Source organism: Mustela erminea, chromosome 19, assembly GCF_009829155.1.
Source record: "Mustela erminea isolate mMusErm1 chromosome 19, mMusErm1.Pri, whole genome shotgun sequence".
Taxonomy (NCBI): Eukaryota; Metazoa; Chordata; class Mammalia; order Carnivora; family Mustelidae; genus Mustela; species Mustela erminea.
The window spans coordinates 38941719-39085897 of record NC_045632.1 but is presented as its reverse complement, the minus strand read 5'-3'; positions in this window follow the sequence as shown (position 1 = coordinate 39085897).

The window sequence follows — 144179 nt, the reverse complement described above, 5'->3', positions numbered from 1 at the left end:
AAGGCCACACTTTGATTTCTTGAACAAAAATATCCTTGGAGTAAAACCTTTTCAAGTTCCATCCATATCACATGTTAACTTGTTCCATTTGTCAGGGAGAAAGAGAATTTCAGATGCTTAGATTCTGAATTCTGGTAATTTGCCAACCGAGACTGAGAATTTTTAAGATTTCACTACTTATTAGATGTTTTGTGATGATGAATGTGTAAAATGCATGTTGTTTACAAATTGGGAAAGCCCAAAAATGTCTCCCTTTCAGACCACAAAGGGGAACAAGCTCTCCTACTGTTGTGTCTGCAAGCATAAATAAGAACCATAGTGGTTTACTAAAACAATAAATTAAGCAGATTCAGAATAAGATACCAAAAATAGGACTGTCTCAACTAAGAAAAACTGGGTTATAAGTAAATTTACATCTCCAGCTTTACATGTTGCCTTGCACTATTTGTATATCTTGTGAGCTTTTGATTTCTCCCCTATAAAATAAGAATTAGGAATAGATTCTTTCTTTTTATTTTTTAATTTTATTTATTTGACAGACAGAGATCACAAGTAGGCAGAGAGGCAGGCACAGAGAGAGGGGGAAGCAAGCTCCCCGCTGAGCAGAGAGCCCAATGTGGGGCTCGACACCAGGACCCTGGGACCATGACCCGAGCTGAAGGCAGAGGCTTTAACCCACTGAGCCACCCAGGCACCGCAGGAATAGATTATTTCTAAGCCACACTGAATGATTAAATTATGTATTTCATTCAAGGAAGGTGAGGAAAATTTAGGATAATCATATTAGAATCAGGACAAAATGAATGATGGTAAAAATGTACTTTAACTTACATTATCCTTACAGTACACATTACTGTAAGAAAAGAAAGACATGTGAAGTACAAAGATAGAACAAATATCAGTATTTGTTGTTGGTATGATAGTCTTAGAAGATGCAACTAAAGCAATTAGAAACCAGTTATGATTAAAAAGGAAGTTCAGGCATGTTGTTGGGGAAAAAAATAAACATGCATGTGGATAAAGCCTATTTCCTATACATCTACAAGAACCATTTATAAATCATAAAGGGACACCTGTGTAGCACGGCTGATGGAGCATCAGACTAAGTTTCACCTCCAGTCATAGTCTCTGAATCATGAAATCAAGCCCGGCCTCTGGCTCAGCGCTCAGCATTGAGTCTGCTTGGGACTCTCTCCCATCTCCCTCTGCACCTCCCCACCCCACCCACGCTCACTCTCGCTCTCTCTCTTAAATAAATAAATCTTTTTTTTTTTTTTTAAGATTTCATTTATTTATTTGACATTTATTTATTTTCATTTATTTATTTGGCAAGTAGGCAGAGAGGCAGGTAGAGAGAGTGAGGGGGAAGCAGGCTCCCTGCTGAGCAGAGAGACCGATGTAGGGCTCGATCCCAGGACGCTGGGATCATGACCTGAGCCGAAGGTAGAGGCTTTAACCCACTGAGCCACCCAGGCACCCCAATAAATACATCTTTTTAAAAAAATAAATCATAACAAAGACTTCATCTGAAAAAGTAAAATGTGGATTAAAATTAATAAGAATTATGTAGAGGATATGTAAAGTACTTATAAAATTTGGGGATATTAAAATATTTTAATAAATTGAGAGATATACTATATTCCTTGCTAGATTCAGAGGTAATTAATAACCAATAAAAATTTGATTCTTCACAAATTGATATATAGATTTAATATAATTCCAATTAAAAGCACAGTGTGGTTACTGAGATTTAGAAGGACTTTAATAAATAGTCTACATCTTATGTGCAGTAAGAAACAAAATAGAATACTCATTTTCTTAAATAGCATGATATTGGTGAAGTCAAGTTTGCCATGCCAGATATTAAAATATACCCTATTAATAGTTTATATTGTTTATCATTCTGTGCATAGCTTGTCCTCTTCTAAGACGTCTGTATATGCTCACTCATTTTTTTTTCTTTAGTACACATCCTAAAAGGTCTATTCACTTTATGAATAAGGAAACTAAGGCAAAGAGAGAAATAAGTAATGGACCCTAGTAACACAATAAGTAGGTCGCTAACCAAGAATTAGAACCTGGATCATCTGACATCAGAATTTGTGCCACTAACCTCTATAGTGCACTGAAAGCTTGAAACAGACTGAAATAGTGAGGTTGGCACATGAACAAAGAAGACAACAAAAAAGATAGGAGTTAAACCAGAGAAGAGACTATATTAAGAATCATGTATCCATCAGGGAGGAATGTCATTATAGTGAAACTTCAGATCTCTACTCTGCCAAGAGCTAGAAACATTCGTCATAATCTACGCCATCTTGTCCTTCATTTTTTAGGACTTGACCACACAGTCTCTTATTTCATCGGAAGAACTAGCAACATCATTTTCATGCTTTCTATTTCAAAAGTTTATGTGTAGGATTTTAAGCTTCTGGTTTCTGCATATTGGGATTTAAGAAAAAGTCATTAGGTCACCTGATACTGTTTATGTCATGAGTACATCAGCATGTACACACATGTATGCTGCAAAGAGGTAAACTGCCTATTTGAAACGGCTGATAAAATTCCGGGAAAATTTATACTTCTTTGATATGAAATGAGTACGCAAAGGGGTACTTCATATTTAGAAAACTAATAGCTTCTACTTAATGAGATTTAGCCGTTAAGTGACTTGCTAAGACCTCTATGTGTATCATCTCACCCAAACCTCTCAAAAAGCTCCCATGATATACGTAACATCCTTCACCCTACGTTATGTGCACGGGAACTGGTAAGCACACAGGTTACATCCCCAGTTCACACTGGTTTTGACACAATTGAAAATAACCTTTCAGAAATGTAATTTGAACATAGTTTTCTATAATTTTAAAGCTTATGCTCTTAAGCACTATACTACAGGATCCTTGGATAATATAATATATAATATACATGTTGTATGTTATATATGTTATATATTATATATATACAATATATAATATTATTTGGATAAATAACATAAAAATACAAGAAAAAACCCTATTAATGTCCACAAATGTATGGACATACTATATTTTTAAAAAAATTCACAGATGTATGAAGGTAGAAGAGAAAGATTCTTGAAAATGTGCTGGTATATAATAGAAGCATGACTGACATCTGGTGTGCAGGGTAGAACTTCTTGCTAAAGTCAGTTTTCCAGCACAGGTGAAAAGTAAGTGCAAATTTTACTTCTTATTGTGACTCAGAAAGATCTGCTGTTAACTTTTAAGAGTTTTGTCACCTCATGTAGACTGAAGAAACAAATCAAGGCAAGGCTAGCAAAACCAACTCTTAACTCGTATGTTGATTAGGAGTTGGCTGCTCATCTAAGGTAAGGACTTCAGCAGAAACTGTGCTCCCATGTAAATAAAAGCCATTCCCACATACGATTAGTGCTTGCATTCTGAAAATCACAGACCAAGGTAGACACTATGCATGTAATAACCTAAAATAAAAAAAGAAAGATATCAGATAAACAAAATTATCCAAGACCAAACTACATTTCAAGAATGGTGACATTTGTTTAAGAAAAAAGAAAACCTAAAAGAAAAGAAAAGAAATAGAAAAAAAGAGTAATTTTTTCAATTTTAGTAGAGTGATTATATGTCCTGAGTTGCTTGGCATAAAAGAATTTAGAATTTCTCAACAGTGAATGGTTTCTTCATTCACTAAATAAACATTTGCCAAGTGATTATTGTGAGTAAAGAACTATTATTGTAAGTAATTGGATCCATAAGTGAAAAATAAAGACAGAAATCAAATTCCTCTTTCAGCTTATATTGTACTAGGAATGTACGTATAGACAGGAAAACAATACAGATAATAAGTGAATAAAGTGTGTTCTTGCTTAGATATGATTCCTACTATGGAAGAAAGGGGGAGAGGAACAGAACAACATAGGAAAGATACACAAGTGAGGGATGGACAAGGAAAAGCAGGGAAATGATTGAAGGAGGTAGAGAGATTAGAGGAGAGATAGAAATTAAGTAGACAAATTACTTCATAATTGGTGCCATACATTTCCTACAGATTTCTAAAAACAGAAATATGATTTAGTACGCTAATACTAAAATATTATTAGGGAAATATTTTATTTTTATTTTTTTTTAAAGATTTCATTTATTTATCAGAGAGAGAGAGGGGGGAGAGCGAGCACAGGCAGACAGAATGGCAGGCAGAGGCAGAGGGAGAGGCAGGCTCCCTGCTGAGCAAGGAGCCCGATGTGGGACTCAATCCCAGGACGCTGGGATCATGACCTGAGCCAAAGGCAGCTGCTTAACCAACTGAGCCACCCAGGCGTCCCGGGAAATATTTTATTCTAATTTCAATTGGGATTACTGGGTTTTGAGCATGTGATTTAGATTATCTTCTTTAAAAAAGCTTTATAAACACTTGAGCAGTGCAAAAGCTGTATTTGTATTTATTTTTGTTGTTAGTATTTCTCCTGTTGTTTTATTGTGGAAATCATGGAGAAGGAATGAGTTGACACAAAGTCAACGAGTCATTCGAGTTAGGAAATCAGAGACCTTCCTGACGAGGAGAACATGAACACTGCTGGGACCACAGGTCTTGGTGAGAGTGTAAGAGGTACTGCGTTAGGATCTGGAAGCGTTTTAGTTGTTGTTGTTTTACATTTTTTAGGGAAGTATGGCCTCACTTAGTGTCTCTACCCACCTACCACTGGGGAGAATGAGTAAAGTAAAGAGAAAAGAGTGATTTCTGTTTCATAACACATATAATAACTGCTGAGCCGAAACTAAAACTTTGGCCACCTGCATCCACTTGCTTTCCATTTCTCCACTGAACTTTCACTGACCTCTCCCTGGTCATTCTGCACATATGACCTGAGCTGGCTTCAAGGAACATGTAGCCCTGTGACAGGATATAAAATTCATTGTCACCATATTCTGACCAGGCAGGAAAAAAATCACATACTGAATACTGAGACTGAAAACAACAAGGATAAATGAACGGGCAGCTTGAACAAAATATGCTTACCATTTTGCAACCCAAGTGTAGTCTTCAGTGAGTAATTTATATTAGCTCTAATAAAAAGCATGTCAGAAAGTTTATGACCAAATGTAGCACAAATCATGAATGAGTTCTGCAGCAAGTACAAATGAATTATGACTGCTGTCCATGTAATGTAAGAGAAGGCAGTAAGACACTTTTAGACCCATGAAAGTTTCAAACTACGACTCTAAAAAGTTCTTGCTAAAGTACATGCGTTTTCCCAGCGGCTGCATATGTTTGCCTGACAAAACCCATGGTTGGGCAATGGGTCCCAAGGTGTTAGCATTAAATTCCCACTCACACAGTAAGTTCTTCAATTCATGCGGCTGAGCTGACAGCACTGTAGAACACCTTTCCATAAACAAATTCTACTCTAGAGCCTGTTTTCCCTTCGTTTCTGAAGAGAATTGTAATGGCAAGCTAACAGTCTTAAACAGAACAAAGAAAAAGAGAAAAATCTTCAATTAAATGGAAGCCTCAGACAGTAAGACATTTTTCTTTATAATGTTCTGCTGCCCGTTTCTTCTCTTCCACTAATTGTTAAAAACTTTGCATAAATGTCCTTTCATTCTACAGTAATTATAGCTAAGGAAATGCTCTTGTTCATGAGTTCTGCCTAATATTTAAAGCACAGAAGCTCTGGATTTAGGCAGGCCTGAGTTTAAATCTCAGATCAAACTATGTGAAAGTTGGGCACTTTAATGAAAATTGTTGTGGCAAAGTTTAATTATTTGTAGCATAGTAGTCATATTTTCATTCAATACACAGGGTGTTCATTTTGATTGTCATTTTTTCAGATAATGCACTTACCATAGAACTGATATATAAAAACTTCCTAAAAACATTATTATAAAGATCTCATCTTTGAGAACTAGTGGGTACCCATTCAAAACAATAAAAAGTAACACTGATATCACAATGCACATAAAATGATTCGATAAGTCTGATATCATCCACATTAATGTTCACGTAGATGAAGAATTTAGCCTTTGGTAAATGGTAGGATACTAAGGACATTAATAATGTTACATCATTATTAATATGATTATTACTAAGCATTGGTGAGACTTAGTATATGCTAGATTTGTAGATATTTTAATCAGAATATTATAGTAAACCATCAAATGTCTCAATTTATTATATAAGGGATATTGAGATACGGTTATATGCAATGCCTTTTCTCAAGTCACAGTTGATGAAAGTTTCTATTAGAAATATGTAAGGGAAAGGTGATTGGATTTGAAGGGGGAAATAAATAAGATATGCCTTAATAATGTTGTGATGTTAATAGTTTAATATAAACTGAGAATATGATTACTCTAACCTTGTGCAATTCAAGTCCAGTAAAATGAACTAAAACAAAACAACCAAGCGAGTACAAGGTTTAAATATTTAAATGCCTGCAAGATCTAAACAGGTATGGAGTTACATGTATGATGAGTTATTGTAGCAGAAAACAAAGAAACACCAAAACAAAAGTGGAGTTTTGGTTATTTCTAACTGGAGTAACAAAACAACTGACATTTACTAAGCATGGTCTTTAAAGTACTTGACGCGTAGCGGCAAATTTAACCTTTGGGTTATATGCCGCAGTCAAATCCATTTCACAGAGAAGGAAGCTGAGATACAAAGGGCATAAGTAGATCGCGCAAGGTTACAACAGACAATGGCAAATTTGAACCCAAGCAGAGCAATCTCAAGACACGTCTTCTTAGCCATCAAGCTTTGCCAGTGCTGTCTGAGCCCCTACTAGCTAATAATACTTCTAACATTACTTCTAATAATACTTCTAATACTCTAATAATACTTCTTAAGGAAGAAAATCAAACTGTGTGCCCAGATATTAAGTTTTCTTTTAAAAAACTTTACATATCTATATATATTAAAATACCAATTTAAGGACATTGGAAAATAACCCAATTTTAAATTCAAAATATTCTAATAACAACAAATAAACATTTTCCAAACAGCAGGTTCTCAAGAGAATCATAGACTACCAGCAAACTAAATCACAAATTGAACTCAGGGTGTATCTTTATGACTTTAAAGCTCCTAGAACACTTCATAAAAATTCAGAAGCATTTTTAATTGTGACAGAGAGGTAAGTGTAATAAAGAACAACAAATGCCACAAATAAAATAAAGCTCTCATTTGAACAACTGATATGAGCTCCCACAGATGTTTGCCACAGACTCTAGGACTTTCACCTTCTGAGACTTAGCAGTACAGAAGCAGCAGGAGGGAAAAAATTAATCTGGTCCTTACTACTCACTTATCATAAAACTAGACCATGATTCTGCATAGAACATTAAAACTTTAGAATCACTGAATTATGTCTGTCTCTCCATTACATGCTCATTCACTCATTTAATTAATATTGAGTGTCTATAATATGCAAAACATTGTGTATATTCACACAATACAAATATGAGATGAAAAAACATAGTTTTTTCCCCCCTAATTTGGAAATACAAGTAAATAGGACAGAAAAAAAAAAGCACAAACTATTTTATCAAGTATCTAGCAGGAGCAGGACCAATCACTTTCTTACTTATGGCATATTGAAAAGGGCATAGACTTTGAAATAATGTTGTTGAAATTTTTTCCCCACTTACTGACTGTCTGATGTAATTTTTTAAAATTATTCCTCAAAAACATATTTTTGCTATTCTGTAAACAGAGGACAATGATCCAAATGTATAAGAAGTAGTAAAGTATTATAGATGACCTAAGTAAGAAGACATAAAATACAGAGCCCTTGGCATACAGAAAGCTATCAATGGATGTTACTTACTTTTTTTTTTTTTTTTTAAATTACTGACTCTGTAATGATCTGATTGAGCTGTGATGCTTAACCAACTGAGGCACCCAGGCACACCCCAGGGACTTAAAATTTTTGATTAAGAAAGCTCACATGAAACATTTAACATAATACCTGGATCATCATGTATCCTGATCAAAGTTTAGCTAAGCTTTTTATTAGCTTTATTATTTATCTTATTATTTAATCTTGGCATCAATATTTCTCATGCCAGACCTAACTGAATTCATCCAAAAAATACGAGTTATGTCAAGTTCTGTAAACTACATTTTAGTGATGAAAACAATAATCGAAATACAAATACATTTGCATTAGGAATATTATTAAATCTATGGTCAGAGAAGAAGTTTTAGATAATGAACAGTGAATCCCAATGTTTAAGTTAACCATGTGGTGTTCTGCTTTACTTCATTGGCCCAGAAACCTGACCTGAGATGTTTCTTGCCCCTTGAATATCTCCATATTCTTCCTAATATTACTTGGATGTCTTACTCCTATTTGCTTTATGGCATTCTTTTGTCACCTTTATATAAGAGCAAAGGGAAGCCATATCTGAAGTGATAAATTCCTACCATAGAGGACTCCTATCTGTCCTGTGTCACCGCACACACCCCATCATCTTATATTAGAATCAGGCCTTGACTTTTAGAAGGTCCTCCCAATGTTGATGCATTTGTGGATTTACCTTTAGCAAAAGCTCCTTGCAGCCAGGGATCCATGACCAGATAATGGGATCGTTCATGCTGCCTGATTTATGCAGTGACTCTTGAACTGTGTCATCGTGAAGCTCTTTCATTCCTTCCGCCAAGGACCACTCAAATAGAAATGGCTCAAGTCATCTGAAGGAACAAGTCTTGGGAACTATCATTTAAGACAAGGAAAAAGCACTTTATTCACTAGTCTTTATTTAAGTCAACTCATAAATATATATAATTGAAAATTTCAAAGGATTTTTTTTTATATGGGGCAAACCTTTTCCCTTGAATTTACTGTTCTTGAAATAACTGCAAGTGCTTTTATTACTGGGAGGCAATGTGATGTTTTGTAAAAGAACAAGATTCAAAGTTAGGTAAAACTAATCTTAAAACTCTATCACGATGAATAACTGCAGTTCCTTACAAATTTATTTATCCTATCATACGTTCTTTTTCTTGTCTAAAAATGGAGATGTGTGTGTGTGTACGTATATGCACATATATATACATATACACACGCAAATTCCCATATATACATACATACACCATGTGTATATGTGTGTATATATACATACACACACATATAATGAGCTTACTGGGAATATTAAATGGGAACACATTTTAAAATGTTTTGCTTGGCACTGGGAACATACTCCACAAATGGTGGTTCAGTTCCTTTAGGAAAATGTTTGTGTATGAGCGAGAGAGCCCTCAAATCTCGCTGGTACTATGGAACAGAGATAGGGAGTATCATGGAAATCTCGAAATAAACATAGCCTATTGCTCCCCATCACCTACTCCAGCATGCATGTAAACCTTATCCTGCAATGGTTATAAAATGCAACATAGATTAAATATATTCATCATAGGTGGAATAGCAGGAGGACCAACAGAACAGTGGCATTGTTGTCTAAAAGCTTGGTTTGAATCTCGTTGCTTAAGAGAGGAGAACATCATTCTTGATTTTGCAGTTCTCTCATTTTTCGTATTCAATATTTCATCAATATCACGTATAGTTTTCCTTCTATGCCCACTCTTTTGGATTCCCACCATCATTAGACATATCTGCAACCCATCATAATTAGCTTGAACTGTATTACACCCTGCTCTTGCCCACAAGTTTGGCCGACAGCATTATCCTTCCAGCATAAAAATCTGATGAGGTTTGTTATCTTTTTTGACCCATCAGGTATTTTCCACTAGTCTAAGTATAAAGTCTAAGCCCCTTAAATAGCTTCTAAGACTCCTAACTAAATGACCTTTGCCTGCATCACCAGATCCATCATTTGCCACATACTCTGTTCTCTGGCTTCCCTCGCTAGGCTTACCACTTTTCCCTCTGGTTCCTAAAACACTTGCTTCAAAATGCTTCTAAACATGTTTCTTACCGTGTCCATTCCTATTCCCCTAAATCTCACCTCACACATTGACCTTAGTAACTCTCTCTGCCTCTAGACATTTAGGTACATAGGTAGGTAGGTAGGTAGACAGATAGATAAATAGTTAATCACAATAGTTTTAGATTTACAAAGCTATTAGAATGATAGTAGTGAGAATTCTTCTATAAACCATACCCAGGTTCTCCTATTTTTCCTATTTTTTTAAGCCATACCTTATTATGGAATATTTATTATAATTAAGGTGATTTTGGTATTGTTATTAGCTTTAAGTCTATACTTTATTTACATTTCTGCAATCATCCCTGATGTTCTATTTTTCAAAATCTCTTCTAGGGTCCCACATGACATTTAGTAGTCATACCTCTTTGGTTCCTCTTGGTTTTGATAGTTGCTCATGTATTTCCTGTTTTTGGAGACTATGGCATTTTTGAAGATTACTGGTAGGTATTTGTAGAATTTCTTTCATTTGGTTCTTTTGTCTGATGATTTTCTGATGATTAGACTGGGGTATAGGTTTTATAGAGGGCACAGATTTGTGGGAGAAGACCACAGTGGGAAAAAAGTGCCATTTACATTACCATGTGGAAAGGGTACTTATAATCAATATGACTTATCATTGTTCATGTTAATCTTGGTCACCTGACTTGAAGTATTTAACAAGTCTTTTCACTACAAATTTTTTGTCTTCCCTTTCTGTATTATTTTCTTTGAGGAAAAGCCAGTATACATAGTCACACTTGTGGAATGAGGAATTATATCCTGTCTTTTGTGAACACAGTATCTACTTAAATTATATTAGCCAAACCATTGAATCAGTTGGTAAGTTTGCTTTTGCTTTGTTTCTGAAACAGATTGTAGACAATTGGTACCATCTTATTTGAAAGTATGGTAGAATTCACTCATGAAACAATCTGGGATTTTATCTGGGATAAAAGCTTTTAAAACTGATTCTTAGTTTTTTAAAAATTTTTTATAAACATATAATGTATTTTTATCCCCGGGGGTACAGGTCTGTGAATCACCAGGTTTACACACTTCACAGCACTCACCATAGCACATACGCTCCCCAGTGTCCATAACCCCAGCAATCCTCAGTTTGTTTTGTGAGGTTAAGAGTCACTTATGGTTTGTCTCCCTCCCAATCCCATCTTGTTTCATTCATTCTTCTCCTACCCCCTTAACCCCCCATGTTGCATCTCCACTTCCTCATATCAGGGAGATCATATGATAGCTGTCTTTCTCCGATTGACTTATTTCGCTAAGCATGATACCCTCTAGTTCCATCCACATCGTTGCAAATGGTAAGATTACATTTCATTTCTTTTGATGGCTGCATAGTATTCCATTGTGTATATATACTACCTCTTCTTTATCCATTCATCTGTTGATGGAAATCTAGGTTCTTTCCATAGTTTGGCCAATGTAGACATTGCTGCTATAAACATTCGGGTGCACGTGCCCCTTTGGATCACTACGTTTGTATCTTTAGGGTAAATACCCAGTAGTGCAATCACTGGGTCATAGGGTAGTTCTATTTTCAACATTTTGAGGAACCTCCACGCTGTTTTCCAGAGTGGTTGCGCCAGCTCGCATTCCCACCAACAGTGTAGGAGGGTTCCCCTTTCTTCACATCCTCACCAGCATCTGTCATTTCCTGACTTGTTAATTTTAGCCATTCTGACTGGTGTGAGGTGATATCTCATGGTGGTTTTGATTTGTATTTCCCTGATGCCGAGTGATGTGAAGCACCCTTTCATGTGTCTGTTGGCCATCTGGATGTCTTTGTAGAAATGTCTGTTCATGTCCCTGCCCATTTCTTGATTGGATTATTTGTTCTTTGGGTGTTGACTTTGCTAAGTTCTTTATAGATTTTGGACACTAGCCCTTTATCTGATATGTCGTTTGCAAATATCTTCTGCCATTCTGTCAGTTGTCTTTGGTTTTGTTAACTGTTTCCTTTGCTGTGCAAAAGCTTTTGATCTTGATGAAATCCCAATAGTTCATTTTTGCCCTTGTTTCCCTTGCCTTTGGTGATGTTCCTAGGAAGATGTTGCTGTGGCTGAGGTTGAAGAGGTTGCTGCCTGTGTTCTCCTCAAGGATTTTGATGGATTCCTTTCTCACACTGAGGTCCTTCATCCATTTTGAGTCTATTTTCATGTGTGGTGTAAGGAAATGGTCCAATTTCACTTTTCTGCATGTGGCTGTCCAATTTTCCCAACACCATTTATTGAAGAGGCTGTCTTTTTTCCATTGGACATTCTTTCCTGCTTTGTCGAAGAGTAGTTGACCATAGATTTGAGGGTATATTTCTGGGCTCTCTATTCTGTTCCATTGATCTATGTGTCTGTTTTTGTGCCAGTACCATGCTGTCTTGATGATGACAGCTTTGTAATAGGGCTTGAAGTCCAGAATTGTGATGCCACCAACTTTGGCTTTCTTTTTCAATATTCCTTGGCTATTCGTGGTCTTTTCTGGTTCCATATAAATTTTAGGATTATTTGTTCCATTTCTTTGAAGAAAATGGATGGTATTTTGATAGGAATTGCATTAAATGTGTAGATTGCTTTAGGTAGCGTGGACATTTTCACAATATTTATTCTTCCAATCCAGGAGCATGGAACATTTTTTCATTTCTTTGTGTCTTCCTCAATTTCTTTAATGAGTACTTTATAGTTTTCTGAGTATATATTCTTAGCCTCTTTGGTTAGGTTTATTCCTAGGTATCTTATAGTTTTGGGTGCAATTGTAAATGGGATTGACTCCTTGATTTCTCTTTCTTCTGTCTTGTTGTTGGTATAGATTTTGTAGGTGTTTGCAGTGTTTAGTAAGCTATCTAGCTGATCTCCTGCTAGCTGATGTAGCCTCAGCCTGCTATTTCTCTGCCATCTTGACCCCTCCACCCCATTCTTAGAGAGTTTTTAAATTATTAACAAACTCAAGGAAGATAAGAGATAATCAAACTCAAGAAAAATAAGAGATAAAGAACTACATCCATTATGAATTACAAAGGTATTTACCATTAGCTAATTTTATTTTTGTCTATAATCATGAAAGAAACAGATTACTGAAGGAGTGCTCATGTTTGGCATTTGAACTAATATATTTTACTTATTGTTATATATAATATTTAATATATAATATATATTATTTATATATTTTAACATATTTTATTTAGTTAAGATATAATTAGCAGTTAAAGACTATGAGATACAAATTGAATATTGGACAAATACGTGAGAAATACAAGATGTAAAATAAATCCCTTACATCCAAGACAATCTAATAGTGAGACACACAGAAACATATATACAACAGTTACTATGGGGAATTGTGATACATTTTGAAAGAGATAACTAAAAGATTCAGAAACACTGATAAAGAAGCATACAGTAACCTGAGATACATGTGGGTAAAGGTATTCTGTGAGAAAATAGCAGAAAGTAGAAGTATCCATGTAAAATCAGTGATTTTTGTTGTTGTTGTTGTGTTGATTACTCTTTAAATATTTAATTTCTTCCTGGGAGAAATAAAAGCAATGACTTCATTGGCATAGTCAAAAAATAAAGAGAAATGGTCTTGTTGAAAATATTTTCATCACAAACTTATTCATTTTTTATGCAAACTTGTCAAAGCCCTTCAGTATATCACTTCTGTTTTTGATAGGGTCTATTAAGTTATATTTATTTTTATGATAGTGATATTTATTTTTTCATAAATTGTTATGAATTTATATATTTTAGTTCATGATAGTAATAGTTATCTTTTCCTTATATAACCTTCCATTAAAACAATGTATTCACCACTTTATTACCTGTACCCTGTAGGTGTTTAATATTTATTAAAACAATGAATCAGCATCTCTACATTAATTTAATGGAATTGGATTTCTATTAGAACTCTTTTGATTACAAGTGACAAAACTAGCTCAGGATAAGAAGATATTTATTGCAAATTGAATCATATTATTGGGAAATCCAATGATAAATTTGATTATGTCTGAATAGATTTGTGGTTGAACCATTGGGAATTCCTTCTTTCCTTTTCTCCTCTCCTCTCTTCTCTAGTCCTTTTCTCTTCCTTCTCTTTCTCTCTCAGCTCTTACTTATTTTAATTGTCTTTACTTTGTGTTGGGTAGGACCTTAGGGCAAAAAGAGGGCCTTCAGAACTTGACGTCAAACTGGTGTTTAGAGCTGAGGAATTCCTCAGTAAGAACATAGTATAGTGTTTCTTGTTAAATCCATCTTCTAACTCTTTGGAAAGAGTCTGGACAAGAGTCATCAGGTGGTAAGTGGGCAAGGCAGAATAATATATAGTCTTATCAGAACATGGAATAGCGAGAAGCAGTTCCCTAATGGAAAGATGAATGCTGGTTGGATTGTCTTTAATCTCTTATTTATTATTACTTTTTATAAGATTTACCACCTGAAAGATGTAGTGAGGACTGATTATATAAATCTGTGTCATCACAGGAAATTAATTACCCAGCCCACTAACAAGGGACCAGAAAAAGAAACTACCTTCTGTGAGGAAGCAGCTAACTCATGATCACTTGCACGGCCATCACTTAAGGCTAGGCTCCTCCAGATTGCAGCAAACACCCTAGGGATTATTTTTATTTTTGCTCTAGCACATAAAATCATCCACAGAGCCCCTAATTCTTCCCTAAAGGTCTGTTGCTGTGGAATATTAAACATCAGAACTTTTCATATCTCAGGTACAATACATCTTCTGAAGTGGAACTGTGAATTTTATGCAGTCCCAGACAACGCAAATAAGGTCAGGATTTTTGCATAATCTTACAGTCTGAATGAGTGTGAGTATGCAGCTGAAAATACCTCCAGAATATGTGCATTGTTGTGCACCAGTTACTAATTTAGTCAGGCACACTGTTAGTCAGACAGACCATCAGCCAACCAGCCTCTGAGCCCGTGCATCCAGCCCCCATGCAAGTGGTCATCCCTTTAATCAGACACTTAGCTAGTCAGCTGGCCTTCATGCAGATAGTCAACCAATCAGCCTGCCGTTAACTAGTCAGTTGGAGAGACAGCTAGTCAACCAGCCAGTGAGCCTCTGAGCCAGGGAATGATTGAGCGTCAGTAAGCCTCTTCTTTCAGCTAGGCAGCCAGGCATCCAAATCATTTGTTAACATATCAACATTTCTATTAGCCAGTCAGTCCTCAAATCTAGCTATAGAGAGGTGTTGTCCAGGTTTTTAGCTTTGTTTGGCTTTTAGGATTGCTTTGGTTTACTGCTTACTTTCTCAATAATTTTAAACATCATGAGCAAACTGAATTCTTCCATTATAGATTTTCCAACTAGACGGGATATTTAAGACTGCGCCATGTTGCAACTTCTGATCATCAGAAGAGACACTGTACTGCAAAATGTTAATAGAGTCGGCAAGTTTGCAGAAGGGATGCCAGCATATTTAGAAGAATATTCACAGTTTAGGAAGATATATTACTGGGAGAATAAAGGAGTAATAGTTATAGAATTATCCTGTTTTTAATTCTATAATTAACATGTCTCTCAGGTTTTCCATTTATGTAATATTTTGTAAATAACTTTAATATTTTAAAAATAAAACAGAGACTTACCTTTCAGGTATTATGAAGTTAAGGATTTCAGGTAATCCAGATATATCTTCCTCAGTTACTTCAAATGAGTCTGTTTCCCTCTATTGAAAAAGAAAAGTATTTTCAATGTTTATTCTTAAATTTACTCATTCTACAAATTCATTTGTGTACTGTATAACAGATGGTATTCCAAAGTTAAAAGTCCAAAGATAAAACAACAACAACAACAAAAAAAAAAACCCCACAACAGCCTTGCTTTGAAGGAATCCATAGGCTTTGACATCAGTGAAAACTTAACTCCGTGTCTAATCCTAACAAAAGTATAAAGTTTTATGTAGCCACCCAGCAGTGTTTCCAGAAAATGGGATGATGCTGAGGTGAGTTTTGAGGAGAAGGAGTTTCTGCCTCCATTTGGAATGAGGCAGAAATAAGACGACCTCAGGGAGATGTGTAGGGTCCTTTTAGAAAAGTGCCAAACATTCGGTTTTCAAGTATGAATCTACACGGGTGTGGAAAATACCACAAAGGAAATGAGGCTGCAGAAGCAGGTTAGGTCCTACGATGCATATTTTGTTCTTGGATGAACTTCATCCTGAAATTTGCAGAGGAACCCGGGAAAGACTGTGCCTGAGAGAGGGAATTCTGTGCCCCTCAGGCACTGTCTGCATGACTGCTCTTACATTCTTGGACAGCACTCTTCAAATTTTTTTGTTTATAAATTTCCAAAAGGATTATGAAAACCTCAGCTCTCTCAAATATTTAAATAGGCTTATAACATTTATTTTAAGTGTAGAAAGTCATAGATGTTTTCATTCCTGGCACATAGTAAATGGTGAAAATTTTAAAATAAGACACATAGGTCATTCTTATAAATATATTCCAAGGAAATGGAAGCCATATAGTAAGTTGATAACCATTCTTTTGGAGTCATGGACCTAATTTCAATGTGTGGAGGGGGGTTTCCCACACACCCAGCAAGCAATTTTCAGACATCAGGTATCATAAAATTTAACTCAATTTTTATAGTATCTACCTGGACCGAGCTTCAGATCCTGTAAGCGGATGGCTCAATCCTACACAACTGGCCAACCACCACTCTGTCTCCCTCCTACCCCACTTTAGGTGCCAGTCACAAACCTAGGTGTCTCCCTTGCTTCTGACCTACTGGCAGATCAGAGGTTCCCACAGACCTTCTCCTTAGGTTCCATTACTCTGCTAAAGTGGCTCACAGAACTCGGAGAAACATTTTTCCTACTAGATTACGAACTTATATAAAAGGATGTAACTCAGGAATGCCAAATAGAAGAGATACACAAGACAAGGTATAAGGAAAGGGTGTGAAGCTTTCATGCCCTCTCCAGGGCCACCCCTCTTCCCACATCCATGTGTTCACCAACCTGGAATCTTCTAGCCTGTCCTTCTGGAACTTTATGAAGGCTTCTTCACTTAGGCATTCTTGATAAAACCTCTGACCAAGCAGGGTGGGACCAGATATTCCACCCAAGGAGGGTGGGACCTAGTATTCCTATGCACCAGCACTGGCCCTAAAGGGAGGTCTGATTACCTCATTAACATAACATGAGGCTTTACTACTCTCCACACTTAGGAAATTCCAAGAACTTCTGTGCCAGAGATGGGCAGGGAGATCCAATATATACAGTTGTCCCTCTTATCCGAGGTTTCATTTTCGCATTTTCAGTTCCTGCAATCAACCACTAAAGCACTATCTGGAAGCTGTAGATTCTCCAGGCGAATCATCAGAAAATCAATAACAACCTACATCTACATCACCAAGCCCACGTCACAAAGCTGCTTCATATACCTCACTTCATTTCCTGAGGCAGGTAACTATCATCCCACAGCCGGAAAGGGAGAGAGTGAGTACAGTCTAGTAAGATGTTTTTAGAGAGAGTGAGACCACATTCACATAAAATTTTGATATAGTATAATGTTATAATTGAATATTATTAATTACTGTTGTTAATTTTTTGCCATCCCTAATTTCTAAATTAAACATTGTCATAGGTATGGATGTATAGGATAAAAGATAGTCTATACAGGATACTGTAAATCCAGTACTGTACATGGATTTACTGGGGTGTCTTGGAACATACATCCTTTAGATAAAGGGGGACTACTGTATTTCTTATTACAAATCACAATATCATACACCATTCTCAGTCATTTTATAAATTTGCAATTTATTTTTTTCTGTGAACAGATTTTATAGCCCTTTCTTTCTACTTGAACTCTTATTTCACTGTCTCCTGAAAGTTTATCCTAATGCAATTGATTATCCCTGAAAGTGTTTTATTTTTCTGTCATATCACACTTTATAATAAAATGCACTTTTAAAATACTTAAAAATTATGCATTAAAATGCATTTTATATTATAGCATCTGGTAGCTTATAGTCTTTAAGTATGTAAAATTAATTAGGTTAGTATTATGTTACAATTAATATTAGTATAATTTACAATCAGCTTATCAATCATATATATATATTTGCTAAATTGGATTCTTAATAATGTGAACAGTGCTTTTTATCAATTAGAGCGTTTATTCACAGAATAGTATTTCTAATCGGTAGAGTGAGAAAGAAAAAAAATCTTTTTTTTTTAAAGATAACTTCTAAGTACTCCATGTACACAGATAAGTAGAAAGGAATAAGAAAAATTTTGCCATGTAAAAATCCCTCACTGCTGTAAACCCCATCCAAGCTGCAGTATGAAAAAATTCATAGTTCTCTATTACCAAAATGTTTTCAGTGATCTTTCCATAGACATCTCCATAATGTCACGTATAATTTTGTCAAAGAAAAGTACTGAAAACCATCTGACTTCCAAACAAACTTATTTCCCAGTAGCTGAAGTCATTATTTTCCTTAATTTCTGGGAACTACATCAAAATAGCTTTACTAAGCCTTATCAGGTTATTAACTCTGTTTTTTCAGCAACTTAGAGGCACCTTGTTTTATCCTTATATAACCTGAGAGAATTGAAAGACATGTACCATTATTTTAAAGCATCTTTGCCAATATTACATGAATATCAATACACATATGCCATTACTTTTGTACAGAAGCTTAACTTCACATGCATTAAAGTGCACTAACATTTACTTCCTGGCTTAATGAATTTTAAGTTATTTAGGTTAAGTCATATGTTAATGCGCTATCTAGATAAAGTCAATACCCTTCACTTCTGACCTCTAATACCATTCTCTAAAAATAACACTGAAGTTCAGTGAGGGAAGTCTTTTTCAGTCAGTGGTGGTGGGTCAATGGAAAATTATATGAGCAAAAAAAATATTCTCTGTTGGAGCATGTCATTGAGAGGACATAACCACTAGCTGACCTGAGTGCAGGACTTGGGCAATAGTAGGCTCCTTGCCCTCTCTCCTGTCCTTGGAATATATAGTCCACCCACCGTTTCCACAGCAAGAGCTGGTTGAAGGACATAGTCTTGAGGTCATCTGGACTGAATATGTAACCCAAACCTTGTTAGGGCCTCTGTACCAACTCTTAAGATTTCAGCCAGCAGAAGGAGAGATCTACTTTGAGTGGCCACTCAAAATAAGCCTCCTATGTAAATTCCTTTGGTTATTAAACTCTCTGCCTGACAACTGGGGAGGTCTGCCTCTTAGTCTCTCCCTACCCTCCATATGAGGGTGGGGGGGCTGTTTGAGATGCTCAGCCACACATTATAAACAAATACCAATTCCACATATATTGTAGAGCTACATATGAAAGGGATAATAATGAATCTTTTAGGGAAAACATGAGAAAATATCATTATTTCTTTGAAGCAGGCAATTAAAACAAGGTCCATAAAAATGTTAAACATTAAAGAAGTGAAAATGTGTGTAATAGGTTATATTAAAATTGAGAACTTCAGTTATCCAAAGAATCCCTTAAGAGAGTGACCAAACAACCCAGTAGAATGATAGGAGATACATTATGAATCTTATATTCAGAATACATAAAAGAATACACTTACTAATCAATCAGGAAAAAAAAAAGCATGTGGTCCAGTTGTAAAGTAGAAAGGACACTCTAGGCAGGCATTTCACACACATGGAGATTCAAAGGACTGAGGAGTCTAGGAAAGGTTATCATCCTCATCAATCATCAGGGAAATGTGTATCAAAACTACAGTGTGATAGCACCTTCCAGCTACCTGTGTAGTGAGCTAGACAGTACTAAATATTGGCAATATTGGCAATAATGAGGGGCATTAACAATTCTGATACAGTCACTTTGTACAACCCTTTGGCAGTTCCTGACAAAGCTAAGCATAGCCGATGACCCAGAAATTCCACACGTGGTTATATATCCAGTTGTATTACGTTACCATTTATTTGAAATACTTTCCTTCACACTTTGGATTCCTTTGATGATTCTGTTGTAAATCAAGTGACTGTATTTGTATGTGTTCCTAAGCCAGTGTGATACTTATTTGAGGGAGTGGAGTGGGGGAGGGCAACGAAGGGTCCAGCGCAGGTGCGCCTTGGAAGAGGTGGACTCCAGGCAGGCAGGCAGTAAGGGTGGTTTAGGTTTCGGGAGAGGTGGAAGCCCTGCAATCAATTATTCCCGGGAGCCAAAAGCAACCATGAGGGAAAAGCAGGTTGGTGCGCAGCGCTGGTGTCACTATTGCCACCCACATTTTATTAATTACTGTACCTCTATAAAAGATCTTCAAATCAGGTACTGTAAGCCCTTGAATTATTCCCTCTTCAAGATTGTCCTGGCTATTTTCAGAGTGTTTGCATTTTCATATAAAGTTGAAGATAATCTTTTCAGCTCATAGAAACAAATCAAGAAAAGCCTTCTATTCTGTTAACTGGAACTGTCTTGAATCTACAAATAAATTGGGGGAGAATTGAAAGTTTAGCAGTTTGGGTCTTCTGATGGAGAAGGTCCATTTTAAGGTTTCTTGTGTTTTTAAAATGATGCAATTCTGGATACTGTTTATTTTTACAACTTTGTTAATAACCCCGAATCATAGATTTTTATGCATTCTTCCCAGCTGCCTGTGACGTTTATAGATATAAAATTAACTAATGACCTCAGCAAACTGAAACTTAGCCTTTCCATTTTTTTTTTTCATTCTGGTTGTTTATGTTTGTTTGCTTTTTTGTTTTGTTTTCTTTTGCTTTGTTTTTCTTTTTCTTTTATCTTCCATTCCCACTCAATTTGTCCATCTAAATTCATTAATTGTTCTGGTACTAATTTCATACGAAGTAACAGTGGCCCAAAACTAGCCATTAGCATTCTTTCCTGTGCTAAGGAACAATCCCTATTTGTGTTTACAGTACAGTGATACATTACATTGAAATATCATTCAGTTAGAGTCATTCTCCAAGATTGTAAAGAGACGGATGGTCTCCAGGGGAGGGTTGTCATAAAAAGGAAAATCAAACCAGCTGAATAATACAATAAGTCTCTGTATAAAGCTAGCTCAGCCAAGCAGGGATGTGAAAGGTGGCAGCCTTTGAGGAGATGGCTGACAGATTTCATTTGCTGAGGATCAGATCTTGCCCTGGTGTCACATGCCGTATTTTCCCACCACCCCTTCGGAGTTCTACAGGCCCCCTTTCCAGGGGAATATGCTGTCAGGGGAATATGCAGTAGCTGCCAGTCACAGGGCCCCACGTGTTTAAGTCAAGTGGTTAAAAAAACAGCCATTTTCTCCTCTCCTAAGGTAAGGTTCGGCTGAGTCTCTAGTTGATTGACTAATCATGTAGAAAGAAAGTGAGGCTGGCATAAGAAAGTCTGACTCTTTTCCTTCCTTCCCTCGCTCCCTCTCTCCTTCCTTCCTTCCGTTCTTCCCAGCTTCTCTCTCCACCTTTCTCCCTCTCCGCCTTTCTACTTGTTTTAGTTTCCATTTTTTCTTACCTAATTTCTTTTTTTAGCCCCTCTTTTTTTTTTTTTTTTTTTTTTTTTTTTAAATGTAACTTGCCCTCCCTACCCTAACCTCCTTACCTGTTTCCTACTACTCCCTTCCTCCTTGTAATTATGGAGTTGCAGAATTCTTTAGTAGTTCTTGTTTTCTGAGCCTGATGCGTTTTCGTTTTTGGAGGAATCCATCCAAAGGTTGTTTTAAGACTCATGCTTCATCGGTTATCTTGAAGAGTCTTCTTAACCTCTTCTTTTACTCTTCTCTTACTCTCTCTTTTCTGTTTTTATGCACTGTGTGTGTGTGTGTGTGTGTGTGTGTGTGTGTGTCTTCCTCTTGGCAAGGCCTAGTGCTATCTAGGCACCAAGAACTGAAAGATGAGCAAGTATTGTCTCTGGCTTAGAGAAGTTCACCAACTTAGTCCTTTAGTTGTGTCTTAGCCTCGACAATTGGCAATTCCAGTCACTGCGTCAAGAAGGAATCCAAGGCTGTCACAATAAGATCATACGGAGTTTATTAATAAACATGAAATAAGGGGCGCCTGGGTGGCTCAGTGGGTTAAGCCTCTGCCTTTGGCTCAGGTCATGATCCCAGGGTCCTGGGATTGAGCCCCGCATCAGGCTCTCTGCTCAGCGGGAGCCTGCTTCCTCCTCTCTCTCTGCCTGCTTCTCTGCCTACTTGTGATCTCTGTCATAAATAAATAAAATCTTTAAAAAAAATAAAAATAAACCTGAAATAAGGTATTCAGGGCTTTACAGGCTATATATGAACATATGCATATGTACTTTATTTTATTTTTTAAGATTTTATTTATTTATTTATTTGTCAGAGAGAGAGAGCACAGAAGTGAGGGGAGCAGCCAGCGGCGAGAGAAGCCGGCTCCCTGCCAAGCAAGGAACCCTACGTGGGGCTCTGTCACAGAACCCTGGAATCATAACCTGAGTAGAAGGCGACAGCTTAACCAACTGAGCCATCCAGGCGACCCTGCATAGACAAATTAAATAAGTTTTATGACTTTTTTTTCCTCCCAGGAAAACAAAGGAATTTGAGGTTTGGTTTAGTCTAAAATTGATACCCAGATATCTATATGAGCTCATGATTCTCAGTTTCATTCCTGACCCTACCCTGGTCTCCTTTCTATCCTCTACTCAAACCCTGACAACATAATTAAAATTCTCAAAATTATTTCAATAAACTTGTTTGAGTCTAACAACCAAAATAACATGGTAACACTATAAAATGAATGCAAATATTTTAACCATTTATCCTCATCGTACCTAATGTGTACTATGCACTGTGTATACTTCTTATTCTTTCTTTTTCTTTCATACACAAACTTAATGTACATTGACACATGCAGAATAAATACTATATAAAGTTATATGTTTATCATACAGTGAGTTTTGAGAAATGCTGTAGATGAATGAATGAATAAATAAGTCATCTTGAAATGATGTAGTTTTTAGCTTCCTATATATATATTTTTTAAAGATTATTTATTTATTTATTTAGTTATTTGACAGACAGAGATCACAAGTAGGCAGAGTGGCAGGCAGAGAGAGAGGAGGAAGCAGGCTTCCTGCCGAGCAGAGAGTCTGATGCGGGGCTTGATCCCAGTACCCTGGGATCATGACCTGAGACAAAGGCAGAGGCTTTAACCCACTGAGCCACCCAGGTGCCCCAAGTTTCCTATATTTTTAATGATATTTTGTACATGAGAATGGACAATTCCAAGTCATAAGTATAAGACTTAGGTTTTAAACAGTACACTGGTTTGAGAAAATTGTAGAAACCTTCTGAATAATAACTTCTCATTCATATTTGTAGTAATAATATACCCTATATGTGCCTTATAGTTTGATGATCAAAAACATACTTTTAAAAAGTACTTTGCAAGTGACAAAACTGCTATCCTTTATATCATTAACATTGATGTTATTTCATAAGTATGTGGGAAAATGTAATTAGCATAAAATTTTAAAATTTCACCATGATGAAATAAGATATGAATAATAAAGCTGACTTATGTATTTATGTGTGCGTATGTGCATGTGTGAGAATGTATAATTAGAAGAAGTAAGTCTGGAATATTTATGCAAAATATGAAGCTTGAAGCATTTTTCTCAGGACTGGGATTTGATTATTCTCTACTTATAGTCTAATAATTTAAGCCTGATACTTTTTTATAGATGTTGGCAGAAGACATGAAACTCCTTGGTCAGAGAAAAGGGTTCTGTCATTCACAGCACAGTAAGTAAGACGGTTATCATCCTGTTTGTATCATTTCCTCTTGTCCCCCAAGTCCCATGTGGAAAGCCTTGACAGATGCCTTCATACACAAGGGTTATATTCTAAAGGACGAAGAGTGAGCTTAAGAAACTTATCATTTTATAGGAAGCAGCAAATAAGTGAACCTTCATTCGTCAAGGAGACATTCCCCTCAGTTACTTGCTATAAGCACAACCCTGAAAAATGGCTGGGGTAATGAGCGGCAGGGCATTGAGCTGTGCTACTCAGAAGCACTTGTAGGAATATTAGAGACACATGGAGAAATGTCTCCCAACACTTTTTTCTCATATCCTTTTATATTTTCTTGTTAAGAAAAGTAATGTTGGGCTCTAAATAATATGGTCTTTACCATAATTCTGGACTTTGCTTTAGTATTTTAAACTTAGCCTTAATATAAGAATGACTTCATTTCAGCCAAATTAGATTGAGTCCACTAACTTTTACTTTAATGCCTACTGTGTGTCTGTCAGGGGGTTGGATACTTTGTTATATAAGAGACCATTCCGTTCCTAAGAAAGCATTCCAATAAAAAGGCTTTCAAAAATAGTATTTCAAACAGCACTGGCTGAGAATAGCAAGGCAAAAGGAAGCTATTGTCTAGCGGTGATCAATTTCAGACAGTTTCAAAATGCCTCTGGTGATATCATTCTCACTATCTCATAATGTTTTGCAAGTTGTTAGGAAGAGAACATTAAATCACTCGATCAGTAGAACTATTATCTGCCCTATAACTCATGTAAATCCTCTACATACAGGAAATAATTGTTTAATCACTCTGATGTCATTCTTTATAGATAAAGCTCAACCGCTTTCTTTACAGTTGTATTACAAATATTTCAGAATGCTTATTTGCACCAAGCAAAAATGTCAAAAATGTACAACTTCTAAGGGAAGTTTTATGCGTGTGAATGGAAACACACACACACACACACACACACACACACACACACTCTCCATCATCCTTCTCCGTCATCCTTATAACCATCATACTCACAGCAGAAGCTACCAACTACAATAATCAACAAATTACTCTACAGTTTTCACTCTGGTTTACCCCATTCTGTTATCCGTTATCAAAATACTAGGCGGAGTATATTTTTAAAGTGTGAAATGGCTAAAACCATCCAGTTGTTCCCCATTTTCAGATGGGTTAATGAAAAAATTCCTAAACAATATCTGTTGACCCAAAGTTTTTCTAGATTAGAAGTCTGAGAACTATGACCTATGAGCCATATAAATTCACAATATTATTTATAAAAAAAAATTTTATTGGAATATAGCCATAAATACTCATTTATATATTGTCTATGGCTGATAGTGTACTACGATGACAGAGTTGAATAGTTGCAACAGAACTTTATGACCTGCAAAATCCAAACAAATAAAAATTCTGTCTTGCCTGGATTTGTTTTTTATTGTGGCTTGACTATCTACTGTAACATTGTCAGCTTACAACAACAAAAATGTATTACTTGCTACTTCCACTCCCCATACCAACACACACCTGTGAACATGTAGAACAGTGTTCAGTGAAACATGAAATGTGAAACTTAAACTCTAACAGAAGGTTCAATATTTGAAGCCACGTGTTTGAAAGTCAAGGAAGGTGATATTGCCCTGTATCTCTTTCTGATTTTGCTTAAGCTATTTTATTCCATTACTACAGTGAAAACGTTGTGATTTACATTTTTTATTCCTGGGAGAAAGGCCATCTATTACTAATGGGTAAAGATTCAGATATAAACATAGCCAAAGAATATATAAAAGTAAATACGAACATAAAAAGATGCTCAAAATTAATAGGAGTTAGAAAATTGCAAATTAAAACCATAGTTAGCCACCACTCTGTATCTACTACTATAGCTAAACCGGAAGACCAGAGGTGCATGAATTATTATTACAGAGCAGTAGTTGCCTGGAGTGAAGAGTCAGTGGTGAGACTTGGGTACAGAGAAACAGCAAAGAACTTTTTGGAATAATGAGTATGTTCTAAGTCTTGATTACGGTGCTTATTTCAGGACTGCACTTATTTGTGAAGATCTATCCAATTGTACATTTAAATTGTACATGAAAATTAGGGAATTTTGTTATGTGGAATTTATAATTAAAATGTTTAAAAATGTGTATGGCTCCTAATGTCCTTAAGTTTTGCTATAGAATTTTTATTTGAAAAACCTATTTTCTTTTCCAAAGAATCCGTCACGTACATAGTGCACACACACATACACATGCTTACAGACACAGGTAGCTTTGAGACATTAGGCTGATACAGCTGGTAGATTATGGACTTGTATACATCAGAGTAATCCAAATCCACACGCAAGATAAGTTATAGGGGATAAACAAACTAAAATAAACAAAATATCACCTGTAGAGAGGAGAGTTGAGCAGACACCTAACCAATAAAAAGAGAATTCTTTGTGTAAGTGTGTGTTTGTGTGTGTGTGTGTGTGTGTGACACAGAGTGGGAGAGAAGGATGCCACAGTATGTGATTTTGTACTTTTGACCCTCCAATCAAACATTTGCTGTTTGTACAAACTCTTATGTATTTTTTCCTTACAAATAAGTAGACTTGATTAAAATGTAATGAGATGAAGGAGAATTTGAATACTGAATTTTAAAATGGTGAGAAAAATCATATATATAAATATGCATAGGTGCATAAGAGTGATATCTTGGGAGAATGGACAGAATTTGGTACGGCTAAGTGTTCATTAAGCTATATCCATCTCTGTAGTCCTAGCATGAACCAGTGCTGTTCTGAGTGCATTTTTATATTCTCATACAGTTAATCTTCACAGTAATATTTAGATGAAGATGGTAGTGCTTTCTGTGGGTTGCAAGAAACTCTCCTCTATTTTATATTTAGAGGTAGTATTGGAATAAGACGCAGGAGAACTGGAGATGGATATAAAAATACCACTTTAGCAAAGCATGAGTTGATTGCAAAATATGCAGAAGTTTTTATTAACTATATATAAACCTTGCCCCCCGTCTCAAGTTTTTACTTTGAAACAGCCTACTGGAGAGATATTTGGGGTTTATCAAGCAAATCTATGTCCCAAGAAATCTGTCTTGCACTTCAGAAAAGCAAGAGAAAGCTAATCTTTAGATTAGCATACACACACACAAGAAGATAAACAACCCACAATGAGATCATTCAATCTGACACTGTGCTGCCCTTTTACACAATTAAAATACTCTTAATTTTCCCATTTTACAGATGCAGAATCTATACATTGATGCAGATGAGATACAGATACTTACATAACATGCCCTACTTACATAACATGTCCAAGGTCTCACAATTTTGGAGGGTATATTTGGATACTGACTGCCCTACTTCAGGATTATAAACATTATGCTTTGCCATTTTGCTGCTTTTTTGTTGTATTTTATTTGGAGACTTTATTCTCAAAAGATAGGACCTGATCATAGATATCTAGAATGCCATACAATTAAGTTTGCATACTGAAATTAATGGGAAGCAAGAAATATTTTTTTTTGTTAGACAGAAAACATATTTATTTTCTAGATGGAAAAAAATAATAATGCTGTATTTTCAAATCCAAACTGCTTTTGTTTCATTTATTTATTTTTATATTTATTATTGATGTATAATTGATATATACTACTTTCAGTTTGTTATATTTTCAATGTCCTTCTCTTTCTGTGTTTATGCATTATACATTCTTTCTACTTTGTGTGGCTATGTTTTCATTTTCTTGTAGAATTTTACCTTCTCTTGCTTCTCCAGCATATTTGGAAAATAGGTGAATAATTGTGTAAATAGGAAAAGTGAATCTGTGAAGAGAAGTTCTCCACCAGTTCTTCTCAATATCTTGTGAGATGTTTACTCAGACTATGTGTCTAAGTGGGACAGAGATGAAGAAGTTGATTCTGACCTCTGTACTGATAAATAAGGCATGTAACCTAGGAACGTGGGTGGTAGAGATAAGAGGCTACACGTGTTTTTATGTGTGTGCTTATATGTATTTGTGTGTGTATATACATACACAAATATATATATTTGGCCCCCCAATACTGAATCCTTATCCAATTCTGAATCTTAGCTAAGTTCTTTTTTTTTTTTTTAACTTTTTAAAAATTTATTTACTTTACAGAGATCACAAGTACGCAGAGAGGCAGGCAGAGAGAGAGAGAGAGAAGGAAGCAGGTTCCCTGCTTGAGCAGAGAGCCCGATGTGGGGCTCAATCCCAGGACCCTGAGATCATGACCTGAGCCGAAGACAGAGGCTTTAACCCACTGAGCCACCCAGGCGCCCCTGAATTTTAGCTAAGTTCTTAAACTCTTCTACATATCTCTCACTGAAAAATAAATGTCATGCTGAATTCTCTAACATTCTGTTTCTGTAAGGGGATTAATTTAATATTAAATACATCTTGATTGAGTGCATTTCCAATACCAAAAGAAATGAGCATCATCTAAAAAAGCTTAGCAATTAGCTAGGCTGAGTGCTTTATTATTCAGATGATGAAACAGAGCTTTCTTTAGGCCAAGTGCTTTATTATTCAGATGATGAAGCAGAGCCTTCTTTCTTGCTAGACCCCAGCCTTGGATCCTGTCCTTGGCCCAGTTACCCCAGTTCCACAAAAATCCTCCACCCTTTGACCTGCTCTCAGCAAAAACTGTTAGAGCAGTTTCACCAGGAATTACCCTACCTCTTAGTAAGTTTCCATCTTCCTGCCCTCCTCCCCCACACGTGGCTATAAATGCCCATTTTTCCTTATTGTATCCAGAACTGAACTCTTCTCTCTTTCCTCTACTTACACCAAAACCCATTACACTACCTCCCTCTTCATTAAAGCCCTCCTTACTATCTTTAACAAAGGTCGTGAATAACTTTTCAGTAGAAGGCATGAAGACAAATCTTTTATGTCCTTTAAGCCTTTTAAAAAATTCATATCTTTTGACAATAACTTTATTTTATTGGCTTTTGTGTTCTTATGATCAGATGTTTTCTTTTTCTCCTTTTTTTTTTTTTTAAATTCTGGAATTTTATACAGAAATTTTACAGAATTTGACCCAGAAAAATCTAAGTCTTCTCTAGAGAACAGGCCTATGCATAGGTGATAGTTGGTAAATAAGAGGGAATACAAGGCTGGTCACCAGAGAGTTAATGTTGTAGTCCTAGCTTTGCCTCCACCTAGCTTGGGGCTCTTAGGCAAATCATAGAATATCTCTAAACCTTATGTTACTGGCTTACGATAGGGAAAATAATGTGAACTCTAAAGAACTCTTATGAGTAGTATATATGGTGACAGGTGTATGGTAAGATAAGAAACTCTAGTTATTTAGTAACTATCAATTCAGGTATCTTTCTTCCTTTTTAGGATGGCTTCATCTCTTCTATTTTTTTATTTTTTGGTAAATAGTTGCAATTTTTCTTCTTATTGATGTACCAGCAGGCTCATGTCATGAGTGATGTTCATAATACTGGGGGGGGGGGTGGAGGAGGAAACTTGGAAAAATTATTTTATATCCCTCCAAAATAACTCACTAATTGAAGTTTGAGAATTATTAGCTTAAATGGATTTAATCTGCATAGTTTTGTCTTTGTCATCCAGTGCTGAGTGTTTTGTCATTGTTATTTCTGTTTTGTTATTGTTTTTGGTTGCTTTTTGAATAATTCCAATAATTCTCAGACTGTGGGTCTGGAAGAGCATGTTAAAATTTATATCCCAGAGTCTCTCTTACGATCTGCTGAATATTAACTTCTAGGGATTGTCCTTCATATTATGTATTTCTAAGAAGAAAAAAATTTGAGATGTGTTTTAAAGAGAGAAAATAAAACTGCATTATCAGTTTGTTGGGTCCCCAATGTTGGGTCCCACAATAATGGGTCCGTGATTAAAGGAGCATGACTGATACAAAGAGAAGGTCAAGCAAAGCTTTATTTCACGCCAAGCATTGAGAATCAAATCAACCGGCTGGGGCCACGCCTCTTACAGAGAGCACAACCCCTCCCTGCCTCAAAGACTAACTTTTATAGAGCAAAGGCCATGTGGTTGAGCCTGGCCACACACAAGTGGCCAATGAGATTGCAATACACAGAGAAAGCTGCACAGTCATGCTAGGTCACACACGGGTGGCCAGTTGAACTACAATTCACCCCATAGTAGCTATTTGAACTAGCCTATTGCCTTGGTCAGAATTGGCACCCAAAAGGCAGGGCCCATACTCCTTGATAGCTAGGGAGATAGTATGAGAGCTTTACTGATTGGATGTCTCTACCTGACCAGACTCATCCCTGCATTTGGGCTGTTATCTCCACCTGACCTGACCCACCCTTGTATTTGGGCTTTGTTACCTGGGACTGGTTTCCTGGACTTGCTTTTAAGTAAGTTCCCCTTGGAGGGGTGGGCAGGGTCAGTTTCAGTTTTACTGCATAAACAGCAAAATGGCTCTTCAAACGAGGTGGGGCCGCTCTGGCTAAATAGGCCCTTAAAAGTTTAGTGAGGATTTTCTTTCCCCTTGAATCCACTTAAAGAGTAGCCTAATCGGGAAACAAGAAGGGAAAAGAGAGCAGGAGGATATAAATAGAAAGTGTGTTCCATTGTGTTTGACACTGATGTATGTCAACTCTGGGAAACACTGAAAAGCCATATACATTGAAGCATCAGAAGCATTAAGATGGAAGGAACCTCCTTTGGATGACAGCTGATATCAAAGTTAGTCAAAGTTTCCTTTTAGGAATTTCCACCCATTGCTAAATGATATACAGTGTCCTTGTCAAGAGTAGCAGCAGGTTACTGTGTTAATCCCAAGTGATAACATTACAAAAATTTTTACATGTTTTTAAAAAATACAGCATAGATCATAGAAAGTGGGATTTATTTAATGACACCATTCATGCAAATATGAAAAATACTTAGCAATTAATAGAAATAGACTATTGGTACACATAATAACTTGGATGGATTCCAGGGTATCATGCTATGTAAAAATAGTCTTAAAATTAATAAATGTAATTAAATTAATGTGATTAAACTTATATAACATCCTCAAATGACAACATTATAAAGATGGTGTGATGGTTAATTTTGCCTGTTAATTTGAGAAGGACAAGGGGGGACTGAGATTGAAAGGACTTCTGGGTGTGTCTGTGACAGTGTTTCCAGATGAAGTTAGCATTTGGATTAGTAGACTCAGTAAAATAGATTGCCTTTCCTGTGTGACTGGGAATCACCCAATCTGTGGAGGGCCTGAAAAGAACAAAAAGGTGAAGGAGAGATTTGCCCCTTTTGCTTCCTGGCCAATAACTCATCATATATATATATATATATATATGTGTGTGTGTGTGTGTGTGTGTGTGTGTGTGTGTATGCATATATGCATATATATATATATACACACACACACATATATATATTATTGGTTGTAATATATATATCCCACATTATATATTTATCTTCTATTATTACATATAAACATATATATATACATATATATGTACATTTTATTGGTTCTGTTTCTTTGGAGAACCTTAATACAAATGGCAGCATATCAGAGTTTTTCAGGGAAGAGAAGGTATGATTTTAAAGTAGCAGGAGGGTAGTTCAAGATGAAAGAATAATTTTGTATCTTGATTGTGTTGGTGGTTGTTAAAATCTGTAAATGTAATTAAATATCATAAAGCAATACAGAAAGGCATGCAAAAATTAATTGATTCCTTTGTTGGTGAGACCCCAGTAAAATCAAGAGTCTAGTTAATTGTTTAGTGCCTTGTTGTCAATTTTCTGTTATGATAATGTACTAAATTTATGTAAGATAGTAACATTAGGGGAAACTGAGTTACAGGTACACAGTATGGCTTTATAGTGCTCTTCTCAACTTCTTTTGAGTCTATAATTATTTCAAAATATGAAGTTAAATATATGGGTTAGGTATTACTGTAATTACCAGAGATTCAAGCGGTGGAATAAACTAGATGGATTCCTTGTCCTTAAAGGAGCTTACTTTCTAATAGAGTTAAACAGTAAATAAGAAAACAAATAAATATGTAATATTATGTTGAGCAATGATTGAGTCATGAAACAAAGCCTATGAGACAAGATAGAGTTTAATGGAATGGTCCAGGGATGTGAGACTTAAAATATTTGAATTTTTGGAAAAAGAAAAAATGTTAATTGTTGATATTAAAAAAAAAGAAAAAAATGTTCAGTTGAGTACATTTTAATGCTCTCATTGGCTTTATGCAATGATCCATGATTTGAGCATCATCTAAATTAAGACAGAAGGGAGCTCCAAGGAGCTGTACAAAATGAAAGACTTTTTTTTTTTTACAGGCAGAAGGAGTGGGAACAAGGAAGTTATGCTGCCAGAAAAGCCAGTTACTTATTGCAATGTTAATTTCTTTAAGGGATGGCAGAGGTCTATCAGGCACATTACCTAACTACTGCTGATCAGTTGATTGCTGATTGACTAGCTTAAGATTCCATTTCTGGGAGAGCTGACACTGTTAATTAAATCTCAGTTAGGTGACCTGGGGCTTAGTATAAGCAGCTCCATAACCTGTTGTCTTGTTTTTAACACCAGTAAAACAAAGAGCTGGAAATTACCGAAATTAACATCATTCCTCCCTACTGCCTCCACGTTAGAATTTGCAAATTGATCCTGGTAATGTTTTCTGCTAAATCTCATCTACAATTTTTAGATCCTTTCTTACACATTGTTCCTGGAAATTTTTATTTATGGGTTAGAGTTACCACAGGGATACAACTTATTTACCATCCCATGAATAGATTAACCCTAATATTCAGCACTTCATGATTCTTTGTGATGTAAGGTGAATTAGGATTTTCCTTACAGAAGTTATCCTATCTTTCCTCTGGCTGATGTGTAGCTCTATTATAGGTCTGCACTAAAGCAGAAATCATAAACAACACGTGAAACTTTGTCCTTTCTGTGCCCCTATGGAGCATTAGAATTTATTATGAAGTTCTTTAGTTTATTCTACAGAAAAGAAAATTAAAAAGGACTCATTTTGGAAGATAATTTGATATAGCCGAGAAAAGCATAAGCCAGGCAAATAGACCAAAGTGGGTTTTTTATAGTTCTGCATGACCTTGACCAAATAATTTAACCACACTAAGACTCTCGATTTCTTTACATGAAAGATTGTTAGAATAATACTACCATATTGCATTTTAACAGAAGTTAAATGATACAGCACACATAAAGCTCCAAGCACAGTGTTTGTATATAGAATGCACTAAATGGGCATTTGTTCTCTTCCACTTTCATTTTATATGTTGAAATGACTGAAAGGGAGCATGTGATTTTCCCAGGACAGGCAACAGTAGTAGAGTTTTAGAATCAGAGAATATTAAGGTAAGAACTATCTTTTGATTATGCTGTCTTCCCCTTGATGGCTAGGACCAGGAATTATCAATCTCTTTGTAGTCTATAATGCCTGCATTAAAGTAATGGTTTATCTACTTGAACAGCTGAGTATCTATTCAAATCCTTACTACTTAGAGGAAAAGAAAAAAGGCAAACTATATCAAACACAAAATAAATAATTTGATTTTTAGGGTGTCATGACCGAGATTATGTTGACATCAAGAGTGCTACATTTGTTCCTCTTTACAAAGTGTCCTTTTTAAGAAAACATTTACTTGAAGTAAGTTTCTGAATTTTCTTCCAGATCAGATAGGCAAATTTCAAAAGAAACTACATTTGTTCTTAAGAGTTTGAATTACCATTTGGATGAGGAAACTCTTACCTATTTTATACTGGAGATCATTATCTAAATTAATTCTGAATATAATGGAATTCAAAATCATAGGGAAAGGGCAGTACTTTCAAGAACCTAATTCTTTTCTACTTTTTAATGTAGCATTGGGTGGTAGTAACTGTTGAAGCTTAAGGGGAAAAAAAAAAAAAAAAGGAAGGCACATGAGTGATTTGTGTTAAGGCAGCTTGCTGCCATGTGGCCTGGAAGAACGGTTCCTTTATCTGCCAGGTTAGCAAACCACTAGGGGAAAATGTGTCATGAGTGTGTTAGAATCCAGCAACCAGGAGGTTAGCCCTAGCCTATCAGTAGGTCTGAGAATTGGTCCTTCAAACTTGTGTTATAACACATCTTAAATGATTCTGTTGCATAGGTAGCATTGCTTTTCTATAGTCAATAGTAATAATGATGATGATGATGATGTAATGAAAAGATAGGCTTAGATTAGGAACAGAAAACAGAGTCCTGTGTTTACAGTATTTCCCCTCAGCCCCTGGAGCTGTGCTGCTTAACATCATTACCTAAACTTCCTACGTACTTAGTGAGCAAGAAGCCATGTGTTTCCAGGTAGCGGAGGGGGCCCTAGTACCTGCAGTCTCCTTCAAAGCGGCCTGTGTTCTCTCTTCTTCTAAAACAGAACCTGGAACAGGAGATGTCTGTTGCAGCATTTCTTTGTGACTCTATGATGGACCAGGTCTTGCAGGAATAGAAACCATTAATCTGTGAGGGGTAACTGGAGTAAGGCTGCCCTCCTGTTTGCATGGGTAATGCGGTGGTTTCTCAGTGTTTCCTAGTTTTGCGCTCTCATCCCATTTGTGTACCACCAGAGAACCAGAATGATCTTCAAAATTTGTAAAACGTATCATATCAATATTAAGTTAAATTAAAGGAGCCTGGCAATTAAGAGTTTCTATAATTTCTCCTGGTTCTTTCTTCCTTTTCTTTTTCTTTCTTTCTTTCTTCTTCTTTTTTTTTTTTTTTAACACCCAGTTATCTTCTCTTTGTTAATTATGTTTTTTTCATCTGTTTTGTTTATAGATTGTTTTGAGACTTTCCTGACTTTGGAGGTTAATGTCTGCAGTCCCTTTTTCTTCTTTAGCACTTCTTAGTATGGTTCCATAATCTAATTTCTCAGATCGAAAGTCAGTTTTTCTTGAGAATGCTTTTTTGATCACCCAGTTGATATTCTCTATTATAAACCTATGTTTTCCATCTAGGCATCTTTGATAAGATGATGTTCTTTTTTAGGTTTTTGCTTTATCTTTCTTAACTGCCTTCTCTTTTAGAATGTGAACAAAAACTGGCATATTTGGTGAACACTGTTACTCTCAGTGCTTAGTACATCTAGCATATAGTAAGTGCTCAGTAAATTTACACTGCCTTCATAAACAAAGGAGAAATTAACAAAATTAGTAAAGGGCATACAGAATCTAGAATTGAAAAAAATTCTTTTTATTTTATATGTTAGATTGTTTAGGTAAACACAACATACATTAATTATCTACAATTTAAAAAATGAAGATAAGTAAAAAAAAAATAATAAAACCATTTGTTACCTTATATCCTAACTGTTAACACCATTGTTAACAGTTATACGTCCTTCATGGGTTTTTTAGTTCCTCTATGTGGGAATTGTCACATGCCATTGGAAAGTAAGTTGTTATCCATATGTTGTGTACGTGTGTGTGTGTACATGCATGTGTGTGTGTGACTCTGCACTGTATTTAGTCATTTGTATTATTTCTAATATCTTATATTGAAAAAGGCACTGCAGTGAGCATCTTTGTATATTATTATTGATGTCCTTCCCTGATTATTTTGGTGCCACTTTCTGAGTGATTTCCTTGACATTATCACCTAACACTTGTATAATTTTTATTTTTAATTTCCCAGAACTGTTTCCTATTTTCTATTTCTTTTATGTAGCATCTTCTTCATATTTCTTAGTTGTAATATGTATTTTGTCTTTTGCTAAAAATGTCATGTGTTGCCAGTATTGTGAGTTTTTGATTTTCTCCTCAAAACTATGTTTATTTAATCTTACTTCTTTCCTGTGTCTTCTTTGTTTTGAGCTCCAGCTTATAGAAGATTCCCTCCTGTAAGTATCTGCTGATATTTGGATCGTTTTGCATATTGAGAAATCAGTAAGTGCTTTCTAGTTAGCTCTGGTTCAGTGGTGGTTCGTATTTGTCAACCAGTGCAACTCATTAGAGGATAAAGGGAGAGAACTAAAATCTTTTTCCTTGGAAGTATTCCATTATGCAAAAACAAACAAACAAAACTCCCCCAATCTCCAACTTGGGCTCACTAAATCTGGCTGCCAGAAACTTGAGAGCTAAATAGCAGAGGGAGATTCTGGGTAAGATGAATTTCACATTTCAGCAAGTAGAAATGCACTTAAGCACCTCTGTTAATAATTACGCCTCTCCCAGTCTCTGTGGCTAGTGTCTCTGCATCAAGACCAACGTTGAGAAGAATAGTGCAGTCAGAAAGCTGACTCTTGCTCACTTATCCTTCAACCATCACATATCCCTGCCTCTAATTTCTGAGACTCCACGGACTAATTTCGGGTTAATCCACATTTTTTTCTTAAAACTGTATATTTTTTATTTCTGATCTTCTACCCTCCCTTTAGAAAATTAACATTGATATAATTGCCTAAAATCTTCCAAATATGTATTGACTCTTCTCATGTGCAAATATCTTCTTTCTCATTCTTTCAGTAGTCAAGTGTTTTAATTAAAAAGAAAAAAAATGAATTATCTACTATTGTTTTAGTTGGTGGCTTGGTGATGGATGCATAAATTGAATAAAATATGTTAAGCCTGATTTTTTAAAATTCTCTGATGATAAAATTCAGTTGCACATGCATTAATGCATGGTAGGCTTACATTCTAAGTTAAATAAGAATGTGTTATTTGAGATAAACTTCATGTTGCATCCATAATTTTCAAATATTGAATTGCACTCAAATAAAGGGTCATTTCCATTCAGAGATTTATAGTTTAGCAGATGCCCCAACTATTATATCTCTCTGGTTTCCACTCTGTATTAATTAAAAGTCTCATTTCTTCTGTCCTTGGCCATAGACCACTGATCTGAACAATTACTCCAGGCAGAATCTGTTGCTAGTGCCAGCTCAGGTGAATAATAAAATAGAAATATATTGCATTTAATTTTGAAGCCTGCCAATGCTTTCATATGAGAAATATATAATTTTTTTGTATTTTCATTGTTGATTGCAGAAAATAAACATTTTTCCCACAATCATTTTGTGCTAAGATATTTATATGTATCTAATGTGACTATCACAACACTTCAAGGAAATCAGCATTACATCTAATTTATTATGGGAGCCATTTGATAGATGAAGTAATTGAGGCTTAGAAAAGTTAATAACTTGATTGAATATACATGAATAACGTTAATAACAGTTAAAATATTCTAAATGTTTAACCTGAGCCAGTCATAGTAATAATTGCTTTTCATTTATTAGCACATTTAATCTCCATAAAATTCCATAGTAATAGATAGTATTATACCCATTTAAGCAAATGAGAAAACTATAATTAGAAAGGTTTTAAAAAGCAAAACAAAACATAGCCAACATCGTGAAACTTAATGGTAGAAGAGGGGTTCAAGATGAGAAGCATCTGATTCTAGAACATAAGCTTCTTCCACAACCATCATATAGCTTCTTATCTGTAGATTCCTGTTCACTATATGGACATTATTGAAAATGTGAGTTAATAAAATTTTGAATTAAAAACAGTGATTGAAATCCTATACATTGTCTGAGATCTAGCATCTTGGATCTCTTCTCTCATTTGGCGATAAATCCGGTATCAAATTTAAGTCAAAGACACAGACTTTTGAAAAGGCAGGCAAGTTTACTATCTAGGATTTCATCTGGCAGAAGACACTTCAAGAGGAGTCTTCCTCTTCTTTTTTTACCCCCAACTGTGCTTCACACCTTTAATATCATTCAAGAACATTGATTCAGTGTTGACACCATTCACAGTTGTGCAAATGACATTATCAGATTGTCAGGCAAATTGTAGCAATTATCTCATGAGTCTTAAGCAATGCACACTTTGACATATTATTTGCCTTTTGATAACAAGGAGTGATCTGGCAGCTGAAAGGCAGATCTATCATTGAAATGCTTCTTAGATATTTATTTCATTTCCAGGCGAATGACAACTTTGGCAATAAACAGTGATATTCTTTCACTTAAGGTGAGTTTTAGGATTAGAGAACTGAGTTAGTACTGGCAGCTTGGCATATATTAGCATATGAAAACACTCAGCATTTTGTCTCTTGGGAAGAGCAGTAATTAATCATTGACAAACAAATTGTAATTCTTATTATGCATAATAGGGAAGAAATAATACCTCAGCTTCACAGATACTGGGTTTGAATGTGGGTGTGGAGCTAAGAACTGCACAGTGCGAAATCCTGTCAGAGTATCTGAACATAAAGATCATTGATGGTATGATGCATTTCTCAGAAGGAGAGGGCAGAGCAGAGCAAACCATGGTGGGAGAGAATGAGAGAGAGAGCACAAGTGGGAGAGGCAGTGGGAGAGGAAGAGATAATCTCAACAGACTCCGCAGTGATCACTGAGCTGGATACGGAGCTTGATCTCAGCACTCTGAGATCAGGACCTGAGCCGAAATCAAGTCAAGCTTAACCAATGGCGCCACCCAAGTGCATCGACTGCAACTTGTATCCAAGGTTTCCCACTGCCATTTTTAATACTATGCTTATAGAAGTGTAACAGATTAAGATTTGTTTGGACACCTTTGGTATTGTCACATGATTCTACAAACTTTCTCATTTGACAATAGGAAATCTTTTTAACTTTTTAAAAGACTTATTTATTTACTTTAGAGAGACACAGAGAGAGAGAGTGCATGAGTGAGCGCCTGTGAGGGGAGGGAGGGGCAGAGGGAGACAGTCTTCAGGTTGACTCCATGCTCAGCACCGAGCCTGGCACGGGGCTCCATCCCATGACCCATGAGATTGTGACATGAGTTGAAGCAAGGAGTCACATGCTCCACTGACCGAGCCACCAAGGTGCCACTTAATTTTTTTTCTTTATTAGCAACAGACTATATTTGATTTTCAGTAATGGATATTTCTGACCAGAAACTAGGATATAAGTTAGAATTCATATTTGGATTTTGATATTTCTTTATAAAATAATTTATGTACTCTACTAAATTTAATCTAAGTGATCTTCACAAATTTGTACATATAACAACTCCAGCTCTTTTTTAGTTACCATTTCAAATATGATCTCCCTTCTTTGGGATGTTCAATCTTAAACTAACAACAACAACACACACACACACACAAACTCAGTAGGGGTGTGTTCTACTCATTTGGAATGGTATGATTTTTAATAAGGAGATTCTCTTAAAGAAATATATGAAATATGTGGTATTAATTAGCTAATTAATACCTCATATTTGTGAGTTTCTCCAGATTTTTCCCTCATATTGCCTTATACTTTCACTATACTATGGCCCAGAAACATGCTCTATAATATTTGAATGTATTGAACTTTTTTTTCAGTTTTGCATATGGTAATATCCTTGAGAAAAGGTATAATCTGCAGTCGTGTATAATATTCTACAGATGTTAGGTCCATTATATTCCAACTTATATATAGGTTTATTTCATATTCAAGTTTTTGATAACTTACTGATCTTCTATCTAGTTGTTATTGTTACATCCATTATTGAAAGTGTGGTGTTGAATTGTCTCTTCATCCTTTTATTTCTGTCAGTTTTGTCTCATGTATTATGGTGTATTTTATTATATGCGTATTTATTTATAATTCTTAATATTATGATGAATTGATTCCTTTATCCTTGTAAAATAGGTCCTTTAAAAATGTGTCCTTTACCTCTAGTAAGTGTAAAAAAAAATTATAGTGTTTGTTTTTAGTGGTGAAAAAAGAAAGGAACTAATTTCAGTGAGGCCAGCTGTAGGAAGACAACAGACCAATATTTCAAAAGTGTTGAAAATACTTATATGTTCTTATAAGGAAAATTGGGGCAAGGGTCAGTGAGTATGAATTTAAAGCTGGTCTTCTGTAGACATCATGCAGTTGGATTATGGTATTCTAGATTGCCTTACCTGTTTCATTTAATGCTAATATTGATATAATTTGTGTCTACTATTTTATTCTTGTTTTCTACATGTTTCATTTATTTATTAATCACCTTTTGCTCTTTTATTGCATTTTTTTGGTATTAAGTGAATATTTTCTAGGTTTTTTTTTTATTCAATGATGTTTTTACTGTCTTTATTATTTTCTTATAGCTGCTCTAGGAGTTAATTTTGATCATATACATGCTAATTTATGAGACCATCCTGAATACCAGTGAGTTATGGAAACATTATTCCTATAGAGCTTGTTTTTCCTTTTGTTCTATTATTTGTATACAGATTACATGTATATGTGTCAAAAACAAAATAATGCACTATTATAATTATTAGCTTCTATAATTTTATGTCTTTAAAAGAAGCTAAAAGAAGAAAGTAGAACAAATACACTGTAAACAGTGTTTTTAATATTAACCTTCTCATTTACCATTTAACGTTCTCTTCATTTATCCTTCTGGAATTGATTTATAGCTGATGTATTTTTACTTCTTTCATGGTGCCATTTTCAAATACATTACATTTCTAAATGGTATAGTGCCAGTGATACAATTATATGCATATTTGTTTATAATGGCTTATTAAGCAATTAAAGAAAGGGGTGAAATACACAGGTATATTGTGTGTGCATCTATGTGTGCATGCACAATTGTGAGTGTGAGAGAAAGAGAAAGTATTTGCATTCTAGTTTGGGAACACTTACTTTCCAGCATCAAAAATATTTTTAAGGCAGATTTGTTAGAAAAGAGATCACTTTTCATGTTTATTTGGGAATGTTTTTGTTTTGCTAGCAGCTTGGGAGATAGTTTTGCTGGGCATAAGATTCTTTGTTGACAGTTTTTAATCTTTCAACATTTTGAATTTATCAACCTACTGTCTTCTGGCCTCCATTTTTTTTTTTTTTTTTTTTTTTTGGCCTCCATTCTTTTGATTGAGATGGCAGCTGTTAAGTTTATTGGGGTTCCTTCATATTGATAAATCATTTTTCTTTTTACCCTTTCAAATTTTTCTCTGTCTTGTCTTTCAGCATTTTTACTATGATCCTTGTGTGTGAGAATCTCTTTGCATTTATCTGTTTTGGAGGTTTCTGACATTACAAGGGGTAGAGATTAATGTTAATTAAAAATTTATAGCTAGTATTTCTTCAATATTTCCTCCACTTCTTTCTCTTCTCTCCCTGTACTTGCATTATGTGTATGTTGGTATTCTTAATTGTATCTCATATTTCTCTTTAGCTCTTTTAATTTATTGTCATTCATTTCCCCCTTTTTTTCAGATTCCATAAACTATATCAATCTATCTAAGTTTTCTTATTCTTAACCAGTTCGATCTAGTCTTGATCTCCTCTAGTGGATTTTTCATTTCACTTATTCTACTTTTCAACTTCATAATTTCCATTTATGGAAATCTTGAAAAAAAAATTTGTTATTCTCTGTTGAAGAAATATTGTTATTTTGCCTTCTTTTAATTCTTTAAGCTTAAATAATGGTTTCCTTAAGTACTTCTAACATATTTATAGTGGCTGCTTTGATGTTTTCATCAAATTCAACAGCTGCATTCTCTCACAGGATAATTTTTCCTGTGTATAGGTCACATTATCCTGTTGTTTTGCATTTCTTAGCACTTCATGTTGAAAATTAAACATTTTAGGTAATTTATCCAGCACATTTGGCTGATTTGAATCCCTCTTCCTCTAAGGCTTGTTGTTACTTTTGCTTTTTGTTTTACTTAGTAACTAGTTAGGCCATTTTATATTTCCTTTGCAATGCGAAACTTATGTTGCTGCTCCTCAGATGGTGCTGTTTTGTGCATATGCACAATCATTGGGATGATAGTGGTTTTAGCAAGGCTCTTTTTCACTAACTCTTTTCCTGATCCAACTTGCTGGCAGGCCCCACTAGTTACTGCTCATTACTTTTTAGTACTAAATAATATTCCATTTTATGGACATAACACATTTTATTTAATCTTTCATGTACTGAAGAACAATTTGGTTGCCTGCAAGGATAGGCAGTTATGAATAAAGCTACTATAATCATCAGTGAGCAGGTTTTGTTTTCTTTTGTTGTTGTTGTTTTTGTCTTATTTTGTTTTGTTTTTGGTGGGCAGGGGCTTTTTCAACACCTTTGGATAAATACTAAGAGCATAATTTCTAGATCATAAGGTATGTAAGAAATCACTAAACTGTCTTAAAAATTATCTGTACCATTTTACATCCACACTAGACATGTACGAGAGTTCCTATCATTTCCAATTGTGTCCAGCACTTAGTGTTATCATTGTTCTGGATTTAGTCCATGCTGATAGGTATGTATAGGTATTTCCTTGTTTTTTATTTATTTGTATTTCCCTACTGGCATATGATGTGAAGTAGTTCTTAGAAGCTTATTTGGCATCTCTGTATCTCCTCTGATGAGGAGTTAAAGACTTTGGACCATTTTTTAATTGTTTTTGTTTGTTTGTTTGTTTGTTTTTTTATGTTGAGTTTTAAGAGTTATTTGCATATATAATGTAACAGTTCTTTATCACATGTAATGACTTTGCAGATAGTTTTTCCCAGTTTATGGCATGTCTTCTAATTCTTTCTTTTTTAAAAGAATTTATTTATTTATTTGAGAAAGAGCAAGAGAGAGAGAGAGCTGGGGCAGAAGGGTGGAGGTAGAAGCAGACTCTCTGTTGAACAGGGACCCCCTGCAGAGCTCAGTCCCAGTACCCAAGGATCATAACCCAGGGTAAAGGCAGACTCTTAATTGACTGAGCTACCTAGGTGCCCCTATAATTCTCTTGATATTGTTTTTTTGCAGAAGAGAATTTTTCACTTTTAATGAAATCTACCTTAACTATGATTTTATACATCATTTCTTTGATATTTTATCTAAAAAGGCATTACCATTTGCAAGGTCATGTAGGTTTTCCCCTTTTATCTTTTAGGAGTTTTAAATCGTTATGTTTTGTTAGGTCTGTGATCTGTTTTGAGATATGTTTTGTTAAGGGACTAAGATCTTTTTCTCAAATAATTTTGTTTTGTTTTGTTTTTGCCTGTGGATATCATTTGTTCTAGCACCATTTGTTGAAGGGATGACCTTTTCTCCATTTTAGTGTCTTTGCTCCTTTATCAAAAATCAGTTGACTATGAGGGTTTATTTCTGGGCCCTCTATTATGTTCCATTGATCTTTCTGTCTTTTCTTTGACCAATACCACATCGTCTTAGTTATTACAGCTTTATAATGAGTTTTAATTTTTTTTAAGTTTTTATTTATTAACTTGTCAGAGAGAGAGAGTGCACACAAGCAGGGGGAGCTGCAAGCAGAGAGAGAGGCAGGCTGCCCGTTAAGCAAGGAGCCCAATGTGGGGCTTGATCCCAGCACCCTGGGATCATGACCCGAGCTGAAGGCAGATGCCCAACTGACTGAGCCACCAAGAGGCACCTATAATGAGTTTTAAAGTCAGATAACAACAGACCTCCAGATTTGTTCTTCTTTAGTATCGTATTTAGTAGTGTGGGTCTTTTGTCTCTACATTTAAACTTTAAAATTAGTTTGTCAATATCCATAAAATGAGTTTCTAGGATTTTGCTTGGGATTTCATTCAATATTGGCCAGTGATGTTGGTTTTTCATTCATGTATTTTAGTAGAATGAAGAAGTACTGCTGTAGTTTCTAGTTTGACAAGAAGTTTAATTATGAATGGGTGTTTTCATTGATCAGTATTCCTAGTATAACCATATTTCCCTCCTAATTTTTATGCCTGATAATTTTTGTTTGATATCAAATGTTCTAAATTTTATGTTACTGGTTACAGGATTTTGTTGTATTCTTTAAAGATTATTAGATATTATTTGTGGGATATAATCAACTTTAGACCAATTTGAGGCTTTAAAATTTTGCTTCAATATAGTCTCTGTTACAGCATTTGCAGAGAGCCTTCATTTGGGGATTTCAGTAGTCCCACTCTGAAAGTAATGCCATTCTGGTGAATCTAACAAATGCCTCATTTTCTTTTCTTTTCTTTTCTTTTTTTTTTTTAAGATGTATTGATTTTATTAGAGAGAGCAATCAGGGGGAGGAGTAATTTTGAGCCAACTCTGTACAGTGTATGGACCCTAACGGGGGCTCAGTCTTACACTCTGAGATGACAACCTGAGCCAAAACCAAGTTGGATGCTTAACTGACTGTACCACACAGGCACCCCACAAATGCCTCATTTTGTAAGAGGTCTTACTACTTTGGCTTCCAGGATCACCAGCTATTGCTAAGCTTATGTGAGTTCTGATGATGCATGGTCTATTGCTTTGCAGTGGCTCTTTCTCTGGCCATGGGTAATTTCTTCTTATGCAACTTATAGAGATCAATACCCAACCATAGTTTCAAATTTTAAGAGTGCTCTGCTTATGCAATTTTTTTGTTTTGTTTTGTGTTTTGAAGTGCCACCTGCGACTAGAAGGCACCTAGAATTTGCTTCAGTCTCCCCAAATTCTAATCTCTGTATCCTCTACTCAGTAAGTTCATCATACTCTGTTTGCACCCTCGCTTTCTCTGTGGCTTGAAAATTTCTTCCAGGTCATTAACTGAGACAAACATAAGGCTTACCCAAATTTTATTCCTTTGTTTAGGCTTGCAGTATTTCTTTGACCTTTGTCTAGTGTCTAAATATTTGCCTTCAGTATATTTTGTTGAGTTACCTAGTTGCTCATGGCAGAAAGCAAACCTATAGAAAATTTTTCTTGGATTTGAGCAGATCTGTATTTTCTGTCTAGATTTACATTAGTAAAGAAAAATTTCATAACTGAAAATTATATATCTGTAAGTAAAAATTATAAAATGTGGCCATTTACTTAATTTCTTTGGGTTCAGTTTGCATTCTCCTTTGCCAAAAACTGTTTGTCCTTTATTTAAATTTTCATCTGTGAATGGCTTAACAAATGCCTTTTGGTATATTCTTAATAAACATTGAGTGAATGAAAACTAAATGATGAGCCATCTTTCATGGAGAATGGGGAAATCAACTGTAAATTTTGTTTGTGATAATAGAAATATCAGAACACTCTCCTGATGGAGAATTTTTTTTTTAAATTTTCCTGAAATCTAAAATTTTACTAGCTTCTTGGGTTGGAGGAGAATGCTAAATTGTGAACAAGTGACACTCCTCCTTACTGTGCTTCCCTTCCTTAAAGAAATGCCCTTTAAGGGGTACCTGACTGGCTTAGTCAGAAGAGCATACAAATCTTGATCTTGGGTTTGTAAATTCCAGCCCCATGTTTGGTACAGAGATTACTTAAATAAATAAATTTTTTTAAAATAGAGGAAATAAGGGTGCCTTGGTGATTCAGTCATTAAGCAGCTGCCTTCAGCTTAGGTCATGACTTGGGGTCCTGGGGTCCTGGGGTCAAGCCCTGCATCAGGCTCCCTGCTCAGTGGGAAGTCTGTTTCTCCCTACCCCTCTCCCCCTGCTTGTGTTCCCTCTCTTGCTGTGTCTCTCTCTGTCAAATAAATAAATAAAATCTTAAAAAAATAAAATAGAGGAAATACGCATTAAGCACAGGTAACATATTAAACCACAATCTCTCCTAGCTTGACCATTTCCCAAGCACTAGTACCTCAGTTATAATGGAGAAGTTCATCTGATGACTTGAATTATAGTCTTAGTATCATCCTTAACTAATTAAACATATGATTTTAGAGTCGGCACTTCCAACTACTTGGGTCTAAGTATACATCCATATAAAATGATGTAGCTGGACTGACTAAAGTACCTGCTCACTCTTGTCAGAAGTATTGAAGACCATGTTTCCTTTCTCATCCATGCATTCACTCATTCTCATTAGATACACTTGACAGAGAGGGTTGCATGATATCGTTTTTTTCATATCTCACCTTAGTGAGAATGTAAAAAAAGAAATGACTCAAAGAGAGGAAATAACACAAATATCAATAATACAAGATGCAATATAATTTTATTGCATTTGCTATGACTTTTCAGAGCTAAGTTAATGCTAGCAGAAAATTCTTTATCTGGTCATTAGTTCAGTGTTCCATAGAATAAAGTACTCCTAGAGCTGTAGAAGTGGGCTGTATCATTTGATTTGAGAGAACAGAATATAAATTTGCTAACATATGTTACTCAATACAAATTTTAAATTTGCTTCTATAACTTGTATAATTAAGGATGTGAACATTACATTTAACATTCTGTTTTTCTCATTTAATATGTTACTTTTAAAGTTTATCCCTTAAATTGTTCCCAGGGTTGTCTTCATATTTTGAAAAGAGTTCATTTATAGCAGCACTGTAAGTCAGTTTGTAGTATATCATAGCAGTGAGATATGCCATATTCATTTAATGTATTTGTTTTATAATTAGCAACTCTGATGATTTATATATCACATTTTATTGTAAGATAAGACAAAATTATGATGGGACTAATTGTAGATATTTAGGTTTCACCATTATAGAATAAAAATATTTTATTTCTAACACTCTTGGGTTATTAGTGGTGAAAGAATGTGCCGAGATACCTTTTTTCTTAACATTGTGTTTGCAAAAAAGGAGAAGATTTAGTTAAACATTGTGGTTTTGTTTAAAAGTTATTCAAACAGGGGTGCCTGATTGGCTCAGTTGGTGGAGCTTGGGACTCTTGATCTTGGGGTTGTGGGTTCATGCCCCACATTAAGGATAGAGATTACTTAAAAATAAAATCTTTAGTGGTGCCTGGGGGGCTCAGTCCAGTAAGCATCTGTCTTTGGCTCAGGTCATGATCTCAGGGTCCTAGGATCGAGCCCTGCATAGGGTTTCCTGCTCACTGGGAAGTCTGCTTCTCCTTCTCTCTCTACCCCACTCTATGCACTCTCTCTCTCTCAAATACATAAATAATTTAAAAATAAAATTAAATTTAAGAACCCAAATAAATAAAAATTATTCAAATTGACCATTTATGTACTCATCCAAAAATAATAAGCATCATGCACTGTCCAGGATCTGAACATGTAATAGCAAATGAGCTGGATACAGAATCATCCCTTATAGAACTTGCCCTCTCCTTGGGAAGATAGTCAGTAGACAAATAACATATAAGTAAAAATACAAAATTGACAGCCATGTAAACTTCAAGGATTATCAGGTGATAACAGAGGGATGTATCTGGCCTGAAGGATGGAGCTAGTGTGTTAAGGGAACAGTCTTCTGTAGATCATCCACAGATCTTTTAATGCTACAGGTCTTCCAGTAGTATACCCTTCACACTTGTCCAGTATATACTTCTGCCTATTATACATCTCCACCTGGATATATTACAGAAACTCTAAATATATCATATATACAATCAAATCCAGTTTTTAATGCTCACATTTTTTTTCTAAGTTCAGCTTTCATGGTTTATCCCTACTGATTTACCACCAAAATATCTCTTAAGCATATTCCCTTTCTCCAGCTCCTCTGTGTTACTCTAGTGATGCAGTCACTTTGGGGTACTTGGAGAATATCAGGTTTTATGCCATATGATTTACAAGTTATACATAAATAATCTTTACCCCAAGATAGTTACCGTTAAATCATTGGCCTTTGGACTCTAGAGCTTGCTTTTTATTTTTATTTATTTCCTTTTTTTTTTTTTTCAGATTTTATTTATTTGAGAGAGAGCAAGAGAGGGAGAGAGAAAACATGATTAGGGCAGAAGGGCAGAGAGAAAAGAGAAGCAGACACTCCACTGAGCAGGGAGCCCCATGTGGTACTCAATCCCAGGACCCAGGGATCATGACCTAAGCTGAAGGCAGACAGACACCTAACTGACTAAGCCACCCAGGTGCCCTAGAGCTTGCTTTGTAAATCACTATTCCCTTCCATTCTCTATTTTGAACTGATTGACATCCCTGTAATGTGGTTTTGCCAGGCCCAGCACTGCTAGATCACCAGTTCTCCCTCTAACACAAAATTCCTAGAGATTCTCTAGCATAGATACCAGCAGTACAGAAACTGGGCATTTGAGAAAAAATGTGTGTGTGTATATGATACAGTTAGAGTATAGTATAACATACTACAATATATTAGAATTTTTTGTTGTTTAAAGATTTTATTTATTTGTTTGACACGGAGAGAGAGAGATGACAATTAGGCAGGCAGAGAGAGAGGGGTAAGCAGGCTTCCTGCTGAGGAGAGGTCCTGATGTGGGACTCCCTCCCAGGACCCTGAGATCATGATATCATGATATGAACTGAAGGCAGAGGCTTAACCCACTGAGCCATCCAAGTGCCCCATAATATATTATAATATATTACAGTATATTATAATGTTTATGGCATTTGTATACATATACAAATATATTTAACTATACTTGTACCTGTAATTATAAATTGTATCTATATTTAAGTATATTATAATTATATTTTAATTATATTTACAATATAAATATATACTTATATTTATATATTATAAAGAACTATAATTAAAATATATTTGATTATATTCATATTTAAATATATTATATTTAATATAATACATATGATATAATATAACATAATATATATAATATTATAAATATTATAATATATTTAATTATATTATAATATAGATATAATTGGTGATCTAACAGTGTGTGTGTGTGTGTGTGTGTGCATGTGTATGACTGAGTTTAGCCTCACCCTAAATCTACAGAATCATAAATTCTCAGAGTAAAATCTAGAAATGTGTATTTTTCAAAATGTTGCAGGCAATTCTGATGATCAGCCAACATTGGTAAGCTATGGTTTCCAGATTCTCTGAGCTTTTCACTCTGTCATTTCAAAATGACAATTTTGAATGCACCACAAACTCAACATCTTACCTTCCAACAAATATTCCCATGTCATTGAAAAATATTCATCAAACACACTATCTTCTTCTATGATGCTGCAATACATAAAAATCACACTTTTATGAAACAGCACCTATCTTTTCATTAAGTTGGCAAGTTCCTTTCCTAACTTCAATCCAAATGTAATTACATGCCTCTGGAAGATTTCTCTTTGTATCTCATTCCAAAGTTCCTTTTCCAGTTCTGTTCTATGTGAAAGCATTTGCTTTAACAGTTATTTTAAGGCCTTTCTTGCCCACTGAGGGACATCTGAAAAGGAAAATGACACAGAACAGGGAATTACTGATTCTGGTGTATACCGTAAGATTTGTCATTCATCTGTTTGTGATGATGGTGATGATGATGATGAATATATTGGAGTCAGTACTTTGTACCTTTACTTTAACAAGTTAAACATGCTTATCCCTAAAACGAGACTCAAAATGCAATAGAACTACAAATAAAATATAATCAGCTCCATCCAATCAAACATGACAAAGGAGATCTCAAGAGAGGGCTTATGTGGTAAAACCAGGATTGATTTATCTGTTTATTTCCCTTTCTGCATATGAGAAATTGTACATAACCCAGACCAATACAAAACTAATACAATGTAGTGAGTCTGGGGGAATGTCAGTAGAAAATACAGAAGACAAAGAAACAGATTGAAGGGTAAAACAATGTAATAGCTTGAATTCAAATTCCTGATACACACAGGATGATTTCAGTTCTCATTAATATTAATCATCACAACTGTGTAAGAGAGCAATTGTGTTCTCATTTTCAAGACAAGAAAACTGAGACCCCAAGAGATTGCTTAATTAATCCATGTTTATATCATTACTTGCTGACATAGCCAGGGGTCAAGTCTGTGTTTAAATCACCATCATTTTTCTCTTGTTCCATTCCATCGTACTTTTCCCACCAAAAACACTCAGGTGAAAACGGAATCTTCAGACGTGAGTTAGACAATAAACAATGATCAAAATATATGGGTAATTATTACAGAATGTTAGAATGTCATATAGCACATATTAGGAGCATCACCATTTTGAACCTGCAAAATACTTTCTCAAGAAAAGTCATCATGGCACAGCTAAAAGAAAATAGGTTTGAAGATACAGAAACTTGGGCTGGAATTATGGCTATGTATGTGTATGTGTGTGTTTGTGTGTGTGTGGATGCATGCGTGTGTGGATTCATATATATGATAGATAGTAATACCTGTTTTGGAAATTAGTCATAAATCCTGGAGGCAATAGAAGGAAAATTCCCACAGTCATGATTATCTATAGATAATGGACTTTAAAAAATGGTATTTGAATTTTTTTTCTGCCTTCCATTCCATACTGGTGGAAACTGGTCATCATAAATTAATCTGAGCAAAAATGCAGTATTTATGTAGCTTGTCTTTGGGAATTGATAGTGAAATTATTCTGTTTTTATAAAGGTTGTTCACTCCAAGATCACTGTGGAGAGAAGAATATCTTAGGGTAAACAAAGTTCCCCTTCCAACCCACTCTGATTATCCAGGATGCTTTCTATTGAAGCAGATGTAGTTACTTCCATTCTGATGGACAGGAAAGGAAGATAACCCTAGTTTGGCAGTCTTCCATTTTTGCTTCCTCCTTCCTATTCTAATGTCTTGTCAAGTACTACTCTGTTTCATAGCATGTCTTAGAGATTACTGCAGAGAAAGATCTGACAAGAGAAAAATAATTATTCTACCCATGAAACTTATTTTATCCACAGTTCATTGGAATCTTAGTGTGTTCCTAAAAACAAACAAAAACATATAAAAACATAAAGACAGAAACAAACAAACAAAAAGAAACAAAAGCATAAAGAAACAAACAAAAAAAACCCCATAAAGAAAAAAAAAAGTGGGCTGTAGTCCCATTGTTACCACTGTGTTGCATATCTACATAGATTATCTTCAGAACACTTAAAACATTCCTTAGTTCTCTCCTATTAGTTAGGAATCAAGGAGGTATAAAGTCAAACCCATCTTTCCTCTTAGAAGCTCAGTTTCTCCATTTTCAGAGAAATGTGATTTAAGAAGAGAAAATCAATAGCTCAACTCCTTTCTGACGACTCTGTTTTGGCCCTTCAGTTCTTTGTCTCCATGGCATGCTGTGATATTATCTGTCTCGCTGCAAGATACCGAGTAAGAGAGCTGTCAGTATGACATGTGCTGAAAAAGACTAGTTTATCCCTAAACCAGGGCTCCTCCTTGGTCTATTCAAAAATATTTTACTTTCCCCCAGTGACTTTCTGTTACTATTTCTTTTGTTTGTTCAGATAAATAGGAAAGGGATGGGACAAAAAGGGGGGAGGGCAGTAGAAGAAAATGACAGTTAAAACACAGGTATAAGTTCACTGGATAAATAACAGACTGATACTCTTACAGTTGAAAAGCCTCCATTTGTTAAGTCTCAGTACTTGAACCTGGGCCTTTAGGCTTCAGAAACTGGTTCTATTTATTTATTTTTAAATCTTGTTTATTTAAGTTCTGCTTGATATGATACAATCTTTAATCAGACAAATGGAACTGTTATTCTAGAAATAAGATAGCCATACTTTATTCTCCAAGGTGATTTATTCTCTTACTTCCAGTAACAACCTGAGATGTTACAATGCAGGGCTAGTGTCTGATCTCCTTTTGTATTCCTCATTGAATATACCCTATTTCTTACTATACCCTAAGTATTTTTAAGTCTGAATTGAACATGGATAAGCACAAGACTGGTGCCTGGGTGGTTTAGTCAGTTGAGCATCTGCCTTTGGTTCAGGTCATGATCTCAGGGTCCTTGGATGAGTCCCTGATGGGGCTCCCTGCTCAGTGAGGAGTCAGCTTCTTCCTCTCCCTCTGTTCCTCACCCCCACTCTGTGTGCTCTCTCTATCTCAAATCAGCCAATCAATCAATAAAATATATTTAAAAAAATAAGCACACACGAAGTCTTTAAAGAATGAAGGGGCACCTGGGTGGCTCAGGCTAAGCTACGACTGCCTTCAGCTCATATCATGATCCTGGAATGATCAAGTCCTGCATCCAGCTCCCTGCTCAGTGGGGCTGGGTCTCCCTCTTAGCTTACTCCTTCTCATGCATCGTCTCTCTCTCAAATAATAAATAAAATGTTATAGGAAAGAATAAATTATTAAATTCACAACAATAGATAGCACGTTATCTCTCCTTTAATCAGAGCTATCTTTAGAAACAAAGGAATCTTATGTAGAGCATTTTGAAAGCAGTGAGAAAATCTAGTAAATTCTGACTGTCTCCTTTTTGAGTATCCAACAAACTCTATGTGCTACACAATGATGGTCTTACAAAGACAGATTTGTTTCTATATTAGGATCAACTGGCAGTCTTCATATGCTCCATATCAGAGATATATCTTGATCCAAAGATCACTTGAAAGAGTAATTAAATTACTCAGGTAATTTAATTAAGTTTATTCATATTTGATATTAATTAAATTAATATTTAATTAATTGAACATACAGATTACTGGACTTAGAATAATGACTTTGGGGAGGCAGTGTTTGATTCTTATATACAACCATGAAAAGTCTAGTTTAACATCTAGATCTGTTCTATAAAATCATAAGTAGTGGGACACTTGGGTGGCTCAGTGGGTTAAGCCTCTGCTTTCGGCTCGGGTCATGATCCCAGGGTCCTGGTATCGAGCCCCACATCGGGCTCTCTGCTCCATGGGGAGACTGCTTCCTCCTCTTTCTCTGCCTGCCTCTCTGCCTACTTGTGATCTCTGTCTGTCAAATAAATAAATAAAATCTTAAAAAAAAAAATCATAAGTAGTGCTAGGTAAGCAGTGGGTTGGAAATTGGAATTTTAAGTGTCCTAAAGTTCATTGATGAGTCTTTAGTATTGATAGCAAAGTGGTGGTGGCCTGGTTGACTTGGTTTGCTCTGTTGGAATCCATGTGGGCTTCTGGTCTGAGACAAGGTCCAAATACTATGCAAACTTGCAGCAAGAAGATTCATCCTCAAGGCTGGGAGGTGAGAAGGGTAGTCACATCAAAATTAGTTTTAATGTCTGGATTTGCCACAAATAGCTACATAAGTTACTTTAACTCTGAGTCTCATTTTCCTTAACCATGTAGATATATTGAACTCCTCTCACATTTTAAAGAGTATTTACCACAGTGTATGATAGCATGGAGATGCACAAAAGGTATTTTATTATATCGGATGGGTGCTTTAATACTAGGCTGCCAAAATCCTGAGAAACCTGCATACTAAATAACTTGGCTCACACCTCCAATTCCCCCAAAAACATATTGTGTGTCAATCAAGAGTCAGTCACAGAGTGTGGGAGATCTTGGGACTAGAATGACAGTCTTACCCAGAGTTGTGGGAACAACTCTGTTTTGTAGAATTCCCCATTTTATCCCTTTCTGGGAAATTGACCATGCCTACTTAGCTAGAAAAAAAGGTTTTGAGAAATATAAAAGAAGATAAGATTTTAATTTTATTTAAGTGCGGATTTCCCCAAATATGGTTGATTATAGAATCCTTTTGTTTTTAAATTAACAGCACTTCAGAGACTTAGTTTTCTGAAGAATACACTTTGGCAAATGCTAGTTTCTAAGTCCGTGGAGAAAAATCTGCCTACTTCACTTTCCTCAACTACTCTCAGGCCTTTTCTTAAAAACAAATTAAAACAGTCATTTGAGCCATTTATGAAAGTCAAACAGTAAAGAGATTACTTCTTTTTTTTTTTTCTCCAGTGTCATGATCTTCTCCAGTTTCTAGTGATAAAACCCCAAGAGAAAAACATCAGCCTTCAAATGAGCTCATCACATGTGATGATACCTGGTTATTGTTGAAATCTCAACAGATATATAGTTTTGTTTTTTCTAAACTCCTGCAAGAATGTGAAAGTATCATTTCTAAAACATAACCTGCACTCTTAAGTCTGTGTTAATTGTTTCTTGCTTGACACAAAAGGTCTGAAGCAGAGGCACCCAGGGAAGAAAGCATTATGAGAACAGTCAGATTAGATTTGTGAAGACAATTAAGCACAATTCTTTATGGCTTCTTATTCTTAGCTTTGAAATATTTCTTGCTGCTGAATCATTTGGATTGCTGGTAGCATTGCTAGGTTAAAAAAAGTGGGGGGGATATTTATTAAACAGACAAACAAGAACAAAGTAATAAATCGAGTTTTGTTCATACCAAGCAAAAATAAATCCAGGGACTATAAAAGTTTGTGTTGTGTTAGGATTTTTACAGAAAATATCTTTATCATTTCCTTTCCTGCAAATGTGTCTTTGCAGAGTGCTGTCAAATTTTAATTGTCCCCAGAGAACAGGTTATAGATAATTAAATCAACTCTCTCCAGCAAAGAATACTTCAGACATTTTTGAGAACCCTCTAGTTTTTACATGACCTTTGAGAAAAGCACTTTGCGGTTGACATAGTTTGTGTTTTTGTCAGTTTGTCTTTGGCAAAGAGGAATTGGCATCTGTCTCCATGAGTTTTGAGTTCAGATAAGCTCAGATGCACTTAGCTATTTGCCTTGTCCTCATACTGAGTGCCTCTTTACTTGAGAGTTCCACTTACTATCTCGGAGTTTTGTCACTGGAGCTATAGAATGAAAGTGCATAGTTCACAGTCCTCAAAAATGACTTACATTCAGTTTGGAAACCAGGTAGAACAAATCCTTTTCTCAAAATGCAACAGCTTAGTTATATATTTAAAAAAAATGGGATTAAAAAGAGAGAGAGAGGAATAACATTGTTGCTAGTCTAGAAACTGGAAATTTCTGCTACAGGAAGACCTGAAAAGTCTTGGAAAATAAGTAGGTTGGCTCCTTTCCCAACATTCTTCCCAGTTCCCCTTCTTTATACTTTCTGAAAGCACTGATTCTCTGGTCACCCCCCAAATTTGAATTCCTGTACTGGGAAGTCTTGAAGTCTGGAGCACCATCTTGCCTGTATATAGGCAAATATAGGACTTTGCACATAGCAGAGTCTCAGAAAATGCTTCTTAGTTGTTTCAGGGAAATGGGTAGAACATTGGATTTGAATTTGGAATAATCTACTCCATCTTTCCCACTGTTTTCTACAAAAGCGAGTGAATCTTGCATCTGCCTCGATTTCAATTTTCTTTTCCGTAAAATAAAGTATTTTAATTAAAAGTTTGTTAAAATGCACTATAAATCTTCTGTCCCTTTAAACAAAGAATATTGAAATATGCTTTTTTCTTAAAAATTCATAAATATTTGTTTGATCATCACATACTTGTCAGGCTTATTTGATGGACCCTAAAAGGTAAATGAGACCAGCCTTACTTTAAGAAGCTCCCTGTGGGAATGTAATTCTATAATTAGACACTATTTTCTGAGCATTAGGCTTTACTTCAGTGTATAGTAAAGGTTCCTTGTGCCTGAAATGTTTAAATTTGTGTATTGAAAAAAAAAGTTTAAAAAGTAGCACATGCTGAAATTAAGCCCATGCACAACTGCATTAAAAAGAAACAATAATACACATGATTCCACTACTCAGAAAAAATGAACTGTTGAATTGTGAAAATTCCATACTGCCATTTGACTCTGTCTCTGTGTGTACGTATATGATGAATGTGTTTTGTATAATCGTGAGTTAATAGGCTACCATATTAGGGTCCTATTTATGTACAAGTATGTATTCTGATATTTTTATGTTATTTTCTATAATATTAAACATACATAAATAGCAGAATATTATTAATTGCTGACTATTTGATCAGATCTGAGCCACAATTTATTTAACTCCATATTTCTATTCTTCTTTGTACTCTATTTTGTGTACTGCATGAACATATTTTTCATAAAAGGTTCATAATAATTTTATAGCATATGTAGACATTTAGAACACAAATTCCAACATTCTTTGCTTTTTATGATATATAATCAAATATATGTAATATATAAATAGCATAATTAAATTAAAATTATTAATTTTATTATTAATTAAAATTAATAATTTTTATTTTTATTTTTAAGATTTTATTTATTTATTTGAGAGAGAGAGAGAATGAGAGAGAACTAACATGAGAGGGGGAATGTCAGAGGGAGAAGCAGACCCCTTGCTGAGCAGGGAGCCCTCTCTTTCTTGATGTAACAGTTTCCATATTTTATGTCTCAGAAATATCTCTTCAGTGTACTTTCTCTCTTGAAACATTTAGACAAGGAAAAGTTGACCCAAAACATATTGCCCCTAGATAGAGATTAGATACCCCCTCTTCATCCCCATTACTATTTGTCAAAATGCTCTAGTATATAGCCTACATGAGGCTAGATAGGACCTTTTCTCATAGTGTCAGTATATTTTAAATGTCTCACAGTCATGACTGTGGAATGACTTTCTGAGGAGGTGGAGGCAAATATATTGCTGGATAGTTTGGAAGTACTCTAAAATTTGTCCCTTGATAGAAGTACTACAAAATAGATCAGAGTAGGGACTCCTGGGTGGCTCAATTGGTTAAGCAGCTGCCTTCAGCTCAGGTCATGATCCCAGGGTCCTGGGATCGAGTCCCACATCGGGCTCCTTGCTTGGCAGGGAGCCTGCTTCTCCCTCTGCCTCTGCCTGCCACTCTGTCTGCCTGTGCTCGCTCTCTCTCCCTCTCTCTCTCTGACAAATAAATAAATAAAAAATCTTAAAAAAAATAGATCACAGTAGAATATAATCATGAGATAATATAGGATTTCTGGTGTCTTCTCTTTCTCTGACCTTGTCTTTCTCTGTTCTTCTTGTAGTCATTTTGACATCATGAAATGCAATGTGTAGCCATCTGTCCACTCTCATCCCCTTCTTTGTCATTGTGTTGTACTAAATTTTCACCTCTAATTGGTTATACCAAGATGAATGAGAAATATAGGTGGAGGTGTGGCACTGGCCGGGGTCATGAAATGCTTTAGGCTGCTTCAGAAATCAGCTCACTCAAAGCAGTGATAGGATACTTCCTTTTTTATTCCCTACCTTGTACCTAGTCAAAAATAGTACATAACTGAGAAAGTGTCAGGCATGAAGACAGGGAGATATATATATATATATATATATATATATATATATATATATATATATATATATACACACTTAGGAGATAGATAGATAGATATATCTATCTATCTCCTAAGTCCCGTATATATTTCCTAAGTCCCATAGATTTTATTTTCCTTTCTTCTGCATAATGAAATTTTCTAGCTCTGATCTCTTTCACAGTTGAGTTAGTGGGAAAGAACAGATGAATTACTAACCAGTATTCCTCTTGGGTACATGTGAGCAGACTCTTATGCCCTCAGTAACACAGAAGTGAGTGTCATGCTTCTCTGCAAACCCATTTCTTCTCCCCAACTCATCTTATAAATCTCTCTCAAGCTAACATCTGGAATGATGTTTTTTAACGTGTCACTAATTGGCACAGCCATCCATGAGGCTATTCATTTCTAAACCATACTGTTCATTTTTGTGGGAGAGGAGGATAGAGGGGGCTAAGGGGAGACCCAGTGTCTTGGACATTTGTTCCATAGAACTAGTCCTGCACCAGAGGTAAAGATTCCATAACCTTCTTAACTATCCCACTGATCACTGCTTCTACCATCAGCTGGTTACAGTATAAATCTGTGATCTGTCGACACCAGCTTGGATGTCAAACATACGCTTTTCATTGGATTAAACCAATTGGGATTCATCCTTCACACCTTTCAAGTTCTTACATGCATTACACAACAAGCACCAACATTTATACAAATTTTATTTAGATAACAATACAGACAATAGAGTAATGGCAACAAAAACTAGTACTATTTAGTAATGAAAACTGTGTCAGGCATTCTAGTGAATACTTGAAATATCTTTTTTTCCCCCTCAAGATTTTACTTATATATTTGAGAGAGAGAGAGAAGGAGAGAGAAACAGGGAGGGAGAGAGGGGGCAGGAGGAGGGGCAGAGGGAGAAGCAGAGTCCCCACTGACCCGGAAGCTGGAATCAATCCCAAGACCCCCGAATCATGACCCAAGCTGAAGGCTGATGCTGAAGGACTGAACACCTCCTCCCACCCAACTGCCAGTCACCCTTTAAATATCTTCTTGTATCATCTTCACACTAATATGATGGGAGCTGTCTTAGCCTTTTTTCCAAATGAGCAAACTAAGTTTAGGACAGTAATGTATTGTCCAAACTCAGCAGCAGATTTGTCATTAAAATCCAAGTCTTTGGAATTCTGAAATATGATTTTCCCCAATACTCCCACTATATAATGGAAAGAGTAAGTGTGCTTGTGTGTTTGTGTGTTTATGTGTGTCTTCATGATTCTGTAACATCCAGTTGTTTCTTCATATGCACCCCATGTAGGTAGACATAATACCAATATCAAATATATCTATATATTATTGGTAAACATATATGTATTGCAACTTTGCATTTTCTCTGAAGAGAAAGAAATATATTAAATACTAAAGTCAGTCTTTTTTTTCTGACTAAAAGAATGACTTGTATATTTATCCTTGCAAAAAATGGTTTTTATCATCAGGTTGCTACAGCTCTAGCTGATGGTGTTAATCATTTCTACAGTCCCTTTCAGTACTTCATCCAAGGAGTCCAAAGTCATGGGGATTCTGAGATAATATAACAATTTTGTTTCATGAATTACTCCTTATTCCCCCAGCAAATGTGGAAATGGTCATATTGCTTCCTACTGAACTATTTTGTTCACAGAATCCTCCAGCACCAATAACTGACTTGAAATTCAGACATGAGATTTAGTTTAAGTATTAAAGAAATATTTCTTATATGTCCTTTTATTAGATGTTCGTCAGGAATAGGCTCATTCATACATAATTTTCTGTTCTCTGTTCAGCCTTCATTTTGAAAATGGAGATGTAGAATTCTGATTCAGTATTAAAAACTGACTTCCCTTAAAATCCATGTTAGATTTGAATGTGTATTAGTTTACTTGTAACACTGAATTCAGAAATAAATATTTGAGCAGCTGCATTAGTTCTTTTTTTGGGGGGGTGAAATAATCCAGTGTGCTTTCATGGTTCGGATTTTAATGATATATCTGATTTTCCCAGATAAGAGATCACAATCAGGGTTTTATGCAGAAATGATAGAAACTGATATTTAAAATGTGAAAGTAGAAAAGTCAGATAAAAGGCTAAAGACAGGTGTTATTTTTCTTTCTTTAAAAAAAAGCCCTCACATTTTTTGAACCATTTTTTTTTTCAAGAGGAAAAAATTCTCAAAATCATTCTATTTGCTCCCTTAGTTGTAGGAACAAGTGAAATGATTGAATTGACTAAAAACTGAATTGGTAATAGTTCACCATAAGTAACTCAAATGGTTTAGAATGCTTCTCCTTTTTGGGAGAGATCTATGTTCTATGCAATATAAACAAAATTAAAGAAGTTATTATAAGCAATAACATTGCAATAAGACTAAATTTCCAATGCTCTATCTCTCCCCAGCAACTTCAAATAAGGTATCTCCAGTGCCATCCAACCCGGCACCTCAAAGAAGCCAGGTTAGTGAGGGATTGGGTGGCCACCCTTACCTTTGGGTCAACAAGTCCCTACCTTCACAGCTGTTCTTGTAACTCATCTTTCTAGAATGAGACTTTCTATAATTATAGACTCCTCATTCTAGTGTTGATGGCCAGATTCCATGTTCAGAGAGCTCATCCTAGAATTCCAGCTGCCTACTGGACATCACCAATTTTATGGCATACAAATATCTTGAAATATCCATAAATAAAATCTTAATCTTCCCCTTCCTCAATCCCACACCTTTTTCCTACACCTTGCGCTTTCTCACTGTCTACTCTTTCTTTTGGGAAGATGTTGCCTCTTTATGTCTTTGAACATCTGATAGTTTTACAAACTGGAAATGTGACATTGACCATTAACTTCTCCCTATCCATAACCATACCAGTGACATGCGTGTAATAAAGAACAATGTCTTCTCCTTAGGATGGTCAAAACTTTGGCTAACTTTCGTAATGACACAAACTGCATCAGATAATAGTTCTTCCACATCTGTGCAGGTGGTTAGCCCTGCATCTGAGCTGTGTATGCTCCTTTTAGTATTGACACTTTCAGCTGGATTGTTCTTCAGACTCTTGTCAGAATGGTCAACCTGCACTGGAAATAAATCAGTTGAATGGCCCCTCCTTCCTTGGGCTCAGCTCTTTCATTTAGAATTCAGATACCAATATTTATCACTGGTCAGCTGCTCTCTAACAGTCCTGAGTATGGGAACCTGGGACATTTTTACTCTTAGAGGCATGTATGTTTAGTGAACATAACAGTGACTTTCTTTCTGACAAGAATGGCACCAAAATTGCTTTCCCTTGATTCATCTATGGAAATACTTTCTAACCTTCATCTCATATTACCTACCATCTTCTGAGTCAACATTTGCTTGAACGAGTCTGTGAAGCTGTTAATTATGATTTTAAATGTAGCCACATACTGAAAAAAAGTTTTCCGCCAACTATTTCGTTTTTATACTATGTTCTCTTCCTGGTCTTTCCTGGTGACTGATGTAAACCAATTTTTAAAATTTTTGCTTTGATATGATGGCAAGGAGAATAACACCTACAAGAAAAAAAGAATGATGTCAGAAATAACTTGGCTTCCTCCTTGGACTTCATATAGAATGATTCTAACTCCTCTTACCTCTAAAAATAATGATTTTCCCTTTCTATAAATATTCTTTACCTCCTACCTCCCCCTCCTTCTCTCCCTCCCTCTCTTTGTCTTACTCGTTCCCCAGCCCTTCCACTCCCTGTCACTCTCCCTCTGTTCCCTCCCTGCTTCCCTCTCTCCCTCCCTCTGTTCCATCCCTTTCTCTCTCCAGTTAGTATATTCCATAACCTTCACTGTCAAGAAAGTTTCAAATGTCATCTCTAAGGAAATAACTTTACACCTTTGTTCCAGCAATCAAACTCTAGAACTCTAATCAGGAACACAAATATCACTTCCCAGCATGATGAAAACAGGGTTTTCTTCTCTCACCACTCTTAAACATAACTCTCAGGCCATTCGTAATGGTCCATGGGACTCAGGTTCATATGCATTGTGGTTGCAAGGAGTTTCCAGTTTCAGTTAAGATGTGGTATGCATGCCCAGCTCATCTTGCTGACTGACTATTATTAAAAATCATGGAAAAAATAGAGCAGCCACTAGAGAACTCTGAGCAGTAGAAGAGCAGGCAGGTAGAGTAGGGAAATCAAAACTCAAAAAATAGCCATATGGTCATAAATTCTGTTTGTGCTTTTACTCTTCGCTGTTGTTATTTTGTTTTGCTCTCTATTTTTGTTTGGTGATTTTTTTTTTAAATTAGTTTTCTTTCCCTAGTGAAAATGTGAATCCTTATGGTGGTGGCTAAAAAGGCAGCAAGGACGAGAGATGGTGGTGGCAGCAGAGACAGCTCCTCCTTCTTTTTTCTTTCTGTTTTACACCAACACAGACCCAGTAATGGGCCATGTAGATAAAATAGGGATGCTAAATCCTCATGGTTTTTACCAGAGCAGTAGGAAAAGGGCCACTCAGACTCAGGAGTATAGAGATTACAGAGAAGGGGGCAAAAGAATCTATGTATGAGATGTGGGGCTCTTCTCTTAACTGCCCATGTATGCGATTGATTAGCATCAACAACACAAAAATTTTGAAGACTGAGTAAATGTGTGGATTGATGCCAGGCATACCAGAATTGCATAGCCAGAGTCTCTGAAAACTAAACAGCCATTGAAAATTAAACTGTCATTGAAGCAACAATTCAAAAAAAGTGAGTCAGGACTTGTGGTTTGAATCAAATCATTTTGATTGATTGCTTTATGAAAGTTCTTTAAGAGATTTTTATAGGGCCCAAAGTCTTATAACAGCATCTATCATAATCATGCACTATAGAGTAAACACAGTCCTCAAATGAATGGAAATGTGGATTTGTCAGTGAAATAGATTTTTTTTTAAATTTTAGAAATTTTAAAATACCATCAAAAGGACCCAGAAATAGAGTAGAGATGGCATAGAAAGGACCAGTGGAATTTAGGATAGATGTGTAGAAATCATAGCTAAACCGAGGGAGAAAAAATTAAACAAAATAAACAGAACCTCACAGACCTGTATAACAGTATCACAAGGTTTTTTATTTGTGTCACTGCAGACTCAATGGAGGTGGTAGATATGAATTAACTGTGGCCAAAAACTTCCCAAATTTGTTGACGCCAATAAATTTATAGACCTCGTAAACTCAGCAAACTCTAATCGGGATGAACTTCAAGTATACCATGACCAAAGATATGATGATAGAACTGAAGAAAATCAAAGATAAAGAAAAACTATTAGAAGCAGACAGAGAAGGGCATCTGGGTGGCTCACTCAGTTAAGCATCTGCCTTCAGCTCAGGTCATGATCTGGGAGTCCTGGGATAACATCAGAGTCCTGGAATCAAGTGCCGCATCAGGCTCCCTGCTCAGTGGGGAGTCTGCTTCTCCCTCTCCCGCTGCCCCTCCCCCATGGTTGTATGCACTCTCTCTCTCTCCCTCTCTCTCTCAAATAAATAAATAAATAAAATCTTTAAAAAGCAGACAAAGGAAAACATCACATTGAACATAGAAGACAACGATTCATATAGCTCCAGATTTCTAATCAGAATCAATGGAGGCCACAAGAGAGTCAAACTGCATTTCTCAAGGTGCTGAGAAGAAAAACAAATGTCAATCTAGAATTCTCTATTTAGAAAAACTATCATTCAGGAATGAAAGTGAAATATATTCTCAGCTGAAGGAGAATTAAGACAATTTGTCAACCATAGACATGCTTTAAAAATGGACAAAAGGAGCTCATTCAGACATGAGAAATGTTATAAAAGAGGGAAATCTGGAACCTTAGGGATGAAATAATAGCAACAAAAATGGCAAGTATCTGGGTAACGATAATAGATATTTGCTTCTTACAATTTTAAAAATGCCAATGGCTATTGAAAACAAAATTATTACATTGTCTGCTTTTTTCCCCCCAAGTATGTAGATGTAATACATACAACAACTCTAACAAAACATAGGGATCCCTATGGTTGCAAGGTTTCTATATTTTACTTGGAGCGACTTTTCAAGGAACTAGCTTTTAATTTTATTGCCTAGTTCAAAAACTGTTCTTGGATGTGAAGATTGAATATAGTTAAGAAGCCAATTTTTCCCAAACCGATCTTTAGACTTAATGGAATCTCCATCAAAACTCAGAAGGTATTATGCAAATATAAACAACCTGATTCTAAAATTTATTTGGAAAAAGTGAATTAGAAGAGCCAAAACAATGTTGAGAAATAAAAACAAAGGTAAAAGACTCGGACTTCTTAATTTTAAGATTTAGAAAAAAACTTCCCTAATCAAGTATGCATGGTATTGGTGAAAAGAAAAACAGATAGAACATTGGAACAAATAGTTCAGAAATAGAAACAAATATGATCAATTATTTTTTTAAAAAGTTCCAAGTGCAATTCAAGAGAGAAAGTATAGTCTTTTCAACAGATATAGGTGGTGTAATTGAAAATCTGTATGTAAAAAACAACAACAACTACAACAAAACCACACCAAAAACTTTTATCTTAACTTTATACATGTATGAAAACTAACTATATACAGACAGATTTAAATGTAAAACATAAATCTATTAAAAGAAACTTTGAGGGGCACCTGGGTGGCTCAGTGGTTTAAAGCTTCTGCCTTTGGCTCAGTTCATGATCTCAAGGTCCTGGGATCAAGCCCGACATTGGGCTCTCTGCTCAGCGGACAGACAGCCTGCTTCCTCCATTCTCTCTCTCTCTGCCTGCCTCTCTGCCAACTTGTGATCTCTGTCTGTCAAATGAATAAATAAAATCTCAAAAAAAAAAAAAAACTTTGAAAAGGAAACAGAAAATCTTGGTGACCTCAAGTAGGCAATGTATTCTTATTTATGACAATAAAATAATATGTAATAAAAATGATAAATTGAACTTCATCAAAATTAAAAGCTTTTACTCTGTATAAAACAGTTACAAATATGAAAAGGTAAGCCAGAGACTTCAAAAAATGTTTTAAATAATATACCAGCAACAAAAAAAAATTGTATTGCAAAAAGAACTTTCCAGTCCCAACAGTGAGAAAACAAACCGAATGAATGGGCAATATCTATGAAGAGATACTTCACTGAAGAAGATATATTAATAGCAACTGTACACATGAAAAGATGCTCAATATCAATTAGTCATTAAGGAAACAAATTAAATCTGGAGTGATATACTAATGCACACCTATTAGAATGGTTAAAATTAAATTATTTTTTAAACATTTATTTATTTTAGAGGGAGAGTGTGCATGGGCAGGAGAATAGGGTAAGGGCAGAGGGAAAGGAAGGGAAGCAGACTCCCCATTGAGCACAGAGCCCAAGGCTGGACTGAATCTCATGACCCTCAGACCATGACTTTAGCTGAAACCAAGAGTCAGAAGCTTAACTGACTGAGCCAACTGGGTGGCCCTAAAACAAACTTAAAAAATAGAACAGTAATAGTACCAAGTGCTGCCAAGGATATGGAACAATTGGAATTTTCATCTGTTGATGGTAAGAATGCAAAATGTTGCAGGGACTTTAGAAGAGAGCATGACTGTTTCTGATTAATAAGCTTCTACTGACCCTTAACCACCTGCAACCTCATTTCTAGGTATTTACCCTCTAGAAATGGCTTTATATTTGGACAAAAATATGTACATGAATAGTTACAGCAGCACTGTCCATGGTCACCCAAATCTGGAGATGGCCTAAATGTTTTCCAGCATTTGAATATATAAATTGTAGTATGATGAAATGTGATTCAACAGCCCCAAAAAAAGGAGGGGCAGGAGGGGACAAACTAATGATAAACAGCATCACTGGATTTCAGATGCATTATGCTAAATGAAAGTCACCAGTTCAGAATCTTATAGGATATTTGATTCTACTGAATCTATCACATTCTGAAAAAGACAGAATTACAGGAATGGAGGATAGATAACTGGTTTATTTTATGAGTTATAGGCATGTTTGTCTACCACTGAGTAGCACAAGAGAAATTCTGGGAGTATGGAATTATTCTGTATCCTGTTGCAGTGATGCTTAAACAAATTTATACATATGTTAAAATATGTACAATTATACTAAGATATTGATTCTTACCATATGTAACTTTAAATATATATTATATTACTTTTCAAGAAAGACTATATATAAATGAGCATGCAGTTTTTAAATCACTAGTGCAACTTGAAATAATTTTCCCAGTGATTGATTCACATATTTATTAATTCATTCCTCCATTCAACAAATGTTTCCAAACTTGGTCACAAATAAAATTGCTTTAAACCTAGTTTCTCCTTCCTTCTTTCTATTCCTTAAGGATGCGTGGGGATTGAAACAGAAATTCTGCCTGTAAATAAAGAGAAGTTTTGCCTAAAGTTAAGTGTACTATTTTCTATCAATGAGTTGAAGGAGAAAAACCCAAAGGGACCTTTGGTTATTTTATTTCTCATTCTCTCTCTCTCTGTCTCTGTCTCTCTCTCTCTGTCTCTGTCCTGCCTCTTCCCTCCCTCCACCTTTACAGGTGAGGTCCAAATGCTTCCTGACATTGAGAAGATCTACGTATTGAACACAGGCATTGTAGCCATAAACACTTGAAACAAATACTTTTTTTCCTTCTATTTGTGTCACTTATTTCTAAAATCACTATCATATGATACTACGGTTTCGTTTGGAGGTGGGAGAGAGATTTTTTTCCAGACTTGTTTACTGGACTATCGCACTAGATTCTGTAGCTAGTGTCATTTAAAATGAATAAGGAATACTCTGCTATTATTCCTTATATGCATATTATACTAAAGTATTCTTCAAGGTGGCAAGGTGGAATAATTGAGGTGTCAAAGAAAAATGAAAAATTCTTAGGTCTTCTGAATGAATACCATTTAAGCACATTTTCTTCCTATTTATGAATATTTATATTTTCCCAATATTGAATGTAGTTCCAGACAAAAAATATTCTGAGATATAAATTACCTTTGTAATTAAGGATTTAATTTATTTATTAGTAAGAGTGTCATGACATAAAAAAATATAAATTTAATAAATAATTTATGCTCGTCTCAAGTTAGAGTGTAGAAGCAGGTCATCCAACGGCAGAATGGGGAAACAGCTCCATTAATTTCTTCATGGAATCAGGATTTTCCCACCATGCCTGGGTTCTGTTTCCAATATGAACTTATAGTTTAAGATGGATGATCCAAATCTAGACATCATGTTCACAGTCCAACCGAGAAGAAAGAAAGAAATAATAAAGGGCCGTGGTGAGGAATAATTATATGTTAAATCCAAGTTACAAGTGTCTGCAACTGAACATTTTTGCTTGAATCTCCCTCATTGGAGGTTACTTATATAGTAACATCTAGCTGAAAATGAGTCACTGAAAAGTCATGTCTATTTTGGGCAGCTGTACTTCTTGTAAAAACACGTTATATTACAATGGAAAGGGGAGACCAAATGTTAAGATGGGTTGAGATTCTCTGCCATTCTTGACATATACTTTTTGTTGCCTGTGGTTTCTGTTTCAAAATCAGTCATTTATTTTAGAGGTAGAAGACTTACTCTTCTTGGCAAATTACCTGCATAATCATTATGTATTTTGATATTTTAGATATAATTGTTTGAAATTGATGGTATTCACTGATTTTTTTTGTGGGGAAAAGGGTATTTTCTGAAAATGCAGTATGGAAATATTTAGTCATATGCTTTTATTTTCTCTTCTATTTATATAAACACAAACACACATACACACAAATTATGAACTCTTTTTATGGGAATTTATACCAATAACATAATATGATATAACAATAAAATATTCTTACAGATACACAAATGGCAGAATCATAGTGGTATCTTTTAGTTCCAAGAACAAAAGGAATTTTATATTTTAGAAAAGCTTAGAAGTATTCTTCTTCAGTTTATATATTTGTCAAGAAGAAAATCTTACATTTTCAACCTAACTTCACTGCTTAGAAGATGAAAACATACAAAAATCAGTGATGTAACTCAACTAAGAAGACTGAAAGGATCAGTTTGCCAGGAATGATCATGTTTCAGAATTGCCATTAAGACTGGGAAAGACCCAGATAGTCATAGCTGCATATTCCCAAATTATAGCGGATATTCATTCAAGTGGCAGTAATAAATGCTTTACAGGGAAAACTTTATGTCAAAAATGGCTTTGTGCCTGGTATAACTGGATTAAAGTAAGAATTTTAAATATATTGGTTTCTCTTTAGCTACTGAATTATAAACTGATTCGATAAGAGGACTCTTTCTTCACCTCTCTAAACTTTGACTTTTCAATTGGAGATAATAAATATTCAGTCATTCGTAAATCCATTCTACAAATATTTATTGAGTACTACTTATGTGTTAGGAGGTGTGCTAGGCATTTTAAATGATTTTTCTTAAAGAGAATGGTGAGAAATCATGAATATTCTAATAAGAATGGTAACACTCAGGTTTTGTCTTGACTAGGTCATGTCTTAACTCAGTGATTTCAAAATATAGGCTTTACTTCTCTGTTTATCTTCCCTACCACTGCAGTAGAAGGGCATTAGGAGGAGATACTAGGTTCATTTTAATGCTAAAATTCTATTGCTAGAGGAACATTTATTCCATAATTAAATGACCATGTGTTTCTTCGGCCAATACTTTAATTTGTTCATATCTTACTAAACTATGCAAATTTTACTAAGACTAGTGTTTCTTAGAGGTCATGATCCTTTCAGAAGCATGCATTCATTTAACTCACACAATACATGTTTTTCACAAGAAATCAGAGCACAGGTATCTTACCTCCATAATTTCAAGTTGATTCAGTATGAGAGACTAGTATCTTCCCAAACCTTCTGCTACTCTGTCTTATGATAGCCAGATATTTGATACTGAGAAAGAAGAGTTTCCTCCCGAGGTTACATTATTTATGCTTTCACTCATTTATGTAGGAAGCAATAATCCTCACCGTGAATCTAAATCTCTTGTCATCACTAGGGTTCTCCTGGTAATCACTTCAGTGTACTTAAAAACTATGCAAAGTGGCCTGCTAATAAATTACATGTACATCTATATTTTTCATTTTCTTTAGACAATTGATTTATGTTGACTAAATCGTAAATCTTTTGCAGATGTAACTACTTTTAGACCAAGGCTATATGACATATTTACTGCCCCAGTAAAGCCCTGTTCGTTTTTTCCTTCTGGCAAGGGGGCTGAGCAGGCAGCATAAAAGCCATACTTGCTAGTCAGCTTGCGGTTTGCATAAGATTCTTCAAGAAAGAAGTCCATTCTAGCGTATTGGTGTTCTAGGAGAAAGGAGAATCGTGTCTCTTCTTGCATGTCAACAGATCATGTCAAGTAAGACAAAAGTATTTCTAAAGGTCACCTGGAAGACAGTGCTGTCGAAATCTGAAAGATTCTCTAGTATCTTAAGTTCAGACTGTGGTATGAAACTTGCTGTGGTTCAGAACATAAACACCAGACATCAGACATTAAAGAAACATAATATTCAAAGGAAAATTAGTATGATACAAGTTGATCATGGTGGTCCACAGGATATCCTAACAAGCCAAAGCCATAATTATGAGCTTGCAAGTTTCAGAACTCAGAAGTTGGTTTTAGGAGGAAAATGAATACCAGCAGTCAGTTGAAGTGTCCATTGGACACCCAGAACCCAAGGTGGGCATCAGTCATAGCTCTCAGAGATCTGCACAAATAAGGAAGTTACAGAATGATCAGAAAGTAAGACAAGTCAGTCATTAAATTCATGATGAGGAGGAGTTGTGGTAAGAACTGTTTTACAATTATGTTTTCTACGATTAAGGACATGATGCCTGACATAGAAAGGATTTAGAATATTTGATAATATCTCAATTGCCTTCCCAGACCTTATTTTACTAACTCTTTATCTCTGCCACCCTCCATTCACATAGTTCAGTCACTGGGACACAGATTTCCAGAATTCCAATTCTGTATCCTCAGTGAATTGGACTAGAATTAGGTACATAATCCAAGCTGGCACAGTCAGAATTCTTTTATCAGTAATTTGGCATTTGGAACTTGGTGAGATTTTTTTTTTCTCTGTTCAAGTGGCTGGATATTTAATATGGGAAGCTAGGGGACTGTGTGGTCATAAATTCTGCAATATGAAATGAAACAAATAATTTCAGTCTGAACAGGAAAGACCAAAACAGTCATTTAGGAAAGAAGGAGTGATAATTGAGAGGGGTTCCTAATGACATAGGAATCCCTGATTCTGGTTTGCTTTTTGACACACAAAGTCTGGGTTCCCATGGAATCCCAACCCAAATCTTTTGGTTACAGAAAATGAGTCTTCTGTAATGAGAGAAAAAGAGAGATACTAAAAGGCTTGGATCTATCTTGATTCGTCAGTCTTGTCAGCTGGAGTTAAAGTTGGGCTTGCAGTATAACCAAGAAGATAACAGGGGGTTTATCTAGGATCTGCATCTTAATTGGTTATAAAGAATTCTGGCTCAAGGCATATGTGTTCATGGACCACCTAATTCTGGATCAGGGATTTAATTTAAGAAAAAACCTGAGTATCTAAATATTTTTCTATCTTCAGAACTAAAATGGAAACTATGACTCCTTATAAGAGCACAGTTCAACAAAGCAATGAAGGATGCTTATAAAACCATCTATTAAAAAGGATGGTATGGGGTTTGCATACATATCTGTAATTTTTTTAATCAATCCATATGTCAAGTTAGAGGTAATTGATAGCTGATGACTTTATATAATTTGCTGAGTTCATATAACTTACCAAAGATCTTATTCATATGATAATGATGTTATCTATTATCCTGCTTATCCATATAAAATTAAGGCTCAAGATAGTGAATCATCTTTCCATGGTCAGAATATTTATGACTTGATAGTCCTCTATGACTACACATTCCATATATAACCTCTTCCCTACACTTTGCCATTGACTTGCTGCTATTTATTGAATATCTTCTATAGGAGGCAAATATTTTGTATATATCTAATCTTTGTGATCATCCTAAGGCCAAGGAGGTATATGTTGAATGTGACAGCTAGGTTTTAGGATCCAAAGTGGCTCTGAAGTCTACCACATTAGATTACTTCGGGTTTTCAGAATTAAGCACATTTGCATATCTGGCTCTTCCCTAGTTACTAGAAGGAGAAAACCTATTTTCAAAAAGCTTTGCATATATTCTGGGAGACTTAGATACTCAGGAACCAACTATGACACAATTACAGTATTTAAAATCAGAATGTATAAAGTTCACTTTTCTTTTTGACCTTAAAATGGAATGGAAGATTTGGACATTTTAGGTATTTTTATTGCTAGCTTTCTTTTGCAGTTATTCAGTAGTGGACGTTCTGGGCAGGTATTAAGTTGCTAGGATTTTTTTTTTTAACAAAGAACAACAGAAGTTTTATTTTCTCACAGTTCTGCAGGTTACACCAGATCCAAGTGTTGGCAGGGCTCCTTCCTTCTGAGGGCTTTTGCCTAACTTCCGGTGGTTTGCTGGTATATTTGACCTAGTAGCATTACTCCTTTCTCTGCCTTCTTGAGATAGTACTATTCCCTCTGTGTTTGTCTATGTGTACATCTTTATATGTTTTATAAGGACACTAGACATTTATTTTTTGGTTAGAGTCCATTCTCATGACCTCATCTTAGTATAACTAGTTACATCTGCAATAACCCTGTTTCCAAATAAGGTCATAGTCTGAGTTACTGGGAGTTAGGTCTCTACAGGAGACACATTCAATCCGTTATAGGGTGTTTTTATAGATGGATAGTCTCTAACCCCAGTTCTTTACTTTCAGCTCACTTCATATTTGAAGTTGTTGCATGGGCTTACAAAGACTATGAAGAGGAGAGAACACCATCGACATCCCTCTTCTCTTTGTCCATTCCCCTTCTTCCATCTGTATTCTATTTATCTCCCCTTCTTGCCTCCAAGTCTCTGCTATCTCTTACCACAGCATCTCTGTAGTGACTTCGCTTTTGCTGGTCTATTTATACTCCGAAGGTTTTGCTGACTACATCACTTCCATCTGTTCTGGATGATTAAATTTTTTCTTGTATTCTGACCAGGCCATAAATCCAGCATTATTTTTAAGCGATTGCAAAATTGTTCTGTTCACATCTTTTGTCAAAGAATAAACCAATCAGTAAATCAGTAAATTTTACTGGGAAGAGAGTCTGTCTCATAAATTTCTTCTACAAACATCATAAACAGTCATGCTAGGAAAGAGCCAATTTTAATTCATTATTTTTATTCTGTGCCACTTTTTTTGAAAAAAGATATTTAAAGCTCTGTTCTGGCTGACTTCCAGGTTTAATATAGAAGTGTTTGGAATTGCTGACTCAACCCAGAGCCTATTAATGTCTTCATTGTTTCTTTCCTTTACAAATACCATCGATCATGAAACATTTAGATTTGTTTTTCCCAAAAGCTGGAAGGCTTAAAACCACTTGCCATAAATGTAAAAACCAAATAGGTATTAGAAATCAGTAATAAGAGGAGATACAGGAAATCCACTTCAGTTTGGGGACAAAGTAATGATCATGCTCCACTTTCTGTCACACTTCCCAACCTCCCCTTGTTTTTTCTAGTACCTGATTTCTTGAATTGCTTAACACTTTGGGTTTTGTGCGGTTCTCTGTGATCTAGAGATCAATAGCATTTATTTATCCTTGAACTTTTGACCACGTCGTTGACTAAAGTCATATCTACTTTCCGCTAGAACTATAACTGTCCAGTTAGCCCAGCACATCATACTTGTTTATTGATCAACCGGGTGTTGCATAGGTTTTGTAAAGAAGACAATTGCATATATTTAGAATTATAAAAAGGAAATTAAAAATGAAGGTAATTCAGAAATTACGAAAATTCTCTTTCCAGCCATATGTGATAATTAAGAATACATTAGTTCAGTAGCTCTATTATTGGCAAAACGGAGTAAATATATTTCATTTTTATAACTCCATAGAAATTTTAATGGGCATTTTATCTGTTAAGTTTCAGTTACTAGGAGAGAAATGTCCTTAATCTTCTCTTCTATGTAACAAATGATATCTCAGTTTACTTTGGTCATCTGAGAAGTAAAAATAATTTACCTGAAATTACATTTATAACTTTTCAGTAAATGTTCAAAATTGAATCTATGAATATATTTCAAATCCCTTCACATTGTCATTGTGGATGTTCATTATTATTTGGGTTAAACTATGACAGGAGGATGGAAGAGAAGAAATACCCTATTTACTCAGAAATGGCCTCTGTGACTTTTTGAATCTGGTAGAAATTTTTCTAGATAATCAGGTTTCCTCTTGCCCTATGTCTCTGAGTTAAAAATTGAAATGCATTTTGAAACAAAGAGTTAAGGTTGCTAAGTGTCGTGACCCATAGACTTTATATCATTGATATTATTGACAACATCTGTGAATTTTTAAATATGTATTATTAACACTGTAAATTATTGAGGCAAATTTGAGAAAATGCTTAATTTTTTTATTACCGGAAATAATGTACTTTAAACTGAGGACTTCCTACATTATAAAATAACACCATTTGTTTTAAGGGGGGGGAAAAGTAGTTGATAGGGATTGGAAGTCTTGATTTTCAGGCACTTTTTTTTTTTTTTAAAGAGAGGATTTCTTTCTTTTCTTTCTTTCTTTCTTTCTTTCTTTCTTTCTTTCTTTCTTTCTTTCTTTTAAGTTTTTACTTATTATTTGACAGACAGGGATCACTAGTAGGCAGAGAGGCAGGCAGAGAGAGAGAGAGAAAGGGGGAAGCAGGCTCCCTGCTGAGCAGAGAGCCCAATGTGGGGCTCAATCCCAGGACCCTGGGATCATGACCTGAGCCCAAGGCAGAGGCCCAACCCACTGAGCCACCCAGATGCCCTTCAGGCACTTCTGTATTATACAGATGAGAAAGTATGAGTTCAAAGAAACCAAACAAAAGTTTTAAGACCATTAATGAAGTTGATGACAGGACAATTACCAAAACCAAGGTTTCTGTACTCTAGTGGGTTTCTTATCCAACATGGTCATAGATGTATTTGGTCATTCCAAAAAATAAATAAACAATTAAAAATAAAAAGTTCATTTAATAGGACAAAAGTAAATAACTTGTTAGATCAAGGCAGCCCCTCAAATTGAAGGGATTCATGTTATAAGATTATAAATTCCAAGTTTGTGTTCTGTAAATGAGGAAGCTAATGGCTATAGAGGCAATTCAGCCATGGTCATTATAGGAAGATAATGGCTAATCTAGAGATAGAAACAACTTCTTCAGCTTTTGACATGTCATCTCTCATAAGAAACTAGACAGCATCCTTTCTATGAACAAAAGCAAAAGATGATGTAACGGATATAAATAAATCAGTTTTAATCTACAAAATCCCTAATGGTCAGAAACTGGTCTCTTGTTTGTGTTTGTTTAAGGTGTTTGTTTGTTTGTTTGTTTTGCCATTAGCTTAGCTTATGCTTATTTAAAATTTATATTATCCTATAAAACAAAGGAAAGGGAGTAAGATTAGTAAATTAATACTTATTAAGTATCTTCCATATGATAGGAATTATACTGGCATTTTTTTCTATCATTTCCATTGATTCCTCGCAGAAACACTGAATGCAGTTGCATTAGTCCCAATTAAGAAGAACAACAATTTTTTTTAGAGAGATTTATTTATTTATTTGATAGAGAGAAAGAGAACACATAGCAACGGGGAGGGGCAGATGAGGAAGGAAATGGAATCTCAAGCAGACCCAGGGCTGAGTACGGAGCCCCATGCAAGTCTTGATTCTACAACCCTGAGATCATGACCCAAGCTGAAACCAAGAGTGAGATGCCTAACTACCAGCACCACATTGGCACCCCAAGAAGAACAGCTGTTGAAGCTATGACTTGTGTAGGCCAACTGTAGAGAAGTTGTGATTCCAAAAGAATACCTAGTCTGATGATTGAAAAGTGATTTTAGAAAAATCAAGAATCTTTACCTACATTCATTAGAATTTGGGAAATCTTTTATGTACTTACCCTGTAGACACTTTGATAAATCCATTTGTGATTTTCTAGAAATAAAGGGGAAAAAAAAAAGAGTATGATATTCAGTCTAATTCAGGTTATACTAAAGATATATGTGCACATGTTCCATTCTGCTCATATAGTTTCATAGCCCACTGCTTTTCTGCTACCCTCAGTCCTCATATCAGGAGTTATTTATGTTCCTGGCACATCATATATTATGAACTGTAACCATATAAATGTGCATAATCCTCCCCTCTTGACTCTGTAAACTTTGATCTTTCATCCACTATCCTTCAGTTTTATTAAATAGAATTGTGAATGTAGTTCTTCTTAAGGATAATTTTCTACCATGATATATGAATAAGTATTTCATAGCTAGTATTATGGGAAATAGTAAACCCACATTATGAAATAGAATAAATAGTGCTTGGAAATTTGTTAGTCCTTGGTGTGTCTCTCCACTTCACCATGAGATCATATTCATGTCATTTAGTCATTGAAACATTTGAAAATATAACAGTAGGGAGCTGCTATCATGTGACTAAGAAAGACTGTGATAGAACACATTTGTTTTAATGCTACTTGGCTTCTGTTTTAATCTTTAAAAAGTATAAGTAACTGCAGTAGAAATATATTAGACATTGGAAGGATTAAAGAAAAAACTGAGGAGAGGAAAATGGTAGCTGAGTGGGAGGATCCTAGGCTTGTTTCATCCTATAAACACAAGTAGATAACTATAAGTTCATCCTAAATGCACCAGAAGTCAACCTGAAGACTGAAAGAACACACTCCACAACTGAGGGAGAGAAGAGGCCACAATGAAGAAGGTAGGAAGTATGGAGTTGTGGTTTAGGAGAAACAGATCATGGATGCTATGGAGGGGAGGAAGCCATGGTCTCAGAGAAGGGAGAAAAGGAGAGAGAAAAAGAGAGAGAGAGGAACACACAAGGGAATGTGAAAAGAGAACATTTCCCCAAAGCCATTGGTTTGTAAAAGGAAAGGGACTCAACTGCATGAGTTCTTGCAACCAGCTGGCTTTAAAGACTGGAGTTTTAAAGGTCATCAGGCTTGGCTGAGATAGAGGTCAGAGGTCACTGCCCTAGTCTTGGAGAGAAGGCAGGCAAATAACTTGGGAGCAGATAGCATGGAAACAGTGATCAGAAGAACACCTGAGGCACACAGTGGGAGATTATTTGCTCTTCTTGGAGTGTTTCCCTGAAAGGGAGCATTCATGTGAGGGAACAAAGGAGCTGACTGGCACCATTTCCCCCCACCCTCATCCCTCAGCATAATCACAGAGCTACGTGAGGGAAGCAGCTCAGGTTGGACACTGGCAGTTTATAGCAAGCCCCAACCCCTGTGCTCTGGAAGGACTGCCCTCTCAGTCAAGCTTGCCTCACTCCCAACTCAGTTGGCCCCGATCCAAGAAGACCAGCACAAGCCCCTGCCCATACCACATCTCCTGATCAGAGAGTTTTACAGTTCTGGTGAAGTGAGTCTCAGGTCTCATTTCACAAACAGGCTAGAACATATGCCTTAAAACTTGCCACATCCAGCTACCCACAGCAGGTAAGGAGAGCCTCTGCAGACAATAGGCCTAAAAAACAGAGCAGCCAAAACACAGCAGCAGAGTACATGCAGCACATACTGGAGATGCTCCCTGAAATGCCAGGCCCTGGGCACTACATGGTTTCTTCTGTGTAAGGCCATTACTTGAAGGAACAGTAGATATAACTAGCTTAGAGAAGAAGGCAGAGACTCAAGGAATTTATCCCAAATGAAAGAACAAAATAAGATCACAGACAGAGATCCAAGTGAAACATATATAAGTAATGTGACTGATAGCAAATTTAGAGCAACAATCACAAGGGTACCCTCTGGACTTGAGAAAAGAATAGACTACATGAGGGATACATTTACCACAGAGATAGAAGAGTTAGAAAAGAATCAGTAAGAAATGAAGAATGAAATAAGTGAGGCCACAAACACGTTTGATGCAATGAACAGGCTGGAAGAAATAGAGGAATGAATTAGTGACCTGGAAGATAAAATAATGGAAAATAATGAAGCTGAACAAAAGAGAGAAAGAAGAATTTGCAACACAGGAATAGACTTAGAGAAACTCAATGACTCTGTCAAATGTAATAACATTCATATTATAGGGGTCTCAGAAAAAGAAGAGAGAAAATGGGCAGATAATTTATTTCAAGAAATAATAGAAGAAGACTTCCCTAATCTGAGGAAGAAAGCAGAATCCAGATCTGGGAGGCATAGAGAACCCTCCTCCCCACAGTCAAAGTCAACAAAAGCAGGCCAACACCAATGCATATTGTAATTAAATTTGCAAAATGTACTGATAAAAAACAAGTCTTTTTTTTTTCTTTAGAGAAAAAAGAGAAAGCAGCAAGATGAATGAAGTCCTTAACTTGCAAAGGAAACCCCATAATTCCAGCTGGAGATTTCTCAACAGAAACTTGGCAACCAGAAGAGAGTGGCATGATACATTCAAAATGCTGAATGGGAAAAATCTGCAGCCAAGAATCCTCTGCCTAGCAAAGCTATCATTCAGAATAGGAGAGATAAAGAGTCTCCCAGACAAACAAAAACTAAAGGAGTTTTTTCAGCTCTGCAAGAAATATTAAAGAGGACTCTTCAAATGCAAAGGAGAGACTAAAAATTATAAAGACAAGAAAGGATCAGAGAAAATCCCCAGAAACAATGACAAAACAAATAATAAAGTGGGAATAAATATATATCTACAATAATGATTCTGAATGTAAATGGCCTAAATCCTCTAATCAAAAAAACACAGGGTACCAAATGGATAAAAAAATAAATAAAACCAAAACCAAAACCAAAACACATCTCGGTGCTGCTTACAAGAGATTCATTTTAGACCTACAAACTCATACAGATTGAAAGTGAGGGAGTGGAGATACATTATCAAGCAAATTGATGTCAAAAGAAAGCCAGAATAGCAATAACTGTATCAGACAAATTGGACTTTTCTGTTCTTACATTGTTTTTAATCCTGCTTTGGTAGTAGGGTAGCACTGGCCTCCTAAAATAATTTCAAATGTGTTTCTTCTATTCTGCTATTTGTAAGATTTTGATAAATATTGTCATTCATTGTTTTTTTAATGTTAGAATTCGGTGAAACCATGCAGTCCTAGACTTTTTTGAGATTTTCAATTCCTAATTCAACTTTCATTCTTATTATTGGTCTAAGAAGATTACCTATTTCTTGGATGCAGGATTCATGATTCAGTCTTGGTAACTTAAGCAATTTTAGGACTGAGCTGTTCTTTTTCTAATTTATCTGATTTGTCAGTATATAATTGTTTATAGTATTCTGTTACCGTACTATGTGTTTGTGTGGTTATCTAATGTATTGTTTTCTCTTCCATTTCTCACTTTGGCTTTTGAGTCTTCTGTCTTCTTTTTCTCAGTTAATGTAGTTAAAGCACTGCCAATTTTGTTTGTTTCTTTCTTTCTTTTTTTTTTTTTTTTTTTTACTTTTTGAAAAATTGGTCATCACTTTCAAAGTTATGTTATTGTTTATTCTGGTCTCTATTTTATTTCTGATTTTTCTTTATTTCTTTTCTTTACTAATTTTCAGTTAAGTTTCTTCTTTTTCTGGTTCCTTGTATAATGTTAAGTTGTGTATTTGAACTTTTTTTCCCTCAAAACAAACATTTATAATATAAATTTCACTCTAACATTTGTTTTTACTGTATTCCATAGGTTGTATTCTCTTTTTCTTTTGTTTTGAGACATATTTTGATTTGCCACTTGATTTCTTATTTGGTCCATTGCTTTGCAGTAGTGTGTATTTAATATTTACATATCAAATATTTAATAATTCCTAAAAAGAAGTAAATTTTATTCAGCACTTACTATGTACCAGACAGCACTGCCATACAGCATAAATTAGAAATGATTCAGATTAAAGAAATGCACTTACTCTTTGTTGTTCTCTTTTGCATTTCCTAAATAATCAGTCTGGTTTCCTTTTCACTGTGTCAAATAGATAAGCCTTTATAAAGATATAGCTGATTTTAAAGGGAATATAAAGTTTCTTTTCTGTAATATGCATCTCCTTTTGATGTGGAACTTATCATATCTCATAGCTTTGCTCTCACTAATACATTTGATATTTTCCCAAGGCCATAGGATTCTGATTGCCTTCTTTTCTATACTAGATATTCTGTGTGAGGTTCCTTCACCAAATATTACTGATAGTTTTAAGAAATATTAGCATTTTGGGGCACCTGGGTGTCTCAGTGGGTTAAGCCTCTGCCTTCGGCTCAGGTCGTGATCTCAGGGTCCTGGGATCAAGCCCCACATCAGGCTTTCTGCTCCACAGGGACCCTGCTTCACCGCCCCCCACCCACTCTCTGCCTGCTGCTCTCCCTACTTATGATCTCTCTCTCTCTCTGTCAAATAAATAAATAAAATCTTTAAAAAAAAAGAAATATTATTATTTTTATCTCAAGCCCAGCACTTTCACTGATTGGTTTTTTTCCTTTGGTTTGGTATTTTATTAAATGGGATGTTTATTCTGTATTAGAATTTGAGCTCTGTGCCTCTGATTTTACCCACCAATGATGGGAATAAAAAGATTGAATCACTCTACAGTGTGGGTAACTCTTCCCACCTAAGTTTTTATTTGTTTTTAATTTATTTTTATTTTTTAAACATTTTGTTTATTTATTTGTCAGGTAGAGAGAGAGCACAAGCTGGGGGAGCAGCAGGTGGAGGGAGAAACAGAGTTAGCACTGAGAAAGGAGCCTGATGTGGGACTTGATCCCAGGACCCTGGGATCATGACTTCAGCTGCAGACAGATGCTTAACCATCGGAGCCACCCAGGTATCCCCCACCTAGGTTTTTTAAAATATTAACTTCCATATAGGATATCTGTCACCTAAACTTGGTGATTTCATTACCATTGCCATTGAATAAAGTTCCGTTACGAGTGATAAGTTACTTCTGAGCTCAATTATACAGTATAATATAGGTGGAAGTAATAAAATCATAGAAGGCTTTGTAGAAAAAAGTTATTAGAAAGAAGCCAAAACAAGAAAACAACATTGAAGAAACATTTATTGCACAACTGCCATTTGTGAATTATTATATAGATACTGTAAAACTTGATCAAAGCATTAGAATTTAATTTAAATTCTAGGTGAGTGAATTAATGACTTTTCCAATCAGTGGTTCCTTTTCCATAACTACTTGTGTTTTGGGAAGGGGATGGAAAATAGAAGAATTTCCTGGGAAAGAGTCAAGAATCTGAAAAAGAAATCTAAAAGAAAGTAATGTTTAAGTAATTACAACAAAAACACAAATAAAGACCTAAGGCTATGTTACATGCATGTATTTATTGAGAGGTCCCTATAATTTTTATTTGCCACTTCACTGACCGCACTATTCTACTAGAGATCCAAAATAATTGTAACTCCTGGGTCATGCCCTTAAATAATTATTTTTTACTTGGAGGTCAAAGCTTAAATAAAAGCTAAGTGAATTAAAGATCTGCAAGATAATATGATCACCATCAAATGTCATAGAGTTCAAAGAAGCAAGACTGTTGTGAAATGACATGGTCATAGAGAAATCTCCAGGGGAATTGGTGCTCTAAAAATGTGCATAGCTTATTAACAACTCTCTGAGCACAGATATTTATTGTGCATTGCTTTATATGGTAGACATGATTTATTATGTCCATTTTATGGGTGAGAACATTGAGACATAGAGAAGTAAAGTACCTGGCTCACAGATAATGAGAGAATTATTTTACTTGGGGCATAAGCAATGAAGAAAGTGTGTAGGGGATGTTCTTAGTGTGCATAATGTTTGCTTGGCTACTCTCCACCATCTAGAATATGTTGAAAGTAGTGAAACCTAGGGTTTCAGAGATAAAGACTTTGAAAGATAGATAGGAATTAAGAGTTAATGTAGAATTAGTAATTTAGAACAATTAATACAGCCACATGAGTTGGAAGAGTTTGATTTTACTTTAGAAAGTGGATTCTGTGAAGTATCTACTTTTAAATTGTGACATTGAAGACTGAGGAAAACAGGATCATGACAGGAGGGCAACTTATAAGAAATGTATTAATGGAAAATGCAAATAGAAGAATAAAAAATATATGCAAGAAAATGACTTTGAGACAGGAATGGGGATAGGAACGTTGGCTGAACATCTATTAACAGACAAGAATTCTAATTATTGGGATGCCTGGGTGGCTCAGTTGGTTAAGCGGCTGCCTTCGGCTCAGGTCATGATCCCAGCATCCTGGGATCAAGTCCCACATCGGGCTCCTTGCTCAGCAGGAAGCCTGCTTCTACCTCTGCCTCTGCCTGCCACTCTGTCTGCCTGTGCTCACTCTCTCTGACAAAAGAAAAAAAAAAAGTTAAAAGAATTCTAATTATTAATTAAATCATAACTTCTGTAGTTTACACTTCTCACAAGGAGGCTCCATGAAAACTATTAGTATTGCCAATCAATACACCAAAATAACAGGGCTCAGAGAATAACCTGCATGAGTTTGCACAGCTCAGGTATGGGAATGTTGGATTTCATTGAGTCAATTCTCTCTTCCTCAAAAGTTCTTTCCATTTTCCCAGGAATTCCTCCTAAGGAAATGCAAGATATTAGATAATTAAAATCTTAGGAATATCCTGTCATGAGTAGGGAAGCAAAAATTTTTTTTTTTAATGTACCCTCAACTAAACATTAAGTTTACTCTGTCAGAGAGTAGAATTTCTTCCACATTCTCTGCTGCTTAAATTTCATCACATTACCTTCAATTATAATATAATGTGTTATCATTGATTAATTTTCATTTTATGTATTTTTTGCCCTTACTCTGTCTTATTCTTATTTCTATAATGCTGTTTGAATAGTTTCCAGGGTAGACCTGAAGCCATTCTATGTATGAAGTTATGGCTAGAACATCCATTGTAACATTTCTTCTCCTTATAGAAATGCTCATTCTCTCTTGTGCAGCAAACTAATTAAAGTCCCTTCCCAACACAATATACAAACGGCACATAAATATTTAACGGCCTGATTTAGCATTTTTATTAGATTCTGTGATACATCAAAGTATATACTGTTTAAAAGCAGTATCTGAATGATATAGTGCTTTCTAAATCCCCATCATGCATGATGTATTTTACCAATAAAATTTAAAGAAAACATTTAGGCTGTACCAAGAAAAAACTATTCTTCTTTACTAATTCTGTGACTTGAGGTTGAGCATTCACCAATAACTCATTATGCCTTTATTAGTAGTAAGTAGTACTGGACGAGCTATACAAGATGTAAGATTACCCAAGGATTTTCCTTTATAATGTGGCCAGCCCTGCTGCTTATGGATTCCTATAGGCCAGCCTAGAAATATTCAGTATTTTTGACATTACCTCTTTAGAATTTCCATCTTGTAATTTGAATTAGCTCTACCTGTTGACCTTCCCATTGCCCATTATCCCTTATTCCCCAATGGTGCCCACATCTAATTCTCTGCCTTTGAGGCTTCAGGTCTTTTAGGGTTTTTGTTTTGTTTTGTTTTTTGTTTTCAGTCTTTTCAAATACTCTTTGCTGTCACAGACAATGATGGGCCAGTAACATATCAGCAGGTCTCACTACCACTCTAAGCACCTAGACTATGCCATTGTCTTGGGTCTACCATACTAATGTCCCTGCTCTTTCAGAAAAATCTTACTTGGGAATACCAGCTCTGTGAGCTATCCTCAGACAGCCTATGTGGTTGAAACCTTTGGCGTCTAGTTTATATGTTGTAATTTATATGGAATATTTAACAGTGAGGTTAAACCAAAATAAGTCAATGGGGTACTTTTCCTGTCAGTTTCGTCTTTAACCTTCTGGGAGCTCAGTCTGGGGCCCTACCTCTAGACCTCACATAGCTGAGTTGATTATCAGTTATTAAAGTGGTAAGTGATTCTAGTAGTTTGTGCTATTGAAGGTATTGGTGTTCTCAAGATTATTCACTTTTGACAAATTTAACATTATACAGGATCCTAATAACAGGTGGAGAAAAACTTAAAAGGTGATAAAAGGGCAGTGATTCCTGGAGAACTTTCCAATAAGATGAAAAATAAACACCTATTTCTAACATTAATCCTCCAAATATTACTGTTCTGATTACATGTGTTACTGGTTGGAAAGACATCAGAGTAGAGCCATGAGAAGAGGTATTTTCTTAAGTGTTGCAGAAGGAAATCTTTAAGAATCTAAATGCCAAAATCAGTAGAAACCAGGGAAATGGATTTTGTGATGTTACAAGAGTTGTCTTGTAATTTTTTTTTGATTATGAAAAGGAGATTTTTGTTTCACTCACTCCAGCAAGACATTAAATGAGAGTGATGCAAAATATAAATACCATATTTGTATAATTAAACACTTTGGGCAATTTTTAAATTTATAGCTTATGTTCTAAAGCTAAGTACTTACTTCTGTATCATAATCAACTATTAATGAATTTCCTCCTAGAATTCCTTTGGAACTAGTAAAAAGATAAAATAAAAAAATAAAACTGCTAATCTTCATATCCTTTGCTAACACCATAAGCATAAACATAGCAAAGTATAGTGTTAAGAATATGTCAATCATATTTGAGTCACTTTGATCTCCAAATATACCATTAGGGTTGATTTTATGCAAGGCTTAGATTTCAAATGTGAACAGTTGATCTGAACTAACTTCTGTAATATTAAAATAAAAATATCTACATATTTGAATAGGAAAAAAACTCTTTAAAGTGATATTTGCTTAAACTCACAATGGATAATTTGATTACTAAATAATTGCGTATTGTTTCTCTATTCATCAGGAAGTAAAATTAAACCCTGACAAATGAGATTCATTATGAAAAAAAGAGCCTTGTTAAAAGGTAGATTTGGTGTTGTTATAGAATGTCTAAGTGCTATCAAAAGAATTTAAAGCACATGTGTTACCTCAGTGTTTACAATAATCAGAACATATCCCAGATCTGTAAGCATCCTGAAGGTCAGTTACTTCACAGTTGTGTTGCAGTAGGAAAAGTTCTTACATCAGTATTGCACTTTATGAGTGATGATTAATTATTTCCTTTTCCTAACTCCAAACACCCATATCATCAGGACTTTCCAATTATATTATTATATAAAAACCCACAAAACCTTTGTATAGTGTTATTCTATTTATCCTTTCTAATTATTACTTAGTATAATATGCTTTAATGGCTTTGTAGTCAGACATTTTCTAGTACCAAGAGCGATCTCCATCATTTCCTGGTATTATCCCTTTGATATGTTTCAGCATTTTTATGGGAAAAATGAGATTAACTATACCTATTGCTTAACATTGCTTTGAGGACTGATTGCAGTCGTGCATTTTATATAATACTTAGCACTGATTGCTCAGGTAAACATGACAGCTTGAGGGTATTTTTACTTCTCTTTCCTTTATAATGCACCCCAACCAAGAACAATGATAGTCCTATCCTCAGAGTATACAGAAAAAATAGCAAAAGAGAATAAAAATAATCAGTGAAATTAGAGAAGGAGGAATGCATAGCTACCAGCTATAAATAAAAATGGTCTTTGAAGGGCACCTGGGTGGCTCAGTTATTAAGCATCTGCCTTCAGTTCAGGTCATAATCCCCATCCTGGGATCAAGCTGCGCATTGGGCTCCCTGCTTGGTAGGGAGCCTGCATATCCCTCTCCCACTTCACAAGCTTGTGTTTTCTCTCTTGCTGTCTCTCTCTCCCTCTGTCAAATAAGTAAATGAATCTTTTTTTACAAAAATATTTTATTTATTTATTTGACAGACAGAGATCACAAGTAGGCAGCGGCAGGCAGAGAGACAGGAGGAAGCAGGCTCCCTGCTGAGCATAGAGTCTGATGTGGGGCTGGATCTCAGGACCCTGAGATCATGACCTGAGCCAAAGGCAGAGGCTTAACCCACTGAGCCACCCAGGAGCCCCAAATGAATCTTTTTTTTAAAAAAGTGTCTTTGAAAAACAGAAATTTAGATTGCAAGAAGGATGGAAGAAGCTTGAGAGTTGATCTAGAATTCCTCGGCTCAGAAGCAAGATGTAGATTTCTCTGAAAAATGTCAAGCAATAGAGACAGAGAATTTCCCACATTAACATCAGATGCCAAACCAAAGATCCAGAAAGCTCAGAGAGCTTAACAATACATTCAGAAAAGCTGGCAGAACTAAGTGGTTCAATAGATAAATCCATAATCAGACGTGGTAATGTTAACATCCCTTTCTCAGTGATTGATTGGACAATGACCTCCCCCAACAAATCAGTAAAAATGAACAACATTGCAACCATGTTTTGGTTTCATGCAGAATGTACCTTCTTTTTACAAATGCAGTGGAATGATAACCAAATAGTTTTGAAGACCATATTGATATTTCTCAGTAAATTTCAAGACTGTAAGCTTACAGAGTTTGCTATGTCACAATAATTGAAGTAAATTATAAATCTATAATAATGCAATAAACAGAAAAGCCCAAAATGTTTGGAAATTTAAAAAATCCTAGTAAATAAATTATGATACAAAGAAGATATAATAAGACAAATTAGGAACTATTTAGAAGAGGATAATAATGAAAATAGAATGTATTTACAACTTGTGGAATGAGACTAAGTAGGGAGTGCTTAGAGAGAAATTTAGAACTTTAAGTGCTCACAGTAGAAGAAAAGAAATGTTTAAAACCAATGATCTAAGTTTCTACTTTATGGAGCCATAAAAATTAGCAAATTAAATCTAAACTAAGTAGAAGGAAGAAAATTAATGATAAGAACTGAAATTAATAGACAACAAATGATAGGGAAAATTAGCAAAGCTAAAAGTTGGATGATAAAATGGTGAAATTGATTAAACCAGTAGGAATAGTGGGGCGCCTTGGTAGCTCAGTGGGTTAAAGCCTCTGCCTTTGGCTCAGGTCATGATCCCAGGGTCCTGGGATGGAGCCCTGTTTCCCCCTCTTTGCCTGCCTCTCTTCCTACTTGTGATCTCTGTCTGTCGAATAAATAAATAAAATCTTAAAAAAAAAAAAACAGTAGGAATAGTGATAATAAAGTAAAAATAAAAACTGTACAGCCAGCATGTAAGGGACTTGGGTGTTGTCACTCCATCATAACAACAAGTAAAAAGATGAACTAACTGAAAAGAAATAAACACTCTTTTTAGGTCTGTCAGAGAAATGAGGTCGCAGCACTCTAAAATTGGAAAGATGGACAGGAGGATGCAGAGAATCACAATTTACCAGAGCAGAAACTTCCACAGGAATTGGTACTAGGTCTGTCATACCTGGGTTTCCACAAAAACAAAAAAACTATAAGACATTCTAAGAAACAAAGGAACAAAACAGACTGCAGCATGAAGCATTTAAGTAGCATCAAAACCAGAGTCAGATATGGCAAGGATGTTGGGATTAGCAAAAAAGATTTTTATTTTTAACAAGGTTGATATGCTAAAGACTTCAGTGGAAAAAGCAGACAATAGCACGCAAGAATAGATGGATAATGTAAGCAGAGAGATGGAAATTACAAACAGATGGAATCAGAATAAAATACTAGAAAACAAAACGCTGTAACAGAAATGAAGAATGCTTTTGTTGGGCTTATCAGTAGATTAGGCATGACAAGGGAAAAGATCTCTGAGCTTGAAGGTATATATGGCAGTAGAAATTCCTAAAACTGAGAAAACCCAGAGACAGGCAGATATTCAGAAGATATCCAAGGACTGTAGGATTGCTTCAGAAGGTAAAACACATACAATTGGAATAGCAGAAGAAAGAATGGAGTAGAAGCAATATTTCAAACAATAATGAAGACAATTCCCCACATCAATATCAGACAGCAAAACAAAGATCTGGATAAATGCCCGTATAATTACATTAAGTATGCCATATCCAAACTTCAGAAAATCAAATGTAAAGAAAATGTCTTGAAGAAGGTACGGGGAGAGGAAACAACTTTCTTATAGAGAAGCAAAGGTAAGAATTACCTGACTTCTCCTCAGAAACCATTCAAAGAAAGAGAGAATAGAAATATTAAAAGTGTTGAAAGAAAACAAAGAAATGAAACACCACACTAGAATTCTTTGTCCTGGTAAATTATCTTTCAAAAGTGAAGGAAACATGATTTCCTCAGACAAGGAAGAATTAGGGGAATTTATTGCCAATAAACCTGCCTTGACAGAAATGTTAAAATTTCTTTAGAGAGAAGAAAAAGAATATAGGTCAGCAGCTCAGAACTACATATTAAAAAATAAATAAATAAATAAATAAAGGAAGATCACCAAAGAAGAAATAAGTGAAGGCAAAGTAAAAACATTTTTTCTTATTAATCAATCTAACAAATAACAGTTTATTCAAAAACAATAGCAAAAAATAATAGCAAGTGCCTGGGTGACTCAGATGGTCAAGCCTCTGCCTTCGGCTCAGGTCATGATACCAGCACCCTGGATCAAGTCCCAGATGGGGCCCCCTGTTCAGCGAGGAGCCTGCTTCTCCCTCTCCCTCTGCTGCTCCCCCTGCTTGTGCTCGTTCTCTCTGTCAAATAAAAAAAAATTTAAAAACAATGATAGCAAAAGTATATTCCGTTATGTATGCTCGTTATATAGCTTATATATATGCTTATGTGTCAAAGTGAAAGGAACGGCAGGATGAAGGGAGAAAGGAGGAAGGAAGTAGGATTGTTTTGTAATTAATAAGGTATCCACAGTCTTCTTGAAATGATATCATGGTATTTGAAAGTGGACTTGTTAGTTGTCATTAGTTGTGAATATATATTGCAAACTCTAAGGCCATCAATTAAAAAAAAAATTTTTTTAAAGTTAAAAAAAGAGACAAGACCATAACTAATATGCTAACAAAGTAGAGAAAATGGAACCATATAAAATATTCAGTTAAAATATAAAAAGGTAGAAACAAGTGGAAGACAAAAAATAAGAACAAGGAACAAGGCCAGGAAACAACGATAATTAACATGGTAGATATTAATCCAACTAAATCAATTATCACTTTGAGTGTCAATGGTCTGTATGCACCAATTAAAAGACAGAAGTTGTTGGAGTATATTTTAAAAAATCCTAGTATATATTGCCAAGAAACAGTATGCAGTGCACAATGCATACACATACACATACATATACACACACAAGTGCGCGCACACACACACACACACACACACACACACACACACACACACAAAGAGGCAACACCTGAGAGAGAAAACATGATCCCTCCGAAGGTCCTGTGTAGCTCCATTTTGCAACGAAGCTAGTTGCTAGTTGTACGTTAAAGAAAGAGAAAGAAGCTCTCATTTATTTGATCAAAAACTTCTGTGACCTGTTTTGCTATGCCTTCTGCCTCAAAACAACATGTCCTCTGCTTTTTGGGTCTTCAGGTCAGGGAGTCTTGAAGCACTGGCCCAAAGTGATGAAATGCTCTGGTGGTCTCTGTCCTCCTCCTTTTCTCATTTCAGTTCACAAATTGCTTTCTCATTTCATAGGTGACTAAGTCACAGAAAATACCACAGTCTCAAGGGTTACCTCCATGTCATTCTGTGGTATTGATCTATTTCATACCATGGTGTCTAGAAACCACTAGATTTCATCTTTGTAAGCAGTTCTAGATCTTGACACTTCAGGGATATCCAACTTTTTGCTTCTAAGCTTAAGAATTCTGGATCAACTTTCAAGTTCCCTCCATTCTTCTTTTGGTACACATGTCTCTGTTTTTCTGTATATAACTTCCCATTTCTATAATTTGTCATAGTAAAAATGTTATAAAAGAGAAAATATGCAGTATACAACTTTTTGAAGTTGGCTTTTTCTATTCAACACAATGTCGTTAAGATCCATCCAATTTGCTGCATATTAATAGTTTGATCTTTTTCTTTTATTGCTAATACTTCACTGTATGGATACAGCACAGCTTACATAAAGACGTTCCTGTTAAAGGACATTTGGATTGTTTCCAGTTTGGTCTAATAAAAATAAAACTTATATGAACAGTCATGTTCAGGTTTTTGGGTGAATTAAAGTATTAATTTCTCTAGGGCAGATGAAACAAGAGTGAAGTTGCGGAGACTTAGAGTGTTTAGCTTTTTTTTTTTAATTTATTTTTTATTTATTTTCAGCATAACAGTATTCATTATTTTTGCACCACACCCAGTGCTCCATGCAATCTGTGCCCTCTATAATACCCACCACCTGGTACCCCCAAATTGTAAGCCAGACTTCCAGAGTGGTGGTACCGTCTTACATTCACCCCAGCAATGCGTTCTCACTACCATTTAGTATTAGTAGTTGTATTTTTATTTTCGTATTTGGATAGGTCTATAGTGATATCTTATTTTGCGCGTATGTGTGTGTTTGTGTTTAGAGATGGTGTGAGAGGCAGAGAGGGAGAGAAAATTTTAAGCAGACTCCCAGCTCAGCAGCATCAAACCTGAAGCCAGCGTTAATTTCATGACCCTGAGATCACGATCTGAACTGAAACTAAGAGTTGGATGCTTAACTAACTGAGCCGCCCAGAGACCCCCTCATTGTGGTTTTAATTTGAATTTTCCTAATAGCTAAAAATGTTAAGCATATTTTTCAAGTATTTATTTGCCATTTTTGTATTTTTGTGGTTAGGTATCTAACAAATCATTAGCCCATTTCTAAATGATTTTTTAAATTTTATTTGCTTTCTTACTGTTGACTGTAAAGAGTTTTCATGTAGTCTGAACACAAGTCTTTTGTTGGTAACATGATTTTAAAATTGTCATTTCATGATGAGCAGCTTGATTCTACATCTTTCTAACAGCCTTTCAGATAGGGAAGGTTTTCAATTATTACGAAGTTCAACTTGTCAGTTTTTTTATGGGCCATGCTTTTAGTGTTACTTCTAAGTCTTAGCCTCACCAAGGTCAGTTATATTTCTTTTATAATCTCTTCTAAAGATTCTGTAGATTTTAATTTTACATAGAGATCTTTTTTTTAAGGATTATTTATTTATTTATTTATTTAACAGAGAGAGAGACACACACAGTGAGAGAGGGAACATAAGCAGCGACAGTGGGAGAGGGAGAAGCAGGCTTCCTGCTGAGCAGGGAGCCTGATGCAAGGCTCAGTCCCAGGACCCTGGGTTCATGACCTGAGCTGAAGGTAGATGCTTAACGACTGAGCCACCCTGGTGCCCTTAGATCTATTTTTAATAAAAGTATGTATAAATTACAAGATTTACATTGAATTTTATTTGGGGGTATTGATGTTTGTTTTTTCCCACACTATTGATTGAAAAAATTCTCTCCTAAATTTTATCTTTATCTTGGTTTTCATCATTTTGACAATGATGTGACTAAATTTTGTTTCTCTTGTATTGATCCTATTCAGTGTTTCCTGAGTTTTTAATTTATGTTTTTCATCAAGTTTTAGAAATTTAGGGCCTCTATTTCTTTTAAATTTTTGTCTGCCTCATTAATTCTTTTCTCTCCTGTGAATTCAGTCACAAATATAAATTATTTGATATTGTCCTGGCAGTGTAGGAGGCTCTATTAATTTTTCTTCATTTATTTCTTCAATTGTTTTGTACTTAAATAATTTTCATTGTTGTATCTTCAATTTAACTTATACTTTCTTGTGTTTTATCTGTTCTATTGCCTTGACACCCATGCAAGTTTGTTTTTTATTTGGCGTTTTTTTGTTTGTTTGTTTGTTTTTTCAAGTTTTCTGTATTGTCTTGTAGCTTTCAGTATAATAAACTATGTTAGTCTTCTTGGGTTTTTTTTTTTTTTTCCAGATTTTATTTATTTATTTGACAGAGATCCAAGTAGGCAAAGAGGCAGGCAGAAAGAGAAGGGAAAGCAGGCTCACTGCTGAACAGAGAGCCTGATGTGGGACTCGATCCCAGGACCCTGAGATCATGACCTGAGCCAAAGGGAGAGGCTTTAACCCACTGAGCCACCCGGGCACCCCTATTCTTTTGACTTATTTTTCTTGCTGATATTTATCACCCATGTACTCACTACCATTGTGCTTTTCTTTATGTATTGCAGTTTATTTATGTTAGCTCTTTCAAAAGGATTTTTTCTGCAAATTCCAACATCTAGATCATCTTTATGTCGTTTGAATTGACTGTTTTGTTCTCTTCATTAAGGAGGATATTGTCTTCTTCAGCTATATAGTACCTGGAACTATACAGTGGACATGATAGATAGAATGTTTTAGAGAATCTGGATTCTCTCACCTTCTGTCAGACACTGTTGATTTTTGTTCTTATTAGTTAATTTGGCTATACTCAAAACTCCCAAATCTGTCTTTTTCTGCCATGAGTAGCAGCTGAAATCTCTGTTCAGTGCTTTCATTTTTTTAGCTGTTGTTTTTATTGATTCTTTGGCATTTCCCCAGTGTGAGTACGATTCAGGTAGTATGCAAGGATTTGAGAAATATTTGTATTTTGGCTTTGCACTTCTACATCTGTGGACTACTATTTTGCAGTTGGTCTGGCAGCTCCAAACTTTATTCTCTTAGTCCTCAATCCAGTAATGTTGTGATTTCTCTGTTTGAGTTTTCTATATTCATAACAATGTGGACTTTCCTTAGGTAAAAAGCATATAATCAAATTATTAGCTAATGTAGTCCTTTTTTTTCTAGGTTTGACAAACTTTCTGTCTTTTCCTTCTTCTCCCCCCCCCCATATTCCTGTACCTTCAAATAAGTCTTTTCTATGTATGTATGTGTGTGTGTGAGTATGTAATTCAAATTTGGCACAGAGTTTATGAATGTTTTATGAAAGATTATTAATCTCCTACAGGATACTCTGACATTTCTTGAAGCAGGATAGGATTTCAAGGACTTTGGATTGTAATGCAAGGAAGATGGGAAATCTTGGAGGGTTTTAAGGAGAAATATGGTGTTATTGAAATTAACATTTATGAACTGCATTCTGTGTGTTAATGTGTGGATTTTTTTATTATAAAATTAGTTAGAGGGGCATCTGGGTGGCTCAGTCATTAAGCATCTGCCTTCAAAAACTCAGGTCATGATCCCAGGGTCCTGGGATTGGACCTGCATGAGGCTCCCTGCTCGGCGGGAGGCCAGATTCTCCCTCTCCCACTCCCCCTGCTTGTGTGCCCTCTCTGGCTGTCTCTCTCCCTGTCAAATAAATAAATAAAATATTAAAAAAAAAAAAAAGAAGATTAGTTAGAGAAGTTCAGTAATTAAAAACTTGGGATAGTAGTGACTTGGATATACCTTAAAGTGGTGGATAAGGGTAAAAGTAAGTTCTATCATTTGCTTATCACTTTGGGTATGCTATTTTATCAATCAACTGTAAATAAGGTAATGTTTACATAAAGCTATTAGTTTTTGGTGGCAATGAAATAAAATATTATATGCAATATGTTGGTCATTACCCAATATAATAAAGCTCTACAGCATTTAATAATTTGCTCTGTGTGTATTACATGTCAAATACTGCAGGTTGTGTGCAGAATTATCCCTCTGTTCATCAATCTAATCATGTATATGCATATTAATCAGATATCAAATACATAAAAATTATAATGACATCATCAATAGTTATTTATGATGACATAGGATTGTATAAGATGACTTGACCAAGTGGTGAGAATAATATATAAAAATATAAAATTGATCCTATTTTACCTATAATAATTCAAAAGTGTGCAACTGGCGGACCTCCAACTCAGTATAATAAGAAGGGTGGTGTTTCTTCAGAAGTGAGAAGTGAAATGAGATTGAAATAAAAATAGAAGTTGCCAAGGTTAACAATGTAGGTAAGATTGCTTCAGAAGGAGGAAACAGCATGTGAAATGGCCCAGAGCAGGTGAGGAAATGGAAGAAAACGTCTGTGGTTAGAGTATGGGGATCATCCCACCACACGTGGTGTGGACCATAGGCAGGAGTGAGGTTATACAGGGGTCTTGCATGCCATGAAATGATTTGGTTTTCATCTTTGAACCAAACAAACAAATAAAACCCAGCTCTTGTGTGAGTTTTAGGTAAAAAGCTCAAACAGTCTTCAGTGTGGAGAGAGACAAAATTAGATGAGGCAAGTCTCAGTTAGGGTAGAATGATGGCGTGGATGCAGATAAAATGATGGTGGTGGCACCACTGCTGTCTGTGGTTTTGTTTCCTAGCGAGAGATTTGGGGAGAGGGAAGAATGGTAGGGAGAGGTTTGTCTAATTTTGGGGGGGAGGCATAACTTCTTTACATCTGATACTCTATGGAACAAGAAAAAAACTGATGAAGAAACAAGTAAAATTAGTCCATTTCATACTTCATTAGCACCAACAAGAGAAGGAGGTGCTGGGTCTTCGTGAGCATTTACTGATCCTTTCAGGTAAGCAAGAGTTGCTTAAAACTAATTATTAGGGTTTCAGTGGTGTTTGAAATGTCTCAAATACTTTAAAGGTACCTGGAATCCAATTTTATTTTAACATAACATTATCTTGGTGATGGCTTTATCATAACATAAAGGAGATTAGATAGAATTTTTCACTTCCCTCTGTCAGATTGAAGTTCTGTGTATCATTAAAGAGACAGAGCAATTGTACAAGAGATAATCATCGTATCAGTCCCCAGATACATCTGGAAAACTATTAAGAACCAAAGAGGAAGCTAATGAAAAGATCCCCTGTGGTTACAGAAATTACATGCTTTGGTCTTTTCCTTCAGATATTTTCTTTGTTAGATTCTTCTGCAAAACCTGGCAAAAGCATATTTATTAAACTGCCTCTATTTCCCTAATTTGCTTTATCTCTGGGAAACCAAGAATAGAATGGTCCAAAGAAACACATAATTGTATTGTTTCCTTATAAGTGTTCATATGAAAAAAGGATTACTTGACTGGCTTTCTAATCCCTTCTATCTTCACACACAGACACACACACACATACATGATACTCATAAATAATATGATGTCAAGATCTTGTGAATGTAGCATTTTCTATAATATGTATGATTCTATGTATATATAAAGTGTTTGATTTATCATATCAATATTGCCTTTTTTGGACTATTTATATGGAAGTTGATCAATGGTTCCTGACCCATGCCCAGTCTATCTAAATGAAAAAAGTGACATTGTCCTCTAGAAGACTACATAGCACAACTAGAGTAATCAATAGAGCAATACCTTGTCTCTGTACAAAAGTGTTAATCAGTTCCAACTATATAAAAGTCCATTAATGCTATCCCATTGAAAATGCTAAAAGGACTGTTGGGAACCAAAGAAAACCGAATTAACAGTGTTCGATATGTGGATTTACATTTTCAATCCCCAGGAGAATAATATATAAAATTGTATATTTTACAATATATAAAATATCAGATATTTTATATATACATATATGTATTTATATTATATATCCCCCCCAGTACTTGGGGAAGTATGGTCAAAATGGGTATCTTGGGTAGAGAAGCTATCTGCTTTTGTCACTGGTAACATCAACTGATAAATATGTGAAATATGTGTGTGTGAACATGTTGCATTTACATCACTAACAAGACATTCACATATATGTCTTACTGTTAAAGGAAAGTTAAAGTACTTTTAGGACTTCTCCTTCAGAGTATCCTAATGAAGCTTGCTGTGGAGACTCTCACTCACAGTTCACAAGGGAAAGAGAGTGGGACTGATGGCTGACAGTTTTGAGTTCAAATTCCAACACTTCTCTACTTCTGAGTTGTGTGATGTGGGGTGTATTAACTTTTATGAACTTTGGTACCACTAATATAAAAGGAAGATAATATTGCTCACTGAGGAGACATTATAGATTGGGTTTAAGAGCTCATACTCAGAAGTAAAATTTTGGTTTTATCACTTACAAGATCTAAATGTCTGGTAAGACTTTAAACTCAGCATCTTTTCCTCATCTTTAAGTTGCATTATCATTCAGAAATATTGTAAATACTGAGCATATGTTTTGTTTTTTTTTTAAATAATAGAGCCTGGAAGGCAAGTTGCTTAAAAACTATTCATTGTTGTTTTACTGTTATGACATGATGTTCATGTAAAAAATGAAATATTGTTGTAATGCATCAAGCATAGTGTGTAGGACATAGTAAAGATGCAACAATCGTATTTCATCTCACTTCTGTTTTCCCACTAAGAAATGTCAAGGTAGACTCTTCAATGTGTCATTTCCAGGAGAAATGACCAGACAATGTGTCATTGTCTGCCTATTACTCTTTTCAATAGCCACACTACCCCTAGGAAATCTTTCTATCAAAAGTCATAACTATAGCCTTTCTCCAAGTGCCATGAATGAACTTCCTCACCCCTTAATTAATCTGACTATTCTAGCCCTGTAAAGTAGAATTAAAAACTCAATTTCCATGGGGGACTATTCTTAGCAGCAACCTGTTGACACCATGCATCACATTAAGCCATTGATCCCAAGTATGAACTCATCTTACCTAGCAGAGTTAAATATATTTCATAAACACATTCATGGAAATTTAAATTTTCTGTCTTTTATTTGTATAAAAAAACTGTGCTCATTTCTTTCTACAAAGGAGAAAATATATATAGCCCTCTTATTAATACACATTTTTTTATTGGAATGATTCTCCAAATTTCCTTTAAATCTTATCCATGTATGAGTAAATAGAAGCTCAAACAGGTAAATTTTATTTTATTAACAGATACAATCACAGAAGATGCTAATCTCTAGAAAACACCTTCTCTAAACTTTATTACTTTATATTTGGTATTAAGTAATTAAAAAAACATAAAATAAATAGCAAGCCACATTAATAATCTACTGAAATTAGCATATTTCTTAATCTTGTTTAAAATCTAAAAATGCTGCAGCAACCAATAAACAGCTACTATTTTTAAAATAAATGTCACTGGATTACCAGAAATTGTATCAACTGAGGCACTATCTTGCCATCTGCTCCTGAAAAGCCACGTAGACTTTAGATTTGGGAAATAGTTCATCATCCCAGTAGCTTCAGGGACATCAGTAAAAATTTCTGTAGATAACAGATTATCTGTCAGGAAATTCCATGTGTTAACTATTTTTCTCTATCACATTTTCAGAACTAATTAAATATTTAAGCTAATCAGATGTTGGGAATTTTTTTATGTGATTTGTGAAAAATATATTACAACATTAACTTAGGGGTTTCACACTTCCTATTGTTCACTGTCTGAAGATGATGTCTGTGTTTCCAAAGGATGTTATTAAAAGTAGTTGAAAAGTACATATGGCAGATCATTAATTTGAGCCATTTTGCACATTTTCTTCATTTCTGCAGCATCTGGAAAACTTAATGGAAGCTGAAAATGACAAGGCAAGAATAAATGTAAGCCACTACAGGAGTGCAATAATTTTCTTCTTTGAAAGCAATTTAGGTATAAACCCTTAATAATTGTACAGAAACAGAGGTCCATGCCCCTGGCATAGGGGATTTCCATAGGTTTGAGTTTCCCATCACTGGATTAAATGTTCTGCGTTGGATATCAGTAATGTTCCATGAAGGTGGGGTAGAGAGAATTCGAAGATCTGGGAGAAAAATCAGATATCAGCTTGCTATGTGACCTTGGAAATGTCACTTTTCCTTTCAGACAGTTAGTTCTATCCTCAGTAGAAAAAGAAGCCTTAGATATATCTGATTCTCAGTGTTAATTTACCAGCAACCCTCCTATTCAAAGCCTTTCTCACATGCTCATCACAACCTATTTATACTTGAATGCTGAAATTCTTGTGCCAAAAGGTTTCTTGCTACTCTATCAAATAAGGTACTGTAGCGAAATTCAAGGGAATGAAAATGACAACAATGCACTTTAATTATCTGCTCTAATTAATGCAGAACTATGTCATGCAAAATCATGTTACACACAACACCTCATCAATGGATTATAAGCAACTCATCTGTCACAACAAGGCTGTTGAGAACTACAGAGCTGGTTAATTTCACGTGTAGTTCTAATGATGTTAAAAATTCTCTCCTGTTTCTCTCTCTCTCTCTCAGACAACACACACACACACACACACACACACACACACACACACACTGACTTTCACATATTTAACATTAGTTTAAATACTGTTCATTGCTACAAGTTTCTCTTTATTTGTAAGAACTTTCAAGCTGCTTAGAGTCTGAGTATCTGTTTTCTAGTTAGTTCAGTCATGCCTGTTAGATGTCAATTTTTAACACCTGGATAGAGTAGATTATGCAAGAGAACAGCAGGATATAGTCCAACAGTGGTCAGAACTAGTGTCAGTAAGTTAGGACTAGGTGGAAGGAAACATAACAGAAAAGCGGTATTCCAGAGGTAATCTCCTAAGTGTAGAAAGCCCAATATTGGTCTGTCAATAAGGAGGATCCAGTCTGATGAAGTTACTGAGATCTTTAAGGGGGAAAAAAAATGAGGGAGTAAAAAGACAGGATGGGACTTAGTGTTAACAGGAACTTGTAATAAGTCTATAGTCCGGATGCTGTAAGAGGCATGCTGTGCCAAAAACACCAGGGACACAGGAGAATTTCACACTGAGTTTTTGAGGATTGGGCTAGATCTACTTAAAACTCTGCTAAGTAAGTTCACAAGGGAGAAAAGAGCTAAAGCTCTTGAAGGGGTAAAGGGCATAATGTAAAGTGTTTCTTCTCCCTCTCTTGTATCAAACTTTACTTGCCTCATTCCCCATACGTCCTTGGTCTCTTCCTATCTGCCATTCAAAGATACAATAAACTAACTTGTAAAATGATCAGTAGATATTTGCTTAAGGAATATATTATTCACTTCTCATTTTTATATATGCATCACTTGCTTTTAAAATGCTTTATTCGCTCTTACAACCAAAAAAAAAAAAATGAGAACAAATTTTTAAAATACAAACAAGAGATAAAAGTAGAAATAAAAAAACCCAAATCATCCCAAGAATATGACTGTTTTGTTTTGTTCCCATCTAGTAATTCAGGCATGTTTATATAGTTGTGAACATTTGGTGTAAAAATTTTTATTTCCTGATTTCTTTCTAAAATTCAAGTATTTTCTTGTTGGTTCATATAATTCATTATATTGTATGATTGGCTTATCTTCATTCAATTAGTGGTGCATCATTTGTTTAACCACTAACTTATTGTCAAATAATTTATTGTTTTCAAACCTTTTACTTTTAAAAATAATAATTAAAAAGAACATGTTTATGCGTTGAGGTGTTTACTTTTTCTGTTTAATACATTTCCATTATATAAAATAAAATAAACCAAGAGGTATGAAATGTTCTTTGGAAATATTCTTTTTTTAGACATATTCTGATTTGTATGATTTTATTACCAACATATAAAATCTTTCTAATTTTATTTATTGACAGAAAATTTATAAACTCCCAATTTATTCCCAGAGGATTTGGATAGATCTTAAATGATATCTTAGGCTATAAACTGTTTTCACATAAAAATGATGCATTCCAGTTATCTTAAAAAATTAAACCACAAAGTGAGATTATAAAAGAAGTGTAAACACAATTTCTACAACTTTCATCATCTAGAAATAATAGTGTTGAAAAGACCTAAGCAAATATTTTTCTATGTGGATGTAAAAATGGGAGAAGGGATAGAAGGACGATTGATAGTTTTTATACAGATTTATATATATGCATATGTGTTTAAAATGATTTTGTTGGGCGCCTGGGTGGCTCAGTGGGTTCTGCCTTCAGCTCAGGTCATGATCTCAGGGTTCTGGGATGAGCCCCGCATCAGGCTTTCTGCTCAGCAGGGAGCCTACTTCCTCCTCTCTCTCTGCCTGCCTCTCTGCCTACTTGTGATCTCTCTGTCAAATAAATAAAATCTTAAAAAAAAATTAAAAAAAATAAAATGATTTTGTTAGGCACACCATGTCATCTAAAGTAATTGTATTTGATTTTAGCAAAAGAAGACAAAAAGGAAAGGGTATAAAGAACTGAAGCATATTTTCTTCATATCAGGTAATCAACTGGTAAAATAGGCTTCTAAAATAAAACCAAAAATATTGCAGAAGTAAGTTAATATAGTTATCATTTATTATTTTGAGTCTCAGCTATTAAAAGTAAGACATTTAGCTTATACTATAATTCCTCTTATCAGCCTTCTCCATCTCTTGATTGTTAATTTGCCAATGTTTACATCCCTTATTCTTTGTACTATAGTTCTCCTATAGAAGCTGAGTAGAATAGAACATTTTCCCATGACATAAATTAGCAGAAAGAATGTAGAAGAATGCTTTCAGGTGGATGAGCATGCCTATCTATCTCTAGATGCAGAGTTTCTATCTGTATCAAATCTGGTATTAACTGTAAGTAAGACAATACGGACACAGAAATACTTGATTTATATGTGAGTTGCAATGTGTTCGTGGGAGAAAAAGAAAAAAAAGACAGTTATGTATCTTGCTCAAAAGTTTATTGATTCCAGGGCTCCATGTTTAAGTTGTTCATAGTTCATGTCCTTGGGACATTAGCAGCTACACAAACACCTCACTACATCAACCCCAGTTCCTCTCTTGAGGACAACCTCTCTTGAGTCTATTTATTTTTAGTCATGGTTATTTGGTTAATTATGATATATTTAAATTTTCATCTGCTTACTGAAACCTTGTTCAATTTTTTTACCTCTCACTGTTTGCTTTGGATAGTTTCCTTTATTATGTCTTTAAATCTATTAACTTTACTTCTACAGATCTAATCTTCTATTAATCTCATACAGTGTATTTTTAATTTTATGTAATATACATTCCATTTCTAGAGATCCCATTTAGATTGCTGTCATACTTTCCTTTATCTATTTTGATATGTGGGAATTATTTATCATAAGTATTTTAATAACGTGGTCTGCATCTTTCTTTGTCCTTAGTCATTTTGGGATCTGTATCTATTGACTGTCATTTCTCCCAATTATCAGTTATATTTTCTTGCTTCTTAGAGTTGTTTTCAGGATTTTGTTGTATATCTTTAAATATTACTGGTCTTTTTTTTTTTTTATAAATTTGCTTAATATTATTTGGATTCACTTTAATCCTTTTAAATCTGACTTTTCAATTTAGTTAGGATAGCCCAAAGCAGCTATGACTTTACCATGAGAATACTACTCTTCTGAGGACTGTGTGCATTGCTCCCTGCATTCAGGGGTCTTTCTCTTCTGGCTAGTTGAAGTGTGAACTTTGGCTGTGTATAAGCTATGTGAATTTTTCTGTTTATTCATGTGTGGTATTTCTTTTCTGAGTCTTGAGTACCTCATATGCATGCGCAGGAAAATTCTCAACTTAGAATTTCCCACTATGTACATCTCTGGAATAAGATGGGAAGTTCCTCTATAGTATTTGCTACTCAACTTTGAGCTATCTTGCTCTCTAAATTCTACACTCCATCTCTTCAACTCTGCAAGAGCACTAGGATGGTTGGCTTCTCTTCCCTTGCTGAAGCCTAGAAACTCATTTTAGTCACTGAACTGGAGCTATTATAGGTCTCACTTTTCTTGTTATCATCTGCTCATATAATCCTGGGCTGCCTGTTGACCAATATCTGAATAATTTTCTTCCCAGGTGTTTTATAGATGTATGTTGAAGCTTATCATTCCTCCCTTATCTTAGCATAAGCAGACCTCTTATGAAGAGAACATTAAATGTTAAGAGTAATATTGTGTATTTGTATACCCCATTCACTAAATTGCATTCTCCTTTTATTCTGTAGTGTGTGACTCAGTTTCCATTTAAAATAGTGTTTTTGTTTTACAGCTTACCCCCATCCCTAGTTCTCATATATTTAATCAAAATATTTTTAAATGGATATTTCAAGATGCTTTAACTTACTTTTAGGGGAATTTGTTTCTAACCAAGATCTTGGGATGTCTGCTTTTCATTTGTCTTTAGTCCTATCTTCCCTTCCATCTTTATACATTTTTAAGTTTTACATTTAGGAGAATTTGTTGAAATAATTTCTGTTGCTTTTTTACAGTTTTAGCCATTTATCTGTTTCTCAGATGGTAGATTTACTTATACATATTTTCTAACTTAGCTTCTAAAGAGAAGAGGAAAATGTCAGGGTATTTTAAATGCAGTGGAACAAGTACATAGAATTTCGTCTATAAAGGAAATGTTTTTGGAGGAATACATCCATTTCTATATGTCCATTCTGTTTTTAATGAGTATGCATATGTTGTGTTATTAATGTATATTCGCAAATATTCTCCCGTTTATAGATTTCTTACTGCATATGTTTTTCCTCAAGTAGTAGGGCCCTGTTTAATTCCTCAAAATACCTCCTTTTGTATTTTCAATTTACTAGAGCCAATTTGCAACAGAAAACCACAACCTTCTTTCAAAGAAGGTAGATATCAGTAGAAAAGTTGAAACTGATATATCTGTTCTGAAGTGCCTACCTCATGTATGATAGGTATATACTATAGACAGGAAAGTGTACTTGTAACGCTTATAAGAATTACTTTCTTCAAAAGAACATCTGGCCTAACAAAGAAAAAGTGAAACTCTGCTAACTCCAATCAAACCATTGAGAGAGGAACTCTACCAGGAAAATGCACAGCCTCAGAGTCCACATCGAAAAGTTAGCATACATTATTTCTAAATGGATTTTTTTTAAATCTGTCCTCTGGTTTAGTGTTTGTATTGCTCTGTATAATTAAAAGGTTTCCTCATGTGTAGATTTTCAATTTCATTACTTGTGGGCTTAATAGATGGCAGGTTTGGTAAGGAAATATATGGCTCATAATGTTTCAGAATGATCTATTGCAGACAGTTTTATAGAAAACAGATACCTCCAGTGTAATATGCAATTCTAATTATCTTAGAATCATGTGATATACACAGCACAGCACATTTCAAATTTTAAGATACTTTTTTTCTATTCTCATTACATTTAGGCCACTGTTGTAATCCATTTTATGTCTGTGTTTTAATTTTATGTGCCCTCTCAGAATGTACTTAATATCTCAGAGTGTTTTGCCATAAACTCTAAGAAAGGCATCCTTTCATTACCACAAATGAATTACTTTTTTTAAAAATTGTATTCCCTATATATTTCATTAAGTCCCTCTTTAGGTCAGAGCTGCATCACACACACACACACACACACACACACACACACACCCCTAAGAAAGGATACATATGCAAAAGAGTTGCTTGGGTATATCAGAGAGGAATACACTACAAATACAAATTAGTAATGTATGTATGAAACTGCCTTGGCTGTGGATAGACACGATTGGATGGTAGACACACACAACAATGAATTAATCTGAAAATTGTTATGCCAGCTGAAATACAGAAAAAAAAAAAAAAGACCTGCATTCTATATGATTCTATGTAGGTAAAAATATAGGAACTGTAACCTGTAGTGACCAAAAAAACAAAACAAAACAAAAACAAAAACAGTGACTACCAATGGGCATGCAGAAACTTTTGGGAATTACAGATATGTTTATTATCTTGATTGTGATGATTTCATAGGTACATACATGTGCTGAAGTTATCAGATTATAACCTTGAAATTTGTACTTTTTAATGTATATCATTTATGTCTCAATAAAGTTATTAATATAATCGTCTGTTAAACTACAAAGAAAAAATCAAGTGAAAAGGTAGGAATAGAAATAGCTTGAACTTGATAGTTAGATGACTCTGAAACCCTTAATTCACATCTAATTTATTGTAAGAACCAGAGCAAGTCACTTGTCTATGTGACTATTGTGGTTTCTTAAGACTTTTTAAGTATACTGACCTGTAGAGTGCTTTATCTTGCAAATGAGGAGAGTAGAGCTTATAAGGGAGCTAATAGCTGAAATTATTTTTATCCTTTCAAATAATATTTTAAACTATTAAATGTCTTTATTAACTATTAGGTATGACTGTGTCAAAAATTAAATAGGAATCACAGTTCATGGTATTTCTAATTTTTCTATGTCCTCTCCAACACTTGGTTGGTGAGTCTTTTTCATTTTAGCCATCCTAATAGATAAGCAGTATTAACACATTTTACTTGTAATTTGTATTTGTAATGACTAATGATGGTAATTATCTTTCTGTGGGCTTATTTGTCCTTATACCTGTTACATCACTTACCAAGATATATCATACCTATTAGACCCTGGGACTTGGCAACAACTTTTAATTTAATTTTTTTTTTCCTTGTTCAAGTTTTTGACCTTAAAGCAGGGCATTGGTTCTATTTCTACTTTCAATCTTCCCCTGCCCTCAGTGGAGCTTTTTCTTTGGACCATGTTTGCCTTTCAGTATGTTTCTATAGTGTAGAGTGATAATTTTCTCCTTTTACGTCTTTTTTATTTTTTTATTTTTTATTTTTTATAAACATATAATATATTTTTATCCCCAGGGGTACAGGTCTGTGAATCGCCAGGTTTACACACTTCATAGCACTCACCAAAGCACATACCCTCCCCAATGTCCATAACCCCACCCCCCTTTTCCTAACCCACCCCTCCCTCCAGCAACCCTCAGTTTGTTTTGTGAGATTAAGAGTCACTTAGGTTTGTCTCTCTCCCAATCCCATCTTGATTCTCTCTCCCAATCCCATTGATTCTTCTCCTACCCCCTTAAACCCCCATGTTGCATCTCCACTTCCTCATATCAGGGAGATCATATGATAGTTGTCTTTCTTTGATTGACTTATTTCACTAAGCATGATACCCTCTAGTTCCATCCACGTCGTCGCAAATGGCAAGATTTCATTTCTTTTGATGGCTGCATAGTATTCCATTGTGTATATATACCACCTCCTCTTTATCCATTCATCTGTTGATGGACATCTCGGTTCTTTCCATAGTTTGGCTATTGTGGACATTGCTGCTATAAACATTCGGGTGCACATGCCCTATTGGATCACTACGTTTGTATCTTTAGGGTAAATACCTAGTAGTGCAATTGCTGGGTCATAGGGTAGTTCTATTTTCAACATTTTGAGGAACATCCATGCTGTTTTCCAGAGTGGTTGCACCAGCTTGCATTCCCACCTACAGTGTAGGGGAGGTCCCCTTTCTCCGCCTCCTCGCCAGCATCTGTCATTTCTTGACTTGTTAATTTTAGCCATTCTGACTGGTGTGAGGTAGTATCTCATTGTGGTTTTTATTTGTATTTCCCTGATGCCAAGTGATGTGAAGCACCCTTTCATGTGTCTGTTGGCCATCTGGATGTCTTTGTAGAAATGTCTGTTCATGTCCCTGCCCATTTCTTGATTGGATTATTTGTTCTTTGGGTGTTGAGTTTGCTAAGTTCTTTATAGATTTTGGACACTAGCCCTTTATCTCATATGTCATTTGCAAATATCTTCTCCCATTCTGTCAGTTGTCTTTTGGTTTTGTTCACTGCTTCCTTTGCTGTGCAAAAGCTTTTGATCTTGATGAAATCCCAATAGTTCATTTTTGCCCTTGCTTCCCTTGCCTTTGGCGATGTTCCTAGAAAGATGTTGCTGAGGCTTAGGTCGAAGATGTTGCTGCCTGTGTTCTCCTCAAGGATTTTGATGGATTCCTTTCTCACACTGAGGTCCTTCATCCATTTTGAGTCTCTTTTTGTGTGTGGTGTAGGGAAATGGTCCAATTTCATTTTTCTGCATGTGGCTGTCCAATTTTCCCAACACCATTTATTAAAGAGGCTGTCTTTTTTCCATTGGACATTCTTTCCTGCTTTGTCAAAGATTAGTTGACCATAGAGTTGAGAGTATATTTCTGGGCTCTCTATTCTGTTCCATTGATCTATGTGTCTGTTTTTGTGCCAGTACCATGCTGTCTTGATGATGACGGTTTTGTAATAGAGCTTGAAGTCCGGAATTGTGATGCACCAACTTTGGCTTTCTTTTTCAATATTCCCTTGGCTATTCGAGGTCTTTTCTGGTTCCATATAAATTTTAGGGTTATTTGTTCCATTTCTTTGAAGAAAATGGATGGTATTTTGATAGAAATTGCATTAAATGTGTAAATTGCTTTAGGTAGCATAGACATTTTCACAATATTTATTCTTCCAATCCAGGAGCATGGAACATTTTTCCATTTCTTTGTGTCTTCCTCAATTTCTTTCATGATTACTTTATAGTTTTCTGAGTATAGATTCTTAGCCTCTTTGGTTAGGTTTATTCCTAGGTATCTTATGGTTTTGGGTGCAAGTGTAAATGGGATTGACTCCTTAATTTCTCTTTCTTCTGTCTTGTTGTTGGTGTAGAGAAATGCAACTGATTTCTGTGCATTGATTTTATATCCTGACACTTTACTGAATTACTGTGCAGGTTCTAGCAGTTTTGGAGTGGAGTCTTTGGGGTTTTCCACATATAGTATCATATCATCTGCTAAGAGTGATAGTCTGACTTCTTCTTTGCTGATTTGGATGCCTTTAATTTCCTTTTGTTGTCTAATTGCTGAGCTAGGACTTCTAGTACTGTGTTGAATAGCAGTGGTGATAGTGGACATCGCTGCTGTGTTCCTGACCTTAGCAGAAAAGCTTTCAGTTTTTCTCCATTGAGAATGATATTTGTGGTGGGTTTTTCATAGATGGCTTTGATGATATTGAGGTATGTGCCCTCTATCCCTGCACTTTGAAGAGTTTTGATCATGAAGAGATGCTGTGCTTTGTCAAATGCTTTTTCAGCATCTATTGAGAGTATCATATGTTTCTTGTTCTTTCTTTTATTAATGTATTGTATCACATTGATTGATTTGCGGATGTTGAACCAACCTTGCAGCCCTGGAATAAATCCCACTTGGTTGTGGTGAATAATCCTTTTAACGTACTGTTGAATCCTATTGGCTAGTATTTTAGTGAGATTTTTCGCATCTGTGTTCATCAAGGCTATTGGTCTGTAGTCCTCTTTTTTGATGGGATCCTTGTCTGGTTTTGGGATCAAGGTGATGCTGGCCTCATAAAATGAGTTTGGAAGTGTTCTTTCCATTTCTATTTTTTGGAACAGTTTCAGGAGAATAGGAATTAGTTCTTCTTTAAATGTTTAGTAGAATTTCCCTGGGAAGCCATCTGGCCCTGGACTTTTGTTTGTTTGGAGATTTTTGATGACTGTTTCAATCTCCTTATTGTTTATGGGTCTGTTCAGGCTTTTCTATTTCTTCCTGGTTCAGCTGTGGTAGTTTATATGTCTCTAGGAATGCATCCATTTCTCCCAGATTGACAAATTTGTTGGCATAGAGTTGCTCATAGTATGTTCTTTTAATTGTCTGTATTTCTTTGGTGTTAGTTGTGATCTCTCCTCTTTCATTCATGATTTTATTTATTTGGGTCCTTTCTCTTTTCTTTTTGATAAGTCGGGCCAGGGGGTTATCAATCTTATTAATTCTTTCAAAGAACAAGCTCCTAGTTTCGTTGATTTGTTCTATTGTTTTTTTGGTTTCTATTTCATTGATTTCTGCTCTGATCTTTATGGTTTCTCTTCTCCTGCTGGGTTTAGGGTTTCTTTCTTGTTCTTTCTCCAGCTCCTTTAGGTGTAGGGTTAGGTTGTGTACCTGGGACCATTCTTGTTTCTTGAGAAAGGCTTATACTGCTATATATTTTCCTCTCAGGACTGCCTTTGCTGTGTCCCAAAGATTTTGAACTGTTGTGTTTTCATTATCATTTGTTTCCATGAATTTTTTTTCATTTCTTCTTTAATTTCCTGTTTGACCCATTCATTCTTTAGAAGGATGCTGTTTGGTCTCCATGTATTTGGGTTCTTTAAATTTCCTCTTGTGATTGAGTTCTAGCTTCAGAGCATTGTGTTCTGAAAATATGCAGGGAATGATCCCAATCTTTTGATACCAGTTGAGGCCTGATTTAGGACCGAGGATGTGATCTATTCTGGAGAATGTTCCATGTGCACTAGAGAAGAATGTGTATTCTGTTGCTTTGGGATGAAATGTTCTGAATATATCTGTGATGTCCATCTGGTCCAGTGTGTCATTTAAGGCCTTTATCTCCTTGCTGATCTTTTGTTTAGATGATCTGTCCATTTCAGTGTCCATTTCACTGAGTGTTACAGTCCCCTACTATTATTCTATTATTGTTGATGTGTTTCTTTGATTTTGTTATTAATTGGTTTATATAGTTGGCTGCTCCCACATTAGGGGCATAGACATTTAAAATTGTTAGATCTTCTTGTTGGACAGATTTGTGCATTGATTTTATATCCTGACACTTTACTGAATTTTGAGTATGATAGAGTGTCCTTCCTCATCTCTTATTATATTCCTTGGCTTAAAATCTAATTGATCTGATAAAAGGATTGCCACTCCTGCTTTCTTCTGATGTACATTAGCATGGTAAATTGTTTTCCACCCCCTCACTTTAAATCTGGAGGTGTCTTCGGTTTTAAAATGAGTTTCTTGTAGGCAACATATAGATGGGTTTTGTTTTTTTATACATTCTGATACCCTGTATCTTTTGATTGGGGCATTTAGCCCATTAACATTCAGGGTAACTATTGAGAGATATGAATTTAGTGCCATTGTATTGCCTATAAGGTGACTGTTACTGTATATTGTCTATTCCTTTCTGATTTACTACTTTTAGGCTCTCTCTTTGCTTAGAGGACCCCTTTCCATATTTCCTGTAGAGCTGGTTTAGTGTTTGCAAATTCTTTCAGTTTTTGTTTGTCCTGGAAGCTTTTAATCCCTCCTTCTATTTTCAATGATAGCCTAGCTGGATATAGTATTCTTGGCTGCATGTTTTTCTCCTTTAGTGCTCTGAATATATCATGCCAGCTCTTTCTGGCCTGCCAGGTCTCTGTGGATAAGTCTGCTGCCAATCTAATATTTTTACTATTGTATGTTACAGACTTTTTTTCCCAGGCTCCTTTCAGGATTTTCTCTTTGTCACTAAGACTTGTAAATTTTACTATTAGGTGATGGGGTGTGGACCTACTCTTATTGATTTTGAGGGGGGTTTTCTGCACCTCCTGGATTTTGATGCTTGTTTTCTTTGCCATATTGGGGAAATTCTCTCCAATATACCTTCTGCTCCTCTCTCTCTTTCTTCTTCTTCTAGAATCCCAATTATTCTAATGTTGTTTCATCTTATGGTGTCACTTATCTCTCAAATTCTGCCCTCGTGGTTCAGTAGCTGTTTGTCCCTCTTTTGCTCAGCTTCTTTATTCTCTGTCATTTGGTCTTCTATATTGCTAATTCTTTCTTTGCCTCATTTATCCTAGCAGCGAGAGCCTCCATTTTTTATTGCACCTCATTAATAGCTTTTTTTATTTCAACTTGGTTAGATTTTAGTTCTTTTATTTCTCCAGAAAGGGCTCTTATATCTCCCGAGATTGTTTCTCTTATATCTTCCATGCCTTTTTCGAGCCCAGCTAGAACCTTGAGAATTGTCATTCTGAACTCTAGATCTGACATATTACCAATGTCTGTGTTGATTAGATCACTCGCCTTCGGTACTGTCTCTTGTTTTTTTTTTTGTGGTGGATTTTTCCGCCTTGCCATTTTGTCCAGATAAGAGTATATGAAAGAGCTAGTAAAATACTAAAAGGGTGGCAACAACCCCAGGAAACTATGCTTTAACCAAATCAGAAGAGATCCCAAATCATGAAGGAGGAGAAAGTGAGTAAAAAGAGGTTCAGAAAGAAAAAAAAAAAAAGAAAGAAAATTAAAAAAGAAAACGAATAAAGAAAAAATATAAAAAAGAAAAATATATATATATTAGATAAACTAGTTTAAAAACGTTATAAAAAGTTAAAAAAAATTAGCAGAAGAAGAGACAAAAATTTAAAAAGAAGAAAAAATTAAATTAACTGCAAGACTAGAGAATCATGGGGAGAAAGCCAGGTGTTTTGTGCTTTGCTTTCTCCTCATCTGGAAGTCCACTGCTCTCCTTGGTATTGAAACTGCACTCCTTGGTAGGTGAACTTGGTCCTGGCTGGATTTCTTGTTGATCTTCTGGTGGAGGGGCCTGTTGTAGTGATTCTCAAGTGTCTTTGCTCCAGGCGACATTTCACCACCCTTACCAGGGGCCGGGCTGAGTAATCTGCTCGGATTCGTTTTCGGGAGCTTTTGTCCCCTGAGCGCTTTCCGTAGAGTTCCAGAGGATGGGAATGAAAATGGCAGCCTCCCAGTCTCCTACCCTGAGGAGCGGAGAGCTCAGGGCCCCCCTCCTCAGTGCGCCCTCAGAGAACAGCGCCCAATTACTCCCGTCTTCCTGGCCTCTGGATGTGCTCTGAGCTCACCCAGCCTGCGACTGGTTCAAGGTAACTCCGAGCTGAGAGCTCACTCCTCAGCTCTGTCTCTGTAGCCGGCTTCCCCATTCTAATACATGTAACCTCTGCAACACTCAGATACCCCTGATCCTTCTGTGATCCTGCAGGACCTGAGGCCACGCTGACCCCGCGTGGGCTTCACCCTGGTTTAGCCTCTGGAGTGATGTCCCTCAGCAGAACAGACTTTTAAAAGTCCCGATTTTTGTTCCGTTGCTCCGCCGCTTGCCGGCATCCGCCCCCCCCCCACACCCCCCGCGGTCTATCTTCCCATCGCTTTGGATTCACTTCTCCGCCAGTCCTACCTTTCAGAAAGTGGTTGATTTTCTGTTTCTAGAGTTGCTGTTCTTCTTTTCTTCGATCTCCCGTCGGATTTGTAGGTGTTTGCAGTCTTTAGATAAGCGATCTAGCTGATCTGCTAGCTGAAGTAGCCTCAGCCTGCTACTTCTCCACCATCTTGACTCCTTCCCCCTCTCCTTTTACTTCTTACACTTATCTTCCCAAAATAGCGTCTTCCCATAAATAAGCCTTTTTGAGGGGGGAAGGGGGGTAAACTCTTTGGCAGTTGGTTTTTAATGTTAAAGAAATCTTTTCATTTTGCATTGGAGTTTCCCAATTCTATCTGTATTCAATGATGCTAAGTCCAACTTTGCATGTGAAATAAATGTACACATCCAGATGTTTTACTATCTCATTCTTTTTGGTAACTCAGTATGATACTTAAGTGTCTGTCATCTGTTGGTTGTCTTTGCTATCAGCCTTCCTTTGATCTTATTTTAAATTCTTTTTTTAATTAACTTTTTACTATGATATATACTGGTGACTGTGACTGGTGCTATTGATGTTCACCTCAAAAGATAATTAATCACTAGAGCAGTAGTGTTTTGATCTGATTTTAACTCTTGAGCAATATAACAGATTAATGGTAGGCAATATTACAGATTTAAGGTAAAAAATAAAATAGATTTAATAGTTCAAATTTTGATATCTTTTTTGGTTTCCTTTTTTGTAAAGAAAATAAGGTGATTTTTTTTGTTCGTTTGAAATAAAACACAGGTACACACCCCCCACCCCACCCCTGCATGCCTAGTCTTTCCCCTGTTTCTGCCTGGTGTTGGGACTGCTGCTTGCGAGCAGGAGAGGCTAGACTTTCTCGGGGCCTTTAGCAGAAAATAGAGCATTCACTGTCTGTAGGCATTTCCTTAGAGCCAGAGAGGGAGGGCATGGGAAATGGAGCTTGGCTTTGGTAGGTAAAAAATTAAAATTAAAGTAACTCAACTCACATGCTTACTATACAAATGGGAGCCAAGAATTACCCATTGTTGCAGGTACCTCCAAGTTGGAACCATCTCTGGCATTTAGACTCAGGGTTCTGATACAGCCCATGGCCCTCCCAGTTCCCTGAGTCCTGAGATGGGGGATAGGGCAGGAAACAAGAGCTCTCAGGCAATCTCCTCCCCCATGATTTAAAAAAAATCCTAGAAAAGCACCCAAAGCTTAAAACTTTGCTGAAGCTTGTTTAAATAGTTTACCAATTTCTAATTGGATACTCTGTGTGTGTATGTTTTTTAATTACTGAGTTTTAGAAGTTATGTATTTTGGACAAAAGTCTTATATTGCATAAATCTTTTATAGATAGATAGATAGATATACATATAAATAATTTCTCACATTTTATGGTGTGTCTTTTCACTTTTAATTACAATGCTTTGAACAGTCCTTAAAAGTGTTTTGAAAACAGAGCTGAGATTTTTAATTTTTGATAAATTCCAGTTTATCAAATTGCTGTTTTATGTATGGTACTTTTCTTGTTACATACTAAGAAATCTTATATCATGCAAATTCTACAATATTTTTTCCAGTATTTCTTTTATTTTTATAATATTAGGTTTTACCTGTATGTCTTAATGATTCATTTTTCAATATTTTTGCATGTGGTTATCTAGCAAAATTTGTTGGAAAAAACTATTCTTTTTTTTTTTTTTTTTAAGATTTTATTTATTTATTTGAGAGAGAGACAGTGAGAGAGAACATGAGCGAGGAGAAGGTCAGAGAGAGAAGCAGACTCCCCGTGGAGCTGGGAGCCTGATGCGGGACTCGATCCCGGGACTCCAGGATCATGACCTGAGCCGAAGGCAGCCGTCCAACCAACTGAGCCACCCAGGCGCCCAAAACTATTCTGTTTTGAATGAAATATATTCATACTGTTGTCAAAATCATTTAGCCATATAAGTATTGATCTATTTCTGGATTCTGTTTTTCCATTAATCACTTTGTCTGTCTTTTAATGCCAATACTGTATTGTCTTAATTACTATTGCTTTATAACATTCCTTGAAATCACTTAGGGTTACTCACTCAACTTTGTTCTTTTTCAAGTTTGTTTCCATATTCTACTTTCTACATTTACATTTGAATATTAGATCAACTGATTACATTTTACCAAAAAAATTTTCTTTTGCTTAATAACATTTTGATTGTGATTGTACTGAATCCATAGACCAATATGGGGAAATCAACCTCTTAATAACCAATGACTATGATCTAGCTTACAACATATTTAAGTTTTCCTAAATATTTTTGGTACTATTTTTTGCTCTAATATCTACTCTGTATGATGTTAATACAATCTCTCAAACTTACTTTTGATTAGTGTTAGCATGTAATATGTATGTACATATATGTATATCTAATTACTTTAACTTTTTTCTGCCCTTACATTTAAAGTTACTTTCTTTTAGGCAGCATATAGTTGGTTCTTCCTTTTTTTTAAATTCAATCTGACTCTCTCTTTCTTTCAAATGAGATTTTCAGACTATTTACATGTAAGTGATTGCTGATACAATAGGTTTAAAACTGTTAACTGGTTATTTGTTCCTATTTGTCCAGTATGTTCTTTGTCATTTTGCTTTTCTTTATGTCTTCTTTTGGATTAAGTTAGATGTTTATGAGTCCCTTTAATTTATTTTATTGGTTTCCTAGCTATAATTCTTTGTTCTGTTAACTTTGTGGTTGCTTAAATTTTATAGCATGCATTTTTAATGCATACTGCATATTATCAGAGATTACTTTTCCATGATACTGTACTACTTCATTTAAAGTATTAAATTTTTCAATAATACACCCCCATTACTCTTTTCTTGGCCTTTGTGTTGTCATGACTTTAGTTCTTCAAATATACTTTAGTATTTCTCTTATATTTCTATATTTCATTTCTTTTATTACATTTTTATTTTAGCACTGCATTGTTTTTATTTTTGTTTACACTATTAATTCTCTTGTAAATAGATTTAAATAACAAAAAATGTCCTATATATTTACCTATGTCTTTTATTTCCTTTGCTCTTCATTCTTTGCATAAGTCCATATTTCCTTGTTGCATAATTTTCCTTTTGGCTGGAAGCCTCTCTTCAAAATTTGCTGTAGTGCAGAAGAACTCTAGTTTGCACATGTGTGAAAAAGTCTTTATTTCACCTTTCTTTTTTGAAACAGATTTCTGTGGGTGTAGAAGTCTAGATTGACAGTTCTTTCTTTCATTATTTTTCATATTTGAAAGATGTTTCTTCTTTTCCTTCTCATCTGCATTGTTTCCAGACTGATATTTGCTACCATCCTTATCTTTGAAGTCTTTCTTCTCTAGTTTCATCTGAAACTTCACATTATTACTGGCCTTGAGCAATTTGATGACATTGTGCCTTAAGAGTAGTTTTCTCCATGTTTCTTTGTTGAGCTTCTTGTATCTGTGGATTTATAGTTTTCATCAAGTTAGAAGTTTTTGAGGACAATAATTTTTTTCTGTCCTTCCTCTGCAGTTACACATATATTGGACCACTTGAAATTGTTCTACCTCTCATCAGTGGTGTAGTCTTTTTTTTTTTTTAATTTCTTTTTTCTCTTTAGATAATTTGTTTTGCTTTGTCTTCATGTTTGTTATTTATTTTTTCCTCTGGATATCTAATTTGCTGTAATTCTCACACAATGTTTTGTTTGTTTTACTTTGGACATCATAATTTTCATCTCTAGAGGTTGACTTTGGGTCACTGTTATATTTCCCAGCACATCCACTGAAACTCTTAAAATACTTAGAACAAAATGTGCATATGTGTCTATTTCTCATTACTCAATTAAAGAGGACTGTGATGTTTTCATATCAGAAATGAATACCTATTATTCATTACCGGAAGAAACATAATCACAGATGAGAAGAATTCATCAAGCAAGCCCTGTTTAGATAAATGCAGCAAATTATTCATCTTTCACTGAAGCTCAATCTGCTTTTTTCTTCTGATTGGTAAGACCTCATATTACAAAAGTAACTATAAATGTCAATCAGAACTTCCTCTGAAAAGAAAAAAAAAAGAAAAGAAGCCAGTTAAACCCCTCCCTCTGTTTCTGGGTAGACACACTTTGAAATATATTTGTTTGTCTAAAACTGCAACCGGTAAGAAGTAATTAGTATTTTTCTGACATTTTATTCTTTACAAACTCCTACATAATATTAAAGTTTCATGAGAGTAATTCCCATCAAAACCTATACAAAGATATTTTCACTTTGGTTATGACTTGGAGGCTGAACTTTGTGGACAGCATCAGTGGACTCTATTGTCTTTTGGTTAGGTAAGAGTTAGACCAAATAGATGTATATAGAGACTTTTAGAGAGCAGGAGAGTAAGATTAGGACACTTAATTTTCTCTTTCTTCCCTGCCAGTTTGCAGTGGGTTGGATGATCCATTTCCTTATGGCCACAGATTCAGGAATCCTTTTCCATGCTGATCTCTCCAGTTTCTGTCAACTACTCTCTCCACTTTTTCTTTGAACCTTCAGTAATGAACTAGTCCATTCCTTTTTCTAACACTGGGGTGCTTCACCATCACCCTCCTGTATTGATTTCCCCCAACCCTGCTCATGTTTTAGAAATAATTCCTATATTAAACTCTCATAATTATTTAGCTTGAGTTCCTGATTATCTGTTTCATATTTAGGTGTTGACAGATACAGTATCTTCATAGAAAGAGTAAGGAAGTTTAGATTTTTGTCTCCTAAGTCATTTTATGAAGGAGGAACCTGAGACAAAGTGCATGTCATAATCTTTAATATAACATATCATTTTTTCTCCTAAATAACAATAATATCTACTAATTGTTTTTATAGTTATTAAAGTCACATAACTATAAATCATCCAGAGAGAGCCCTACCGAGAATAAAATGGAGTTTCAAAGAGGTTGACTTCCTCAGAATCAAATGAAGGTGGTCAGAAGAGAACTGGGGTTAGAACTGGTCACTTGAGCTTATGGTCTTTGTGCTATATGAACACAATAATACAGCTAATGGAATAAATAGGATCAAGTCAATAGGAGTGGGTGTTTGAAGTTTGAGGTATCCAAGAAGATGTGAATTTATGAAATCCATAATACCATTATTCCCACTTGAGGATGTGGTTCAATCCATTGAAGTCTAAATTGTTTAAAAGTTGGGACAAATGACATCCTTAATTATAATTTTTGAAACTCTGAATTCAGTGTTTTCCTAATTAATTCATCATTCATTAAATATCAATTCATCATTCCTCATTCATTAAGTATCAATTGATCATCTATTCTATGTGGAGATCCTGATAGGGAGAGTTAATACAAGGGTAAAAACATATGTACTTTCATGGCCTATGGAGGTAATAGCCTAATCAGGGAAATGGACATTTAAAAAGGAAATCACAGTATAATTTTGTAAATGCTATGAAAGAAGAATCACAAGATGCCATAGAAATATTAATCATGGACACTTAAACCAATTTTTGGAGGACAAAGAAGACTCTCTGGAGAATTTTATAAGTAAATAGTATGAAATGCAATTTGAATTAGCTGTAGGGTTTCCCAACTTTACTATTGCCATCTGGACCACATGATTCATTGTTGGTGGGAGTGAAATGGGGTTCTATCCTGTGTATTGTAGTGTGTTTAACAGAAACCCTGACTTCTTCATACCAGATGCCAGTAATATTACCAAGTATAAAAATGAAAAATTTCTCCAGACATTGTCCAATGTTCTAGGGAAGGCAAGATGCCTAAAATTAAGAAAGAAAGAGATGTAGGATCAAGAATGCTAGAGAATGTAGTTTGAATAATGCCCACTAAAGATACCAGGTTCTGATCCCTGGAACCTGTGTGAGAGTTTTTTGGTAAAGTTTGGAAGGTGGGATTAAATTAAAGTTATTTGGTAAAGTTTGAAGATGGGATTAAATCAAAGATACTGAGATGAGATTATCCTAGATTATATGGGTGGGTCCTAAATTTTGTCACACTGTGTCCTTATAAGTCCTTGTAAGAGAGATTCAGGGTTGGTCGGGGGAGGAGATGACACACATGCAGAAGAGGAAAAGACCATGTGAAGGTGGAAGCAGAGATTGGTACAGTGCAGCCCCAACCAAAGTAACACCAGCAATCACCAAAGGTGAAAGAGACAGAGAAGAAATTCTCCCTTATATAAATTCTCCCAGGGTAGCCCTGTTGACACCTTGACTACAACGCAGTGAAACAGAAAATCCTGGTCTCCAGAACTGTATTAGAGTAAATGTCGATTGTTTCAGTCAACAAATGTGTAATAATGTGCTGCCTCAACCACATATGACAAATACATAGACAATTTAGGCAGATAAAATATATAAAATGAGAAAAACATCAGTAATAGAGATTATTAAATATGCATAATAAAATGTGTGTGGGGTGTGTGTGTGTGTGTGTGTGTGTGTGTATACAGGTAGTCAAGGAGTATGTGTGTAAAGGAATAAAACAGGCAAATCAAACCATGTAACTCCAAGCTTACACCAAAGAGCCCTCAGTGTAGCCCCATCACTAGTTTTAGCTATGGGAATAAACAAGAACCTGATAATGCCAACAAAGCATTTATTTCTAGGGATGCAGTAGCAAATTGATTCAAGGGGGTACCTTAAGATACTGGGTTTTTTCTGTCAGTACTGAAAGCTAGACGCATGAAATAAAGGTGTGAGGAGGGTCATGCTCACTTAGAAAGGTGGAGGACAAAATCCTTCCTTGCCTCTTCCTAGTTTCAGATGCTTATTAACGATCATTGGCATCCCTGGTCTGTAGGTGTATCATACCAGCTTCTTCATCTGTCCACACATGACTTTCCCTCTGTGTGTCTGTCTCTGGGTGTCTAAACCTCCCTTTCTTTTTAAAAATACCTGTCACTGGATTTAGGGCCCAAATGGCTTAGACCAAAGAAGAATTGAGACTGGGGTATGCATTTGTGGTTGTTGAGATAATTCTGGAAAGGAGTATTGGAGGCCTAACCTACTGAATGACCATGAATTCTGAGATGACTAGACAGGTTCAAAAATATTTGGAAGCTCAACTCCACATAATTGGAATTCCTTTAATATAGTATAAAGATGGGGCTCCTGAGTGGCTCAGTTGGTTAAAGCCTCTGCCTTAGGCTTAAGTCATGGTCCCAGGGTCCTGGGATCGAGCCCTGCATCGGGCTTTCTGCTCAGTGGGGAGCCTGCTTTCCTTCCTCTCTCTGCCTGCCTCTCTGCTTACTTGTGATCTGTCTGTCAAATAAATAAAATCTTAAAAAAAAAATATATATATATATACATATATACATACAGTATAAAGATAAAGGCAAGTCTTTGGCTTTGGGAATTATGAGGATGTTGGCTGTCTTTATTTAGATGGATTTGAGGAGAAACAATAGTTTTTTGGAGATGTTGAGTTAGTTTTCTTTTTTGAACTTAGAGTTTTTGTGACCCCTGCTTGTGAGATGTCTTGATAGACAAATTAGGTATTCTGTATTTGCAGTCTATGTGGAAGTGATGTATTTGGGAGCTACTCATCCTAGAGAAGGCTACTGAAGTAAGGGAAAAGAAAATGTAATCATAGGTAGAAGATTGAAATGGTGGAACATCAAAACATGGGGAACCTCAGTATTCAGATCATCCACTTTACAATTAAGGACAGAGATGCCCTAGTCAGGAAGTTCCTCTTTTCACTTGGATGGAGTGGGAAATCTTTACCAAAGACAAAGATTATGGGGGTGAGAGTAGGGATACTAAAGCTGGATAAATCTGGTCTGAATAGGTAGGTGCACATGATGGTTCTAGAAAAAACAGAGGTCTAAGCAGCAGACACTGATTCTAGGATCTTCCTAGCCTTCATTTGCCATAATGTGTTTCAAATATGGATACTGTGCTGAGTCTAGATTCAGAGAAAATAAAAGAATAGGAAGTAAATGAGATAGCTACGTCAGGGTGAGGATGAACAAGTAGTTGGGGACACCTGAACTTTTACCTAGAACTCTATTCACTGAAATTTGATGTGCTGCAGTAATAGACCAGCTAGAGAGAAATGTGTCAGTAGGTCATCTCAGATTGAATGATCACAAGCAGAATTGGAAGAATAGGCATTTTGACGTTGTTTACTCTGCACAGTCTGTAATGAAGAGTCTTTCTCCATTTTTTTTTTTTAATAAGTTGGATGTTTGACTGCTGGCAACTTTTAAGCCTTTTTGCCCCATGTCCTATATCTGGACAGGCTGCTTAGAAATCCTGAGTTCTCCTTTGACAAAAACAGGCAAGTCAAACCATGCAAGTCCCAGCTTACCTCAAAGAGCCCTCAGTCCAGCCTCACTGAACCACAATAAAAACTCTTACCAATCTCATTTTCTTTTATCTGTTTGAGAGGCCTACCTACTCCACCCAAGGACCTCAGTTGGATAAGTAATAAACTCATACCCCCATTCGGTGTGTCTGTGGCATCACTGGTGTCTCTGAACCAAATTTTGCATAAGGGATTCATCTGCCTCTGTAAGTGATCCATACCAGTGTCTTTAGTACAGACTGCCCTGCTTTTCTTGGAACAACCTTAATTAACTAGCCAATTAGAGATGCCTTTTCGGAAAGGCAAGTTTTTTGAGTTAGCTCTCCAAAGACTTAGCAATGCCTAGGCAAGAAGTGGATTACAGTTTTCTCTCTCTGGCAACAAAACAATATACACTTCACTACAGCACTTATTTCCAGAGTCTTAGCTATTGTATCATGCCTGAGCAAGGAGACTTAGACCCTTTGATGGATCTGTATTACATTATATGCAGTAGAAAATCCCTTTCTTGTCACATTTAGATCATCAGTCTTTTTTATGTGGTTAATGGTAACACAGGGATATTTTGCCATGTTCTATTAAGCAAGAGAAAATAAATCCATTGCAAAGATAGGGACTTACTGCTACTTCAATTCTAGTTGCTTCAGTGTCTGCCGAAGTATTCATTTTTTAGGTCAGTGCAGGGTCCCACAAAGGCTTTTGTAGATGTATATGAAGGCAGTGGCTTCCCAGGAAACATGGTTCCATAGTCCTGTTAATGTATGTGACTTTTCAAGCTTAAATTTTGCCATGTTTATTTTCCCCTTCACTTGTCCATAGTGTCTCTCATTTAATTTAGACTGTTCAATTATCATCAATTCCAGGCAATCTATTGTTTAATTGGATGGATTTCAATTGCAAATTAAGACTGCTGATTTCAACCAAGAAGCTAATTTAAACCTGACAACAGGTTTGTTAAAAAAAAAAAAAAAAATCAGGAAAATGGTATGAGAGAATAGAGAATAACACAGACATTTGTTTGTTTATTAAGGTGTCACTTGTTCGTTTAATTAGAGCAAAACCGTAGTTTTCTACTAAATAACTTTCTAAATTGCAGAAATAGCTAGCACCAAACTCTTCATGTGGGGAATACTGTCATAAAAGGTTTACCTATCCATTTAACAATTCCAGAATAGTTTCTTCTTATCCAAAGAATCTTATCACTTAACAAGCTCCATCTTATAATCATTTTAAGCAAAAAATAAAGGTTAAGAAGAGGTTATATGATTAAGTAGGTGGCACTGCCTGTACTATAAAAGAAAAAGTAGTGATAATGTATTTTCTCAGTAGTTAATAAAGGAGGTGCTGTGAAATGTTGAGTTAGGCAGTAGCTTCAGAACTATCAGGGCAACTCAAAGGTTGGCAGCCCTATCATCAGATTGTGGTACATATCTATTTAAGAGATAAAGAGAGGGAAGACTCTTCCATTGGAATAACATACAATATACCAGTGAATGATAAAAGGAAGTTGTAACAATCATGCCAAACCAATTACCCTGGAGACTTTCTAATAAGGAGATGACAGTAGAAAGTGACTATAAATCAAGAAATAATGTCCATTATTAAAAAATGACACTGACTAAAACTGACTACCACATTTTTAAGACTTTTGCTAGTTGCTCCAGCAGTATTTAGAAAATGTATTTATGCAGAGTACAATATAAAGACAAATAATAATGAAGATTCAGAATTTTAAAGGCACCACTTTTAAAGATTGTATTTATTTATTTGAGAGAGAGATTGAGAGAGAGAGCACAAGGAGGTGGGAAGGGCAGAGGGAAAGGTGAAGCAGACTTTCTACCAAGCAAGAAGCCCAACACAGGGCTTGATCCTAGGGCCCCAAGATCATGACTGGAGCTTAACCAGCTGAGCCACCTAGGCACCCTAGTCTGAGCATTTTCCAAAGCAAGAGTAGAATGGGTTGTCATCAAAGCTCTAAATAGATTGATTCTGGATTCAAAGTGAGTCATTCATAGGTTTCTATTCTCACAGACTAATGATAACCATGTCTATGCCTTGGCTTCTGAAAGATTTATTTATAATTCCAAAAATCATAATGAAGGGTTTCCAATACAGGAATGATTGCAAAATGAAGCATCATTATATTTCAAGAAAACATTATTATTGTATGCTGATAAGTGGAAATAAGGGAATGTGGGTTTTTATAATACATATTATAACCAAATAAGAAAAATAGATATAAAAAATATAGATTAAGATAAATTAGATTAAATTAGATTAGATAAAAATATAGATTAAGTATGAATTATATTGCAAATGCATTTCTAGTTTTGCCCAATCTAGGTATTAGAATCTTGATTACATTACTCAGAAAAGATGACCTTACCCTGTCAGTTATCAATTTATTACAATTCCTGGATAAAAATCTTACAAGATTTGAAACTTAGCTGAAATAGACAATCCTATGCTACAAGATAAAAGTTATAACAAATATTTTATTCTACAATAAACTTTAAAAACTGTTTAGAAAAAAATAGAAACAATATTCATTGTGGTTCTGATATAAACTTATAATTTCTTCATATAAAATGGTGAAAATTAATTAGTGGATGACTAAGTGAAAAGACTTTTTTATATTATAAAAATTATATTAATCATTCACTCTACCACTTTTATTCTTCATCATAAATTAATAATACAGTATATTTTTTGAGCTGGGATGCCTTCTTTTTGTTTCAAGGTTATCCTAATTATATGTAAAAAAAAATTGCACATTGGCTTGTGAATCTGCTCAAGACCCACCACAAATGCAACAATTGTGTGAGAAATTTTAGAAATGTTAATTTTATACTTGAAAGGTTTGCCTTCTTTAAAATACTCTTCAGAAAAAAATAAATAAAATAAAATACTGTTCGTATCCTACTTTCTAGGAGTTTTCTTTTAGGTTTTGGGTACCATGTCTTGTGTTCTAATTAGAGTCATCTCAGATCTGCAATATTATCATTCTCCTGCTGAGGGAAGACTTCTATTGCTTCCTACACGAGGGTTAGCCTCCTATGATCTTGGTCGCAAAGGGTTCCCTCATTATGCATTAACTTGAAATCATGGATACTTTCTGCACAACACTGTTAACGATTCTTCTTGACAGGAATTTTTTTTTAAATTTAGCTATTTCTTATACACTTTCTTTTTTTATTTTATTATAAGATTTTATATATTTATTTGACACACACAGAGAGAGATCACAAGTAGGCAGAGAAGCAGGCGGGGGGGGGGCAGGGAGTAGGCTTCCCACTGAGCAGAGAGCCCGATGTGGGGCTCCATCCCAGGACTCCAGGATCATGACCTGAGCTGAAGGCAGAGGCTTTAACCCACTGAGCCACCCATGTGTCCCTCTCATACACTTTCATATAAACTTCGGTTATCGTAACACTGAGAATATTGAAAGGATACTTAATAAAATCACAGTCTTGAAGCTGAGTCAATAGAACATGAAAAGTCTTGTAGTGGTCATGAAAGGTATGAGTTTTCCCTTCTTTTCACCCATACCAAGATAGAGAGATGTCAAGACAACACATTCTACATAAAAGCTGATATCGGATTGATAATCATGTGTGAACCAAAAAATCACACCTATAAATTAATTAACTTATTCTAAAGAACTTGTTCTGCTCTGAGTTAGTTTTGCAACCTTGGAAGATCATTTACCCTTTTTGAGTTACATCTCTAAAATATGGATCACAGCAGCCCCTAACTTTGAACATTCTTACAGGTTAGATAAAGTATGTAGATACTTAGCACATTAACTGGCACACTGAAGAGTACGAAATGATAACCAAAGTTATGTTAATAAAATTGGGCTCTTATTGCTCTAATCTTCTGGAAAGGTGTCCTTATCAAAAGATCAGCACTTACTTCAATTGTGTGAAGCCCTACCTGGCCGTAAAAGAATTGCTAGCAACTGCAAAAAATCATTGGCAAGGATGGTCTGTGCCTATGTTCTTAAACACCTTCTGCCTATTGGTTTAGAAAATACAAAAACAAACAAACAAACAAAAAACCTAACTGCATTTATAAAGAAAGATTCTCTCCTCCTGAGAGAGTCAGCTTGAAACAATTTTGTCCAGTGGGTTAGAAAAAGATCTGCAGGGAGCCAGGGAGAGAGCAGAGCTTCCAGAGGCCAAGTTGATAATGAATCATTTAGCATTTCCATGGGAAAACTGTTGGAGCATGTGGTGCTTGGTGAGGACCAAGTTGAATACCCTCTGAGTACGCTGAAAGGTTTGCCATTTGAGGGAGAATTAAATACGCACAGGGAAAAAAAAGTGAAACCAGACACTTCGAACTTTGCAGAAATAATTGGGGAGATAAGGAACTGCTGTCAGTTTCCCTTGCATAGTAAGACTGTGGATCTGGACTCTTCATAGACCTGATGAGATGGCACTAATAGAAAGCACACCACTGAGACACGGAATCTGATTCCTCTCCTATTCTCCTTCCTGACTTATAGAAATCGAGACCTAGGCAAAGAAGGAGAAACATCTGTGTGAAATGAAAACATAGCACACTGGAAGAAAAGAAGTGAATTTGTCTTTTCATAATATAGAAAGAAAGAAAATAAGGAAAAGTTTGGCCAAAATACGAAAAGAGGAAGAACACTGCTGAGACTTGTGGTTTGGTCCTTTATTATATCATTTAAAGAGAAGCAGCCAAGGCAGAATATCTAAATTTCTCTTTTAGCAGTTGTAAACTCAGAACAACATGGCCTGTCAGTAGAGCACAAACACTAAAGACAATTTTAGTTTAGACCTTTCTCAATATAGGGATACCCATCAAAGCAATGGAATGGGTGGTTTTGTGTTCCTGGAAGGCACTCAACAGGGTGAAGCAAGGAGTGACAGAGATAGCAAAGGGGTGCCATAGATTCTGCTCTAACAGTCCACATCAAGGAGGTGTCAGAAGTGTGATGCTTGGCTGTTTCTTGGGGAGGGTGTGAGTTTACCCAGCTCCTATAAATTCCTTTAAGTATCTGTTCAGTATCCTCACCAGTATCCTGGTCATCTTATTGAAAATGTCCTCAATATAATACCCCATGTCATTCTCTAGTTCAGATATTTCTTTCTGTTTCTCTACACACCTGCATTTGCATGTGCTCATACACACACACACACCACACACAGAGATGCACACACAATTTTGTTATATATGTAAGTATATATGATATTTTGTTGCCTTCCCAATTAGAAGCTAACCTCCCAAAGGATAAACAAACAAGCAAGCAAAAAAACAAAAAACAACAACAACAACAAAAAAAACAACAACAAAAAACAAAAAAGCCCTCATGAACCTTTATCTCATTCTAGTGATGGCACCAAACCCAGTGCCTATCAAAATGTCTGGCTTATATTAGGATCCAGACAAATATTGAATAATTAATGGGATAATGTATAAATAACTGAATATAAAAATAAGCAAGAAGATCTGCCCCAAGGTAAATCCTAAAAGATAGATGATAGTTAGAGAAATGGATGGATGGATGATAGCATACTGTTGGAACACATAACTGGATTTGTCCGTTTAGGTAGGGGTGTGATTGGGGTTTTCTAAGTATAGATAGTATGATAAGCAAAAGCTCTGAGTGATAAAAAACAACAGCATCCATGGGTGATGACAAATGATGTCACACGTTGTGAACAGTTTCTGCAAGATGCATTAGGAGAGGAGCATAGATTTTTAAGCTAGGTTTGTTCTCTTCAACATTGACAGTTTTTAGGTCATTGGCCTATAAAAATACTAATTACCTTTAATACAAGCAACATAGTTTCAAAAAGATTCTTATGACCTCATATGATAGGGAAATCTTTGCCAGGTAAGCCTATTCTGGTCTGTCAGATGACAAAATCAAAGCAAGGCCCCTGACATAAATGAACAGTGAAACCCATGTTTGCACTTCTTGAAGGCAGAAGAAATACCTTATGATCATATGTTCAGGATCAAGGACAGTGCATGATACATTTTAGATGCTTTAAAAAAAAGTTATAGAGTAGGAATAATTAGAAAAGTTGGTAGTAAAGGGAAAATAGATTCATCAAATAGTGAATATCACTAAAATGAATAAAGAGAGAGTCCAAAGGAAACTCTTTACAGGTTCTGGGATTTGTAAGGATTATAACTTATGAGTAATTTTGAGCTACTTTAGGAATAACCAAGGAGATTCAAGCTAGTGAATAGTTTAAAGGAAGGCTTTGATGTTAAATTGTGTAGGATCAAATCTCACTAACACATTTATTTGCCAACTCTGTAACTGCAGCAATTACCCTAACCACTTCACGAGGTGGTTTCCTCATCCATAAGCAATTATAACAAGTAGCTTAAAGCACTGTTGTGAGGATTGCATGAGAGTATGGCTACAGCATACTTTGTTCAGGTCTGGAATAGAAAAGTGGTTACATAGGGGAGGCTGTTATTATTTTGTTACAGTTATTGTTATTCAAAAGGAACAACTCAGGAAAAGAAAAGTTTTCCAAAGTAAGAGAGTGGGATTCAAAGCAGGAAAGACAGAAAATATTCACAATCCCACCCCTTCTGCCAAATGTAGACATCAGAGAAGAAGCCCACCTAGCCAACTTCACATTCTAAGAGCAGTTATAGTCAGCCTGATCTTTGCAAGATGTAATGGTACAATGAAATAAACATAGGTCTGGTTTAGAACCTACCGTGGGATCAAGACAGATACCTTCATTTCCTCATGAAAATTCAGGAGTCTTGTCAGAACTCAGTGTAAACAATAGAGGGAATCTTTCACGTTGTAGGTGTAGTTTCAAGTGCAGCTATTTTTTTTTAAATTAATTTACTTATTTGGTGGAGAGAGAGATCACAAGGAGGCAGAGACAGAAGGGGAAGCAGCCTCCCCACTGAGCAGAGAGCCTGATGCAGGGCTCAATCTCAGGACCCTGAGGTCATGACCTAAGCTGAAGGCAGAGGTTTTAACCCACTGAGGCACCCAGGAACCCCTCAAGTGCAGCTATTTTTGACATGTACTTACTTTCACAGTCTGCAAAATGACAAAGAAATAGGATTTGGGGAATCCTGTGTGGCTCAGTTGGTTAAGTGACTGCCTTCAGCTCAGGTCATGATCCTGGAGTCCTGGAATTGAGTTCCACATCTGGCTCACTTTTTGGCTGGGAGCCTACTTCTCCCTCTGACCCTCCCCCATCTCATGCTCTCTGTCTCTCATTCTCTCTCAAATAAATAATTAAAATCTTAAAAAAAAAGAAAAGAAAAGAAATAGGATTTGGTTTGAGTCATTGCAGGGCATACTATGAAGACTGGACATAGCAGTATGTTCAGCTAAATTGCAGTTCAGCTGAATTTGACTAACTCTACGTCCAAATTTGAATATATTTACCACCTCCTCCACAAAGTATTCTGTCCAATCCACAAACTTACATGCAGAAGTAGAAAGATTTGCAACAGTCGGTTCTACTAGCTTGAATCCTCTAAAGAAGGATAAATTTATGATAATTTTTAAACTGATTCAGAGGGGAGCATTTTAACCCAAGTGTTATTTTTAGTCATATATTGCCTTACCTTCTCACTATGGGTAGAGTAGTATAGAACTGCTTTTATTATGTTCCTAAAACTCACAAAATGCAATCACAGGTGTAATGTAAAAAGGTCCCATAGGTAAATTTGCATAAAACTTCTACTTGGTGAGAAATAATTCCGCACACATCGTTTTATGCTCCCAACAACCTATCTTAGATCGAGTTCATTTGAGGCAGAGCCTGAGATAGAGATTCTTGTCTTAATTATTTTTTTAGGGCATTCTCTCAGGAGAAACTCTAAGGAGTTGAAGGAAGCAGAATAGACAGGGGAGAAGCTGAACAGAGATGTGGTAGTTGAAGTCTTGCCTCTCAGAAGAAGCCCGTGGTGTCAAGGGAAGTTCTGGAGCATGGATGGTACCAGAGTTGTTTCAGCATGTGTACGCTCTATCAGTTAGTAATTTAATGCAGCCTACTACTGAGGATGGTGCGTAGCTTCCTGTGATAGAAAGCTTTGATCATTTGAGTCTGCTTTCCAAAGAAGAGCACATTTATGAGCCAAGGGCAACCATCATGCACATAAATGAGAGGTGTGCGCTGGGCCAGTTAACATGATCTAGGCAGGACTCCCACAGCATCTGCTTTAATTTTTCCCTTGTATATCTCAGATTCACTTGCTTCTCAGATTCAATTGCCCCATTCCATCACAGTGTCTCTAGGATTGTGAATAGTTATAATTTCTGGGTAAGCCTATAGTCTCTGCTGCTACAGTTGGACCTGCTATAAAATAGCCTCGCCATAGTTCTACCTTCTTTCAATAATCAGGATCACTTACACCCACCAACTTGGTAACTACTTCGCTTGTCTTTGGGTTCACTGGCTTGAGGAGTTTAAAGTAAGCAGAAGGCTATCATAACTTTAATTTTGGTGAATTTCTGTATCTTCTTCTGGGAACCAGAAGAAGATTGGAAACTAACAATGTTAGTTTCCTAGACCCACGAAAACTAACATTGTCAGGACAAGAACAGATGACTAAACGGGGTTAGTAGAAATGATAATAGGTAGCATCTTTTCTACTCCCACCTCTTAGTTTATGGGCCCATAACTGTTGAGCACTCAGTACCATTTAATGGCCATTGGTGTAAATTGTGCATTGCACTGTGAAGGATAGCACCCTGTTATCACAGGGTGTCCTCTCTGTTATGGGGTCTCAGCTGTGTTGTTTCAAGTCATTTCACCACACTATTAAGCCAGAACTTCTGCATTGTATATATTGTAAGAAAGCATACTGTGAGTTGTTCTTGAAAATCTTTGATAAGTAAGCTACATGAAGTACACTTGTATTAGTCTGGTCTAGCTGGTATGATAAAACCATACCAGGTTGACTAGATGGCTTAAGCAACAGAAATTTATTTTCTCACAGACTGGATGCTTGAAGTCCAAGATCAAGGTGCCAGCACGGCTGGTTTCTTGTGAATCCCCTCTTCCTGGCTTGTACATGATTTCCTTATGATGTGTCCTCACATGGCCTTTTTTCTGTAAACAGGAAGAGAGAGCTCTCTGATGTTTCCTTCCCTTCTTACAAGAATGGCTGTCCTACTAGATTAGGGCCCTTGTCCTTATGACCTCATTTAAACTTAATTACCTCCCTTAAAAGAATTATCTACAAATATAGTCACAATGGGGCTCTGGGACTGAACATATAAATTTGGGGGGAAACAGTTCATTCTATTACAGCACCTAGTATAAAGGTCATGCCATTTGCAGCAGATAATTATATACTATTCAAAAGCACCTCCAGGTAGAAGGCAAGAGTCTTACGGGGGTCATCTAGAGACCATGCAGCTTAAGTCCCTTCCTGGGATGGTTGGGTGCCATTTTTACCATCAAATCATAACAGTAGACCCAGCAGAAATCCATCATTAGATGAAAGTGATAAATCTGCATTTGGGCTTGACAGCTTCAGAGAGAATAACAGCTACAATGATTGGTAGCCTAAACTTTCACGTCTCCCACAAGAGGTATACTGACACTTTTATCTAAGTTCACACTTAAACAGTTTCATGTGATATTTGCCTGGTTATCAGCTGAAGGGGTAAGAAAAATCCTGCCTTTAATTGATAAGCAGCTTGGCAGGGAATGTCAATGTGATCGGAAAATGGACTGATACTTCTCCCTGGCCCCACTGTGAAGGAGTGTAGGCTCTGAAAGACAGTGATGAGAAGAAGTCCTCCTGATGGGACAGCTTCAGCTGGTCACTGACAGAATCAAATGCAGTAGACGTTTTCAATGTGAATCAGGCACCCTGGTTTTCAGAGAGGAAGCAGAATTTCTGAGTAATTAATTGACAGTCTCAAACATCTAAGTGAGATTACAAAAGGTTTCAAAATACACCCCCACCTTTTGATGAGAACTAAAAAAAAAACAAACCCAAAAAACTAAAAGATGAAACAAACAAACAAAGACCCTGGATTCTTTCGAGGATTTATCACAGAACTCCGATGAATGAAAATAAACTAGCCTTTCTGAAGGGAGGTGAGGACTGAAGTTTGGGTTCCACTCCAGAAATATAGAAATTGAAGAGTTTTTTACTGTTTCACACAAATACTGCCAGCTGTTTTGTTTTGTTTTGTTTTGTTTTTTATGGCTGAGCCCAGGATCTGTAAATGATAGCCCTTTCAACAAAAATGATATATGTATATTTCCTAAATATTCATATATAGTCAATAGTTTAAATATAATATGTAATTTATATATTATGTATAATATATAACATAAAATATATATATATATATAATCCAAAATTTGCCAGTTTTCAAGAGGCAAAGTAAGGGAATATAACAAAAGATGAAGTGTGTTAGGTCTCTCAGAACTACAGTTTCCTTCCATGGGAATATTAATAACGATATATCACATGGTTACTATGAGGATCAAATAAGATAATACTCGTGAAAAAGCTTAATAAACATTAAGAGTCACTAAAGGGCTGAGCTGTAAATTCTGTGATCACTCGGCTGAGTCTGTTTGCTCAGTATATTATAGCTGGTTCATTCATGGTACCTAGAACTTCAGAGGCAATTAATAAATACTGTTGAAGTATATTAAAATTAATAAATATTAGTAGTTATTTCTAAAGGTTGAGACCAACTGCTGATTATTTGTACATGATAAACTCTTTTAGTATTAACCTCTTGTTTATGTTTTAAATAAACAAATATGAAAAAGCTTTTGTAAATATGCCAACTATTTCCTTAATCCAGTGAGCTTTTAATTATGGCAGTAATTACATAACTAGTTCTCACTTACGGGAATTCTATACATATACCAAAGTGATCAAAAACAATAACTGAGAGTAAACAAATCTCTGTTTGTTTTGCTTTGAAAAAAAAGTTATGAACTAATTATTAAGTCACATAATTTAAGTCAGAACTCCAAGAGGCAGATATTATTGTCCCTATTTTAAGAAACAAATAAAACAATCTTTTGGTAACTTACTTGGGAAAAAAATGGCTTTATGTTAACCAACTGGAATTAAAATAAAGACCAAAAAAAAAAAAAAAAGGCTGTAATCATCAAAACAATGGCTGAATCCACTTGCTTTTACTCTCTGGCTTGACAGCTTGTCCCATCAAAAGGAGTACTCATTTCTCTACCTATGGAATTTGGCCTTATGATTTGTTTTCTCAATAGAATTAGTGGAAGTGACACTGAAAAATTTTGAGTCTCAAGTGCTCTAGCCTTCTTCTATTCTTTCATTCATTCACTCATTCATATTTTCTTCTCTCTCTCTCCCTCTCTTCCTCTCTCTTACACTTACTCCTGCCATTTAAATAAGTCTGGGTTAGCTACTGGACAGTGAGAATTCAGTTCCCCTTGCTGTAGTTCCATGGATCTGATAATCCAGTCATAAGTAATAAGGCCACTTATTTGATCCAAAACTGACCTAGAGAGCCTAGAAGAACTAGCCCAGCCAAGCATAGCCTTATTAGGTTAAATGCATTGTTGTTGTTTTCACCCCCTAAGTTTGGGTATGGGTTGCTTTACAGCCAATAACTGATCCAGAAATTTACAAAAATGCTGATTATCCACCGTTGTGAGAGAAGAGTTTGGTTCGAAAACTTGCAGTCTATTTCATGTATGTCTGAGTTCCTGATCCATTGCTTGTGACACATTAAAAACTTAGTGCCATATCTAGAGTTAAATAAAAATAAATTTTTAAAACTTTTCCAGGTATCTACATGGCCTCATTTCCTTTAAAACTCTACTAGTCAATTGTCACTTTTACAAAAGGATTTCCTGGTGGAAAAGGCATCTGAGACAGTGTGAAAACTACTATTTTTGCCTTGCTTTATTTATTCCACAGCACTTATCATCACTTGAATTTACATATCTGTTTGTTTTTCTGCATCTCCTAAAGCACTACTACAAGTTAACCTTCCCAAGTTCAGGGAACTTATATTTTTGGCTCATGGCTCAATTCCTCATGCTCAGTATATTCTCATTAGATATCAGTGGTGGTGATGGATAAATCAGTATTCTCAGCCAAATCCCCCAGTGTTCTCCCATATAACCATGAGATCCATGAAGGTCCATCAGAAAGAAAGCATCCTAGTGAACTTTCTCTTTATTTTACAGTTGCTAAATATTTTACATACTAATTTGGAGTTTAGTTCTTTTGTGACTGCTAATTAAAAAACCTCAATCTTAATCCTTAAATCACTAATTCTTCTAATTTTACCTGATCTTAGGAAAAAAAACATTATTTTCGTTTTTAATAATTCTCTCTAGATTAAAGCTGCATATGTAAACCTGTTTCTTTTTCCTTCTTAACAAAAATCATGGCTCTCTGGTGCGTCTATTAGATAGGTCTCAATATAGATAAATTATATCTTGTCATAAGTTAAACCTCTCTTTTAAACTTTACTTGAGTAAATAATGGCTATACGGATAGGTTCTCTAGATGAATATGGTAGAACATGGTTCTTTGTTTAACTGACTTTATAACTTCAGGGAGACAGATCTGGTTGGCTAGGAACACTAATAGATGGAAGCATAATTATCACATAAAACCTATAAAACTCAGAATGAGTTGATCTTAATATCACTGTCCCTCCATAGCCAGTAAGAAAATCTCCATTTTACCAGAGGAATACAGAATAAAGCCATCTGGATTATTGGAGAAAAGAGCATTCAAGTGACTTAGATTAACCCGAGCCTTATTTTCCGAGGGAATAGCTCCAACCATCCAGCTAGAAAGGATGTCAATTTAGAACTCAGTTTGATGTAAAGGGAAAGAGAAGATTAAGATAATTAATTGGCATCTGACCATGTTTAAAGAGTGGGAAGGTTTGGGATGGAAAACAATCTCAGTAAATTGCATTATAATTATGAGAAGGAAACAGGGTCTATCTCATTGCCTGCAGGGAGCAAGAAATAAAGAGTCAGTATAACTTCATTCTTTATGAGGAGCTCAGAGTCTGCAAAACATTATTGCTGTTGTCGTCACTTGAGAAGAAGTGATATATTAAGGAAGACTATAAATCCAATTTGTTATACTAGATACCTATAATAGATATAAAGCCATATATTTGTTTCCTTTAAAAAAAAAAAAAGTAACCCTCTTTGATAGATTGTTGGCAAAAACAGCTACACTTATTTTACTCTCTATAGTCAAACCCCTTTACAATGTGAACTCGCTGTTTCTCCCATCAAGAATGAGTGTCTATTATTCTGCCCTCTGAATCTGGGATATTTATGTCTTGATTTGTTCAAAACAGTGTGGCAGATGTGACACCATATTAGTTGACCTCATGAGACCTTTGAAAACTTGTCCTGGCTCTCTTTTATCCCCACTGTGCCGTGAGAACAAGCCCTTGACCAGACTCTCTGAAGGATGAGAGACAAAGTCAAAGTCCAGTTTGCACTTTTGGTTGGAGAGGTTTAGCAAATATCAGAAAAGCCAGTTAGATTGATCCCAAGATAACCACTCATATGTGTGGTTCATTGAGAACTACTGGTAATAATTTATACTGCCTCAAGCCGAAGAACTGGCTAGTTGACCTGCAGAATGTGAGCTAATAAAACAGTTTATGTAGTAAGTCATTGAGTAGTTTGGTGCTTGGTTATGTCATAATAACTACTAATCAGACATCTAACATGAGAAGTTATAAAGTAGAATCTGAAATTGTAACAGAGATAATCAAGTATTTCAATTCTACTAAAAACAATGTATCAGGCACTGATGATTTTATTAATGGAATAAGTCAAAAAGAAAAAAAAAAAAACTTAAGATTTGGCCTACATTATTGTGGTCCTAGACTAAATGCTTATCCCTAATGCTCTCATCATCTATATTCTAGGATCAAAATATGTTATTAATAACATCAAAATGTGTTATTCTTCAGCACAGTATCCACTGCTACTTCAGGATTTAAAAGCTAAAAGTGACTCTAAGTCTACTTTTTTTTAATTGTAGAATTCTGCTAAGAATCTACTCCCAAATCAAAATGGAAAACTTGAAGTCTGAAAGATAGGTGAAGTTAGGATGATACAGCACCAGACTTTTTGTGTCATTTCAAACACATTTGTCTATTTAGGAGAAAATTGAAATCATAACTGATTTGAAAGCAGTGAGGTAGAAATATAAGAATACTTCTGATGCTTCATATCTTTCATGATTTGCTCTATGCCTTGGAAGTGAAGTCAAAAATCTTTAACAGGGGGTAGAAAACTTGCCTTGCATGGTCTTTTGTCTGTGACTTCAGCCTTCTTATCACTCACATTTAAGTACCCACATGAACTTCAGTCATACAAATTTGCTAATAGTTCGTCTGGCTTGCCGTATTCTGTCCTCCACAATGCCTTTGATTTCATTTCACCATCTGCCTGAAATGCATGTACCTGCTATGCTAGTCTAGAAAACTTCTATTCAGTCTTTTCATTACAGTGGAAAAACAGTGACCAGTTGTTCACATTTTCAGTGAATAAGAGGAGTAGTTGGAGAGTCACTGGAAGTCAGCAATAGAAAATTATATGTAAAACAGCTTGTGACTCAAAGAAACTGAGTTTGTTTATGTAGGCAGGAAGGAAAAAGTTCTGGAAATTTCCACGAGGAAGCAGAACCATAGATGCCATACCTGCAAACCTTGTGGTACAGGATACAAATAGATTCCGTTGGAGAAATTATGTCAGCAGAGATACCCAAATTTCAATTAAAGCAAGGACATAGAGAAAACATTCATAAATATTGTTGCAAATATATGGGACTTTGCTGGTAATATGCTGTGACATTTAGAGGGACAAAGATTTTGGGTATAGAAAAATAGAATATAGCAAAATAGGATAGGAGACATACAGATGTGGGAAGACACTGAGAAGCTGGTGGTGGCTGAGCCAGTAGAGGTGCAGAACAATACAGGATTGATCTCAGAGAACAGGTAGAGAGACTTGAAGGGGGTGGCAGTTCTATAACCTGTTTACTAATAGGAGAGTTATGTTGTTAGTGCTGGTGGAATATAGCTTCATTGTCAGAGGTATGAACGAGAGTTCTACTTTCTCCCTTAAAATGTGCTGTCAACTATGTCCAGGCCAGAAGTGAAGACATCTTGATTAAAGCATATGGAATTTAAGAGACAAGTGGTTGATAGTCCTCTGACTGTTTTGTGGATTCTTCCAAAACTTCAGCAGTTCAAAGTGCATTTAGAATTTTCAAAGTCACCTACGTATTAAGTACAAAGATGTTGCTAGCTTCCTGGAAGGGAGTTGTTTTAAACAAGGTAGAGCTGATGAGACCAACTTAAAGATTAAATTTACTTTTTTATGTATTTCGAACACCAAAATGGCTTTGTAATTTTTAAGAGTTGTATAATTGGGATTTATTAAAATTTCAGATTATCTGAGTCAAATGATAATCTGGAGATCATCTTCTAGAAGCCTTTCATTTTTTGGATGAAGAAAGGAAAATGACTTTTCTAAGGCAAGCTAGCTGGATAAGTTAACGAAGATAAGTAAGATAAACTAGACATAAAATATTTTTCACCTTTTCTTAAGGACACAAATAAAGAAGAAGTGAATTTCTTTCTTTCTTTCTTTCTTTCTTTCTTTCTTTCTTTCTTTCTTTCTTTCTTTCTTTCTTTCTTTCTTTCTTTCTTTCTTGTTAGAAAGGGAGAGAGAGGCAGCATGAGTGGAGAGGAACAGAGGGAGAAGGAGAGAAAGTCTTAACCAGGCTCCCCACTCAGTACTAAGTTCAACTCAGGGGTCGATCTTAGCAACCTGAGATCATGACCTGAGCCAAAATCAAGAGTCAGACCAACTAAGCCACCCACGTGCCCACCAAAGAAGTGAATTTTGAAGAAAAAAAAATTTTAAATGTGGATAGTATACCAAATACTAGGAAAGAACTGTGAGGGGAAAAAAGCGTAGACGCTTCTTATGTTTAAGGCTTCCGAGTTGACACAGACTGTGTCACGAGAAATCAGGCTCAAGTAGAAGACTGAAGAACTTGGGTAGAAATGAATTATAGAAAGAGAATAATACTAAAGATGAGTTCCATAAAATGTACAGGTGAAGAAAATGGGGGCTGGAATTTTTGATCTTGGGAGACAAAATGATCCTTTCCTTCTCCTCCCACATATACCCTCACTGTATTTTTTCCATTCCTCCATGTAATTCACACTTTCATGCTCATTCTAAAACTATCCTACCACTGAGGAGAATGACTGGTAATGCTTTTTTAAATCTGTTTGAGCCTCAGTTTCCATATCTGTCTGAGGAACAATAATTGTATGTGACCTCTCTTCCATTTCAAGGTTTATTCTGAAGCTCAGAGATAAGGATTGACCAACTGAGGAATAAGTGGCCATTTAATAAGGATGCATGGGTTTTGTCTAAGAAGTTTCCTCTCAGGCAGGCCAGTAGTGCCAAAGTCTACAGTGTCACCAGATTTAAAATCTTAGTAAGATTATAGTAGCAGTAAATTAATCTAAACTTTATTTTATTTGAATATATGTGGTATGATTCATATAAATTCCTACTATAGTAAAATTAACAGCACCAATAAAAATTCCTTGAGTCTGTTACCACCATTTGATTTGATCTTCATTGACTATGAGTTTATAATATTATTTTAGATGAGAAAATTTTTCTTTTCAAATAGGCAAACCACTTCATCATGATCAAAACTCATCTGAAAAATTATAATTCAGATTTTAATTCAGGTTTTAATTCCCATTTTACCTCTCATATTAATGTTTTTTGACCCCCCCCAACAGCATGATTAGTAAGTGTGTATCAGTGATCTCTAACTGACCCATTGATGTGTTTTATTATTTTATTTATTTATTGTGATCAATACATTTATGTAAAAATAAGTCATAATTTATAGAATTTTAGAGAAATAAGTAATTTTCCTTGATTAGGAAAAGTATTTGATAAGAACACATTTTGGAACATTACATGGACATAGATGATTTTTCAGTGTTTTCTCACAAAGTTATATTTCTTAGAGACCATAATTTTTCCATATTAATTCCCAAAATACTAACTTTAAGAATAAAAGGATTATGCTAATACTGATTAAAGATGCAGTTAAAATTGGGATAAATGTTTTGAGACAATAAAACTAAAAAAGAATCTAAATAGCACTGAATTGTATAATTGTCTAGGGAAATCTATGAATTAAGTATAGATCATCATCTCATAGTAACCTTTGATAGTTCTCATTAAAACTGCAGCAGTAGAATCTGTTAGAGGCCTCCAGAGAGATATTATGTGTAAATGCAGAAATTAAAAAATGAATATTGAATGATCCTATTGAGGAATTAAGGCCATTCAATGGTGTTAATGGTGGTAGAGTATCAGATCTATGTTTTTCATCTGCTCCTCTAAAAAGAAAATGAAAATCTACATCTAATTTACAGATTTAATAAACCACAATTCAAATAACACCTATTTTGTATAGTAATTAGCATTCAGATTTTTATAAAGTACCATATATAGTGTGTGTATATATATTACATGTGTATATATGTATATTTATGTATGTATTTACACGTACATCTTTGGGCACTAGACTTCCAACTTACAAACATAAGTTTATAATAATAATAACATTCTATTCAACTTTTCTCTTTTAGAATAACCTGGATTAGGTTATAGGTCATAGGTCCACATAAAATCAGAATAAATATGGCAGCCTATTTGAAAAAAACATGATTTATAGAAGAAGGAGAAGAAAATTTTACCTTTGTCACACACACAAAAAAAATTTATAATTTTACAGAAGATTAAATTTAAGAATGCATCATAGACATTATCTGGTTTCATCCAATATTCTTTTCTCTTTTTTTAAAACTGTGAGTGATAAAGAAACAGGTTACATGTTTTTGTATAAAATTAAGTGGCTAGTTAAAGGGAGATCTCAAACTAAAACCCAGAGTCCAGGTCATCATGTTCCACAAAGCCACATGACTATACTTATCATCACTTTGCATTGAAGGTAGGTCAGGAATCAACCTTGATCTCAGAGAAAGATTTGTCTTGAATTGAGGAAAATAGCTCAAAATTCCTTTGGCGTTCTTTATTAATTTGTTCTTCAATGGACGATTCCAAGCATTACAATGGACACTGGAGATAGATGAAAAGGAATTGTCCTCTCTTCTCAGAGAGAAAAAAAAATTAACCAGTAGTATAAATATTTATTTGGAGCAGGTATAGGGCACTAAGTACAAGAGTGTGGGGTTCATTGGGACTAGGAAGGGTCAATGAACACAGACTCACTTAGGGAGATATCATTACAAAGGGCAACATAATCCAGGCCACAATAGAAACAAGAATCAGGAAGTCCAAACAGAAGGGATACATGAAAACTTTTAAAATTTATTTATTTTAATTTTTTTAAAGATTTTATTTATTTATTTGACAGAGAGAGAGCACAGCAGGGAGAGCAGCAGGCAGAGGGAGAGGGAGAAGCAGGCTCAAGGAACAGGGAGCTTGATGCAGGGGTCAATCCCAGGACCATGGGATCATGACCTGAGCTGAAGGCAGATGCAACCCAGGCATCCAAAGAACGTTTTGTTTTGTTTTGTTTCATTTTTATATAAAGATTGCCCTGTATTTGGAAGGTTTTGCCCTAAAAATAAAGCTATTATTGGGATCTTGCTTTTCTTTTCTTTTCTTTTCTTTTTTTTTAAGTCACTGTTTCAGTTACTGGGTTGAAATGATGGAGCAAGTTAAGTACAGATGAAAATTCTACTCCTGCCTGCAGTTATTCAGGAAGAGACACGGCTCTGACATTGCCATGATGTTGTCTCCTGGCTCAAACATCTTAGGGTGGAATTTCAGCCATGAGACATCCTGTATTAGGCTGTCTACTTCTTGGCAACATTGTAAGCATTGGCAGAAAGAAGGGGGACATATACTTCAATACTGCCAGGCAATTATTACCTGAATAAAAGCAGCTCATATTTTAGGGCCAAATTAATTCCTATCATAGCAAAGTCTCTTTGTGAATTCATTATGTGAATTTCAGCCTTCAAAGCAAGTTTTATAAAAATGAAATGTTTATTTTTCTGTCTGTTTAGAGGCACTTGGATTGTCATAAACCATCTCTTCCTTTGTTGAATTTTTGATGATGCTTAGTTTTTGGAAATGCAATTTTAGATCCAAAGTATGTATAATCAGACTGGTGGCTAATGGTAAGACATCAGTCAGGCTCTGGGCCGAAAGCAATCTATGAGATAAAGTAGAAAGCTAAAGCTTTGTATGTCAGCACTCGCCCCCTTTCCTCCACCTCCACACCCAAAGCCTGTATCTGCCACACGTTTTCATCTTGAGTTGTTCTGCATGTATATTAATTTATTTAGGCTACTTGCCTAAATACCAAGAGCCAATGGGTAGTCAGATGCTAAGCATACCGAAAGTTCCCTCTGTAAAATGTGCTAGCAGAGCTATGAATTTGCCTGGTCTTTTATTCAGTCATGCAAACACAGCATTTACTGGTGTCACTGGCTGTGATGACGCTGGTGTCATTACTGGTTAGTCACTGGCATGGATACAAAGTATTTTTGTGATGTTGTGGGGTAGCAGCTATTTCTCTTCCCCATTCAAATGCCTACAAAGGGATGCCCGATATTTCTTGGTCCTTTTTTCCCGACTCACCATATATTTTGTATATGTAAGAACTCTCTGTGCCCTCAAACTTTGAAATCCTCATAGGATACTTTACCCCAGAGATTGGGAAACTTTTTCTATAAAGATCCAGAAGCACATACCTTGTTTTTTTGGGGTCATAAGATTCGATCTTAACTGCTCAATTCTGCCATAGAAATAAACAAGTGGGCATATCTGTGTTTTAATAAACATTTATTTTAATTAAAAAAAAAAAAAAAAGGCAGCAGGCCAAACTTATACAATGGGCTAGTTTGCCAATTCTATCCCTTACCTAAGCTTTCTAGAATTTGGTATTGTTTCCGCTAGTTTGGCTCATACCAAATTTTTGGAACAAGGTCAGTTCTAATATTGTTATGGTCTGTGCTACATATGACTGCTTCTCCAGTGTGATCATCTCATGGACCTGCAACTAGCCTGAACCAGCACTGAATCTATTGTTTCTGCTCAAACTTCTTCTTAATTATGACTTGGAAGGACCTCTCTATTTGCCCTTCATTATCTAGACTTAAGTGAGGTTTGTTATGTTAGCTCATGAATGTATCTAAGGACCCCAGGCCATTTCCATGTCTCTGTTAGCTCATAGACACAGATAGTTATTACAGATTTAAACACCATCATATCACCATACATGGTAGATTTAAGGACTCTGTAGTTTACTTCAGGGAAGGAAGTGCTCCAACTGATTTATATTTAATTCTCATTATATGCTTACCCCTAGAGTAACTGTAAACAGTTAGGTACTGAAATTATCTCATTCAGATTGATTAGGACTTATTTCCTAGTGCTAGGAAAGAGTTTTGTCTTTCCTAAAGGTAAGGGTACTTCCCTGACTGGCCAAAAACAGTGTGGTTGTTTCCAAGTAAGGGTGTGGGGATAGCTTGCTAGAAAGTGGTAATAGTCATATCATTCTTTGTAAGCAACAGGAGCACTAAGTCCAGAGGAAGACACGAGAACATGTATTTCTACTACTCACTTCCAGTGTGACCTTGAATGTACATTTTAACCTCTCTCTCTTTGCTTGAACTCTGCCTGTGAAAAATGAGCATGATAAAGCAACATCTTAGAGCTTATGGAAGTAGTAGACGTTGGAATATATTACTCAGCCCACAAGTACTCAACTCTGCATAGACCTGGTATGGACTGTTAAAAGTTTGATTAAAGCGTATACTCAAATGACACTTCTTTTGTTGCTGACAGCTCAACGGAGGATGCTGTGTCTTGTCTGCAACCCACCGGTTTTCTAAATTACCAATTTATAAAAGTTCTGTTTCAGAAACACACTGCATAATGTACCTATTGTTCCACCTTTTCCTATTTTTGAAAAAATCAGTAGCAAAGGGACACATTTCATTTATTTCCAAAGAAGGTTAGTTATTTCAGAGATAAAAGACCGAGTGACCTTTTAGGTGTTACAAGTAGAGATAATCTAATCATGACATGCCCACCTTTGTTCCAGTATCTTCCCATGAAAAAGACACAGAGGATCTTTGAAAATTCATGAGTATAGGAGAGTGGGGAAGAGGACCAGGGGTGTTAGATTTAAGGATCAATAGTTTCACAAATCCCTCACTCTTTTCACTCAAGTCTTTTCAGGAAGAATATCTTATGAGGGCAACAGTGTGACAGAAGATGAATCCTGCTCGCTCCCCTCAACACTGCAACACTGAATTAAATGTACCACTCGAACGAACGATGTAGAGTTGATAGCACTCAAGTACAGATGACGACTTCTGTGATTAGAGTGACTTGCTGGAAGAAAGTCCTAAATTCAAAAGATGCGTTCAAGATTTCTTTGACAGCAGGTTTAATGAAGCCACCCCAGTCACTCCTCATCATTAGATCATTGGTTGCAATTGATGGAACAGTGTTAGGATTATCCTGGAACATTTTCTGAACAAGGATGCTAGCAGATGCTGCAGGATTCTGTCAGGTTGTTGTTAAATAGGCAGGGAATTTCTCCCTAATAAAGCCATTGGCATTAGCATCACCTCAAAGGAATAGGAGCAAATTCTCCCCATCTTTGCAGACATTCCCTGATCATAGATTGAAAGACCATTCATCCCAATTATGTGCCAAGAAATGGAGGTAAAGGCATATATCTATACAGTTTTTACCCTTAGTTAGCTTAGTATCTCTTCTTTTCTCTGTTTACCTAACATCATTCTAAAGTGATGAGGACTTTCAAAGGAGGAGATTGTGAGGCTGATTTCTAGAACATTCCTTTTTTAGAGAATCAGAAGAGACATCTAGGCAGAAGAAATTTAACATGTCTTGCAATAGACTTGGAATTATGGTAGAGACTTTAGGATCATGGAAAACTGTTAGACTTGGTCTGATAACACTAAGAGAGTTGTACAGAGAGAAGTAGAAGTGTTGGGAGACCCTTGGGTCACACTATCAAAAGCTTGAAATTTTTCCTGAAAGCTGTTTATTACCCTTTAATCACATTTTATTGTTAAGGAATAATTCTCATGTATCTTCCTATCTAGTTCCACAGGGAACATATGCTAAACTAAATAATTAGGGAAAAAATTTTATTAAATGACAATATGTATCAATTCCTGAACATTCTAAATTGAGTTGCCTCAATTCCTTTTTAAAAAGTAGCTCTAAATGTACACAAAATTCTTTGAGGTTAAGTCAGTTCTTCATATGGTTAGTTTCAGAACACACAGAAGACTAGAAGTTAGAAAACAAAATAACATATTCTTAAAGTTTGCCCTTTTATGTTTTGATTTAAATAGAATGCTTTCTTTTTTACTGAATATGCATTAACTACATAAAATCATTTTTGGAAAGGAGGTATAAATGCAAAATTAATACATATATGCATAACAGCTCCTTGTATCTAAATTGCATTGTACCAAACAATTTTATATCCATTATCTCCATAAAACTTACGACAGCCCAGTGAAACAGATGATTCAAATATTATAGTTTCCAATGGTCAGAGCCATATAGCTAGTTCTAAATAAGATTCCAAGTTATTGTAATCACTTTCATTAAACTTTCTATGAGACAATAGCACTAAAATTCCATATTGTTTGTCAGCTTTTTATAGGAGAAAGTGTGGGCAGGACACAAAGGTATTTCATTTGCCTTAGGGACCAGAATAGCAACAAGAATGGTAATTTTTAGTTTTGTCAGGAGAAGGGAAAGGGGAAGAGCTATTGGGTTTAAGGAAACTCCTGATTCTGTAGTAGTTGGAGCAGCCCTAACACACTGTTTCTGTTCTTTGAGCAAACATCTATGGGGATTATATTAGTCTCCCAAGATATTCTTGATAAGTCTGAAATTTAGGAGTTGTATATACTTAAAACACTTGGAGGGGCATGCCATTCCATTGACATGGACTTCTTTATATCTATTTTTCTTCAGTGCTGACAGCGACTGTCGGGTAGAATAGGATGAAGTGTCAATTAGGAAAAAAAAAAAGAAAAGAAAAAAGATACATGATATCTACTGGTTTATGATAGGCCTTTCTAACTGATTAGGCCAAGCTTACCTACTGAGACACAGAACCATTGTCAATTAATAGTTGGTTTTAAAATTCAATTTGCATATGTAATCTACAGCTACTGTCATTCGTTCTGCTGAGAGTCACTCACACTCAGGGAATTTGAACTCCCATTTGTAATATTCCAAAAACTGGTGTCATACCATCAGGATCTCCATGCTATCAAAAACTATAATGTCTGCTTGGTTTGGAGATAGAGATCTTGGAGACACGGCCATTAAATCAGCAAAACATTCAGAAATTCCTTCACAATATTAAAAAATGCACCCACAAATATACATACATACATACACTGCAAAACATCCAGACATTTCTCTGAGCAAACTTCTATACACAATATACATGAAACATCCTTTACAGCATTTTGGTTACACCATTAATATCTCATCCTGAAGAGAAATAAAGGTGAGGCAAAACATTGCAATCAGTTGTAGAGCACTGTCAGAATAGAGGCTCCAACTTTTCATGCATTCCTGATAATCTGGGTCTTCTTCAAATTCAGGGAGGGAGAGGGAGGTCTTTTGATTCAATTGAGTTTACCAAATATTTTATTGACATCTCTGAGTTAGTCACAAGCCTAGACAGACATCTCAAACAATGAAAGCCCCATATTGTAAATCAACTACCACAGTTTTCTTTCTTTTGAAGTCTTTCTTTCTTTCCTCTACACTTCATAATTTTATTTATCTTTTAATAACCTCCTCATATGGCCTCTTTCTGTAAATGTTTCTTAAAACCTCATAGCCGGTCCTTCAGGTTCTTCTCCATATACCCATACCATACTCTTCTGTTCTCCCACATTCAAGTCTCACACTCCAGGAGTTAATGGCTTATGTATCTTTCAAAAGATATGGAATTTCTTTAATACACACTTAAGAAATACTTGTAAACTTAACTGCTATGTGTTATAATCTGTGCTTGGCTGAAGAAGATTGGAAGAAAAAAAGAAAAACCAATTACTGGGTTCAAAGCATATAGGTGAGGTTAGAGGTGAGCGTGACTCTCTATGACTCTCCAGACTCTCCCGAACCTGTGGAAACTATTTTGCATAGAATCCCTCACTGTATCCTTGACCTTGAGTTTCCTATTTTAACATTAGGGATATTGTATAAGCCCTCGTCCAAGATCTAAACAGTCCCTTGCATGCAAGGGTTTGCTTAGAAGAGGAGTTACATTTAAGATTTTAAATTTTAGTGACTTTAAAAATCATTTACTTTGCCTCTCACCATGGTACAAATGAGAAAACTGAGAATAATGTAGTTAAATTACTTTTATAATAGGAGTAGTATCTGAGACATTATATCCCAATTCATTACTACAATTGTCTTAATTCCTCATCCTGGATCTCTGCCAAAGCTCTACCATCCCAGCCCTCCTTTTATTATTCAGCAACAATACAGAATTGTGTAGGACTCTCAATAGCTCCTGGTTTTCTGTACTCTAATTTATTTTTAACCATAAATAAAAATGTAAGTCTTTTTTTTTTTCTCATATCTCATACCACCTGTACCTGGTGTAGGATTAATGCCTTTAGTCCAAAATAAGACCAAAGTTAAAACTTAGTCTGTAGTCCTTGACGTATTACAATACCTGAATATAGAAAAAAAAAAAAAAAAAAAAGAACGAGATTCTCTAAAAAGAGTAAACTGGCACAAATTACAACATTATTAGTGTAAACTTATCTAGAAAAAAAAAGTACATCATGAGGTTGGTACAATGACTTTGACTTCTTACTTTCCTTTAAAAGGTATAATATATAATTTCTGGCAGTGCTATTTTTTCTTTAGACTAATGATTCTGCTTTGTTATTTTTACAAAGCACTTAGCTACTACCTTTCTCTAAGAAAAGACTCTTTTATCTTTATCTCAATAGAAAATGTTTCCCGTCTTTCCTCAAACCACTATGACTCCTAATATGGCATTGTTCTTCAATCAGTCCCACAGGTACCCATTACAGAGGCAGAATAATCTGTTTTGAAAGAACCCAAAGGCATTTTCTTATTCTCCAATGCAGGAGAGTGGAAAAAAAAAAAAAACACACACACAAAAAAAAAACCAACAAAAAAAAAACTTCACAATTACCCTCACTACATAACATTTATAATGCCTTTTTGGAAAAAAGTTTGTTGAATACTATTTGTAAATTCACTTAACATATTTGTTGGGGATAACATATTTATTGGGATCCTACTAGGTTCTGTATGTTCTAAATGTTAATTTATTAATATGATTACAACCTAAAGTTGATTTTATCCACATATTACAGATAAGGAAACTGAAGCCATAGGAAAAGAAGCCACAGAGTTGAATCAGTTACTACCACTGTGGAATGAACCACACCAAAACATGGAGTACGAAAATAATAACAATTTGTTAAGCTTAAAATTCTGTGCATCAGCACTTTAGGATGAGTTCAGCTATGTGGTCTTCAAGTCTTGCTTAAGTTACCTCATACACTGGTGGTTAGGTCTTGGTTGATTAGGCGGCAAGGTAGCACTATGGTTGACCCTCTGGTAACTGAAGTCCCTTAGCTCTCCTTCATGAGATTCTTCAGCCTCCAGTAGACCAACTTTTCTTTCTAGGGAAACGCTCTTAAAATTTTTGTGAGCCATCTATTAATCTTATTGTTCCCAAGTAAAAGTCAACAAAGGGCTTCTTTTCCCAGTAGGGGTCAGCTGTGGGATGCTAATATGATCTGCACAATTCATACCTTTTTTTTTTTTAAAGATTTTATTTATTTGACAGAGAGAGAGAAATCACAAGTAGGCAGAGAGGCAGGCAGAGAGAGAGAGGGGAGGAAGCAGGCTCCCTGCGGAGCAGAGAGCCCAACACGGGGCTCGATCCCAGGACCCTGGGATCATGACCTGAGCCGAGCCGAAGGCAGAGGCTTTAACCCACTGAGCCACCCAGGCGCCCCAATTCATATCTTTTTAAAATAAGGTCTGATCTAAGATGGCTGCAGCTTCTACACTTGGGACCTTCTCTACATCATCTCTTAATATCCATTAGAATAGTCTTGAGTCGTTATCACAGCACTAGCAACATTTCAATAAAAGGAGTAGGGTATTCAAGTCCCCAGGCATCCCATTGCTCCCACAGTGTTCTATTAATCAAAGAAAGAAAAATAGCCTAGATTGAGGTGATGGTCAGAGACTCTGTCAATAAAAATAAGAGCTGAAAAATCACAAGTAAATGAGGATACTGTTAGTCAGGACCATCTTTCATAAGAGTTAAAAATAAGTAAAATAGATACTCTGATCGTTGTCTTGCAACCTCAATATCCCCACCACTGAGCATTGGTATAGTTCAATGCTTCTCAACAGTGAGTGCTGATGTTTAGATCTGGGGTCAATTCTAATCTCCTACCAGACTGGGATAAATTTTTTAATTTCTCTGTTCTATAATTTCCTCATCTATGAAATGAGAATGCTAACTATTTATTGAATTAATATAAAAAACAAATGAGTTAAGTCATATAAAGTGTTTAGCACTAAGGTTAATATATAGTAAGCTGCTATATTAACATTACACTTATTAAGTACATTTTTTAATTATTAGCTTTATATTATAGATGCTTACCTTGTCAATGTTTACTGATTTCTACTATTACTTAGTAGCACTGAATACCTTCTAAATTGAAGGCAAAATAATAAAAGTGATTTCTTGAGTTAGGTTATAAAAACTAGATGAGAGTTTATAGTTTTGGGAAATAGAAATATTTCCTCTACTTTTTTCACAATAAGGACTAAAAATTTCAGAATGATAGAAATTTTATTGAAGCTCATAAGAAGGTGCTATGTTTACAAGAAGTCATTGAGATATACTTTATTTTCATGTAGACATTTTCCAAAGTGAAATAATGTATGCAGAATTCTATCATCTATATATCTATCTATATCTGCCTATCTGTGTATCTATCTAATTCTGTCTATAGAATCATAAAACTATAATTGTAATACTGTCATATCACTTATGGAAAATGTGAGTGATTAATCATTGTAAAGCATTTTTTTTCTGTAAAATAAGAGTAATAATCTTATCTACATATAGAATTTTCAGGATTAGCTATAATCACACACACACACACACAATCATAATGGTTACCTCATTTTCTAGCACTTAATAAATGCATGGGTTTTTTTGGTTATCATCTTAGTAATTTCCATCCTAGGGTATCCTTTTTTATCTAGTGGTATAGACAAAAACCAAATGAACTTGGTCTTAAAAGTTGTAGAAAACATAAATGGGATAGGCTGATAGCATTGGACTGGTAAAATACTTCCCAGTAGAGAGATAGCAAGTTTCCAGGACAAACAGAAATTAAAAGAATTTGTGAACACTAAACCATCCCTGCAAGAAATATTAAAGGGGATCTTGTAAGTGAAGAGAAGAGCCCAAAAGTAACATAGACCAGAAAGAAACAAAGACTCTACAGAAACAGACTTTACAGGTAATGCATTGGCACTAAATTCATATCTTTCAGTAGTTACTCTGAATGTAAATGGGCTAAATGCT